This window comes from Strongylocentrotus purpuratus, unplaced genomic scaffold (genome assembly GCF_000002235.5).
Source record: "Strongylocentrotus purpuratus isolate Spur 01 unplaced genomic scaffold, Spur_5.0 spur5_scaffold_20, whole genome shotgun sequence".
Taxonomy (NCBI): Eukaryota; Metazoa; Echinodermata; class Echinoidea; order Camarodonta; family Strongylocentrotidae; genus Strongylocentrotus; species Strongylocentrotus purpuratus.
The window spans coordinates 11,973,504-12,117,682 of record NW_022145606.1 but is presented as its reverse complement, the minus strand read 5'-3'; the positions used below and the strand labels follow the sequence as shown (position 1 = coordinate 12,117,682).

Below are 144,179 nucleotides of genomic sequence, written 5' to 3'. Positions count from 1 at the left end.
CCCTATCCATCTTGCAATCCTCTGTCTAGTTGTTCCATCCTTAATTCTTATAATTTGATTTTACAACAGATCTAGATAGAAGTACTTGATAATTGCAAACACAACACACGTTTGAAATGAAAAATCACAGAAACAGTTTACAGTTTTGTTTTATTTTTATCTCATTTAATATTCTTTACTCATTGGTTTTTATTTATTTCTTTTCATTTATGCATCCATTTCATTCATGGCTCCTATACCTCCCTTGAGGATTCAGCTCCGGCAGAGAGAGATCAAGAGAGCAGGCAAAATGACCAGTCATCGAAACCTTCCTGGAAAACAAAGATCTTTCCAATCTAATCACTATTTTGAAGAAGATATAAAGTTGATCATTGATATCTATCAATATACCTCTTGTATGAATACTGTTTTTTAATTTACTGATCAAGGGATAAAATATATTTCAGATGACATTTGATGTAGTCTGTCATTTTTTCAATGAGTATAAGAGGATAGTTACTCTAATATCATACTGATGTTACTCGGACATGATGTCCGTGTAACATAGGTAACTGGAGGTGTTGAGGTGAATATAGACCATAAATCTTGCAGGTTTCCTTTCAATTGTGTTATCATCTCATTAAATATGTTTCATGCATCAATTAATTGGCACATTTCATGGAATGTAGCCAAGATTTTCTATGCAAGAGAAAAGATTACCCTTTAGAAAAAAACATGATCTGAAGATTGCTAGTTCCTCATTTGTTTCATGTTTATAAATTGATATAATGTTGCTGTGTTCAAGTTTTAAGTATTCTAAACTATTGCTCCCATCATCTAAATGTTTTCCACACACAAAAAAGTGGAGTACAGACTGTGACAAAGTTTCAGATCAGAAAATAAATGAGCAAGTAAAAAAAGATGTCCTTGTAACGTTGGTTTTTTGGTGTGTCTGTTTTTTCATTTTAAATGAAAGTGTGTGAAGGAATACACACAATTCCAGTGGAATCTATTGAAGAATGGGTGTTTGAAACAGGATATAGCAATAAACAAATTATTCAACAACTCTGAATTTTGAACCTTCATGTCACAATTTATGACCCAACCCGATGGAATGACCCATATCCAAAGTCTTCCTGTTTCCTGTGATCAGGCATTAGAATCTGTATGGGTCGATTAGGACAGGGCATGCAACGCTGAGATGATATCTCAAAGCCTTCAAGGCCACTGCTTCTCAAAACTTCTTACAATTATCTACATGTTATATAAGCATACAATTTGCTATAATAGTTTGCTGATTAAATAGTGCCATATTTCATTCCCTCTGGAGTGAACAGAACAGGTAATGCAATCCAAAAAATGCAGATAAAAGCTGTGAAAAGAGTTTAGTAGACATTGGGAACTCAAACCTCAAATCCAGGGCCCCGTTTCATAAAATCTTGTTATCGATAACAAATGCTAAATTTTCAAGACAAATTTGCTCTCAGCCAATCAGATGCCATGACTTCAGTAGCTTATAGCAGTTACCTAACTTGTTCTTGATAACAAGTTTTATGAGACAGGGCCCAGAGCCCCATCTTATCAACAGCTACGACTCATCCGGACTGAGCACAAACTTACAAACCCCAAACTCCTAATAGTACAACATTTTGAGTGATATCAAGAGTTGTGATCAATTTGAATCCATCTCAGGTCTTTACAAGACTGGGCCCAGATACACTTACCCCAAATTTTGAAATTTGGTTGGTTGGTTTGTTGGTTTCACCCGACTGATATGAGGGCATGTGTATGCCTGTAAGTAAGCAACGAGAGGACTGACAGCTTCAATTTCTTTCTGAGGGACTTAGTAATGAGGATTAATTAATGCTTTACCAAAGGGCACTACTCCATCGAATTGGTTGTGAACCCGGGACCTCCGGTTACGAGACCACTGCTCTACCACTGAGCCCTCACGCCTCATTCATTTGTACACAAGCCTAAGATGCAAACAGATCCCCAAGTTATCACCACAGACACAATGGTGGACAGATTTACCCCTCCTTTCACCGGTCACACCCCTTCTTTGACCATTGTCCAGTTCAGTGACCCCAGCAAACCCTTAGGTCATGATCAAGCTCACTCTCTATCTAGAATTAGGTCAAGAAGAGAGAGACGCTCTTCAAAGCAAACTTACAAGTAGACTTGAAATCTACTCTCTTGTAAAAAGAAGTTACGGCAAGTTATTAAACAATCACCAATGAAATCCATATATCTAAAACTGCAAGAAATCTTTGACAAAATAATACCCAAAACTATAGTTATGTGAGCATGTGTCTTATTATGGACACTGTACAAGCCCTTTTTTACTCACAATTTTTATTTGAGGGGGTGAGGTGAAAATGCTCACCATAATTTGTTTGCATCAAAAGCCTGGAAGACAGGCTGGCAACAAGTATTCTTGCTCCCAAATTGTACGACCCATCTGCATGTACACATCATTCACTGCGGCATCTTAATGTAAGTGTTAATTTGCATTTTGCAGATCTCGACTCAGGCTCACAACTCTTAAAAAAATTTAGATGATAATAATTACCCTTTACTGCTAGTAATTATCTCACATGATCTAAAAGTATAAAAAGCAAGCATTATACTATTACCCGCAATAAAAACTTTATGACTCGGATGAAGCGTTAGTATCACCTATTAAATTCTATCAAGGCACATTGAGATATGAAACTGAAAACCGATGTAGGTTTACTTTTTAATATAAATAATGGATAATGTATGCATAAAACTTCCTGTGCAACCATCAGAGCTCTGTGTTGGAAGATGCAGAATTGTGAGACTTATTTAAACTTACGTCAAAAAATATGGGCCATGTTATAATACCTCTTTAGATCTAAATGGAACTTTATTGAAACCTTTCATTCAATGAACCTTTGTCTACAAAATGTACAGACAGAGTATGGATTAAATGCTATTAATAATCATCTTTATAAATGACAAAACTAAGGTACCTGTACAATTACATGTACATGTTAGTGACTATTTGACTAACGATAAAAATGCAACCATAAAAAAGTTCCTATGCATATTCACTGTGCTCTGTGTTATAAAATGAAGGAATGTGAGACGTATTCACACTTACGTCAAAAAATAAAGGCCATATTTTACCACTTCAGATCTAAATGAAGCTTTATTGAAAGCTTTCATTCAATGAACCTTTGTCTACAAAATGTACAGAGTATGGATTGAATGCTAGTATTAATAATCATTTTTACTAGCCTAATCTTTACTAATTACAAAACTAAGGTACCTGCACAATTACACGTACATGTTAGTGACTACCGGTATTTGACTAACGATAAAAACTTGATGACTCCACCCTCAAAGAAATATCACCTATTTGATCCCCTTGATGAATGCCATTGTTCCCTAGCGGTGACCGATTGTCTACATCTATACCAAGCCGAAACTTGTGAACTTAACACAAGTTATTACTCTTGTCTTGATCATAAATTATCACCCCCACTGCATTACATGTATGTTCTGCATCTTGCTTTCTGCCATACTCGCCGCCGACGCGACGTCGCCCCAATATTCCCCTCTCCATCTTCCTCCGTTCTCTGTTCTCTCTCCCCAGCTTCGCTCCGAGAGGAATTGGCAATTTCGTCAAGAAAATGCTAATTACAGTACTCAGTAAACACTCTTGCTGTGCCTTCCCCGAGGCAGGAGCTCGTCTTAGGTATCACCAAGTCTCTCTCCACCAATATGACAGTTTCATATCTTCATATGAGAGATGTAGGATGCGTTCTGGTTGCATCGGTGAATAAACGTTTAGGAAACGGCTTCCGGTGTTTTGGCCAATCTTAAAACCAGTAAGTAGTAATCCTTTATAGTAGCCCTTCAAAGTGATCCTTTATTCATGTAGGGTCACTAGTGTGTTTTCTAATCTACAACACCACTGGGCCAAAATTACAGTGTTATATCTTTATAGGAGATGGGGAAAGTGTCCAGGATGCATTCTGTTGCATCGGTGAATAAACGTTGAACAAACATTCCGGTGTTTTTGGCCAGTCTTAAAACAAGTACATGTACATTAAGTAGTAATCCAAGGTCCTTTAGTCATGTAGGGTTACTAGGATGTGTTCTAATCTACAGCACTACTGGGTTTTTAAAAAAAAAACAATATGAGTTTTGTATCTTCATACAAGATGTGAAAAGTGCTCTAAATCCACCAGAATGCATTTTGTTGCATCTGTAAATGAACGTTTAGGAAACGGCTTCCGGTGTTTTGGCCAATCTTAAAACAATTTAAGAAGTTATCCAAAGTCCTTTAATCATGTAGGGTGTGTTCTAATCTACAGCAACAGTGGGTTAAAAAAAACTGTTAACAAAATGACAGTTTTGTATCTTCATGCATTCTGTTGCATCTGTGAATAACGTTTAGGAAACTGCTTCCGGTGTTTTGCCAATCTTAAAATCAGTAAGTAGTTATCCCGAGTCCTTTATTCGTGTAGGCTGTGTTCTTATCTGCAGCACCACTGATCGAAAAACATTGTCATTGAAAACGAGTCTTCACTGGAGATAAGGAAAGTGTATCTACAGTACAAGGGTGCGTACCGATACAACATTAAATAAGTTTAAGAAGATCCTTCAGGAGTTTGACAAAGGAAAAGTTATATTCTAATGGAGCAGGTTCACAAGCAGCAAGAGACTGATATTTAGAAACCTCTGGGAAAACTTCTAGACAATATATGACAATATTGCTCTTCATCTGTTAAGAAACATCTGGTGAATTGTCGTTTGGTCTACAACCAGTTCGTCTACTACCCAATTGGTCTATTCCCATATGGTCTACACCCAGTCTGGTCTACATGGTCTACTTTAATAATCATTTTGTTTCTTATCATTTGGTCCAATGACCATTTAGGCTAATAGCCATTTGGTCTAATTTCAATTTGGTCTAATATCCAATAGGTCTACTGATCATTTGGTTTAATTTCCAGTCGGTCTAATTCCCAGTATGCCAAATATCCATATGGTCTAATAATCATTTGAAATTATTGATAGTCTTTTTCAAATATTAAAACAAACTTTATTCTAATAAAATAAAATATTAAAAAAATAGCCTGAAATTGCTCAAGAAAAAGTATGCAGGAGTAGCGAGCAGTTTACCTATTTTATGGGAAAAACCAAAGAGCTCTCTCAAAAAATTTAAAACTTTGGTTAATACCGAAATACAAAATTCTGAGGAAATAATATTGCTTTTTATATCAACAAATCCAAAAAGAAGTTCCCTTGAACAAAAAAATTAACTTCTTACAGGGCTGAAGTAAGGCTACAGCTTTTGACGCAATAGGAGGGATTCTACTGAGACAGAGGAGCTGGGGAGGTATCATGTAACCTCATGAATATTCATTATTCAAATGAGTCGTCACCCACTCCAACCCCACAATCTCCATTACAGCTCTCGTGCCCAAACCGATCAGACGAACTTAGATGACGATTTCATCAGGAAACAAACACATTTTCATGTTGTTTCTTTCTTTGCTTTCTAACCGCCCAGAAAAACTTGGATGATTTCATCAAGAAACAAACACATTTTCATGTTGTTTCTTTCTTCAACTTACTAACTGCCGAGAAAAACTTACTTGACGATTTCATCGAGAAACAAACATATTTTCATGTTCTTTCTTTCTTTGCATACTAACCGCCCAGAAAAACGCATATGATTCCTTCGAGAAACAAACACATATTCATATTCTTTCTTTCTTTGCATACTAACCGCCCAGAAAAACGCATATGATTCCTCCGAGAAACAAACACATATTCATATTCTTTCTTTCTTTGCTTACTAACCGCCCAGAAAAATGCACATGATTCCTTCGAGAAACAAACACATTTTTATCTTCTCTCTTTCTCTATACAAAAGAAGAGGAAAACTCATATGCCCACAAGTCCATTTCTGCATTCCTACAGAAAAAATTGTTAATTTTCAGACTGATCGTGACAAAGGAAAGAATTTGTGTAGATGTGCCTGGCAAAATAAGCCATGGTCGTTTTCATAAACGCATTGTCTTCACTGTCTATCATATTTCATATTTTTCATATATGTTTTTGAGCCAGAAGAGAGAGAGAATTCCTACTCTTTTACACAGAGATAATGCTACATGTATGTGCAGTGACATAAAGCCTGAAAAATCTATTCATCCCTTACCTAATGAAACAGTTTGATGTTCTCTAATTTTCTGTTATCATTTGCCAATGATATTTGTATCTTCACCAGGCACTTGCCTCATTTATAAAACAAATATACATGTAGAAGTAAAAACACCTCTACTTTGTTGTTTTGTTCAGAAAACTATATTTTAAAAGTTGATTTTGTACCATACAATGTAATAACACATTCATTTAACTAATTCAAAAGAAACATGACTTGTCAAGAAATCTATTAAAGTTTAGTTGCCACTTGCCAGTGTAAGAAGGGAAACAACCAACTAAAATAAAACATCTTAACTGTTTTGTATTTCTCAGAAATCTGGAAAATGGCGGTGTTGGACCATGAGACGCCAACACACGAAGACTTCAAGTCGATAAGGAGAGACCAGTCGAGCATTGTCAATTTGCTTTGCACTTCACAGAGGTCGCTCGAGTTCAAGCGAACTGGTGCCTTTCTTTATCAAAGGTCGAGACAAAATATTTCTCCTCACGATTAGGTATTGTGGGCAAAAGAAGTTTCAAATTGGTCATCATCATTCGCAGATCCATGGGCCTACGAGTCTCTCTAGTACATGTACATATACAGTTAACACCTAAATTGTTCATACCCTTTGTAAATTTGATGTTTTTTTAATGTTTTTTTTTTCTTAACTCAAGAATGAAAGGTGGACTGGTTGAATTAGGGCATTGGTTGAATTAGGGCATTTGTTGATTACTTGTAGATGTAAGCTGTAATATGTCACATCCTCAAGAAACAAATAGTGACAAATCAACAAAGGCCCTAATTCAATCAGTCCTCCTTTCATTGTTTAGCTTCATATAAACAACAACAACAACAAATATCAAATTTACAAGGGGTATGAATTGAACATTTCATTTTTTAACTGTATGTCTAATAAAGACTTTTCATATTTGTTTTTGTGCTTCATATTTTATAAGGGTTACTGCCGTTCGACCCAAATAACAAGAACCTCTCGAGTCTAAAGTGGTTGACTATAGTTTCTAACCAACACAATAATAGTACAATAATAATGAAATCATGATAATAATGATAATAATAATCTGGATTTATATAGTGCGTAATACGGTATATTGTCTCTAAGCGCTTTACAAATATTATCAATAAAATTATTAGAAATGTATACATTTCAAGTGCATTGGCAACATCATAAAGAAGAACATGAAACAAAGTCAGAGGTTTTAAATCCCCCAACATCGACTCAAACTCTATGAATATAGCACACTACATTACGTCCTCTAACTAACGCAAATAAACATGACTGGGACCAAAGTTTAATTCTAATGTACAATGTACACACCAGAGAGCACCTTTATGTACACATCCTTTCAAGTGGTTTGGACAATGAAATCAAAGTACAAATGATTTCTATGTTATTTATAACTGATACAAAATTCCTTACTGCAACATGTATATAACCCCTTTCCATTTTTGTTAACTTTCCTTCCCCCCCCCCCATCTCTCTCTCTCTCACTTGCTTTCTTTTCATAAAGAATTATATGTGCATGTACATAAATTCATTGATTTCTTTATAGCAAGTAGCACCCAAAGATGTCCATTAACTTGCCCCCCCCCCCCCCATCTCTCTCTCTCTCTCTCTCTCTCTCTCTCTTTCACTTACTTTATTTCTTTTCATTGAGAATTCCACACATGCATTTATAAGCAATTAGTGCCCCCCCCCCCCCCCCCCCCCCCCCCCCCCCCCCCCCCCCCCCCCCGAAAAGTCAAGTTCAGATTCAATAGTGACCTTAATATGTATTACAAAGAAACATGGAACAAAATTGTTTATCCAGACATGAACTTAAAAACTTAAAACTGAACATTGGACCCAAATGTTACATTGGCTTACACAAACACAAACAAATCAAAAACTAAAGTAAATAACGGTACATAATAGCCGAAGAGATGGTCTTTGCACATAGTTTTGAATGTAGAACATGCAATTACATTGTAAATGTGCTGACGCTGCTCATGAAATAGTGTGTGTTACTGAATGTTCTTAATGTAACCAAATAATAAACCGGAAAAGAAATATTAATTGTAGAGAAGCCGACTTTTAGTTTCATGAAAGAATATTTCATATTATACTGATTGGCTTAATGATTGCTCTCTACTTCTTTTCTCTCTCACAGAAACTTCCACTTTTTCAAACTCCTTCACTTCTTCTCTTGCTCTTTATATTCCATTCCTCCTCCCCTCTCTTCCCAATTTTTTTCCTATCCTAATTTCCGCGGGAAAATACACAATCAAACAATAAACTCAACTGTTTTAACAACAAGGTAAACTGAGTAAGTGCTTCAAAATATCACAGAGTGTGTAAATAATTACAAAACTTTGTTGAAAATCAATACTTACTCTCATGATTACTATCCTATCCACATCGTTCCAATCAGAGAAAAGCATTATATAGTCCCACCATGTACCTTTTCGCGTTAGAGGCTTTGAAAGCGGAGAGAGACGTCAGGCCGTTCAAGCCTGCTCTAAACTGGGAAATGTCCGTGCATCATCATCGTGAGACCTGAAGAAGAAAAAAAAAGAATAAAAGAACAATAAGAAACAACGTTTACCAACATTTTTTCAAATTTATAGAAGTTTCTTTTGTGGGGGTCTATGGTTATTACATTAATCTGTTATTCATGAATAAACTACAAAACCTGGAATCCAGTCTGCATACATTAGATGTTGCTATGAAGGGAAAGGCTCAGACAAACTTTCAGGTTGTCAAGAATGATGAGTAATTAGAAACACTGGATTGTGTTTAATTGTGTGTAAATTGGGTTTCTACAGACGTGTATCCATCAGAAATTATTATCTAACGTTATTATCTAACACCGTTTTCCAACAGACGTAACTCAGATTCGAACTGAAGTCCACTTGAACCAGTTTGTAGGCGAAGACAGAGAGCTAACCCAGTGAACGTACCGTTAGACCAACTCACATCTTGATTAAAAAAAATATGGGATTAAGAACAACAGTAAAGAACATTTAAAGGGATCGTTAAACAATGTTAAATCTGAGATACACGGCCCTACGTGTTATCAGTGTCTGTGATATGGTGTAATATTGAAGCCCTAAAAAAATTGCGTTTCAAAATGATCAAGAAGTGCCTCAAAAAAGTAAAAATCTTTGAGTGACCGGTTTTACCATACTCGTTTTTCCCAATAGACTGTAGTGTTATGAAAACCGTCAGGTGAACGGTTTTCAAAATTTGTAATTCCAATCATAAATATCTTGATAATCAAACAGGCGATCGGCTTGTAAAATTCATGGGGTTCCTGACTGACCTAAAGGTTTATAATTATCATTGCATCATGAGCTAAATCCAGAATTTTGTTTCAGAATCTGAGACAAAGTTACCGGATCCCTTTAAAATAGTCATAAGTATACCATGAAATAGGCACAATAAGCACTACCGGTATGGACAATGGCTCATATCTACAGGTATAAATGTGACAAAGATAAAATGGTAGAAATGTGTAAATTAATTGATATAGAGTATCGAGTGACCAGCGCCATATTTTGATTGGATGTGATTGAGTGCTTATCAAAACATTTCATTCTTGTGTAAAAAAGGAAGTTGTGAGGAAGTATTAGTTGACCTCCCGAGGTCAAACGCTACATCTTCTCACATTCCTTGTTTGGTCATTTCCGCTAACCGCTAAGATTCAAGGTAAAATCACCGTCTATTTTAAAGAGAAATCTGGCTTACGAGAAATAACACTCAATTTTAATTTGTTTCTTATTTCCGCTATTAAACACTATAATTGGAGTTGTAATCGTTGTCCGCTTTAATGACACTGGATTAAAAACCAAATGGAATGAAGAACAAAAGTAAAGTAAATATTTATTGTCCATTTTAAAAAAGAAAATTGATTTTCAAAAAACAAATCATCTGTTGAGAGCCAGTTCTGGCTCTAAAATGTAGCCATAAACTCTCATTGGTTGTACGTTCCTTTCTCCTAACACAACAATTCAAGGTAAAATCAGCGTCCATTTTGAACAGAAATTGAGTGCTGAGATATGAAGATGCAAAATTTCATTTTATCTGCCTCTTTCCTCTCTCTCCCACCCCACCCCATTCATCCCCTTTCCTCTCTCTCTCTCTATCCCTCTCTCATTCCCTCTCTATTTGAAGAGATACATGTAACATAATTAAGCTGCATTCTCAATTTGAACTGTCTTTATTCAGTAAAACCAAGGATTAACTCCTTGGTCAAACGCATAGTCTTACCATCTTCTTACCCCCCCCCCTTTGAATCTCTCTCTCTCTCTCTCCCTCCCCCCCCCCCCCTCCCCTACACCTCCCTCACTTTCTCCCTCTCTCTCTCCCCTCAACCTTCCTCACTCCCTCTCCTTTTGTTCTCTGTTTCTATTTCTCTCTCTCACCATCTCAGCATCTTCTTGCATTACTCTCACGAATCTTCAGCCCACATTCTGCAACTTGCAAGACTCTCTCATATCCAGTTTTTTCCCTCATTTTTTCACCGTCACTCCGTGTCATATATTCACAAGCCCAAGGGGGGCTCACTGCTCATGAATTATTCATCAGGTGGCCAGGGGAATCAATCCCTTCCTCATGAATTATTCATGCCTGCCTGCATATTGGATAAGGTCAATCCAGCAAGGTGCACAGAGCGTAATACTTCATGAAGCCATGCCGAGAATTGATTTCTACATTTGCCAGCTCTCTCTCTCTCCCATAAAAAATAATCAAATTATAATAAAATATCATCTAAGCTCTTCAGCTACTATACACTGTATCAACACTGCGTAGATTCTGTGCTTTCAACAATTTGTGATATGATCAGGGGAAGTGCACATACCGGTACACAATATCTTTGTTAAATTCATTTCATTTCAGTTTTGCAATGATTTCTACATTTGCCAGCTCTCTCTCTCCTCTAAAAATTAAGAAAATTATAATAAAATATCATCATGCACAGTAAGCTCTTCTGCTATTATACACTGTATCAACACTGCATAGATTCTGCACTTTGAACAATATGCTCAGGAGAAGTGCACAACCATAATCTCTTTTGTTAAATTCATTCCATTTCAGTTTCGCAATGATTTCTACATTTGCCAGCTCTCTCTCCCTCATATAAAAATTAATAAAATCATAATAAAATATCATCATGTACAGTAAGCTCTTCAGCTATTGTACACTGTATCAGCACTGCTTAGATTCTGTGCTTTGAACAATTTGTGATCTGCCCAGGGCAAGTGCACAAACACAATATCTTTGTTAAATTCTTTATATTTCAGTTTTGTAATGAAAGGACTAAGAACTGTATTCATGGAATTTCTCGGCAATAAAAGTATCAATTATCTTGAACAAAGACATACCATAATATGCACTGTCAATAATGAATAGATAAAATATTTTAAAGTGTGTACAGAAGTACACTGGGGTCTATATGTATTTAAAGAATGCACTGGGTATTCGCGGTCTGATCATTCTTGTGAAGTTCTGCTATGCACACAGCAACTGTAATACAGGCTTTAGATAACATTGAATCACCATCTTCATCTCATCTTCATTCTCTCTCTCTCTCTGATACTTTAAATCTTATTATCTCTTTCTCTCTCTCTCTCTAATTTATATCTCCTGTCTATTTCATTGTTTATCTCTCTCTCTCTTTCCTTGTTTCATTATTTCTTGTCTCACAGTGCTCTCTCTCTCTCTCTCTCTCTCTCTCTCTCTCTCGTCTATTTGAATGTTTACTCTACCTCTCCCCCCCCCCTTCCTTCCCTCTCTCTCTCTCTCTCTCTCTCTCTTTCTCCCATTTCATTTTCACTTTCTCTTGTCTCACAATACTCTCTCTCTCTCTCTCTCTCTCTCTCTCTCTCTCTCTATCCTTTCTCTCTCTTCCATCCTTTGTCTCTCTCCTCCCGATTCTGTATCTCCCAAAGCTTCTCCATTTCACTCTCTCCCCATCCTCTCCCTCTCTATCTCTCTCTCCTCTAACCCCCGACCATCTCCATCTCCACTCCACCGCCATCTCGGCCCGTCTTCAACTCTCAGCTCCTAGGCCGGGAAAGATAGATATAACAGTATGTACACACTAATCGGGCATGCACCGCATACAAAATATGCGCGACTAGCTGCCTGCCTCACCATCACACATACACTCGGCTGTGACCGCGGGACACCGTGCAAGGCACCCACGGACTAATGCAGGCATCTGTATGGGAATGTGTTTAGGCTCACACGTGTGTGAGTGGAGAGGGGAGAGATTGAGAGGAAAAAATGAGGTGTGTTGATATGCCGTCGTCCTCGTCGTGAATAAGCAGGGAAGATGACAGTGACAGTTGAGGCTTCCCAAGCGATCGTTGGATGTGTGCGTTGATCAATGTTTGGGGGGGGGAGGGTTGGGAGAAAGAGAGGGAGATGGGGAGGGAGAGAGGAAGATTGATGTGGGGTTTTTGAGGGAGAGGAAGGAAGGAACGAAGAGAGCTTGTGGTTGATGTATTCCGTGTGTTGATCAATGTTTAGGGTCTTGAGAGAGAGAGAGGGGGAGAGGAAGATTGGTGGTTAATGTATTGTAAGAGTTTATTGATGTGAGGGGTTTTGAGAGTGAGAGGGAGAGGAAGAGAGGAAGGAAGAGTGGGAGGAAGGAAGGAAGGGTGCTTGTGGTTGAGGTATTGATCAATGTTAGGTTTTGGAGAGAGAGAGACAGAGAGAGACAGACACAGACACACAGACAAAGAGGGGGAGGAGGGAGGGAGGGAGATTGGTGGTTAATTAATGTAAGAATTTATCAATGTTTTGAGGAAGAGAAAGAGAGGAAGGGAGGGAGGAAGGAAGGAAGGAAGGAAGGGTGCTTGTGGTTGAGGTATTGTCTGTGATAATCAACGTTGGGTGTTTGAGAAAGAGAGAGAGAGGGAGAGAGAGATGAGCTATTGTACGCGTCTATCAATTAGTGCTGTAGTCAAACGTTTAACCGTCCGGTATCCGACCGCCCATGGCGGATTCCGTTTTCAATTGGACGGTTTCGTTTTCCCGATTTTTTTTTTTTTTTTTTTTAATTTTTTTTTTTTTTTAATTTTTTTTTTTTTTTTTTAATTTTTTTTAAAGTTTCGATTTATGCCCCTCCACCTGGCACTATGCCTGGCAATGTCTCCCAGCTCAGTAATCTGTGTGTTGACTCACCACTCCAAAACTAGAACAACACTCCAATTTGTCTGTCATCTTGGTTTGAAAGTAATCTTTGTAATAGATCTCATCATCTCAATATGTAGTTTATAATAATAATTCATCCAACTTTTACACAAGGTTTTGTCCTAGGTCCTCTACTGTTTTTAATTTACATTAATGATCTTACACATTCTTCTAAAAACAACATTGTTACTATTATTTGTGACAAGTTCACAAGCACAAATCGGCCCCTTTAAATGCACCTCGCAGTTAAATGAAAGTTGCCGACAGAGTCGGTAAAAAAAAAAAAAAAAAAAAAAAAAAAAAAAAAAAAAAAATTGTTTAACCGAAAACCGTCCGGTTTTGACTGGCGGTTAAACGGAATTGGAGATATCCGTGATGTTACAGCACTACTATCAATGTTGGGGTTAAGAGAGAGAGTCAGAGATTGGTGTTAGAGGTATTGGAGCAAGACAGGGACATTACTTGATTGATGAGATGATGGATAGGTTTGTGACGATGAGGGTGGTGGTGGTAGTCGTGGAGGTGACGGGATGAGGAGATGGAAGAGCAAGTGACAATTGTAGCATTGATGGTGGTGATGTTGGAAATTAATGTTAATGGCGATGGTTAAGAAGGAGAAGATGACAATGAGGATGAGGATGAGGATGAAGATGAGGATGAAGATGAGGATGATGATGATGATGGTGATAATGATGAGAATGGTGATGATGATGAGGATGAGGAGGAGGATGATGAGGATGATGATGAGGGTGATGATGATGATGATGATAAGGAGGGTGTTCATGAGGAGGAGGAGGAGGAGAAGGAGGAGGAGAAGGAGGAGGAGGAGGAGGAGGAGGAGGAGGAGGGTGATGATGAGGGTGAGGATGAGGATGAGGATGATAATGATTATGATTATGATTAGGATAATGTGGGTGACGATGATGATGATGATGATGTCAAAGATGATTTGGATAATAATTTCTAATGAATAAGGGGATGATAATGATGATTAGGGATGATAGTAATGGTGGTGGAGGAAATTACTGTGATAACTGCGATACAGACGAGGATGATCATGATCAAGATGACAATAATACATGTAATTGTGGTGGAGGGAATTGACAATATATGGCATATGTCAATAATGACGAGGAATATTGATGATTATGACGTTAAAGATGAGAGCTGGGGGTGGTGTCAGTGGTGGTAGTGGTGATGATGGTGGTGATGTGATGGTGGGGTTGATGATTATGGTGGTGGTGGTGGTGGTGATGGTAGTGGTGGTGGTGATGGTAGTGGTGGTGGTGATGGTAGTGGTGGTGGTGATGGTAGTGGTGATGGTGGTGGTGGTCAGATTGAGAGATGGTTGTGATGGTGGTGGTGTTAATGATAATGATGCTGGCGATGGTGGTGGTGATGGTGGTGGTGGTGATGTTGATGATAGTGGTGGTGGTAGGGATGGTGGTGTTGATGATTATGGTGATGGTGGTGGTGATGGTGGTGGTGATGGTGGTGGTCAGATTGAGAGATGATTATGATGGTGGTGGTGTTAATGATAATGATGCTAATGATGGTGGGGTTGATGAGAGTGGTGGTGGTGGTGGTGATCCTGATGATAGTGGTGGTGGTAGGGATGGAGGTGGTGGCGATGTGATGGTAGTTGTAATGGTATTGGTGGTATTGGTGGTATTGGTAATGAGAAGATGGTAAAGCTGTAGGTAAATACTGAATGGCAAGGACTTAACCTCCATGATCAACAACAAGGATAATGCCGCCACTTTAAAGCAAAAACACAAATGTCAACAGATACTTCCACTCCACACATCACAATTATACATCACAAAATAGCAACATGTGCAATTGTACATGTTAAGTACACATTTCGACATAGTGACTAAGTACTTCAAGCACTTTCTCTTAAGCACTTCCACTCAGATCTCCAAATTATCACTGCATTAATTACAACAGAACAGATCAATATTTGAACCGATGAGGCACTTATGTAGGTCATTTGACAGTGTTTGCCAAACCTTTTCAAAAGGAAGCAATTATCACATCATTTCGCTCTGTATGTTAGGGTTTCGGCGCCGAAATCCCATGTTTTGACAGCAAGCATTTACACTTGTTGGTAGTTTTGTGGTACATGTACCTGGTCACAAATGTACCAATCAATACCAAACTTTCTCTTCATTAAAACAGCTTTTGGGGGGCTGAAAAGAAGAAACTCTTGAGCATGGTACAGTTTCAATACCGAAATTCCTCTCTGAAACCCCTGTGACAGCAACTTGTGAGGCTACTTCCCCCCCCCCCCCCCCCCCCATGAATAATACACCACTACATACATAGCATGAACTAATCAAATTAGATTTTGATCAATACAGCCTTTAATGCTCCAAGCTTAGTAACTTGACCACTATATGCAGCTGAGTTGAATCTATTGATTGAATTTCATGCTTTGTTTAAGTGGAGTGGCTGCATTAGAAACGTGTTATCGAACGTGAAAGTGAACTTCAGAGAGGGGCAAATCAAACAAAAGTGAAAACATGCCCCATTCTCATTAAGGTCTCACTGAAAATTCAACCTTGACTGACAAAAAATCCATTCTTTACGTGTAGTTACTATGACGGAAAGCTACACATAATTCAGTTATATTCTCCTAAAAAGATATCTTTGCAAATGTAATTTTCACCTAAACCTAATCATCCAGAAAATAACCAAATGAAAATAGGCCTTTTTTCATAATGTAAATGTAACCAAATAAGTGCCTGGATAGGATACAAAATTACAAATTATTCCATTCAACTGTTACAAATAATTGTATTTCAATAGTCAGAATGCAAATTACATTACTTGCTGTTAGGAAGAGGCTGTATTAATCAATGTCCATCAAGTTCGCTTTAATATTTTAAGGAGGATATTTCAAAAGCAATATTTCTCCTATATGAACTTGGCAACACCATATCTATGCAATTTGAATTGTAACAGGTGAGTGAAATAATCCATATGAGGCGCTTCACAAAGACATCTGTATGTATGCATAAATTTGTTTACTTTAGGAAAATTGGCTGATTGGGTCTTGCATCTCTCTGTCCGGGCATTGATTAATAAGACCTCTTCTTTCCTCTCAGCTCTATCGTCCTTACAAAATTATCGCGAACTTCATCATCTTAACAAAATATTATCAAATGTCGAGTGGGGCGTTGTGCTTCCCTTTTCCCCCCATCTGCACGTGCATACACCTGTAGAACAAGTTACATATGATTCATTACTAATAACACATCCACAGTATATCTGGGCTCTACCATCAAAAAAATACCACAAAATTGATCATTCTCAATAATCGAGAAGAACTACCAAAAGCAAATCAGGCCTTGTGTCTGACTCCGTTTGCTTTCTGCATACTTGTAGAATGGCCATTGATTATGATTATTAAAGCCTCTTCTCTCCTCTTGGCTCTATTATCCTAAAAAATTGTCCCGAACTTATTTATCTGGAGAATATATACTAAATGTAAACTGGGCCCTGTGTCTCTGTTTGCTTCCAACATAGAACAGACATTGATTAATAATACCGCTTCTATCCTCTATCAAAACTCTATCATCCTATAAAATCTTCCTGAACTTATTTATCTTGAAAATATACCAAATATAAACTGAGCCCTGTCCCCATAAATATTCTCAAACTTCTTTATCTCAAGAATATATCAAATGTAAACTGGGCCCTGCATATCTCTTCACTTCCCAAATACTTGTAGAATGGACATTGATTAATCAGACCGCTTCTAAAAAATATTCCCAAACTTCTTTATCTCGAGAATATATCCCGTATAAACTGGGCCCTTGTGTCTCTCTATTCACTTCCCAAATACTTGTAGAACTGACATTGATTAATACTGCCTCCTCTATCAAAACTCTCTCATCCCTATAAAATCTTCCCAAACTTATTAATCTTGAGAATATATCCAATGTAAACTGGGTCCTATGTCTCTGTTTGTATCCAGAATAGAACAGACATTGATTTATCAAACCGCTTCTATCCTCCAAGCTCTATCATCAACGTCATCCCTAAGAAATCTTCTCAAACTTATTAATCCCGAGAATATAACCTCGGTGTGAACTGGGCCCTGCATCTCTGTTTGCATCCAGCATGGAACGGACATTGATTAATGATCCTCTCGGCGGCTCGCTCGGGCTAGAAAGACTGGCTGTGTGTGTGTGTGAGAGAGAGAGAGCTCCAGCTAGGTTCAAAGAGTCACAGCAGACTCGCAAGGAATTTAAACAATTTTGACTCAATTGTCACCGTGACTGCACGAGTATGCGATCGAAAGAGAGGGTCGGTAAAGAGAAAAGAGAAAGCATTTGTACAATTGTGTGCAGTAGTACATAAAAGCTTGTTCTCATTAAATATTACAAACGTTTTGACTACACTATAAATTTGACGCAACTTTGACTCAATTGTCACTGTGACTCCAGGAGTATGCGATCGAAAGAGAGGATTGGTAATAAAAGAGAAAAGACAAGGCATTTGTACAATATACATGTCAGAATAAATGGTGTGCAGTAAGTACATAATAGTGTGTTCTCAACTTCTCAACGAATATTAAACCAATGTTTTGACAACATAATCATGACACAACTTCCGACTCAATAGGCCATTTTTGTAAATGTACCGGTTCGGTAGTCAAATTTAATGCAAAATCTTTGTTACATGGAAGTGCCTCGTCAAAAAATGATTTCATTCACACGTTACAAATAATTGTGTTTCAATAATCAGAATGGAATACATTCTGTGTTGTTAGGTAGAACAAGCCATAATATTTGTTCTACCGAGCAACAAGTAACGTATGGAATTCGCATTTAGACTTTTAAAAATCAATTATTGGTAACAGGTGAATGAAAAAAATTGTAAGGTGGCAAGTAACAAAGACTTATGCATTAAATTTGATAACATTGTGAAAATGGTCTTTCGTCACTGTGAGTGCACCAGTAGTTCATGCATGCAGACTTAGGGCGCGTTCATGCTTGATTTTGACGGCTAGAATCAGGCATCTGTTACGCGTTTAGTTTAAAACACGATTGCGTTCATGCTCACTTTTGTAGAATCACCGAAAAACGGCGATCACGATCGCCGATCGTAAACTCACAAAAAGATGCGTTTACAATTTGTAAACGCGTTTAAATGGGGTCAACGCACTGACCTCTAGTGGGTCTACGTAGCATGCGCACACAGGTTTGCGAATACAGCTGAAGGCCACCCAAGTAGAATTGCCTGGAGAAGTGAGCATGAACAGTGCACCGTGGAACTGCGATTACGATGAGCGTTTACGATGAGCGTTACAAATCGCTCATTCTGCCTTCAAAATCAAGCATGAACGCGCCCTTAGAGAGAGGGGGTTAGTGTAGAAAAGAGAAGGCACTTGAAAATATTTAGGAAACTAAGATAGTGTGCAGTACGTACAAAAAAGTGTGTTCTCTTTGAATATTACCAATGTTTTCACAACGGTATAATCATGACACAACTTTGACTTAACTATCAGTGCGAGTGCAGGAGTATGTGGCAAAAAGACAGGGATTGAAACAAGAACTAATACATACATGAACAGACATTAGGTTGAGAGACGTACAGTTTGAGTGTTCAAATGTAGTGTGTGTTCTCAATGAACACATTAATCCAGGTTTCATGTCCTTAAAGTAAAGGGTTAGCATTGGGGTTGAAATAGGGTTGTACATGAAGGTAGGTCTAGTGTTAGATCTAGGGTTGAAGTTACAGGTTAAATAAGGTTAGTGTAAAATTGTCAAAAGCAGGGCGATCATTGCAGTAACAAGAGTCGTCAAATCTGTACACTTGTATCATCCACAATTTTGACACAAATGAGAAAATTCTAGTCACAAAAGGGTTAATTTAAACCGAAGCTAATTCTTAAATGTCAGCAAACAGCATAGAGACATTGCCCTGCACCTGATCTACGACCCTCGCTTGGTGAGAAGTTGGGTCTGAATCCCAGCGTTTCCCGCTTGAATTTCCTCCATCGAGTCATAGGCACACATGGGACCGTTCCTTCAACCTGATTTCCCCCCTTCATTTCACCGTAATGACCTTTACGCCCTACAGTCGCACTCGGCATACATTGAGGTCTATGGATCGGGGTGTTTGCCCGTAGAAGGGTGCAAGTCCATTTTGGGAACAAGGGGGAGATCTTAGTGATCGTCCACAGTACTTATCAACAGTTTTGTATTAAAAAAAGGGAAAGTGAGAGAAACAGATCAGTGAAAGCTTGGGAAATCACACTTGGCATACCGGTACATAGAGTTCTATGGATCTTAGTGTTCGTCCGCAGAAGGGCACAAGTCCATTCTGGAAGAAAATGTCCATTTACACTGTAGTGCTCGTCCACAGTATCAATAATTTCAGGTTTTTTGAAAGAATGTTAAAGTGAGAGAACAGATCAGTGAAAGCTTGGGAAATCGTACTTGGGACAGATTGAGTTCTATGGATCCTAGTGTTCGCCCGCAGAAGGGCGCCTGTCCATTCTGGGAGGAAATGTCCATTCAGTGCTCGTCCACAGTATTAACAATTTCGCTTTTTATTTTATTTTAATTTTATTAAAGAGAATGTAAAAGTGAGACAAAGAGATCAGTGGAAGCAAGGAAATCGCACTCTGCATACATTGAGTTCTAGGGATCGTGGTGCTTGCCTGCAGAAGGGCGCAAGTTCGTTCTGGGAGACAATGTAAATTCAGTGCTCGTCCACAGTATCAATGATTTCAGGTTTTTTGAAAGAATGTTAAAGTGAGAGAAACAGATCAGTGAAAGCTTGGGGAAACACACTCTGCATACACATCAAGTTCTATGGATCTTAGTGCTCGCCTGCAAGCTGCAGAAGGGCACAAGTCCGTTTTGGGAGACAATGTCCATTCAGTGCTCATCCACACTTCCACAGTGTCAATAATTTCGTTTTTTGGTAAAGAATGTAAAACTGTGAGAAACAGATCAGTGAAAGCTTGGGAAATCACACTCTGCATGAATTGAGGTATAGGAATCTTAGTGTTCGCCCGCAGAAGGGCGCAAGGCCATTAAGAATGAAAAGTGTCAACTCGTCGAACCTATTGCAGAGATAAAGGGAAAGTCTATCCCGGTAATATAATGCTATTAAAATCAACAAAACAATAAACAAACTCTGCTTTAGAATGGCGTAAAACAAATACAATCCTGAAAATCAAAATCAGTCTGGAAACTCAGTTTTTTGGGACAATTGACTTTACATACGACACAACCTAGCTCTGTCCATAATAGGCTGTATCGTACTGCTTACACATTGTAGTCTACATTGTAATTCAGTTTGGCTTGTAGGCTGATCGACTATGGAATAAAATCATTCATTTAACCTGAATTAACAAAGCATCCTCCCTCTAACTCCTCCTACCACCACTGTCCCTACACCGCCAATTGTTGTACTACCCAGAAACCATGAGTCAAGTTCCAGGTATCCCCTCACGACATCCTCCACATAGTTACATCAAGAAATCTGTGATTCATGTTTAACAGCACAATGCTTATGTACCGGTAAATGGTTTTGCTACCACATTTAATTTCGGAGTATAATGGCTGTGTCTATCCCTACGCATCACCTGACATGTAGTCTGCAAGCATAGAGTCTAATTTGACACTTTACCACAATTCCTAAAGCCTCGAGCAGAGCCTAGCTTTGTTAGTTTCTGGCTGTGTCTTGTCAGGAGCTGCTAAAGTACAATGGAGAGAGCCTGTTGTAGTCTTGTAGTGCAGTCTTGTAGTGCAGACACTGTTACACATGAAAACTGACAAGGGTGTATGCCTGCAAACTAATCCCATGTACTGTACAGTGAAGCCTGTCTATAAAGACCACACAGGGGAGACAAGAAAAGTGGTCTTTATAGGCAGGTGGTCTTTGTCTACAGGTTCCTGTAGTACATGCTTCAATGATAATCATTTTCATGGGAAACAAAAGATGTGGTCTTTGTAGACAGGTGGTCACTAAGGCAGGTTTGACTGTATTACCGGTAGTATTACATCATCATGTACATGTAATAATCTACTTTATAATACAATGAATCAATTCTTTGCACCAATAGTAATCCACTATCAGTAATCTGTAGTAATAGGGACTTTTAGATTTGCGTGGACTGATACGTGTGACGTCCATTCAAGGTAGTGCATTGAAAGGATGTCGATCGTAGCAATCCCCATTGTCTTCGTGCAAATCTAAAAGTCCCTATTATTAAGACAGTGCCCACTGCACTTATAAATGAATGATATTAGAAGCCCTGGTTCCAGTGTATTAAACGGTTTCTCAAAATACTTGGATGAGAGTGCAATGGGATGGATAAAATGACAAAGGACTGAGTGTGTGGGAGTGAGGACGTCTTTGACAGCGAGTGTGTGGGAGTGGGGACCTCTTTGACAAGCACAAAAGAATGTTAGATGGCAAAGGAAAAGCAAACAGATTACACACTTGTAAATTACAAAGCTTGTAGATTACAAAGCTTGTAAACCTACAAATATAAGAGAAGTTTGTGTACTTGCAGTGAAACTTTTATTTCAGGAGAAATCCCTGTGAATCGTTATCGCAAATTCCTAAGTTAGACTGTATGATACAATGTATGAACAAAATACTGCCTTGAAAATCACCAACACGGATACGTACACAAGGGACAATGGTTGCATGACGCATGCTAAAGCAACAATTGCTTGCTCCACAGTCTATTTTCTACACAAACCAAATTTCTAACTAACTTCAAGAGTTGACCAAAAGACGCAATGGCTCAGTGGTCTTGTAACCGCAAGGATCCTGGTTCAAAACCAAGTCAATGTCCTAATGCCCTTTAATAAGGCATAATCCTCATTACCATATCCTTCTGAGAGGAATTAAATCCTTCAGTATCCTGGTTGCTTACTTACGTGTACATGTATGAGCATAAAGTTGACGTTTAAAGGGGACGTCCATCCTGAAAATAACTTGTTTTGATATAAGGAGCAAATTGAGAAGAACATATCGGTAAAGGTTTGTGAAAAATCGGACAATAAATAAGAAAGTTATGCATTTGTTAGTAATTTCTTGTCCTAAAACTATCACTTAATTCTTTCTTTAATTTTTCTGCTTATTAAAACCAATTCAATATCAGGGTGGACTTCCCCTTGATCAAAAGCAGTCAGGTGAAAACAACCCTTCAAACACTATCCCTAACTGTTAGAGTAACATATAACCAAAGTACCACTCTCTTTAACCCTAACCCTACAGTTTTGACGAAATAAAACCTGCAGCCATTTGTCACTCCAGCAAATGCAAGGTCGCAAGGCCAATGTTCATGTTTTGCCCGACAGGTTGATATTAATTTAATAACGTAGTCAAGAAACACCAAATATTTCATTGAATGTCTCATTTGTTTTTATACTAATTACTCATCAATGACACATTGTTTTGTCCAAACCATGTTATCATAATTGTATTGGATTCTAGTCTACCGGCGTATATTGTTGAATACCACCTTTAAGCTGTGAAACACATGCATGCACTTCACCATTCTATATTTGCGTGCACTTCAGCAACAATTATTGATTAGAAAAAATTTGTCATAAATTTTTTGACAAAGGGCCTGAGGTGACCTAATTTTTGGTGTGTCGTGTACCAAGAAATACTACTCCACCACTCACTCACAAATTCATAATGACTCACTTGAGAAGACATACTGTACAGGTAGTCTTTCATCCGCAGACGTAATCAATCAATGTATTTCCATACCGGTTTATGAATAATGATAATCATAAATGGTCACACTGGTATACATGTAACGTACAATGCTTTGTTTCTATTAAAGTGCCTTACATTGTAAAATTGTCATTATGATTAACGTAGTCATTGGATTCATCTGCTAATCAGCTCTAATGATAGTGTACAAGCTCCACTCCCTGGGGAGTATTCCCCAAATAGGCTTACATCTGTATACAATATTAGCCCACACAGAGAAAAGAAAAGGAGATTTAAATCCGGTCATCTCACTTTTTACAACTGTTCACATGTGTTTTTTCAATTTTGTTATTGATTAACCCATCTCAATTTCATTGCCCTTCATTTCATCCAAAGATCAAGATCAAGAGCTGACAAAAGTGACAGCGAATTATAATGAATATCCTGCTTTTTAAATACCTTTTCTCAATAAAGTGCAAAAAAAAAACTAATACAGGTAATTGAAAAATTTTGTTCACACACTTATTCTGAATGTGAATTTAAAATTCATATCTAAAATCAAAAATTCCAATAACAGTTGCAACTATTGTAGATTTGTAAAGTATTCATTTGGGCTATAAAAGTCTAAGTATCATCATCAATCAATATCATTGTCATGCACGGGAATCAAAATCTGACAGACATTATAACAAACTCAATGAAACTGTCATCTTTCTTGTGTAGGGTGTCACAAATTTACATATCATTCTCAATAGGCTAATTTGTCATCAACCCCACGAGAGTTGAATGGGAAAATCAGTATCAAAGCAACCAGCATGGTACACCTCTTGTAATTTTTCATTTTTTCAAAATTATTTCTTGAAGTTCTTGTGAGATTGTAAGGGGCAGGGAATGATCATGTAATCATGAAGGATCTCCTCGACCATCGTAGGGTCTGAATATACAAGACTAGAGATGTTCTTAGCATGTCCTCTAAAGTGAGAATAAAACAAACATTAGCAATGCACACAATGTACCAGCAAGATGCACTCCAAATTAAGACTCACATACCAAGGCTATAGAGACATTGTGCACTTAAAAATGTGTGAGCAAGGTCACATGATTGAGTGATTGTAGTGCACTCATGTAATCGACACATTGTCTGTTACAGGTGTGGTTTCACATTCTCTAATGTAAATTACACCTGTACTATTTATTACACCTGTACTTCAATCAAATTCACCTGTTGATTGGTTGACGACCGATCTGATTTTACCTAAATGTACATGTATTACGATAATGATCAACTTGAAAGTCTTGCTAAAGTGGTCTACTGATATTAACATATATCAGTATGTACATGAACATTGCATGTAATTGACACATATGGTGTTACAGGTGTAGTTTTACATTCTTTGATGTAAATTACACCTGTACTTCAATGTATCAGATTCACCTGTTAATAGGTTGATGACAGTCCTGATTTGACCCAAATCATGTAAACGATAATGATAACTTGAAAGTCTTGCCAAAGTGGTCTACTGACATTAACATATCAATATGTACATTACAGGTGTATAATGTATGTACATTGTATATGTACATTGTACATGAACTAATAGACACATCGTCTGTTACAGGTGCAGTTTTACATTCGTTTAAGTAAATTACACCTGTACTTCATTGTATCAAATTTACCTATTAATTGGTGGAGGACTTTACTGATTTGACCAATAACGTAATGATAACTTGAAAGTTTTTCCAGACAGGTCAACTGACATTTACGTGTATGTATTTTGACATTTGTTAATAACATATTTGTACCTACATGTCACTATGAACATGACAGACAAAGAAAGCGGACAAAATATACAGTTCCTCAGGTAGACAAAGGAACATCCCTTCACTGCTATTATGTAAAAAGGTGAATATGCATGTGACACCTGTTCTACACATTTTTACATAATAGCAGTGAAGGGATGTTCCTTTGTCTACCTGAGGAACTGTATATTTTGTCCGCTTTCTTTGTCAGTCGTATTCATAGTGTGTACTTTGTATATTACTTATTATTATGTTGTAAAATGCAGAAATAAACTCAAACAAAGTTTTCAATTTTGAAATATACATTTGTAATCTCTGCATGTGTAGCACCAAAAATGCTTTTGTTCGTTCAAAATTCCTTGAATTTTCAAATATAATGTGATATATTTCATTGTGCATCCTGAAAAGTTTGCTTCTAACTCACAAATTTCAAGGTTCTCATCTTCTAATGGACAAAGGGAGCCTCTTTCTAGCAAGCAATATATTGGTACATGCAATGGACATGGGGCTTGCCACACCACAGGTATGTGCAAATATACCGATCACAATGACTGAAAACCACGGAGGAATGTTACTATGACGTCTTGTAGATTCCCGCTTCAGTTTAGGTGCAAAAGGACAATGGACTATAAAGTTAACATATTATATCTGATATTAAGACCTGGGGCCCGTCTTTAATAAAGAGTCGCAAAGGATCCACATCAATCGCAAGTCCTCCAATCAATCGCAAGTTTGCAGTCTCCTATCTCTCATGTACATGTACACACAATGTAGTTGCGATTAAAGTTATTATTTTTATGTACAGAAAAATATTAAATAAAAAATATCATGGTTCCCATCCTCATTTGTGAAAATTTGGGAAAAAAGAACAACTACGTAGAAATCTATTTTACTTTGCCTGCGTAGGACTACATTGTACGTCTACGACAGTCAAGGGTTCATGTACATTGTCAGTAGTACACTAACAAGACTCGGAACCGATTGCTTGTTAAATTCTTATCAATATACTACGATACCACTTAGCCAAATGTAGGTCATCTTGCTTGCGATACAAATTACGTTTTTATTACAAGCAATAGCGCTCACTTTCATTCTCGGGCTGTTAGTCAATGGTGGGAATATGCTAGCCACGTTCATATTTAAATTGAACGATACGTTTCATTACAAGGAACTGGGCGCACTAATTGATATCAAGAATTAGAGGTTTCTTGTGGCAAGAGCTGGGAATATGCCAAGTTCACACATGATTTGAGAGATACGTTTCATTACAAGGAATTGGGCTTACTAATGAATGTGAAGTTGTCCATAAATGTGTTCACATTTCCTTTCATGAGAACATTTCTATTTCTTTGGTCAGGGTTATGCTTCATTGTGGAGACATGACAGCCATGTTCACATGCCCATCATACAGTAGGTTTCATTACAAGACGACGACGTGTAAATGCATTCCTGCTTCTCAATGCAATGTTTCGCGGAAAAGTGTGGCAATTCTATTTTATCCTTTGTTCAATAAGTTTCTTATCACAGCAATGACAAAGTCTTATATTCTGAGGTTGAGACCTGAGTACAGAAACCTATTTTTATGCCAAATCTGTTTTGAGAATTGGTATTATTAATTGGAAATAATAAATTCTAATTTTAGGCTGCAATTGTTTTCACTAGAACTCTAAATTGCTTATCACACTTGTGTATTCTTTTGTTTTGATTCAGACATCCAAACAGACTGCAATACAAACATACATGTACAGTAAGGAGAAGATTACCCTGTGTAGTCAGACTGACAGAAAGAAAAGGACTAGAAAACAGACAGACAGACAGACAGACAGACATAAGGTACAGAAATACAGCACAAGAATGCAGACAGAAACTAAGAAAAGAAGAAGTACATACAACTGTATGTACACGTATGAAAGAGTTAGAATGACAGACAGACAGAAAGTAAATACAAAACGAAAGAGACAGACGTACAGACAAGTGAAACATAATGAACAAGAAATGGCTGAACAGCATGAGACTAGGGCATAAAAAGACAGACAGAGATGCACAAACACATACAGGACCTACAAAAAGAAAGGGCTCCTCGCTTTGTAACGTATCATTACAACACTTCAGTGAGCTATAAGCCTATAATTAGAGGCTTAAGTTGCAAAACATGCCAAAACATCAATGTAGAAATCATAAAGATAGACAGAGACAAAGTGAGACAGAAAACTATTACAAAATCGAAGGAAAGTAAAGACTCTCCTTTATTTTTGATTTGTTGTGTATCACTACCACTACAAAACAGAGGAGAGCTGCAAACAATCCAATCCTATACAGCAATCATACTTGCACTCCTCAACTGAGCAAATAACATGCAATCTTCCTGTCACCACATTGACCTCTCTGTGACCTTTGACATAAGGTGACACCCGAGGTCAGATAAAGTGGGTCAGTGCACCCTGTCTCTCTAGTAACCCCTGGTGGTAGGCCTGAGTCATTTCTGAGGGTATAGACTGGGGGATACAGTCACTGAAATGATTTGAAGAAGTGAAAATATGTGCTAGTTTCGCAAAGGGCAGGGATGCTGTTAAAATGCAAACATCTGAATCAGAATGTTGCTATACGGTGGAAACTTGTTATAAGTTTAAATCAAGGTCCTTGAGACCGAGGAAATTACCTAGTTACATCAGGAATCTTGTTGTATCACAGTTAAAAAGCGTGAGAATATAAAGAGCTGGGATCATCAAAATCACCTTGTTATAACAGATACACTGTAACTTGCATGTAGTAGTAGTAGTAGTGGTGGTTATTTTACCCGACTACTAAGAAAGAATAAATGCTTGTTAGTAAGCAACCAGAGGAGAGACAACTTAGGCTCTATTCCGAGGGACCTGGTAATGAGGAGTAATGCCTTATTACAGGGCACTAGCGCATGGACTCGGTTTCAAACCCGGGTTTGCCGGATCCCAAGACCACTGCTCTACCAACTGAGCTATCGCGCCTCATCATTATATCATAGCTCTTTCTATTTTAAATCGTACCTTCTCATCCGTGACTCCTTGTTATGAGATTGGCAGCCTAGAATATTTAAATCAAATCACGCCTCAAAACTCACTTATTTTCAGCAAATATGAAATTACTGACTTTATTGGAGGAGTCTACGCCTTTAAATGTTAAACAGATCTTAATTGCACCTACGGACGCTAATAGAAACTTGTATCGGGTCATATCCAAAGGTGGTCATTAAAAAACGTTGCTCAAAATTAATTATTGGAATCTGTTTAATAACATACTGTGAATCATAATAATCATCATCTTTGATAAGCCAGACTATTGTTTAAACTAAAAGGGCTTCATAGGACTCAGGCCTACAAGTATTTCAAGAACTGATAAATTCATGGGAGATGAACTGTAGAGAGGGGGCTGTTCATATCTATATTCTTTTTTTTTAAAACATTCTAAGTAAAGAAAAAAGTGAAAAAAGTGAGCAAAGGGAAAAGACCTGTGAGGAGAGGGGTTACAAATATAGGGTGAAGAAAAGGGATGAGGCTCTACCATAGAGTGAGAGACAGATAGACAAAGGTTTAAGAAAGAAGAACAGAAAGAAAGACAGTCCTGATTGAAGAGAAAAGGAGCGCATGGGGAAAGACATTGTCAGCATAACTTTACCATTAACTGGACATACACTGTAGCGCCTTTCAGACTGCACATAACTTTTTCAAAGAAACCAGCTTCAAGAAATGTTTAGTCCAAGAAAAGACTTTCTGTCAATCTGTGTTTCACATTTTTTACATAGAAATGCTTTTGTCAGAGGCGGGCTTTTTTTAAAGATTTCAACAAGCTACAACTTTTTTGGAGGCAATTTTAGCTCAGATTGTATCGCACATGGTGAGAGGGATATTCAATTAAAAAAGAAAAGGTTACTGGTGAAAATTGGACACATATACTTCAAGCGATTTAACTTTACAAGATTTTAATGTCCAGAGGTTTAATTTCATAATTAAAGTAAAGTTCAGAAAACAGGCTGTAAATGTAAAGTTAAAGCTTGAGGTGTTAAACATTGTGTTTTCAGGTACTTAAGACAGTTCAGACGCAGCAATGGTTCTTAAACTAGTTTTCCACACTGTATTAAGCAAGTAATCATTTGGTTAGCATGATAACTGTGATTAGCCGGTGGTCCTCACTTGAAGTTAAGGGCCATGAGGACTTAAGTTTGTGGATGAAAATAATAACTTGGCCAACTTGAAGTTACAAATACTGTTTGACTGGCTTGTAAAAGTAGCTGTAACTTAAAACTTCCAACACAAGTTGGTTCGGTCCTGTGTGAACACTTGGCCAGTGGGTCGTTGTTTAAAAATGTTGATGTTTTGCGAATAACTAAACAATCTGTTAGTATGAAGATGCCACGTAAACATAGCTAAAGTCAGTGTGGATACACCTACCGTCTACATACTACATACTGATCATTTCACAGGGAAACAGGTGACAATTTGACACACATACAGTACTTTGGAAGCGAAGTTCAGGAAATCTAACTTCACCAAGTTATAGCCTGGATACATCTTCACTGTACGCCCCACTACGCCGGTCCACATACTGATCATTTCAGAGGTTAACGGGTGAGCATTAGACAGCCATTCTTTGAATGATAATAATAATGGTAATCTGGATTAAGGCTGCGACGGGTAGTCAAATGCTTGAGTACCCGCACGGTTGACAACTTCTCGGGTACGATTTCTCGTACGCGAATATTCGGCCGCAAAAAAAAAACAAATTCCAGGCCCACTCTTACCCGTGCCAGGGAGAGCGGCGACCGCTTGCATGGTGCCGTCGGTAAAAATGTTTCCCAACTCAAGCACTGTCAAACTCACCTTTCAGAAACTGGGACCAAAGGTCCAGATTTCTGTTTGGACTTGGGAGGAAAATGGATTATTCTGCCATCTTTGGTTTTTAAAACAGCATTGTTTACTGTTATTATTCTTATTAAATCGGCGCCTTCAACTGCAACTCAAAGTAAAATTGCATGCGTTTTTGGCGAGAGACCTGGGAAACTGCCGAGTGGTATGGTAGTGGCAAAAAAATCAAAAAAATCAAAAAAATCAAAAAATCAAAAAATTCAAAAAAAATCAAAAAAATTCAAAAGAATTATAAAAAAACATGACGTCCGAATATTCGAGTAATCGCTTGTGAGCCTGGGAGTGTACTCGGGTACCTCATTACACTGTTGTGCACAGCCCTAATCTGGATATACATGTAGATAGCGCTTAACGCATAATACCGTCTCTAAGTGCTTTGCAGATATTATTATACCGGTCATCAGATTCATTTATGCGCAATGTGCACCATCTCCACTCCCTGGGGAGTATTCTTACTGTATGGTCACGGTGAGGGTATATGGCGATTACTAACACAACGGTTTTCGTCATCCTACCAGGTCCCCATTTTTCTCCTGGGTATTGAGTAGCAAATGTAGATTAATGCCTTGCCAAAGGGACATTGGTGCTGTATCGAGGATCAAACTTAAGACACTTGCATTCAAGTCAAGCGCTTAAACTACATGACTACAACAGCTCTCATGAAATAACTTTGCTTCATTTACATTGTGCAAATGTGCATACACCTACATCATGCGCATCCTGAAAAATTTTACCTGCGAACTTTAGGAGGTTCATGTACAGCTTTAAACTTTATGAGAATAAACTTCACAAGATTAAACTTCATGAAGTTCCGGTGCGGAAACGCATACTGTCGACATACTGATCATTTTTGAGAGAATCAGGTGAGAATTTGACACTCATACTTCAAGAAATTTAACTTCATGCAAATCAAACTTCACAAATTTACAGAACTTATTGTGGGAAGAATTTTATACATAAATACAAACTTGTATGGAATTGAGAGATTGCACTTTGACGAGTTGAAATTTATGAAAATAAACTTCGCGAGATTAAACTTCACGAGATTCAATTTCACAAAGTGCCAGTGTGGACATGTCTAACCGCCTACTGTCTTGCATACATGTACTAGTACTACATGTAGTGCATACCGATCATTGCTCAGGGAAACAGGTGAGAATTTGACACATTATTCACATGGATGAACATGGCCAGGAAGCATTTACAGTATTTCAAAGGTGCAACTACAGTATCCTCAGCCACAGAGTACTCTCACACACATGTACTGTACATACAGTAGATGTAACTGGGTGGGGGTGTTTCACAAAGATCCTAAGTTGAACTTATCTCTAAATTGGACTTAACAATTATGGAAAGCCGTTAGAATCTCTGAAAATATTATGCAAAACCTATTTTAGAAGGCATAAAATGTTGATTCAAATCATTCATATTTTCCATTATCAAGGAGATTTCATGTTCTTGATGTGGAAATTATAAATAATCTAAAATACTTGATTTTTCGCTTTTGATTATATTTTATTTCAAGGCTACAAATGGCTCTCCATAATTTTTAAGTCCAACTTAGAGGTAAGTTTGACTTAGGATCTTTGTGAAAGAAGGATCTATGTGAAACACCCCAGGTCAGGCCAGGTGTACTAATGTAAAGTATATACAGTGCATGTACTATTGCACATAAAAATGTAAACACGTGCCAAAATGTTGTCACGAAAATGCGTACAACCAAATTGTCGGGAATAGAGCACCCCCTGCCCCTGATAATGCTAGAAAAAATACATCTCTCCAATCTCTATTCCCCCTCTTTATAACTCTCTCTCTCTCTCTAGATCTCTCTCCTCTCTATCTAGCATGCTTTAACTCAAATTAATACATATCTACAAATACACTCTCTCCCTCAATTAAATCAATGAAACAAGCTGGCCAAGTGTGAAGAAACCCTAGCAGCGCTTTTAATCACACCGTGCGTCTTGCACGCACCCCGGCGCCGCGGCTACCACCCAAGCCTATAGATTGACGACACCTCATTAATTAATCATTCATCCCTTTCCTAATTATGTGCCAAAAGATGATGGAATTGCTATTCACCGCCATGTATAAATCTCATTGAATTATGCATGGGTGATGACAAAAACTAACGTTAGCTGGGCTAGGTTTTGAGACTTTTGTCATATTCTTGCAATTAACTTCAATAAATTAATAATAATAATACAATATTTATAAAACGCATAATAAACAAAAGTTTCTCTATGCATTGCAAAGAACTTCTATAAATCGCAATGTAAACACCCGACTATTAAAAGCACTTACAAATTTGGAATGATATTCTGTAAGATGGTACAACACAAAATAAGCTTGAGTTTTTACGTTGTGTTTATAATAATAATGATAAAAATGGATTCTTGTATAGCGCTCATATATCTGTAAGACTTGGCACTCCCGGCGCTCCGCAGTTATTACCCCGGCTTTTGCATGGCTGCTATTACGGTGCTCTAGCATTTCAAGGAATTAATTCCTTGAAGGTACCCATTTACATCACCTGGGTTGAGTGTGGCAAATGTAGATTAATGTCTTGCCAAAAAAGGACATTAGTGCCACAGCGGGACTCGAACCGTGAACATTGTGATTCACAGTCAGTCTGACGCAAGCTTACATGTGAGTGCATAGGGAAATTAAAAGTTATTTAATCTTTACCCGGAGTAAGTTTGGGGATATTATTATCCAGGAATCAGTTTGATAATCAGATATTGTGGCTTTCATTTGTCAAAAAAGACAAATTACTAAATAAAATTCAAACCCTTGTTTTGAAAAGATTAATAGAAGTTACTGGCTTGAAGGACAATTGAACCCGTATAATTAGTTGATTTGAGTGAACGCAGGGAAACCAGATAAATAGAATGGCGAAAGTTTGAAATAAATCGGACCAATGATGAGTAAGCCTGAATCATTACGGTTTTTGTGCTAAACGTTTAACCGTAAAAAGTATACGGGCGGTTTTGTTCAACCGTTTTAAAAAAAATGTATCTTTACATACATGTACATTCTCAAGCATTCGGTCATTTCGATGAAGACATATTGTTTTTAGATCTCCATACGGGAAGCCAAATCTTGCCGATTATTATTGTTTTAAGATATCCGAAGGGGCAACAAAGTCTTGCCGATAATTATTGTTTTTAGTTTAGATCTCCGTCGGGGCAACAAAGTCTTGCCAATAATTATTGTTTTTAGATCTCTGTCGGGGCAACAAAGTCTTGCCCATAATTATTGTTTTTAGATCTCTGTCGGGGCAACAAAGTCTTGCTGATAATTATTGTTTTTAGATCTCCGTAGGGCGAAAGCGGGCAGCCAAATCTTGCCGATAATTTTTGTTTTTAGATCTCCGTCGGGGCAGCAAAGTCTTGCCCATAATTATTGTTTTTAGATCAGCGTAGGGGCAACAAAGTCTTGCCGATAATTATTGTTTTTAGATCTCAGTCGGGGCAACAAAGTCTTGCCGATAATTATTGTTTTCAGATCTCCGTCGGGGCAACAAAGTCTTGCCGATAATTATTGTTTTTAGATCTCCGTAGGGGCAACAAAGTCTTGCCGATAATTATTGTTTTTAGATCTCCGTCGGGGCAACAAAGTCTTGCCGATAATTATTGTTTTAGATCTCCGTAGGGGCAACGAAGCCAATACGCTATCTTTTCCATATCCCCCCCCCAAAAAAAAAAAAAAAAAAAAAAAAAAAAATCTATAATACAACGTATGTATAGACAATATACTGACCCATTGCCCCTACTTTATTTATAACTGGATAAAATAACACCGGAACCTCAGGAAGGAAGGAAATGTTTCCAAAAGAGTGACACAAATAAAGGTGTACATGAGGATATGCACGCAGGTGATTTTCATTTTCCTCAAAATCAAAATTGAGCCTCACATTATGATAACACATAACGCTTCCTGCCCTGTACATGTACAGGGGGGTGTTTCACAAAGATCCTACGTTGAACTTATCTCTAAGTTGGACTTTACAATTATGGAAAGCCATTGGCATCTATAGATCTATGAAACTATTTTGTAAAAGTTATTTTAAAAGGCATAAAATGTTGATTCAAATCATTCATATTTTCTATTATCAAGGAAATTTCATGTTCTGGATGTGGAATGTATAAAAAGTCTAAAATACTTGAATTTTTGCTTTTGAATATGCTTTGTTTTAGGGAGCTGACTCTCCATAGTTTTTAAGTCCAACTTAGAGGCAAGTTCGAATTGGGATCTTTATGAAACACCCCCCATGTTGTATTTCCAGCTTTTTTCTTCTCCTTCTCCATTGCACTGGCTTCCTTTGAAACAACAAATAATATGTTAATTACTTGTGTTTGTCGACGAAATACTCAATAATCAAGCTCCACAATATTTAGATACCTGATTGAATTTATATACACATACAAGGGTATTAAGTCAGCCGGTGATCCTCTCCATCTCACATATTCAGTTACTCGCACATTAGCCGGTGATAGAACATTTACTGGATCTGCTTCAAATACTGGAATGATCTACCACGTAGAATTTAAAGGGAGCGGATCGCCAGTTTCCATGTGCAGAAGGCCATAATTCGCTGACACCAGACTTGGTGGATATACCATTAATGGGGGTACAAATTTGCACACAGCAAACCCATAGTCCAGTCAAGAATTACTCCCTAATCTCTCGGAGAGCTCGAGAGTCTTCGGGCAAATCAAAGCATTACATAAGGTCCAATGGTCATAAAACTCAAGGCTAACCCTGGTGATTGACAACACCTGTTATTGGGTAAACACCCGAACGGTGTCGAATTCCCCATGAGAGCCGACTACTCAGTGACTTTAATAGACATTACATGTACCTTCAGAAAGGCCTTGAAAACACACAATTTTTGTAGTTATAAGATTGTTTGTCTGATCACATGTATTTATGTAATTGTCATTTACTGTAAGCCCTTTGGGCCTTATGGGAAAAGCACGGCATATCAAAGTAGTAATAATTTTAATAATTTTATTAATTTACCAGCAATTTTCTTTGACCACAAAAACAGATATGTACATGTACACCTGTATATGTATAGAGAGAAGGCAAGAAAAAAAGAAAAAGTGAATTATTGTCCTTATTTCCAATTGAAAAACAATGTAAAGCTTGTATGAATAATTTGGTTATAACAATGTTTGTAACTGTAAATGTATTGATATTCAAGTCCATAGGGATTTGAACATGTAACAGTGCCAGGTCTGAATTTTTGAATACAGGTTTTAAAATTGGCAACAGGTCGAGTTATTCAATCTCAACTTAATGAAATTACTTATGAAATATAATCATAAAAGTTGTTTTATCAACAAGCTTCCGAATATGGTTCAGATTACAATAGAGTGCACACGTTACAGCCCTCAACCAACCCCTTAAACATACCTAACCATGAGGGAATTTGTTTTTTGCATACATCAGTTCATACTCGTTTCACATTTCAATTCTACACATTTTAATTTTACACATTTGAATTTTACTTTGTGGACCACCCTGCATCATGAGCCATTGTGGAGCTTGAAAGATGACATTCTACAAATACTGTAGTGAGTGAGATTTCAATGAAAAGTATGACAATACTCTGTAAGAGGGATGTACTCCAATGGAAGAAGAAGAATATTTGCCAATCTCGACCCAGGTGAAGTAACGGGTGAAAGTGTATAGACATTCCTTAAAATGTTGAGCACCTTAACATGGTAGCTTTGCTAAATTGGGTAACAACAAGATTGCAAGGCCCTCAGCAAGAACAGTGTTAATAATGATTAGGGAGACTGAACAATGCCTAGTTTTTACAAAAATATAATAATATACCACCCTTTTCTTTTTTATTGGTAGGATGAGGAAAATCACGGTAACCATTGGCAGTGCTGTGGCTTACTTTTAGAGCGTTCCTGCCTACAGCATAATGAGAGAGATAGTTGTGACAAGTACTCATGTACAGTACATGTGATCAAAGGTCAATGCACGGAGTGCCATAGATTGACCTTTGACCGCCTAGTTGCCTACATACATGTGTGTGTGCGCATGTCACAACTATCTCACTTAATGTGCTATGGCCATTCCATGATTGCATTAAAATGCCAGACAACAACAGATGTGCAAGCTGGTCGGTCCTCTTTTCTTTTCTAATCTTTCCTTAAGATGCAGCCATACGGATCATTGTGGCAGTAACTTCACAGAAGCAGAAGCTTAAAACATAGCATTAAATATCATAACTCATACTGTATCGACGTTGGGGTGCGGGCGCACGTGTGCGTGAAGTTAGAACGGTAATGATGATGATCATCATCATAATGTGAATTACTAACATGAATTTAATGAGGATCTGAGATTACAGTCGCTAATTTCAAACACATGCCTGCGCCCACACCCCACTGTCGGGACAGTATGCAATTGTATTGTGCAGCAGTTTGCAGTGAAACCTGTGAGAAATTGTACATTGTAATTTCTTCGTTCTTTGGAAATATGCCCAAAAAAAGATAAGTCAACACAAAAAAAGTATGAAAGATAACAACTTTTAAATCATGAACATTATTTGAACAATTGTTGAAGATTAAGTTGATTTTTGGAAAGTTGTAACTTATAGTTGGGTATCTCAACGCTAGCGTCGAGGCCTCACAGGTGAAAGTCTGGATACGATACTGAACTAGCGCCATTAGAATTAGGTACAAAAGAGGTACAGCAGTCTACGTATTTCAACAAACAAAATTCAACTATTCACCGTTTTAGAAAGCTAAACACTAGTATGAAATGTTATAAGACAAGCAAAAACACACACACACAATATATGCTCACATATGAAATATTGCACTAGGTCTATACATTACACTGTGTAAAAATCCCTTAGTCCCAGCTATGCCATTTTTTTCACATTGCAGAGAATGGAGCTCAGCAATTCAGTTGACAACTTGACACATTACAAATTTACCTTTAAATTTCCTCTTAGCTGTCAGGAGTATTCCAGTTTAGGATGCCTGTTATCCCTGCTATACATATATCCACTTAAATACCAGAGAAATCCAGTTAAAAACTCACAGGAATCTCATGTCGTGGAACAATAAAATCGAGATGAAAATCCGAATTTGAACAGTTTATCGTAACACAATCGCGAGTTCGCGTTACAGGCATCAGCTAGCGTACGCTGAACCGCACGGAGGGTTCGCTATGCAATAATCCCCTCACAATGCAGTTTATACACCGTGCTATATAGCTTATGCATAAACAAACTGCAGATCAATCCCCATACACAATTCAATCTTGAACTGGACTGACATGCCAATAAATCGGAGCCTGTAATTACCGTAAATAACACCGAATTCCAAGATACGAATACATGTGGCGAAATCATAGAATGAAAATTGAGTACGAACCTTGAGTTTTAAGCGTATACGTCCAAAAGGTGTCGAAATCACTGTTTGAAACTGACTTTACCGCTTGCAAAGGTGGGCGCCATTTTCCCCCTCTAGGTTTCAGCTTTGGAAGAATCCATCGGTAAAACAAATAGGGGTGACGCTATCCTCGACCTGGAGAGATTTAACGGATATTTGTTCGTTATCTCTACTCTCTACCTCAAAACAAACTGTATTAATGAATCTTCGTTAATGACACTCTTACTTAAATTCTAACTACTCCTTTGGAGTATGTCTAAATTGAGAAGGATTTATCACATAACATTGTCCCTGTCTTTGGCAGATAAGTGCGGATGACCCTTCGATTAGAATCGACGTTTCCTTTGCGAGGTCGATCCGGGGTCACGTGAAGCGAACCGTGCGATATGATTGGCCAATTAACTTAAAAGACCTAATTATCAATAGAGAATCTGGCGTAAGGCTTGCTAAACTTTACTCACCGATTCTAGTGAATGGCATTTCGACACTCTGCTTTCATTATCGTTTTCTTGCTTTATATCCATTCTATTCGGAAATCTCTCAAAAGAATGTTCTTACTAATTGTTTGTTTAGGGAGGCGGCGAGTCCTTTGCTTCTCTAACCATCTATGACTTCTGAAATAAAGGTTACGGCAAGTGGTTCTGGCTTCAATGGTTGAATGAAAAGGCTGTTTGATCATGAAGGCCGAATATTGGTTGATTTTTAACAGGTGCATCAAAAGTACATCAAATTCATGTTAGCCTCTACTTCTTGTCCTCTTTGGCTGTGTAAAAGAGACAATTGCCATTCACAAAAATCATTTACCGTCAACACAAAACAAACAAATCTACTAAACAGATAGCATTGAATTGTAGGCCTTACATGGAACTAGGCAATTTATTAAGATTTTGTGTCCATACTATATTCGCAAAAGACCGCAATGAGTAATATATTTAGCAGTAGGTGCATATTTAAACTTATCGGGCCTAACATCTTCCGTTCAATATGCACAAGACTGACTACGAGTTGTATTCAACCTCCTGCTTTGTGTTTCATCAACCCGTCCTCTCTCTTTTCCCTTCCTTCCTTCATTTCTCTATCTGTAGCTCATTCTTTCTTTCTTTCTCTCAATTCTTCCTTCCCTCTTTTCTATAAACTACCGCCCCCATTTTTACCTTCGACCCCCTTTTTCTCCTTTTCTGATATCTTCTGATGACATAAATTTAATCTTTAAATTGTTAAAGGGATCGTTTAACAATGTTGAATCTGAGATACACGGCCCTACGTGTTATCAGTGTCTGTGATATGGTGTAATATTGAAGCCCTGAAAAAATTGCGCTTCAAAATGATCAAGCAGTGCCTCAAAAAATCTTTGAGTGACCGGTTTTACCATACTCGTTTTCCCCAATAGACTGTAGTGTTATGAAAACCGTCAGGCAAACGGTTTTCAAAATTTGTAATTCCAATCATAAATATCTTGATAATCAGACAGGCGATCGGCTTGCAAAAGTCATGGGGTTCCTGACTGACCTAAAGGTTTATAATCATCATTGCATCATGAGCTAAATCCAGAATTTTGTTTCAAAATCTGAGACAAAGTTACCGGATCCCTTTAAGTGTAATATTCGGGGGTTATTAAGCGTAAATGTTTGTGATTGATCTACTTTCTTATTTTCATTTCGACATAAGGATTGATAATGGTTAGTTTTTTAGTTCCATATTTGTTTGTATGTATTCTGTATATTTAATGTTGTAAAATGCATATTTTCAGCCACTACCCTTGGGTTGCATGTTCAATGTTTCTATCATAACAAACCGATTCGTAAAACTATCAAAACAAAACAAAATTCTCTAGTTATTTGTAAACGATAGAAACGAAATGCATATTTATTTCAATTTTGAAAATGCAAAGTTATGATGAATATCGGTGAAGACGCTAAACCTTATTGATAAGGGTAAAATCATGTCCGTTTATGTTGTGTTTGAAGAAGAAAAAAACAAAGAAAAAACAAATGTATGTTTCAATCATTATTCATTATACAGATCAAGTGTGACCATGAAAATATTCACAAAAACTTGGAAGATTAAGTTTAACATGAAGAGCAAAGAAGGAAGATTTGATTCTTGTATAGCGCCCATGTGTGGCGTTCCACAAGAAAGATTGAAAAGTCAACATTTTAGTTTGTTTAGTAATTGTTTTCTCTTTTTTGTGTGGTTAAAGATTTGGGAACATTTTATGTTATCCCCTGGAAAAATGTCCCGTTTTATTTGTTTTACCCTCTGTTTATAGATTTTAAAAGAACATGAAATGCAGCAACGCAAAATGTTTTATGAATAAACTTACATATCGCATTCTAATTTATTATGATCTAAGTTGATGAGATTTGTTTTCATACCCGAAAGGGTGTAATAAATGAACAATGAAGACAGTGGTGTATTTGGGGAACATGTGCCATCCCAGTCGCCTGGGTATAGAATTTTGCATCCAAAAGGGAACATCAAAACCGTGATGGCCCAATTATCTATTTTTACATCACTTCCGAAATATAAGGCGTACTGAGATAAGTTTCTTTATGATGGGGGAGGGAACTTCACGCTTTGAATATAAACAAAATAGTATATATAATTCTGATTAACATATTCACTCATTGTTATTCTTTTTCATCCCGGTATATGAGATATCTTCAAGAAAATCGGACACATTTTTATTTAATTTATCACAAGTATCTTCTCTATAAACGTTTTTTTTTTTTAATATTTAAATTTGTCATACTTTCAAAGTACGTTTGTTTTTAATAGTATATCAATTCTTTACGTTGTGCGAAAGTGTCCGTTTTCATTTTCATCCGGTTTAATTGTCAGATGTTATTGTTATGGATTTTCTCCATTATGTTTATTTTCATAGTCAGGCCTATGAAAACAAAATTAACTAGTTCCTGGAAAATACTAAACGTCTTCTTTCTCGGAGGTAACCGCATTTTAAACAATTAAGCATATCGATACCAATCCATCTATACAAAATAAAGCAAAACCCCGCCGTCTACCCCTACCCCTTCCCTATATCCAACCAAAATGACTAAATCGTCCTGAGAAAGTCCTCTTGACAGCACCCATGGGCCTATTACAGCGGTATATATTGCACCATTAAGCAGTATCGTTAGCAATTTACAGGGGTGTTTTACAAGCCCCTGTCTCTAAAGTAAAAAAAAAGGATAGTAAAACAGACAAATGAACATAATAGAACCAAGCGTCTGGAGTCCCTACTGAAAAGTATCATCAAAAGCGAAAAGAGGGAATCTACATTGCTATCTCTTTTGTGTCTATTGTGTCTTGTATGGTGACTTGTTATACCGTCTTTGTGCAGACGACAAGGCTTATTGATTTTAAGCAGATTCTTTTGCGCGCCCCCATTGAGCGGGTGCAGTGAACGGGTGGCTTTGGGTACGAAAGAAACAATGTGGAGCTGGCGATATAAAATAACCAGTGGATAATGTTTCGATGGTGTTTATATCGAGATGAGGGGGTTTCTGATCTTACCTAGTGGGTTCGACACAGCGACACTTAATTTAGTTATTGTTCCAATACTCTGACCCTTACCAGCGACTGGCACACAGGACTTAATTTTGTCGATGTGCCTATCTATAAAATAAAAAAAAAACTTTCTTCTTACAAATTTGACACACTGTTTTGTATCCTTTATTAAGTCTACGTGCATATTTTAGAAGTTCGAAGGGGAGGGGCTGCTCATTGGCAACACATTGTATTATAATCATGTTGCGACAGCTTTTCTGGAACCTACACATGTATGAAAAATATGGAGTTGGGTGCCCCGCCCCCTAAGACGGACGCTCTTCCTTACATAGGATCTATGTCTTCGATGATGTTAGTATTATGTACTGCATTTATAAGTACTAGTACCGAAACTACTACTACTACTGCTGCTGCTGCTGTTACTACTACTACTTCTGCTGCTACTACTACCACCACCAAAACTTCTACCGGCCAAAACTTCTACCGGCTAAAACTTTTACTACTTCTACTACTACTACTACTACTACTACTACTACTACTACTACTACTACTACTACTTCTACTACTGCTACTACTACCACTACTGCTGCTGCTGCTACCACTACTACTACTACCACTATTACTTCTAACTACTACTTCTACAACCACTACTTCTATTAGATATACTACCACCAAAACTACTACTATATTAATAATAATAATAATAATATGATAAGAATTATAATTAGGATAATATGATAATAATAATGCCACTTCCTACGATGACGCTTAATGAGCAAGCCACTTCTCCTTTTTGGGTATATTTCAGAGTAAAATAAAACAGGGAGTTGGAATGGCTAAAATATTGCTATCTCTCAGCTGAAGATAACCGTTGAGGGCCTTTTCACTCCACCGAACTGATGGGGAAAAGAACTTCTTCATTTGCTTGGAGTAATGAACCTGGTTTGAGAACGCCCTCTCTTGACAATAACCATAAAGGAATTGTATTGCAAAAACTTGAAAACGTGAAGCTTGCAGGCGCGTACGCAGGATTTTTTCAAGGGGGGGGTTTTAACATTTATAAATCGGTCCGAAAATTTCGCAACGACTCAGCCAGCCGCTGAATAAGCGGGGGGGGGGGGGGGGGGGGGGGGGGGGGGGTAAGAGGACACATTTTTTTTTTTTTTTGGTCCCAAAAAAATCGCAACGACTCAGCCGACCGCTGAATAAGCGGGGGGGGGGGGGGGGGGGGGGGGGGGGGGGGGGGGGGTAAGAGGACACTTTTTTTTTTTTTTTTTGGTCTCGAAATTTGGAAATTTGACATTTTGCTCCGTTGGGGGGGGGGGTAAGGTCACCTTTTTTAGGTCGGCCATGGGAATAATTTTTTTTTTTTTTTTTTTTTTTTTAATAATTAAAAAAAAAAAAAAAAAAAAAAAAAAAAAAAATCCAAAAGGGGGGGGGGGGGGGGGGTTTTAGGTTTTTTTTAGGGGGGTTTACACACAAAAAATTTCCAAAGGGGGGGGTTTAACCCCCCAAACCCCCCCCCCCCCCCCCCCTGCGTACGCGCCTGGAAGCTTGTATGCGCTTCAACGCATTATTGTTTTGTGTAAAACTGCGACAGCCAAATTATACGTGATTCAAATATATTTTGATTAAACTTATATAAATATTCATATATCACCTTAAAATTAGGTTATTAGCATATTGTTATTTGTTTGAAGGGAAACGCTTTTTTAACACAACGGTGTGTAATCCGTCATTTCTTTTGTAAAATCAAATGAAAGAAAACTGAATTGATATCAAATTCAAATGGCACCGGGGAAAACATCTGTATACGGCTTATATTTAGGATATTTGTCTTTCTAAATTGCGTGTTTAAGGAAATATGATTTTAGTCATGAATATCAAGCAATACTCACATCCTCAAATCAAATAAAAACAGAAAATGTTTAAATGTTGTTGAGGATTACAAAATTGATAACAAGCCCCGACCCTTAAAAAAACTCGATTAAATCTTTATGAAATCGTTTTCTTTCTCTTCTCTTTTTAGAGTGGAGGGGGGGGGGGGGGTGAATTGTATTTTGTTTGTTTGCTCGTTTTAATTAAACTCTTGTTTACCAGCATGCCCCTAATCGAGGCGATAAAATGTTACCTTGAAAACGTTTGCTTCGCTCAATCGCATGATTTGATTGCGTAGAGGTTGTTTGTGTTTTATTTGATGTTGTTGATGTAAATTGTTGTTACTCTTGATTTTGTTTGTACTTCTTACACCTAATCTTCGAATGCATCAAAGCGTATTAAACGACACCATGTAAATAAGCCGAATTATATATAGTATTTTGTAATAAAAGAGGATAGCTTTAATCTTTTGTTATGCCTTCTCGATTCGTTTCTAGTTTAAACCTACTCGATGTGAGGTAAAATGCATTTGTAATGTTGTTTGTAACGGACTTCCTATTTTCTCACACTCGCTTGCTACGCTCGATCACTTATAATTATAACACTAAAATTTTCATTGATACACAACACTCATGTTCAGGAAAATGCATGGAAATCTATTCATTTTCATTGTTAGACAGCTTTTTTCACTTTTATCCCTGGTTCACCTCACTCCTAAGATTATGATTGAGAAAAAGATTGTCTACCCCCCCCCCCCCCGCTACTATTTGAAGTAAGCAAAAAATGAAGATTTGTTTTACTAACAGGCGCTAAGCCCATTTTTTCACACATGTGTGCCCCCCCCCCCCCCCACCCTCACCTCGCCGTGCTCCTCCGCGTGAGTCTTGGAAGGCCATAATGTCCCTGAAATATTTATTAAAGAATTAACTTTGGGTAATTAAAATGGCCCCACCCCAACCGCCACCGTCTTACACGCACACATACAACTGTCCAAGGCGTATGACGTCGTCAATATTCCTGAACTCATGTTGCCAAAGCATGGAGAGGGGGAACCCTTGACCTTTCTACATGTTTTCAGCAGCTGGTACACCAGTATCGCCAAATTACTGATTGTGACGTCATAAAGGCCGTATCTTAATTGTTGGATGGCGTCATAATAGGCATGAGAGCCAGGGTGCGCGTCGAGTAACGCGTCGAGTAATCGATCAAGCGCGTATTCAAAGCGGATTTCCGCTTTTTGTAAACAAAAGCGCAATGCATGGTGGGAAAATCTTAAATGCTTAATGACGTCACAATAGGCCTAAGCGATAGGTTGCGCGTATGAACCACTGATCTCTACGGAAATCAGTGGTATGAACGCGTCAAGTAGAAATTAGCGCGTATTCAAGCGCGCATTTCCGCTTTTTGTAAACAAAACCGCAATGCATGGTGGGAATATTACGTGGAAGGATCATGTTGCGATTGTTATGGGTAATTCCGATGGTTAGAGAATTAATTCATCCTGATTCGTACCTGCAAGCAGGGGCGGATCCAGCCGGCGGCAGAGGAGGGGGCCAAAGAGGGGGCCCAATTCGTGAGAACGTATTTAGCGGCGAAACAACAACAACCAGCCGGGGGGGGGGGGGGGTAGTGAGCCATAACTTTTTTTTTTTCTTACCCTCGAAAATTTGAAAAATCGTTCCCCCCCTTGAGCGCCAGAGTGGGCCCATTTCCAAAAAAATAACGTATTTTTACCTGTTTTTCCCCGGGGAGGGGGCCCGGGGCCCGGCGCCCTGGCTCCGCCACTGCCTGCAGGAGGAAGGGGGGATTAAACTATTATCATAATTCGTCATTATCTACTAATTATTTACTGAAATCAAAACTTGAAGTTGGATTTTAAATTAAAAATAAACATCTAAACAAATACAGTGTGAGTCCAAAAAAAGTTTACACCTAGAAAATTGCTTATTTAAAAAATCATCTATGAGCAGTAAATTATTATACATCTTATGAAAGAGTGTATTATCCCGAATCATTTAGTATCACTTTGTGTGGTTTGTGCTCACGCTTGGATGAACAGGAGGCATTGTTTGCGAGAGTGTAAAAATCGACTTGCGCCAAAATTGCTTATGTGAATTTTGAATAAAACGATTGGAATGTTGGTATTAATTCGGTCTAGGCAGATCCAAATAACATTCCTAACAAAATTAATCATGCCACACGTATCAAATATCGAATATTAAATATCAACGAACATTTGCGCGCGTGAGTGTGTGTGTGTGTGACTTTGCTTTTGCAAATCGCATATGCAATGCATTTCATTTGATACATTCAATTCATTTTCTCACTCCGCTAATCCCAACATAATACATTCTGTAGGCATAACTTTGGCGCAAGTCGGCTTTTGCACTCTCGCGAACAATGCCTCCTGTTTATCCAGACGTGAACACATACCACACAAAATTGATACCAAATGATTTGGGATAAAACACTCTTTCATAATATGTATAATAATTTATACTGTTCATAGATGGTTTTTTTTTTTTTTAATTAGCAATTTTCTAGGTGTAAACTTTATTTTGACTCACACGTTAGATAACAATGGTAGAAATAAAATACACAAAGTCAATGAAATTGTCAAGTCTGACACATAAATACATGAATAATAATGTGCTACAATCAAATAATATATATGGTGATATCGTGTTCTCTGCTGTGACGATCATGATATCCATTAGGAAAAATATAAACTGGTAAAAATCAAAAACCACTCAAGAAAGCAGAAATTCAGAAAACGCTTTTTCTTTGTATAAAATAAAATTGATAAATTAGATATAAACAAATACAAGTAAACTACATAAATATCAACACTACATAACTTTGAAAAAGGTCCTGTGATTGGCGTACGTTAGCTATTTTTGAAAGGAACTTTTTTGTTTTAGAGAATTATGTTGCATTCGAGAAAACGGGAAAGATGTCAATAGGAGAATTACAAAAAGGAGAAGAAAATGGAGAAAAGGAAAAAAGAAGAATGCGAATATGGTATTAAAAAGAGAAAGACGCGTTGGTATAAAAAAAAGCCCGGCATATAAGCCGTTTTAGAATTCTGGGTTTATAATTTTCCAATGTTTCACTCATCCATTTGCTAGTACATCATTATTATAATGGGCAAAAAGTGGGAGTCTTTTGCCTTTTCATCAAGTAGAACGTCTTTGCATCATACATATTTTGTTCTTTATAATTTAGTCGAGCATAGGATTTATGAAATATTGCCTGTAAACCTGTACGGACACACAACATCTGGGTGTAGGCCTATGTTTAGGTGTACATAGGGCTATCAAGCCGATTCGAGCGTACCTTTGACAACAAAATACTAAATTTGAAGACCTAGTATCAATTCAAGAAATGGACGCGGAAAACAAAACATTGCACTACCGTCTCTCTTTCATTGAGCCAAACTTTCTTTTTGTTCCATTATCCTTCAAAACCGCTACGATCTAGCGCCCACTATGGCCCATGCAATTCACAATTTTGTACGCGTTCTCCAACCCCGTTTTACCAAGACATGAATTTTCCGACGATCGCCATACCCGATTCTTGCCGATAATTTCCACTTTCTGGTGAGTTAATCTAAACGGCATTACCGGAGCATATTCTAGAAATTACACTCCTTTATTTGAATTCAAAATGTCTTGATAGTGTTGATGATTTTGAATGATTTATCTCGTTTTATGATCTTGAGACGTTGTCGAAGTTCCGCCTTGTATTCTCAGTGTACGGTTAACACGCATTGTTTTTACATAGGCCGTGTGTGGCAATTGTTCCCTTTGTGTGGGTGTAAATAGGAACTGCGATGCCTGGTAGTGGCATATTGAAAATACTCGTTGGTTTCTCGCGTGTGTTATTTGTGTGCAAGATACGGTGAAACTCGATCGCTCTGTTTATGAACCAGTTTCATCTTTTCTTGTGTTTTCGGAATTTAATTATTATGGCACTTGTGTATTTCCTCATGCAATCATCCAATGCAATGTTTTATTCCCCTCAGGCCCCAGACCAATTCAGTGGTTGATCCAGGGGGTTCTCTGAGTCTGACTGGTGGGGGAGCCGGGAGTGAGGGTGGGAGGGGGCTGTACATGTGTACAAAATCTGAGAAAATGTCAACACTTTTAGGTGTATTTCTACTAGATATAAAATTATCTGATAAGCAAAGAATAAAAATGTATAAATGTATTTTTTTAATGAATTATCTTCAAATGGCATTTTGGGGGTGATTGACTTTTTAATTAAAATACATCTGTGTGTGAGGGGCGATAAGGGGCACATTTCTTCTTTTGGTACTTCATATTTAGTGAAGGTATGCCAGATTAGGCTTTGCTGGTGGGAGGGCGGGGGGGGGGGGGGGGGGGGGGGGCTTGTGCCCCCTTTGATCTCCTCCCCATCTCGGGAATTATGGGCCCTGCATGAGTTTTAAGGATAATAAAAGTACCGGTATACTACATGAAACACTCCAAATTGTATTCATGCATCAATTATTGGCAAAATGAGTGTTTTGCTGCAAGAGTAACTGATAAAGTGTTCATTGTGATAGGGCTGGAGTTAAAGGGAAAGTTGAGTTCTGTTGCAGAGGGCGCTACACAAAATAATTTTTTGTGATATAATGAAAAACTGAGTGTCAAATATGAAAGAACATAATATTTAAATGACAAAATCATCTTTGTTTGATCAAAATCGGTTCCGAGACGGCTGAAATATCCATAAATATAACGATTTTGTACCACCACAAATATTAGATATTTTGAAAAAATTTGAAAAAAACCGTTGAAAAAACAAAATAACGGCCTTTACGTCGTATTTCAGCCAATACCGATGTTAGCTCTTTTGTTGGCATTTTCGTGTTGCTTATATTACGCACAACCAGCCAGACCATGTATTGTTATTTTTAATTTTAAAATTAATTAACGGTCACCGTTTTTTTTTTAAAGTGGAGCTGTATTGGTAGGATTGTATTGGCTAAATTCACACATTATGGAGTATAAAATTAACCGTTCATAGCAATTTTAGGTTCTAAAAGGGCACTAGAAATGTCATAGATAAGAATAAGAGCAATAACCATGCTCTTTGAAGGCATTTGCGGTCTGAAAACAGAACTTAACTATCCTTTTAACTTCTATTAAACTATTCCTACCCTATTTCCCACATAACATATAATCATTTATAACTGATTTTAAGGGCGTTGCATTGATTTGCATGGTGAAAATATCAAAATTTCAAAAAGGCCAAAATGTTGTCATAAATCATAATTGAAGACTTTACTAAATATATGTTGGTAAAATTATGGTCATTTTTCTTTTCTAATTTGAATTTTTGTAACTGGCAGTGTTTCATTCACCCCATTTGTTGTGTACAAATTGACGGATTAGAATTCCACTTGAAGATATAACCGCAGATTCTAAAACTTTGCACATACTTTCATAAACTCATCTTGCTGCTATATACAGATATATTTTGGGGGCTTTAAAGTTCTATGTCATTCTTGTTTGATCATTAATTATTTAAATAACAATTTCAGTATTATTTTATAAATCATGTATTGTAGCACATGGAAACAGATAATTGTAGGTCTAAGAGAGCGAGCAAAAGTGCCTCTTCACCTTCAAGGAAAAGTAAAATGCACTTATGATGATTAAACCTCAGATTGTTTATCATCATTTTACAGGGATATTTCTAGTTTAAAAGGAGAGTGTGGTGTCAGGCCACACTTGCTGAAAAGCTCAATCAAAATTCAACCAAAAGTTATAAGAGAAAATCCTCAGATTTCCAAATGTGGTTACAAACTTATAAACTGGTCATAAGATTTTCAAATACGATGTCAGATGAGCACAGATATTCAAGAATTTTTTTCCCGAAAGCAAAAATTAAATTCATAAATTTCATGCATATGTATATGAACAAGATAACGTCTTTGGACCTGTAACTGTTTCATTGCCCATAGATCTTCACCAGCATAGGGCAGACATGGAGGGCAACATGGACGTACTACCCTTCAGCCTGTCATGTGACCGCTGTGACTTCCGCACCAAGAGCATGTCTGCCATGAGAGACCATGCTCAGACGCACTCGGCTGAACACCAAGACCAGCATCCAATAGAAGAGATAGGTAAAAATATGTGTGTGTTCACCTGGCAAAAGTTAATGGGGTTAAACTGTAAGGGGGGTGAGATATGTTACGCCATGCTCAGATCTACCTGTCTGAACAACAAGAACAGCAACCAATAGAAGAGATAGGTAAATATTTGTGTGTGTTCAGTTGGTGAACGTTAATGGGTAAACCTGTTGGGGGAATGACATAGGAACAAACCATGCTCAGATCTGCCTGTCTGAATAACAAGAACAGCAACCAATAGAAGAGATAGCTATAGCTTTGTGTGTGTTCAGTTGGCAAAAGTTAATTGGGTTCATATATAGGCAGTTAAAGTGTTAACAGTAACCACCCTTCACAAATGAGAAACTTAACACAAAATCACCAATAGAATAGATACCGGTAGATAAAATCAGTAAAAAGTGTTCTGACAATGGAGTCAACATACTTTATTCCTTTTGAAGCTGTTTTGTTTTTCAAAATGAAAAATAATCTCTGTTCAATCCTCCTGTATTTTATGTGAAAGAGAAACCTTTGTTGTTTTTTAAACAATATTTCATACAAGAAATATCGTCAGCTGAATACATAGGAATCATAATTTCAGTAAAAAATATATTCCTATTTCTGTTCCTTTCTTTATGTAGGTATTAGCAACCATGCTCCAAGTGATGACCATGCCCTTCAAGCACTAGTTGACTCCGCCCTAAACGATGCCTCTCGACTCCTTCTCTCCTCACCCGACAACTCCAACCACCACCATCTTCAAGATCCCGGCACCACTTCAAACCAGAGCCCTGTAGAAGAGGTCGGAAGGACAGATGGTGATGGTCATCCCTCTGGAGTTGAACACCAGGACAGGAAAAAGGAGCGGATGGTGACGCCAAGGGCTAGTGCTTTGGCTGCTGAGGACCTCCTCGGGATATACGCTGCTGGAATTGACTTCAGTGTCGTCGGAGGAGGGGTCGTCCACGATGGTCAGTTTCGAGCTGGATGCGGTCAAGAAGTACAGACCATGATGTCCGCAGCGATAGCAGAAAGCGCAGATGGTGGCATCAGGAGTGGGATAGGCATTCCCAGTCATGATGAAGCTACCTCTAGGTCTCATCTGGGAGATGATGGCAGTGGAAGTATGAATAATGGTGGAGAAACTGAACCTTATTCTGTAGATTCTTCTGGTAACTCCAGGGGAGTAGGTCATGATAGTAACACGAGAGTTGATCCTAATCAAAGGAAAGAAAACAGTGAGATTAGTTGTGGCATTCATCCAATCACATCAGAACAAGCTAGGACAGATTCACCTCAATCTAGAAGTTCTGGAAGTGCAAGCTGTTCACAGAATTTGGGACGGACACAAATGTTGAGGGGTAAGAAAGCCACCAGACCAAGTTTTAAGTTTGTCATCCATCGTTCAGCGTTCAGTAAAACTCCCTCAGCAGATGACGAGACACCATCATCTTCATCAAAACATAGACCCTCTCACAGTCACAGTAAGGTTGTTGCTAGACAAGCCAAAGATCATAACTCCTCAGCATCTGACAATGCCTCGGCAACTATGGACAAGGGTAGCGGAGGAACAACAGCATCAAGAACTCGTGGACAGAGATCAAAGCCTGTGCTTGAGGATGGAGGAACCGCTGCTCGGGATGCAAGCTCTGGGAGGCGTAGAGGACGAAAGCCGGTCTGTCCGACGAAACTGATCGTAGAACAGGAGAGGACGCTCCCACCCTCTAAACGTCATGGACAAAAAGGTTTTAGACCCGGTGCGAGGCCTGGGAAGGGTGATGGGAAGAAGATGAGGTACAGATGCCCAGAGTGTCTCTTCTCATGTATGCTCAAGAAAGATTTGACAGCTCACACCAAACTGGCCCACACCAAGAGCGGGAGGAAGGATGCAAGGGTTGGGAAAGTGCACTTTGAAATTAACAAATCAAAAATCTCCCAGAGTAAACAGGGCTCCAAAAGAACTTCAAGAGGAAATGTTTTGGATTCCTGTGATACAGAACAAGAGGATAGCCAACACAAACCAAGGAAACTCTTGAAAAGAGTAAATGACAATAAGAAAAGTACTTCTAGATGTAATAAAAGACCCACCAGGGATAAAAAGCCTGCAGAGGATGAATCGGAAGAACTACAAGAAAATGATGATGAAGAGAATGTTGATGATGATTGGGAACCTGATGCAGGAGATGTGAGCTCTAGTGAAGGGGAAGTGATTGATAGCGGAAGGGAGGAGGATAGTGATGATGATGATGTGTGCAGTATCTGTCACAAGTTTACTGCAGACTGTCCCGCAGACATGGAGCGCCACCGAGCAGAGGAGCATAGGGATAGCTTGCAGAGCTCAAAGCAATTCCAATGTAACTATTGCAGCTACTCTTGCCAGGGTCGGAAGACTCTTGCCGCCCACATCCACGGCTTGCATGGTGACACGGTACAACTCCTCACACAGAAAGCCACAGAGCCCAAAGCCAAATCAGTGAAGAAGGAAGTTGACACCAGCCGTGTCTATCGCTGTAGCATCTGTAACTTCAGCTGCCATTCGAGCCATCTCCTGAACAGCCACATGAAGAGCACCCACCACTTTGAAAAGATGTCTGGTGAGTTCACCTGTGGCGTGTGTGGGAAGGTCGTCGTTGGACGCTACTCTCACTTCCGCCGCCACCTCCGATGCCATTCGGAGGAGCGTCCCTATAAGTGCGATCAGTGTCCTCTGGCCTTCCGCGACGCGAACAGCCTGAACTGCCACTTGCCCATCCACAAGGAAGACCGTGACTACCTCTGCGAAGACTGCGGTATGGCCTTCAAGCGTCCGATCAACTTGCGGATGCACCGCAAGGTCCACAGCGACAAGATGTTCCCCTGCGATGCCTGCGACTACAAGTGTCGCCGTCGCAACACTCTCCTGAACCACAAGAAGCGGAAGCACCTGAAGCAGAAGACTGTCCTCTGTCAGCACTGCGGCCATTGCTTCTTCTCCAAGACGGAGTGTAAGAACCATGTGATGAAGAAGCACACCCAGCGGCCGACTCCTTTCGCTTGTCCGATCTGTCCTGCAGTGTTCATGTTCCAGTACCGCTTCAAGGCACACTTGAAGACACACCCTGAGATCAAACCTTACAGGTGTCACGTCTGTGGCTTTGAGACCAGACTAAACACCTACCTCATGGATCATATGAGACAACATACAGGTAACACTAAAATGATGATTATACTAATTACAAATACATGTATAGGCATACAAGGTTGGAGCCTGGGGGTTGCAGCCCCTTAATGACTTTTAAAGTTACGATATTTAAACAATGAGGTGCCCAACTAACTTCATGTGTATAAATTGAGATGCTCGAATAAGCTCATGCTTAAAGGAGTGAGGTGCTCATTATGCTCATATTAAGGGAGCAAGGTGCCGGACTATATCATTTTTACATATTATCAAGACTACTTCGGTGACAAAATTTAAAAGAGTCAATAACAAACTGTTCTCTTTTTTTCTTTAATGGAAAGTTCATATTGAGGTATCAATTCAGGCAAAAATGTTCCAGTATAGAATATGATGTTAAACTTTCAAAACCCAATTGTAGTTTGCTCATCTTTACTCATGTATATATGTAGATAGGTCTGTGAGTAACATGCTAAATACCAAAAAGTTGATTCATATTATTATAGGCTGTAAGTTGATTACGACAATACTCTATAACAGGGATGTACTGCAATGGAGGAAGAAGAACAACAACAACAAACACTGAATGAAAAATTTCAATTCAACAATTTACGCTCTTGTGACTGTTTCTCTATGGTCAATTTTGGACTGACCAAGGTTTTTTCTTCTTCCCTGGATGACACACTTTACCGAACTTCAATCAAATCAAATCAAACCAAATAAACAAACAATATAAAAAAATTCATTGCCATTTTGCAATTATATACACGATCTTTTCCACTGACAGGAGAAAAACCAAAGAAATGCAATCTGTGCGACTATGAGACTTCCACCAACAGCAACCTCTACAAACATAGAAAGCGCCACCATGGTCCAGGCATCCCACGGCTCAGCTCCCGGACCCGCAGGCCCCGCCCAAACAGGGCCCAGAACAAGGCGGAGGAGAACCCCATGGGGATGAGCGACGAGCAGAAGCAGCGAGCGGAGAAGAGCGTGGTGGAGGACATCGTGAATGCAGTGGAGTTTGGCCAGATGGCATCCCAGGTGAACCTTGCAGCAGGGGGCCAGGCGGCAGCGGCCATGTTCAATATGGCAGCCATGTGCAGTACTCAAGAATTTAAGCAGGAGCAACTGATGCAAGGTGAATACTGTTCTTTGAGTTTTAAAGGTGTAGACCAGTTATGGTCATGCGATTGCATTGAGGAAGAAACGTTGTGGAATCGATCAGAAAAGGTTGATCATCTAGCATAGAAGTATTAGTGTGTACTGCAAGGTTCTGGAATCATCAAAATGATAAGAAATTTGGCCCAGTTTTCGTAAATTTACAAGCACTGTACACAGGAAGATGTATATGGGACTATGCGATATCTATCCAGGCCGGATGAATATGATAATATACCAAATATATCAATTAGTAGGCAGTTTCCCGGCAAAATTTGTATTACATATTAGTCGAAACATATTCTATCGCATGATTGGTAATAAGAACTTCCACTTCATTTTTTGAGAGGGGGGCATTTCCAAAAGTGGTTTTCACTTTAAGTTTATCATTACTGCAGCTGTTATGGTGTTATCCCTGGGATGTTTACTTATCAGCATGATCTGCATGTATTCTCAAATCAATAATAATTGTTTATTCAGGCCATCTGAATTCACTTTATGGACCATAATAGTTCAGATGTAGAGGTAATATTTTGATGAGTTTTGCAATATGCAGTAATTAGGCATCTTTTGGAATACAGAAAATCTGTGATACCATAGTTTGTGATTCTTTTTGAAAGCAGATCGTTGAACCTCCTCAGAGCATCCGTAAAACATGAACAATATATGTATATATATGAATGAAAGAAAGCCCTATTATCGACATACTAATCATCAGACCATAGAGATAGTGGACGGGCAGCATGTATTAAAACTTAATTAAATTCAGTTATTGCTTATTGTAACAATCGCCATTGGACCAGATGGGGGTCAGCTGTGTAAAGGGATCCAGTAACTTTGTCTCAGATTCTGAAACAAAGTCCTGGATTTAGCTCATGCTGCAATGATAATTATAAACCTTTAGGTCAGTAAGGAATCCCATGACTTTTACAAGCTGATCGCCTGTCTGATTATCAAGATATTTATGCTTGGAAATCAAAACCAAATTTGTGTTTTCGTAACGGTTTTTATAGCACTACAGTCTATTGGGGAAAATGAGTATGGTAAAACCAGTCACTTAAAAGATTTTTCATTTTTTGAGGCACTTCATGATCATTTTGAAGCGCAATTTTTTTGTAGGGCTTCAATATTACACCATATCACAGACACTGATAACACGTAGGACCATGCATCTCAGATTTAACATTGTTAAACGATGCCTTTAAGCATGCTTCTCTTTATTTCTCTTCTCAGTTCCTCCTTCTGATGTGCACCAAGGTCATCCAATCCTCCCCGAGGAGGTCAACATCATCAGCTCCGTCTCGGACACTGGCCACGATGCAGAACGCCTCTCCATTTCCATCCTCGATAAGACGACATCCTCCGTGGCAGCCATGATGGAAGCCCTGGCCGACGCCCGTAACATGCGCCCCCCTCAGGCCCACCAGCCCAACCACCAAGCCCTCATCTCGCACCCCAGCCCGTACTCCATCCACCTGGCCACGGCGCCCACGCCCCAACCAAGCACCCCTCCCACCACCAGCTCCGCCCCACTCTTCCAGCGATCCGTCGCAGCAATGGCAGCCAACATGACCATGCATTATGTGCATCCGAACATCGGTGCAATCGGGGGAGGGGGGAGTTACCACCACCTGTCCGCCTTGGCAGGGGAGGCGGCCAGTCGATCGCCCATTACGTCTCACGGTCAGCCGACGCCCCATAATGTCACCATCCCACCTCCTCTGATCGGTGTCGGGCAGGGTCAAGCCACGCCTCAACCCCTCACCCACTTCCCAAACATGATGCACTATTAAACTATTCCCTGCCGGAACTATGTGGCTCCCGTACTAAAGCATATGACTATGAGACAATGCGGTATTCCATGAGTTAAAGAACCTGATAATAACAAATCGGTTGCATAATTTACCCAGAGTAGCTTCATCAGTATTAACACATCATTGCTCTTTCTGAGGGTCTTGTAATTATTATTAAACCAACAATTGCTTGGTACCCATTCAATACACCAGGGCCCCATTTCACAAAACTTGTCATCAGTGACAAATGACAGTTTCTGTTATAAGCTACTGAAATCCTTGCCTCTGATTGGTTATCAGATTTGTCACTGATTTTTGTCATTTGTCATTGAAAAAAGGGTTTGTGAAACAGGTACCAGGGGCCCATAACACAGAGGTTAGCAATTGAGCATACAACTGATAGATTGATCATTTATTGTACATTGTTAATTGCAAAATAGCAAACTTTTTTCTTTTTCTTTTGATGGAAGAATTAATTTGATCAACAAAAAAAACTTGATTACCGGTACATCAAACAAATATGACATAGTGGTAAAAGCTAACATAGTTACACCTTGCAATAATTGTACATGCATCAATAACCAAGCAAAAAGGATTTTTATTTCAAATGCACCTCATTGTTCGGAGGAGAGCTTTGGAAGTCTTGAATAATGTTGCGTAAAAAAGGCAGTCCCAAAACAAGTGTGAAATACTTCCAATAGAGGATTAGAAAAATGTAAATGAATTATAATTAGCCAAGCCCATATTATTAGGAGATTTGTTGACCCCAAGTATTCAGTGACAAATTCTGAATTAAGAAGATAACAATATTTTCAATTGCTAACTTATGTTTGTGTTATGTGGCCCTGGATCGAGTAGGAGAAATGTTGGTAAATACCTTGCCTGAGGACCTAAGCACCAAGCAGCGATCGAACCCAGGACCTGCCACGTGAGAATAAAGACGCGATGGCTCAGTGGTAGAGCAGTGGTCTCCTAACCGGGAGGTCCATGGTTTGAAACCAAGTTGATGCACTAGTGCCCTTTGGTAAGGCATTAATCCTCATTGCAAAGTCCGTTAAATGGGACTTAAAAGTGTCGGTAAGCACCCTGGTTCCCTGGTTGCTTATGTAAAAGCATACACATGCTTTAGCAGCCAGCTAAAAGAAACAAGACCCTCTAGGGCCTCCACCGATATCCCCTCATAAGTAATGCCTTACTTTCTTGCCACAGTGATACCAAAGTATTCAATAATTTCACACAAGTATTCTATGTATTAAGGTGCTACTTTGATTAATGTTTAGGAGAGAAAGCAAACAGATTAAGTGGAGTCTTCATTCTCTGATTCTATTCTTTTGTTTTTTAATTGAATATATATAACACAAAGAAATATCTGCTAGCTAAAGGAAAAAAGAGAAGAAATCATGTGGTATGATTATCATTTTACTGCAAGGCATTCTCCTCTAAAGAACAAGTCTGTTCTCTTTATAGATGTTATATTTAAATAGATTTAGAAAAATATTCAAAGTTACAAATGTATACAAAATAAGAAATGCTTATGAATTCTTGCCAACTAAATGAATTTGTTTGGAGTCGTGTGTATGTGAAGAAAGAAAAAAAAGTTAAACTTGCTATAAAAAAAGCCTATCATTGTGTTACTACAGACCTAAAAAGGTGTAATGCCTAAAAGCTCTGTACGTATATGGTGCCTTTTTGCCTCAACCAGAACTGTTGAATTTGTAATCGACGTGCCAGAAATTTTCTATCTGACATCATAGAAATGTTGTTAGTTTTTATCATTGCAAGCAATGTTTATTTTTTACTTTTTATTTATTATATTTTGGTGAAATCTTTACCTTCCCCTAGTGTGCCATGGTTAGAAGATTTCTCCCTTGGAAGGGGAAATGGACTTTCAGTACTATTTAATAGGTGATTTCCTAATATATAGGAAGCAGGAACAAGTACTCAACATGCAATCTTAAAGAGAAGGTTAAGTTCTGAGAAGAGGTGAACAATAATTTGTGAGCGTTATCATTGTTATTATGCAAGTCTGGAAGAACATCAGATAACAAATGTTGCCTGAAAAGCATGGCTCTTCAAATGCCTTAATATTCTAAATATTTCATGTAACAGCATAAACATTGGGACAGACTTTTACGCCACATGTTCATGTAGTCCCATATACATTTTTCTGTGTACAGTGCTTGTAAGTAATTTTACCAAGACTGGGCCAAATTTGTTATCATTTTGATGATTCCAGAACCTTGCAGTACACACCAATACTGATATGCTAGATGATCAACCTTTCTGATTGATTCCTCACCGTTTCTTTCACAATGCAATCGCATGACCAGAACTCAACTTTATCTTTAAGCTAATTCCGTTTAAACATTTTTGCGATGATAAAACTCCAGAGTTGATTCTTGAAAGTGTTTCATCATTTTGTTATGTGCTCTGCAGGAGGGTGCTAAAACATAGCTGTCAGAGCCATGTATTAAATGGCAGTTACTGCTTTCTTACAGGCAGCCGGCTGTTTTGTTTTGTTTTGTATGAAAGGATGTAGAAATAATTTAGAGAAGTAATAACTGCAGTTACTTATTTTAGACCAGCACTTCTCAACCTCTTTTAACTCTAGGCCCACTTGGGTAATTATTTATTTAAAAAAAGAATCAATGTCCACTACGGCTGTTAGAAATGGTTTGAGGCCCACCTAACAAAAAATTGATTTGAAGAAAGAAAAAAAATATTACTTGATACAAGAACATAGAATGAATTGTGTGGAATAATATGTGTTGTGCCCCTCTGGGGGTGTTTCACAAATATCCTAAGTTGAACTTATCTCCAAGTTGGACTTAACAATTATGGAAAGCCATTGGCATCTATGAAAATATTTTGTAAAAGTTATTTGAAAAGGCATAAAATGTTGATTCAAATCATTAATATGTTCTATTACCAACAGGGATTTCATTTTCTTGATGTGGAATTCATAAAAAATCTTAAATACTTGAATTTTCGCTTTTGAATATATCTGAGTTAAAGGCTACAAATGGCTCTCCATAATATTTAAGTCCCACTTAAAGTTAAGTTTGACTTAGGATCTTTGTGAAACGCCCCCCTGGTCAGTTGTAATACTGCTATTACATACACCCAATTTGTAAAGACATATATCTTTGAGAAAACTTGAAACATGTAACATTATACAGCCGAGTTCCTGGTTGTGTCATGTATGATCAGACACAATTTGTTTACTTATAGTTATCTATTTTTAAAATATGTTATGGACAACCTTACGACCCACCAGGTCAACTTATGACCGAATAACTTGATCTTGCCATAATGTGTTCTTCTGTTTTTCATGATCTTCAAATATTTATTCTCTTTTTTACACATGGTCGCTAACAACATTTCAAAGTTGATATGGGTGTCGTTTTAAAATGATATATTTTCATTTCTGATTTTGCTGTTATTAATGCGGAATGAAGTCATGGACCTTGTTATCGATGATTTGAAGAAGAAATAGACGCATTTGAACAACAGCTATGACTCAGTTATGAATTTTTTATTTCTTTCTTTTATTCGTATTATTTCATTTCATTAAACAATACTGATGATGGTAACAGAAATAGGCATGTTGATGCTTGTGAAAAGTATGATATTAATGCTGATTGTGTGCAGATGGTTGATGATGATGAGGATGAAGAAGAAGAAGAAGAAGAAGAAGAAGAAGGAGGAGGAGGAGGAGGAGGAGGAGGAGGAGGAGGAGGATATGATGATGATTGTGATGAAGCTTGTTACGATACCTAAGGTGCATGATGACGATTGAGGGGACGCTCGTTAAGATGAGTAAGGTTCATCATGATGATGGCGATGAAAATGAAGAAGGAGAAAAAGAAGAAGTGGAAGAAGAAGGAAATAAAGAGTAGGAGGAGAAAAAGGTGGTGGTGCATGGACTGTGGTGCATGATAGAATCATGGTGAATATGATGTTGATGATTATGATCATGGTAATGATTGTGATCAAGAGTAGGATGATAATTATGATTATTATAATCCTATCACATTTTCTGACATGACGATGTTTTCTTCAGGAAAAAATATAAGTCCCCTTGTTTTCAATCACTACGAGTCCATAAAAAGTACACACTGCCCTCTACGATGCATGACTCCGAGATGGGCCATTTGATTCAGTTTGATACATCAACTCTGGCAAATTCTATAAGATCTGGGATTCGATCATTCTGTGGTATATCAAGAATTTTTTACAAAAAGGGGACAATGACTAATTTGTTCTTAAAGTGTTTGCCGAGGTAGGGTCTTTAGGGAGGCGGAGGTGGGGCCTTCACAGAAAAATACAAATGAGGAAGGGAAGGGAGGGAAGGGGAGAAAAAAAAACCCTCAGCATATTTTTCTTGCATGCTCGAAGGTTATTAGCATTACAATCGGTATAGAATAGAGGAGGTGGGAGGGGGTGGCTTTGCTAGCCGCCCTCAATTCCAAAACGAATACCAGACCCCTTGAACGGCGCCCTTCGGATACAAAGATCCGAGTGGTTTAGTCAGAACCTTTTGGAAAAGGGTCACAATTATTGTCAAATATCTTCAAAATCTACAATCAGTTATTGGGCCTTTGTAGGCTATTCAGGGGGAGCCGGAGGGACGAGTATGGGTGTTGCTAAAGCGGGATGTTGGGATGTTATATCTACTTATTCAAATTTCCGTCAGAAAAAAATGTTTGATAATGTCGGCAAATGTATAAGATTGATAATTTACTCTCCCTTTGAAATTTGTTCTTGTTGTTCATATTGCAATTTTTTTTAAATGTTGATATAAAGTTAAATCTTGTGTTAATTGAAAATTATTATGTTATACCAAGTCATATTTAATATTATTTTACTTAGTTAAAAAGGGATCTTATTAAATTTTTCACCACAAGTATCGTCATTTTCACTTTTGATTGACAATTGATTTTTTTCAGATTAGGAAGAGACCACTCAATATTTTCTAAAGGGGCGGAGGCATCCACTTAAAAATTAAGATTATTATTAAAAGATTAAATTCCCGTATGAGTTTCCCCACCTTAAACGGGGTCTATTCGCTATTCATAAGGACCGCTATTCATAAGGTCCGCTATTCATAAGGACCGTTATTCATAACGTGTAAATTCCCGTACTTCCTGGTCCGCTATTCATAATGGCAAAAGAGGGTCACTATTCATAAAGAAATAAGGTTCGTTAATCATAAGGACCGCTATTCATAACGTGAGATGAGGGTCACTATTCATAATTCATATTAAGGGTCATTAATCATAAGGACCGCTATTCATAATATGAAATCAGGGTCGCTATTCATAATACGAAATAAGGTTCATTACTTATAAGGGTCGCTATTCATAACACGCGAAGAGGGTCGCTATTCATAATACGAAATGAGGGTCGCTATTCATAATAGGAGAAGAGGGTCGCTATTCATAATAGGAGAAGAGGGTCGCTATTCATAATAGGAGAAGAGGGTCGCTATTCATAATAGGAAATGAGGGTCGCTATTCATAATAGGAGAAGAGGGTCGCTATTCATAATACGAAATGAGGTTCGCTATTCATAATAGGAGAAGAGGGTCGCTATTCATAATAGGAAATGAGGGTCGCTATTCATAATAGGAGAAGAGGGTCGCTATTCATAATATGAAATGAGGTTCGCTATTCATAATAGGAGAAGAGGGTCGCTATTCATAATAGGAGAAGAGGGTCGCTATTCATAATAGGAGAAGAGGGTCGCTATTCATAATAGGAAATGAGGGTCGCTATTCATAATAGGAGAAGAGGGTTGCTATTCATAATACGAAACGAGGTTCGCTATTTATAATAGGAGAAGAGGGTCGCTATTCATAATAGGAGAAGAGGGTCGCTATTCATGGAGAAGAGGGTCGCTATTCATAATAGAAGAAGAGGGTCGCTATTCATAATAGGAGTAGGGGGTCGCTATTCATAATAGGAGAAGAGGGTCGCTATTCATAAAAGGAGAAGAGGGTCGCTATTCATAATATGAAATGAGGGTCGCTATTCATAATAGGAGTAAGGGGTCGCTATTCATAAAAGGGGAAAAGGGTCGCTATTCATAATACGAAACGAGGGTCGCTATTCATAATAGAAGAAGAGGGTCGATATTCATAATACGAAATGAGGTTTGCTATTCATAATAGGAGTAGGGGTTGTTATTCATAATGCGACGAGAGGGTCGCTATTCATAATGCCGAAAAAGTCAAAATCACATAAGCAATAAACTAAATGTTAATAAGGAAGCGACATACTGGACACCCCATGGCTACAGCGTAGGCCGGGGGGGGTGGGGTAGGCCACATGGTCCCAAACATTTGAAGAAAATATTTATTGAAAACTCACATTTCTGAAGAAAGAAAGGCGTGCCTAAATAATGAACGTGTCCCATCATTCCGGTCACCAGCCCCCCCCCTCCAATTCGGCCCACCCTCCCGGCAGTATTCCCTTGGTACATGTACATATTAGCGACAATTCTCGTCCAAGTAGTTCATAGATGGCGTAGCCTGTGTGTGTTTAAGGGTGAGGGTGGTGGGGTTGTATCAGTGTTGCCTTCAAGGGGTTGATCTATCATGTATCTTATCCTCAGCAAAGAAAGAAAGCGACAGAGAGGGGGTTGTAGGGACTTAAGTTAAATACCATATTCAAGCTTTTCGTAAATATACAATGTCGCACGACATATTTTCCATATAAGTAAGGAAATTGGATACTCAGAATCAGATACGATTTTTTTTTTACCGTAAGACATTATGTAAACGGTTGCATCCCCTGTATTGTGTATTTTTAAAAAATAATTTACATTTTAGCTTTGATAATTAATGAAAGTTCAAAGCTTTCGCGCGTAATGGGTGGGGGAGGGGAGGGGGGGGGGGGACAGCAAGCTGCCCGAATATGAATTTTTGATATCTTTTCTCGTTTATCTTGGTGATAAATAACACTTTCACAAAAAACATATAATGCTCAAATTTTTGCTCGCTCGTTTCGCTCACAAGCAGAATTGTGAACTAGAAAATTACCTTTTCGGGCAAGAGGCTTTAGCCCCCCCCCCCCCCCCCCCCCCCGATGAAAATGTCAAAAAAATGTATATCTTAAAAACGGGGAATGTTGATATCGGACAAGAGACGTGAAGTGAGCTTGCACCCCTTTCCAAAATTGTTCCTGCTTCTAGGTACCCGTATCGTGCTTCTAATATGACCTTGTCAGTATTGGTATGTTGAGTTGAAAAAACGGTCTGCGCATTTTTCAAATTTCCGTCCCCCCCCCCCCCCCCAATTGGAAAATTCTGGATCCGCACCGGGGCGTACTGATGGGGGGGGGGGCTCGGGGGATCGGTAGATACTGGGCTTAGGTCCAATTGTCAGGTCCAATTCCGCTCAGTAATTTGTAGGTCCATAAGTCCTAATAAAAATTACTTTCTACAAAAACATTATTGTCGTATAAACAATTACTAGTTTCTTAAATAGCAAGCTAAAATGGATAATGGGCCTGCTTGGCGTACTTAATATTTCAGTGGCGTAGCCTGGATAAGATCAGTCGGGGGCAGGGTGGTGGGGCAAGATTTCCAACAAGGAGGAAAATTTACGATAGGATTACATGTGTGTTATGTTTTACTTTTTTTTCGTCACCACATGAGCGGGGGTTGGCTCTATATAATTATCAAAGATAACAGATAAAATATACATGTAGTTACTTTAAAAAGAGACAACTATTCAGGGCTATATATCGCCCCCCCTACAGGACCAGGAACGTAGCCGAGGAGGGGGGGGGGGGGTCGTATTATGAATAGCGAACCTCATTTCGTATCATGAATAGCGACCGTCTACTCCTATTATGAATAGCGACCCTCATTTCTTTTTTATGAATAGCGACCCTAATTTCGTGTTATGAATAGCGACCCTCATTTCGTATTATGAATAGCAACCCTCTACTCCTATTATGAATAGCGACCCTCATTTCTTATTATGAATAGCGACCCTCAGTTCGTATTATGAATAGCAACCCTCTACTCCTATTATGAATAGCGACCCTCATTTCTTATTATGAATAGCGACCCTCATTTCGTATTATGAATAGCAACCCTCATTTCATATTATGAATAGCGACCCTTATTTCTTATTATGAATAGCGACCCCCTACTCCTATTATGAATAGCGACCCTCTTCTCCTATTATGAATAGCGACCCCCTGCTCCTATTATGAATAGCGACCCTCTTCTCCTATTATGAATAGCGACCCCCTGCTCCTATTATGAATAGCGACCCTCATTTCGTATTATGAATAGCAACCTTCTACTCCTATTATGAATAGCGACCCTCTTCTTCTATTATGAATAGCGACCCTCTTCTCCTTTTATGAATAGCGACTCTCTTCTCCTATTATGAATAGCGACCCCCTGCTCTTATTATGAATAGCGACCCTCATTTCGTATTATGAATAGCGACCCTCATTTCGAATTATGAACAGCAACCTTCTACTCCTATTATGAATAGCGACCCTCTTCTTCTATTATGAATAGCGACCCTCTTCTCCTTTTATGAATAGCGACCCTCTTCTCCTATTATGAATAGCGACCCTCATTTCTTATTATGAATAGCGACCCTCTACTCCTATTATGAATAGCGACCCTCATTTCTTATTATGAATAGCGACCCTCTACTCCTATTATGAATAGCGACCCCTTCTTCTATTATGAACAGCGACCCCCTTCTTCTATTATTAATAGCGACCCTCTTCTCCTATTATGAATAGCGACCCTCATTTCTTATTATGAATAGCGACCCTCTACTCCTATTATGAATAGCGACCCTCTTTTTCTATTATGAATAGCGACCCTCTTCTTCTATTATGAATAGCCACCCTCTTCTCTTATTATGAATAGCGACCCTCTTCTCCTTTTATGAATAGCGACCCTCATTTTTTATTATGAATAATGACCCTTATGAATAATAACCCTTATGAATAACGACCCTCATTTTGCATTATGAATAGCGACCCTCATTTCGTATTATGAATAGCGACCCTCATTTCGTATTATGAATAGCGACCCTCTTTCTGTGTCATGAATACCGACCCTTTTGTAATATTATGAATAGGGACCCTTATGAATAACGACCCCGATTTCGTATTTTGAATAGCGACCCTCTTCTAATATTATGAATACCGACCCTCTTCTTTGATTATGAATAGCGGTCCTTATGAATAATGACCCTTATGAATAATGACCCTTTTTCTCCAATTATGAAAAGCGGACCTTATGAATAGCGGTCCTTATGAATAATGGACCTTGTGAATAGCGGACCTTATGAATAGCGGTCCTTATGAATAGCGACATTGACCCCCTTAAACATGTACCCCACTATAGTGCACGTTTTCCATGGACTAACGTGATCTTCAAATTGACTCCCCACCCTAAATTACGAAAGAGTGAATAGGAACACAAGGGTTAAATGATATGCAGATCCTATATATTTCCTCCTGGAAATATGATGAATAAAACATTGGGGGGGGGGGGAGTTTTATTTATTACTGAGGAAAAACGTTTATCCCTTTCAAAGAATTACATATAAAACATTACAAAGAATTCAGTATCTCGCCGTGAAAATTATCGCCTCACTACATTAACACTTCACTTTTCATTGAAAAATATTTGTGTTTGTATGCATCTTATTTAATGCACTTAAACATTTATAGTTATGTAAAATGAAAAAAAATTTGTTACTTTATGCATATGATTATGTTCTATTTTGAAAACGCAGAAAACGCAGAAAAAAAAAAACTAAAGACCAAAATTATTATATATTTTTTTCTTTGTTGGGGGAGGGGGGGGGGGGGGACTCCTTGAAGTTCGTTTTAAGATACAACGTTATACAACTTGTATGCCTGGCGTAAAAGCCGGACGCATCAAAAAGAGTACAAGCTTGCAACCGTAGCCCATGGGGGTAAAAAGTGACCAAAGTGATCAATTTCAGAACTGTGTCAAACATCTAATTTTCTTTCCATTTTTCGCATTCTTTCTATCAGGGGCGGATCCACGTAGCGATTTTTCCAGCCCGGCCCCCCCCCCAGCCCCCCAAAACGATAAAAATAGGATAATAACGTAAATTTAACCTTTTTTAAAACACAAAACAAAAGCGCCCCCCCCCCCCCAAAAAAAATAAATAAATAAAAAAAAAATAATAATAAAAAAATAAAAATAAATAAATAATAATAATTGACCGGCTGAGTCGGCGCTAAATTTTTCCTCCAAAACTCGATCAAAAAAGGGAAAGAAGAAAGGTGCTCCCCCCCCCCCGACTTATTCGCCTGCCGGCTGAGTCGACGCTAAATTTTGTATTAAGATTTGACTCCCCCCCCCCCCCTTGTCGCCGGCTGGATCCTCTGCAGGCGCGAATCCACGGGGGAGGGGGGCTGACGGGTCAACAACAGCAATTTTTTTTTTTTTAATTTTTTAAAATATTTTTTATTATTATTATTAAAAAAAAAAAAAAAAAATCTCACGAAGAAGGCCAAAAAAAAAAAAAAAAAAAGTGGTCTTACCCACCCCGTCCCCCCCCCCCCCCGCTTATTTACCGGCTGGCTGAGTCGGGGTAAAATGTTTCCTGAAAAATTGGACAAAAAAGAAAGTGCCTCCTTTATATTCTTTCTATCTTATATTGTTTTTAAGCATGTGAAAAAATGATTTGTCCCGATTTATGATACTTGAGGATGTGACATATTAACGCTGACATCTTAAAGTGTTCAGTAAAGGCCAGTCCATGTTTCATTCTCGAAATACAGACAAACCGAATCCCCCTTCCACAACATAAAAAATACAAGGGATATGAATAAATAAATTGTTAACTGCATGCAAATGAATGATTTTCAATTTCATTAAATATCTAAATTTCAAGTTTAGTTCAGATTATTGCGTCGTTACATTTTTAAATTGGTCTATCACCACTCCCCGGATACCTGAAATGAGATGAAAAAATTACAGTATAGAATTCAAATATGCGCTTAGCGGCGATACACAAATTATTTCAAGTAATTCAAGTTTTCATTAATAAATCTATTATTTCATTTCATTTCATTTCATCAAGTCGAGTGTTAGGTGGATATACTGTAATATTCTCTCTGTTCTCAATCTATTTAAAGTACGGTGAACAATTTCGAATAAAATTGTTTTTTGTTAATGTATCCTTTTTGAAATGTTTGGTAATAAATTGTTGCAAAACTACTATGAACGAAACATTGAATCTTTTCCACAACATCTATTTTGGTCATGCGCCCTCTGCATCAACCAATATTTAGTATCTAGACCCCGCCCACCTTCGGGACGGTGACGAATCAAAGATGCGAGAATTTCTTCGAAGCCCAACCCACTCAACCGTAAACCTGATGAATTATTCATGAGACAAGTTGCTCCATCTCGCTCTCGCGCCCGTGACGAAATCTCGCTGCATGGCGACTGAGCAAGCGGCCCGATCGCCTGGAAAAGTTCGTTGGTTACTCATACGCTTATGTACAGCATCCTATGTACCCCATACACTTGAGTAGTATCATCATGATATGTAGCCGGATTGAACGCACCGGCGGCTAACTCAAACTACCATTTCTGACAACATTTAAAGGAAATACCACATCTTCACACAGTTACACCTTGTGGATATTTTGCACATTGACTTCAAATCACGGACCTCCCAACTGGGCATTTGGAGATACATTTTCTCGCAGAAAAGGTGATTTGAACACCTTGTTTAATCGACGGGTGCTTTGAAGCGCCACTGAGGGGTTATCCACGCCAGCGCTGTTGGCGGGCTGGTAGTCAATATACCGCATCTTTACAACGTAGCTACCAGTAACTCGCGCAGACGACAGCAACATCGATATCGCGCTTGGTAGAATTTCTGAAAATTCACCTGTGAACAACTTGAAAGTGATTGCACGCATGACTTGGAGTTTTTATACCTGAGCACTTTGACCCTGGAGCTTCCATCACGCATCACTTTGCCGACTTTTGAGGAAAACTATGTCTCATCTTTCCAGGACTAAATTTTTCTGGCCAAGTCCGATGGCTTTGCCCAAGGCAAAATCAGGAATCATATTTTTTGTGAACGCTGTTCTTCTTCTGTGGAGCGTCACACTGGCGAAAACACTGCAGCCGATTGCTTGGGACAAAAACAACTCAAAGTAAGTCAAAATTCACTATTTATCACTCCTCACAACTTTCATTTGTTATACTTGTAAATATTGTCGTGTAAAATTGTACAATGATCATGAAACAAAGTTGTAGATTATTTTCTAGACGGTTTCCCCTGTTAGTTTTGATTTGTTGTAACACTATTAAACAGGTGTATTTTATATTATTCGCCGAATTCAGTAATTGCAGTTTCATTCACTTTTATTGCGTAACTGTAAAAGAGTTATCTCCAGCTGTCAAAAGTTGCAGAAGTAGAAATTGTAGTTTGACAATTTTCTGGGTCTATTTAAAACTTTCTATACATTATAGTTTTCTATTTTTAATGTGCTTAATGTACATGTTTGTTCTGTAATTATTTTGTATTAGAATATGATTAGGATTTATATTAGTTGTGATTTAGGCCAATATTATTTATAAAAAAGACGGCGGAAAAGTGATAATTGCATTGGATTATTAATTTTCCATCCGCATACCAACTAACTGACACAACTTATGAAACCATAAATGATGGCTTGTCTTCATTTTATAACTTTACGAAAGCCATACTTTTATACAACTTTACGACAATCGGAAATGCCAAATCTTTGTATTGCTTCCGAAAGCATTATCTTTTTACGACCACATGGCTCAGCTCAGCCGCGGATTTGTGATGTCAGGAGCCGACGATTTAGTGCCCAAGACCCCCATCTCTTTATGCTGTCGACAGCTCTATTACTCATTGAAATGCAAGAGTTTAGATCCCCCATTGTTATTCTAACTAATCTTCACTTACAATTCATGTATAGTCTGCCAAAGCCTCTTGAAAAAAGCCCCTATTATAGCGACTTATATGACGAGTTCATTACTGTTTTTTTACGGCTCGCAACGCACCATTTTGCAGTGGTCGAAACACGACACAGCTGCCTAGCCCACAAGCCGCTGAAATTGCCTGCGAGTTACTCGCATCGCTGACCCCGCCCGAACCCCGACGGCCCTAACCCGGCTAATGCGGTTCGATTTTTTTTGTTTCCTCACTCTCTTCGCACCTTCTCTCCGCTCTAAAACCAATTCCAAAGGCTGTTTTGTTCGATAAAAAAAGGCGATGGAAAAGGGTATTATAGAGCAGCTTCTGTTGGGAATGATACTATGCTAATAGGGCTTGGAAACAATGCGGATTGTTACGGTATTGGGCCAATAATGAAGGCCTTTCTAGGGGAGCTAGCTGTTCAGGGAGGCTGTTGTATTTCCCCAGAATTTAATGAGGTCCCGAGATAGTCGTGATAATCGGTCAAAACACAATCAGGCTTGTATTCTCTTTACCAGAAATTCTCTTTTAGAGGTTATTTTGGTTATCATGCTTTCAGATTACTGCAAAACATTTCTCAATGTACATTTTTTCTTCTTCCATGTTATTCTCACATCTCCCTGGTTTCAGACAGTTCAGGTTCTTAATCTTATTGTAAAAATAATGTTATAAAGTTTTCTTATTTTTTTGACTTTTATAATAATTAATGTTCCCATCTTTCACTTGTACAATGTTTTCAAGTGTTCAATTTTTCATAGTTTTTTACCCATTTATTAATAATGAATATGATGTGAAATATTTTTGTAATAAAATCAAAATGTACTATGCAGTTTTTGAAATTTTAGGCCTGTATATAAGTCCTAATACAAGTAGACCTACAATAATATTCACATTTTGTTCATATTTCCATCCTAATTCTGCAGACAAACTCAATACTTTTGTAGTATAGATGAATAATATTCTTGATAGATTCATTTTATTGAATGGAATGAGATGAAAAGCTGTGAATTTACTAAAAGAAAAGTGTTGATATCCTAAAGTTACATACTGTAATTATATTCACAATTTCATTTGGCAATACAAAAAAACAAACATTGCAGAACAATAAGTCTTTCCACGTCTAGACAAGAATCCTATTACATACACCTTTCCTACCGAGCCAGAATTTGTAAATCACCCCCAAAGCGTGATCCCGCATTATTCACTCAATTTCGTGGTTTTGCGTTTTGGAAAAGAATCACTGTTTTGATGGGTTGCATTATTGAGAGTCATTGGTCATGGAATTTGTTGATTTCTGACCTTGGTGACCTCACAATATGCATGGAAATGGCGTTGCCAATTTGAGAGGTTGGTGGTCCGTAGGCGCAATTTTTTTTTACACGCTAGCCTGGCCATTTCTATGAGAAACACCATGGAAACGACTAATATTAGTCTAGCAGCCTACATGCGAGGTGCATGATGATACACATGTACATCATGCATGACAATCATCAGATAAAGACATAGCTGGCCCTTGTAAATGAGACGACCACCGCAGCCATCGGGCGATGGAATTCAAAAACTTAATTTATTTTAATTTAATTTAGGAACTTTACATTAATCTTGATCTAAGGAGACACGAACGAACGAACGTTCAGCTAGAGAGCAACCAAGTTAAACTGCGGTAGTGCATGCCTACATGTAGGCTTTACCACCAGCGCACTTTTACGAGTATTACGGCGAAACTGGCCAGGCTAGCGTGTAAAAAAAATATTCGCGGTCCGTAGATGGTTTGAGAAATGGTTAATGTGTGATGGTTTTGATGGGAAGGGTGTTTATAAATACTTGTCAAAGGGGCATTAATTTTAATATTATGGATAGGCCCGCCAGCCAGTTTGATGTACACTGTACTTTGTAAATGTACTACCGGTATGCACAGCCAAGAACCGAGGAATAGAGAGAAGAGAGAGGAGAAAAGAGATGAGAAGAAAAAGAGAGAGAGAGAGAGAAGGGAGGGAGGGAGAGAAGAGAGAATCCACACTAAATATTTAAAAAAGAGGGAAGAGACAAAGAAAGATAGAATTGTAACAGATTATGAATCAGAAACAAAGAAGGAATGAGGGAAAATAAGAGAGAGAGAGAGAGAGAGAGAGAGAGAGAGAGAGAGAGAGTGAAAAAGAGACCGTGAGAGAAAATTATAGTAAAGTACAAACAAATAACTAAAAGTTAGGAGAATAAGATTACCTTGAACTAGAACTACCTGATTCTATCTGGAGCACGAAATCCTAGATTTCAATGTTATTTCCTGATGAAGTGTAATTGAATTTGAATCTGGAAATACTCGCTGTCGTTATGGTTATCTTATACAGGTGAAAATTGAGCCCCAATCAACAGCTCTATTCCCAAACTCAAGGTGAATTCAATTCAACCAGTAATTTGTAAACTATCCAAAGTGAAACTGCAGAGATTTTTTCATGAGGAGAAGGCATTCTCTCCAATTGAATTTATTGACATGAAAATACTCCTTGCCAATTGCCATGTCCAATGGACTAGAACCATTGAAATTACCTTACACACCACAAAATGTTATAGATGTCTGTAATTGTAAGTACATGTACATATACATGTGCTTACTTCAATTGTGATTGAAATCTAGTATTTTTAAACTACTTTGTGGTATTAGTCATAGAGTCAAACGGTTTAACAAATTATAATTTTTCTGTTATTGACGTGTGAATCAATCATTAAGATGTTGTACAGCATTTAAGTTGAATTTGAAAGTAGTCCCATTAGTTATGTACACCAGGAATAACATCTTCCCAATATTGTATTGCATATATAGACAAAATATTGTCGCTGTTTTCACGAAGTGACGGTAGTAAAAAAAAATTGCATTCACTTTGCATGACGATTTTCCTCACTACCGTCACTTCGTGAAAATAGGGATGAAATGATGTACTTGTGGTGGATTGAATAGAAAATGAAGAAAACAGAAGGAAGAGAAAATGTTCAAAAAAGGGATATATTGCACATAATTTCAGTGCATGTTTGCTATTTGCTAGCTTTGTATTTCTAAGACTCTTGTTATCGTTGTTGTGTGAATTTAATAAGTATTTTGAAGGACAGACTAATTACCTATTGATGTAGGCCTACTCCAGAGGGTACATGTAAGCTAAATTACAACGAAACTCTCTGCAGCAATAGGCAGTACAGGCTTTCATTTTAGTGTACAGAATTGCAGGTTAGGTACATCCAGTTCATGTATCAATAAGTTTTCCACAATAGTTGTTTCAAACTTTAATATAATTGCATTTTTATAAATTTGAATGCAATAATTGAAATAACTCAGAATTATATAAATTTTATTCCTCAAAATTGCTATTCTATTGCCATAAAAATGTTCCCCCTTTCTGTTTCTGATAAGATGTCTTTTCCAAACTTTTAATTTCAAGACAGTGCAGATTGTTTGATAGGTAAGCCTCTAACTAAGCCTATAGGTTTTAGGATTTCAATTTGAATTGTAAAATGTAAAATGAATGGTTTTCCCTGTTAACAATGAAAATATACAGTACACTAAATGCAGGAAACTTTTTTGTCAGATCTAGACTACAGTGTAGTTGTCCCACATGCACATAAGGCCCACATCCGTAGAAACCTGTATAGATTCCACCACAGTTTCCGCTAATGGGCCACCCGCCGGGCCAAGTTCAATGCAAGACAACGACAGGACCTAAACATAGTCTACCACCGGCTTGTCCTAGCGGTCGTTGGGTCTCCGCTTACGCAAAAAATCCCAGCGACGGCCGACGACACCGCGAACATTTGTCAAACAGATGTGGCATCAATGTAATCCTCTCTTTCTCGACTTTTGTCTTTAAAAAGTTGGGAAGAATTCGGGAGGCTGGGTTGGGAAGAAGATGTATGTTTGATAACGTGAGGAAAAACACATGTTTGTTATGGTGTGTGATATCAGTATCACCCAATGGGAGTATTGAGAAAGGCAGATTTTTCCCAGAGATATTACACAGTGTGAAGTACATGGGTAATCTGGTGTATTATGCCCAATTCCTGCCAAATTTGTCAGGAAAGTGACACTTATAAAAGGTGTATATTGATTTAAAGACATGATATGTTTGAAAATGTTCTAAACTATACAGCTTTGGGTTGTCCTATTTAAATGTCAATGTCCTATAATAATTGTAGTAGACACATAAAATGTGTTCAAAGGTATTATTTTACATTAAATGTTTTTCTGACTCTATGCAGAAAGACATGGATAACAATAATGCTGTGACATTGCACTTTAAATTATGAAAAGTCATGTGTGAAATTGATATTTTTAAAGGGCTGAAGGTTTTTAGAATATTATTCTTTCACTGTGTAGGTCTAGGCCTATATTGTTGTTGAATCCAATATTTTTTGCTTTAATTCAGCAGGTGATATATTGATAACAATCTCGGCATTTACATGAATACAACAACATGCATGTAAATATATAGCTAGCCAATTCCAATATGTTGACCTTATACATATATACATGCATAAATGTATATACCATACATGTAGGTTGAATTTAGGTTCTCATTGTTTGTGGCCGCATAAAACGTGTCGATTCTGTGCGTTTTCTCTTAGATTGATGAGGAGCTTGACACTGAAATTCACGCTAAACATAATACTCACGAAAGCTCAAGGTGATATCCACAATCATTTTGATGAATAGTTAACAGGGACAAAGGAAAGAAAATCATATAAAACTAGGTTAAGCAAGGTTAAAATGATAGAAAGAAGAAAGAGAGAGAGGGAGGGAGAGAGAGAGAGAGAGAGGGAGGGGGAGAGGGAGAGAAAGAGAGAGTGAGAGAGAGATGGATAAAGAGGGGGAGAGATAAAAGATTCAAAACAATCACTATCAATTGGATAGCGTGAAGTCCTCATTTTGTTAGCGATAGAATCATAGATTTCAAGATTATAAGAGTTTTTAATGAAGATTCCTTGATTTAGTGCTAAGCACATGCAATATTTTGTAATTTCATCCCATTCCCATCACAATAATATTAAATTTCTCCTACATGTAGGTTACAATTTTTTCAGTGGCAAGTAGATGAAGTCATACTTGAAAGTTTAGAGGTATATTATGATAATAATAATAATAATATTCTGCTTTTATATAGCGCTTAATACAAATGTCTCTAAGCACTTTACAGATATACTATTATGAACTCTCACCTAGATTGCATAGCAAACAAGCAAGTCTACCTATACAACTATAATTTACTAGGGGACTACACTACAGTATCTCATTTCAGCAGAAAGTCACATTCTTAGTACGATATCAAAGATTTTTTTAATGGCATTTCAACAAGATTTCTTGACATAGTCCAGACTCTACCAAATGGACGCATTGCGGCGCTCGGTCAGATATAAATCTCCCCTTATTATCACTTCACCTCCCCATTGGGTAAGTTTTGAGCGCTAGACAACAACATTCCAACGCTGAAGGTGCATTACCACTAGCCAGAGGTGAAAGCTCAACACTAACTTTAATGTAACTGGTCTAGATTGAATTCTTTATAGTCTGTATGCAACAATGAATGAGTCCTATGTTAAAACCTGTTCTTGGGCAAACCCCTCCCTGGTCAGATAAAAAAAAGAGAAACAAAAAAACGGAAACATATAAAAAAGCAGAAGTATGAAGTTGCGAACTGTCCAGATTGCAATACTGGTTGATTAATTACCTATATCATTGCAAATTTTTATTTTCATTTTTCTTTATGGATAACTGATTTTCTTATAACTGAAGATAGGAAATGATGACATGTTTGTTATTTCTTCTGTAAAAATTATGTTTCTATCTGTAATTTACTACGATACAGAAAATAACAAATCTGCATCCTCACCCGCAGTATATACAAAAACCTACTGTAATTGAAAACGTTGGCTCATGAAAACAGACCTTTCATGTCCCCGATAAAAGAAAATGACCAGAAGAGATAGCGGAGAGGCCAGGATGAGTAATTTCAAAGGCCTTGGATCGTGATGGAAAAAGCCCTGTAACACTGCGTCTAGGGAGTCACCTGTATTATATTGGCTTCTATGCATCTACAGTAGTAGGGCCATTCGCCTACATCAAATCCTGCAGTTTTCTAAAGGTTTTTTTATTGCTCGAGTTTCTGTTTGTTTACCTCTGAAATGGAAAGCTTTGTGTCAGACTTATGTCACAGAAGAAATGTAGAGTGGATTGCATGATTTACGAGTGAATGTATAACATGTTAAAGGTGATTCTTTGTGAAGATGCTCATTTGTTTGCGTTTAAAGCTTGACTGCATATACCGGTAGGACTATATACTGCTGATGTACTGTACACATGTACAGGTACAGTGCATGTGCACGTAGTAATATTGGGTTTTCATGATTTTGCCAATTTCATAATGGCATGTTGGGTTGTGGTTAGAAGCAGTTCTAGATGGTGGAGGTGCTAAGGGGGGGGGGGGGGGGGGCTTTCGGGACTTCAAGCCCTACACCCAATTTTTATTGATTAAAAATGAGTTTTAATGAGGCACATGAAGAAAATGAAGGCAAGAACCCATGAGCCCTCAAAAAGCCCATAACTTATACTTCTAGAACTAGGGACAGGAGGAGGTCCTATGTGTTATTCTTGTCCTCTTCCCTCTCTCCTTCTCTCTCCCTTCCTCCTCTCTCTCTCTCTCTCTCTCTCTCTCTCTTGCTATCAATTGGGAAAGGGGGGAGGGGGCATAAATTTCCCCCTTCACAGGGCCCCTCCGAGATCCACCCTCTGGATCTTCTCAATAAACACAGGAGCCAAGTTCAAGACAAATATTGTGCTTTGAAGTAAACATCGGTGAGTCTGGGATTGGGTAACAGAAGTAAATGGGTGGTGAAGATTTGTGGTAGCTCAGCGGTGGTTAGCCAAGATGGGCGAATAGTTGATTCATGGACTCTTGTAAGTCCACGGTTTGATTCAAAGATTAAGTCCAGTTCTGTTCATGAGATTTATTGTGTGTAAGCGTTCAGAAAAGGTTGATTTTGAAATTGAAATGGAAATGGTTATTTTATTAAAGAAAATTATGTGGAACTGAAAGCCAAGGGCTGAAATGCATGGAGTTTACAAAGTGAAATCACAAAAACAAATTATCTTACAAATGTCTATTGCATTCACGATAAGTCATTAAAAAGTAATACATGTACATGTACATGTATAAGCCAATAATAAAAATGTTTTAAAAGGGCTCGATACCCTGATTATTGATCTTTCTGAATGGGGGATTTCCCACAGCCCCATCTATTTTCCCTCTCTTCAATTTCAACGATGTAAATGTCTTTAAAAAGAGACATAATTTGATGTTCATCAGATAATTGTAAAGGTGTGATTGGGTACATGTTCATGTACTTCTTAAGTTCTTATAATAAATTATTATTGTAAAATTTAATTTAATTTTTTATTCATCTCACAACAAATGCAAATTGTAAATTAGGTTCTTTTATTCTGATCTGAATGCATTTTTTACAGATTCAATAATACTTGATGAAAAGGAAATCAAATTATTTTGTTCCCTAGTTTCTAGTGGAAAGTAGCTTTAAAGAAAATCTTAAGATTTGAACCAGAGGTGGTTTTCTTTGACTATTCCAGACAATTTTATAGCTCCATTTCAATGCCACTATACAGTAATAAAATCTAACCAGACCTACCGAGCTGCTAAAGTTTGATCTAAAGTTTGATCGTTTATTTTTCCAGCCACGCAGGCTTTTTGAATTTTTGATGCGGCAATTCCTCGGAAAATGATTAGGGAGGACCATTGGTCATGAATAAATAACTGACGTGAACTTGAAGCATGTGATCGATCAGTTCTGCAGTTCATGAACTTAAATGCCTCAACAGCTATTCATGTTTTTTTCGAAAGCTCCTTGGTACTTGTCAAGAATTGTCTGGGCTTATTGTACTTTTGCATTCAATACCCTTTATTATGAATGAAGGCTATGGTCATGTGTAGTGTCTGTTGAGAGCCAGAAGGGCATTAGATCTGTGTTAAAGGCCCACCGTACTACTTATAGCTACTTGCGCCCTCTACAGTATAATATAGCAAACAATACCTAATCGGTGCATGTTGGTCCCCCATGATCCTCTTTTTCTTATGTTAATTAAGAGCTGAGTTGATGAGATAGCCACCTGCCAGTGAGCACCCTGGGTGGTCTAATCCCTCCTGGCCAAACTAGTACAGACAGGCTTTAAATGAATGGCATTAAAGTCCTTCTGATCTGGAGCAGATGAAAGTGCAAGTTCAGATTGTCTGACTCTGTTTGGAGCCAGAAGGGCGTTATATCTCATATTCTTGAATACAGAGTTTTACACCTTCTGGCTCTGAATGGATAATATAGTGCTGTGAGATACATGGCTGCATGTGTGAAGGTCATGCTTTGTATGTGTGCTTTGCCTAAGGTTTACAGCAGCAAGCAATATAATATTTATACTGCCAATATACCTCCGATGAGATTTAAATTATACTGCATTTTGGTGAAAGACAGATGAATTATGCATCAATTTGAGTATGATACCAAGAGAAATATGTTACAGTCTGTAGATTATCATGGTTAATACCTCAGGTACTTGTCTTTTCTTAAATTGTGATATATTAATTTAAATGTTTAAATTGTGATATGTTAGCACTTACCAGGAAAGCCTATGCTATGCTCTACAGGCAAAGAGCTTAAAATGCCATTGTGCAAACCCTTTTGCAGCCCCATAATGTACTTGCACACGATACCTTAATAATGTCCATGATTTATTGGAGTAGGCCTTGTGGCATTGACATTTATATTCTCTCCAATCCTTCAAACGTCTAATGAGAATCACAATGAAAATGATAGGACCTTTCCATTAATATGAATATATTAAAGCCCGAAGTATTCTTGATTGCTCTCCCTTTTCCTGCTTCAGTATTACACTTGAATTACATGAATGTTTCATAATCATTACCTCTTTCTCACAATCCTTTTGGCGTAGCTACATGTATAGATTCTGTTATGTACCATAATAATCGTAATGGTTTTCATGTATTTCTCTGTTCAAGAGATAGATGTACAAATTCTGATTGAAAATATCGTATTCAATGATAAAATCATGAATCATGCATAATTTGAATACATTCTAACAAAAAAAATCCTGTTTCTCAATCACGACCCTTTCCCAGCCCCCTTATAATATACATGATTTCCCAATCATGGCCTGACTTATTAAAGCAGGCCCGCAGCAGACACGCATGTTGAAGCGACCATGCAGCTGCCTCGCTGAAATTGCATATTTCATAACTCTCTGCCCCTCAATTACAAACGAGACTTTGACGTTCCCCAGTCGAACCGAACGGCAATCAAGATCTCACACCTCCTCGGGATGGTGAGTTCAGCTTCAGGGAGGTAGGGCGGCCACGGCCACGTTGTTCGTGTCTGAGTGACATTCACATTAGCGTTTTTTTCTCTTTTTTTTCAATGTTCTGTAAATACATTCGTGTTGCAGTGACGTTCACATTAGCATTTTTATTTACTTTTTTTGTGCAATGTTCTGTAAATACATTTTGTTAAAATATAAAAAGTTTTTATGCTTAAAATATTTCAAATCTGCTTGCTTTTCATGTTTGTATCATTATGTTCTTGTGAAAGCATTTAATAATGTTTCGTCCACTTTCTTTAACCATAAAGAGAGTTTACAAAAGCATTCTAATGATATAAATAATATCAAAATAATACTGTATAATAAATACTGTACAAAAAAACAGCGGTGAGGATTTCTCTCATAGAACTTTTCAGTAGTTGTCAGTAATAAATTCTCATAAACAAGAGGCTCTTGGTTTGAAAACAAGTTGATGCGCTAGTGCACTTTATTTAGTAAGGTATTAATCCTCATTATTACCTAGTACCTCGGAGAGGACTTGAAGCTGCCAGTCCCCTGGTTGCTTACTCAAAATCATACACAAGCAATCTTAGCAGCCAGGTAAAACAAAACAAAACCAACAAACCATAAACTTAATCCATCTCATATCCTTGATAATGGTTATGAGTTGCATACTAGAAGCTTTGTCATTTGCGATGATCTTGCAGACAGTCACGATCAAATTATGATTAAGCAAAATCTGGCATTTTCTGGCTACGTTCTGATCGAGCAAAGCACGAAAGTGATGATTGATTAATTAAACAACACACTAACGTTCACCAACGCAAACTCTCTCAAATCACTCCCAAGTTGTCTAGGTGGGCGTGTGAACACATCCATTGTTTAACATACCAGTCCAATCCCACCCGTCACAACGTGCTTGATTAGCTGACGAAGCGGCTTTTAAAAATTGAATTAGATGCTAATATTGTATGATGGGGGAAGGGGGTTCTATACTCTCCCCAGCCAATCTGTCAAGTCCGCGATGTTGTTCCGAGGGCACGCACACGAAAGTTCTCGCGGCTCCAAATTGAGTGCCGAGACGGTGGATATCTTTAATTAATTCGGTAAAGATGATGAGAACGGCGGAAGTTGCCGAGGGCTGGTTGCGGAGGAGGTATAAAGGAGTGGGGAAATATCTTTACGAATATGGCTCCCAGCTATGTTTTTATGAGCAACAAAATGCAAGGAGAATATTTCTGTAATTTTGGAATAAAAGTACCGGCGTCCTTTGAGACATTTAATGAATAAGGTGAAACCTGCTTTAGCGGCCACCTGTATAGAAAGACCACCTGTCTATAATGACTGCATCTTATTGTCTCTCATGAGCAGAGTTTCCCACTGAAACCTGTATTAAAGGAACCTGTACATAAAGACCACCTACTCATAAAGACCACTTTTTGGGTCCCCCTGGAGCGGTCTCTTATAAACGGGTTTCACTGTATCCGTCTTCTTTCTCAATCCAGCTTTAGGGGCTTACACAACCTCTTTTTTATATATTTTTTCTATATGAAATTATTGCCTTATTGGTACATTGTAAAAATTCATATATATTTCATGCCAAATTATTTTCTATGAACATGTATTTTGTTGAAGAACAATTATATAAAAATCTAGCTACACAACCCAACCTGTATAACCAATCTTTGGGTTTTCCAATATTGCCTAATTAAGTCCTCTCTGTTTACTCAATTGCTCATATCGGCATACATTGAATGCAAAGTTAATTACGAGTATCATGTTATGATATTCCCATTCCAGAATCCAGACATAAATTGTATCTCGTCTGTTGAGAGCCAGAAGGGTGTTAGCTCTATTGAGTAGCGTACAAGTTAACACACTTCTCGCTCTAAGCAGATGTTAAACACATCACATTTTTATCACACCTTGGTCCTCTTCTGTAATTAACACAAAGGTATGCAAGTAATTGGATTTCTAACAGGTGAATTACGGGCATATCGTCATCATGATAATCCCATTTTGGGCATAGTTTATGCATGTTTTATATATTACTCCAGAGTATATTTGCTGGTTGTGTTATTAATGAGATAGAGGGTAATTAGATTTTGTACAGGTGTATCACATGCAGATCATAATCTCATTTCGTACATTGTTAGATGTATGTTACACTTACACCCTTTACCACCTGCATGTTGTGTAATTAATACCTTTGGATACCATGATAGTTATGAATATCATAATACCATCTCTGGAACAGTCTACCTCACCCTACAGGTGAATTACATGTACACTGTACATGAACATACCATCATTTCATTTCAGGCATATTTGGTGTAAGACTGTAAAAAATACACTATCTTAGACATACCTGTTGTGTTATTAACTCAGTTATGGAAGTGAAATTGCACTCCATATAATATATACAGGTGAAAATTACAATCCCATTTTGGGGGGCATGCATTAGGCTGGCAGTTGTAAATTACCTGACCAAACATACATGTACGTGTACGTGTACATTACTAGAATGTTGTGTAATTAACTTACATAGGAGGTAATTAGATTTCATACAGGTAGATTACATTGGTAATGTAATCTCCTTTCTAGCATACTTGATGTAAGTTAGGTACATTGCGTTTCTTTTGTAATGAACTACATACGTACATGTACATTGATATAATTGGATTTCGTACAGGTGAAACGCTCGTGACCTAGAATAGACTGAGGGGGACAAAATCAATCGCGACCTTGCCTTTTGTTGTCGAAGAAAAGTTTTGTTATGCGGCAACCTGTAGTATCTAGTGTATTGTGCATAAACTGTGTACATACAGTGTATTGTTCAGAGAGGGATTAAAAATAGGCTAGAATAGTAGTGGTGCGTCTGAGATGAAAAGGGGAAAGGGAGAAGGGTAAGGGATATGGGGTTAGGGAAAGAGAAGAGGGTTGATTATGTAATAGATGAATTGAAGTGGAACTGGCACATCTGGTAACCATGTGGAGTAATATAGAGACTGGAAAATGAATTGTGATTTATAATGAATGTAAGTGACAAAGTACATTGTAGGCTTGCACATGTAGACAGTGATGGGAGTCATGAAAGTTATGAGTGAAGTGAGAGAAAGAGAGGGAGGGAGAGATAGAAAGAGAGAGATGAAGAGAGAGAGCGATAGAGAAGAGTTCAAGAGAAGAGAAGAGAAGATCAAGATAGAGAGAAGTAGGAGAGTGAAATTAAGCCAGAAAAAGACAGAGACAAAGTGGTAGAGAAAGAGAGAGAAGGAAAGAGAATACGGAGCGAGAGATAGAAGAAAAGAAAAGAAAACTAAGTTGGGTCGTCTGAGAAAAAGAGAGGAAAATAACAATATATTCTTAAATAAAAATCTTATCTAGCAAATATAATTATAAAGAAGCAATGTGTATAGTGGGCAAACTAATAAACCATATTCAAACAGACGTGAAAATACAACCCCCACTTTTCTCCATCATGCACTCTGCCAAAATATGTTATTGAATAAACATTCCTCTCCTTCCCCAAAAATATTCAAATAAATCTCATGCCAGTCAGACGGCTGAGGATGGAAGAGATGAAAATAAACAGAGATAGTATCAGCAAATATGATAAGAGGGGTTCTACATGCATACATGAGTGTGTGCTTACATAGATGAGTCATGCCTTAAATACAGGCTTAGCTAGGCTCTGATATTAGTTCCAGGGAGCGCATCTATGTAGATTTAAAGAGAATGAAAGATGAGAAATAATTTCAGAGCTTTCTTAGGCTACAGTGCATTTATATGTTAGTTTGGAAGAAAAGCATACAATGTAGAAGAAAACTTGAAATGTCCTCTGAAAAGGAAATTCTTCTCTTTGCTCTCGTTTTTGAACTACCGATATATGTGATGAGAATTTAAGAAATGACTGAAAAGAAATGAAATGTAGATTTATCAATGGAACAGAATTTCAAATAAGAGTGCATTTCAATTGTCGTTATACTTTATATTTTATGATATACCGTTATTTCACAATGTGGATAAGTTGAAACTTGTGATCAAGGAAAATTTTGCTTTTATAAATGAAACAAGGAATAAACTGAATAGGGGGTCTTTTCATTTACTAGCTGTAAATAGCATTGATTGAGCAGCAATAATCCATCATGTTGGGGGTCTGAAAAGTGTCACAATTGACATCACAACAATAGTTATTTCACACCGAACCAAAAACTTTATTGATTTGATAAAAATATACATTCAGGCTTGTACCTCACTTACATTTTGAAATGAGAGTGGTGTTTATATATTTTAGCTTTCTAAAGTGATAAATGTTATGTCCTCATTCATTTGGATAAGTCCAGGGATTATTGAATTGTGTTACTTCTGTCCATTGAGCATCTTTAATTCTTAATCATTTTTTATAGTGCAGATACATTGCAGGATGTATTAATAATGATGAATAATGCTAATGCAACCTTAAAGGTAAAGACCAGTATTGGAAACGCCCCAATTTCAAAAAATGAAATGGAAGCTCCCATTACCAATCATGTGAAAGAATATGTTTTGACTAATACATGATGATGATAATAAAAAATTTGCTGGGAAACCGCCTACTAATTCATATATTTGGTAAATTTGTTTCTCTCATGGTCTGTGAGAGATATAGGGTAGTCCCATATACATCTTTCTGTGTATAGTGCTTGTAACTTTACGAAGAATGGGCCAAATTTCTTATCATTTTGATGATTCCAGAACCTTGCAGATGCTAGATGCTAGATGATCAACCTTTTCTGATCGATTCCACAACGTTTCTTTCACAATGCAATCGCATGACCATAACTGGTCTTTACCTTTAATATGTATGCATCCATATGAACATCTTCATCTACGTTTTCTCTTGTGCATTAGCCCATGTCCATCTCATCAGCATTCAACTTTATAAATATTTATCATGACCGACAATATGAAAGCAACTGTAGTATGCACTGGCGCTCCGATAGAAATATCTCTATCTGTTTTTTCATCATACATCGTCCAAGTTCATCACAAGTAGTCGGCTTAATACAATTTAAAATGATAAATAGTGTGAAAGTAACCATGACATGCACCCACATCAACGTCTTCATCTACGTTTTTCTCTGGTGTTAAGTAATCGGATTGAGCAGTTTATTTCATCCCGATGTGTATTTGTGGAATCTGTGCCGCCAAATATTGGGGTTTCCAGTTTCCTCTATTTAAAGACGGAGCAAGAGCTCCTAAGAACCTGTCCATGCTATTTGCCTTGCTACTCAGGCACTCAACATGCGAGATGCGTTCCCACTGGTTTCCAATGTCTCCCATTTTCAGTGTTTCATGTTGTGCGCAACCCCTTTCATCATTGACATTTGTACATTATGAAGTTAACTACTATTAATTGGAGCCTTGTGGATCCAACCAGATGTAATGTCAAAGTATAGACCTCAAGAACATGGCCGACAACCACATTTAGGAGTTGGGTATTACAGTTTTACAAAACTATAATCTGATGTCCTTCTTTCAATTCCCTCCAAAAAATACAGCATTTTCATGTTTCTACTACCATACCAAATAAAATAAAAATCTATTTTAGCAAGATAGCAACTAGATGACAGTTTTGTCATAAAAGTGCAATGGAAACATGCTTTATAGTGGGGAAAGCCTGATTGACCAAGAGTTTTATTTTCAAAGAGAAATTATTGTTTGGTTGTGGAACAGAAGTGGTTGAATTTAGAGAGGATTTGATTATTATGTTTCAGTTTTCTAGCGGCGAGACGATGAGATGTCTTCGAGATTTGTGGATTTTTTTTAGCGTGCCTACTTCAGAGTTTGTCTAATATGTGTCGGGACTTGAGCTGAGAAAGATGTAATTTTGGTTTTATATTATAAATTAAATGTAGAGAGAGAGAGAGATGGGTAGAGAGAGAGAGAGAGATAAGGGCTTGTGAGAGAAGTCCCTTTTGAGTTTAATTCAGAAGATAAAGAATTATAGGATGAAGCAGTATCATTATTTTTAAACCTGTAACTGCTATTAGTCCAGTCGATATGTTTATAAACCATTTTGAACGTCTGGCTTTGGGATTTTTGGATGATGATGATACTAATTTCAAAAGGACCTTTTGTACAAACAAAAAAATAACTGTAAAGAAGACTTTTACATACTACTAAAATGGCTAATACTGACTCATCTGTTGTCTTAAATTGATTGGATTTGTCTGCTTACATAATGACTACTACTATTAAATGTGCCATACATGTATTTGGTAATGCGGGGGCAGGGGAGGGGGGGGGGGGATTGTGCCCGACTATCCCCACGTTTTTAGTCTTTAGTCTTTAGTCAAACCCTTTTAGTCATATGGCTAGACAATAATTTACAAAGACTATAATAAGATGACTAACTCAAGTAGATTACATGTATTCTGTTTATTCTATGACCTACATGAACAAACACATGCATGTTGACATTTTAAATTAAGATTGAACAGATTGTGTAATGACAGTTTAATAAGGTGTTAGATCATGGACTTACTTGGTTAGATTATCTGATTGATGTAAGTCAATTTGTCTAGCTCTTTTGATTGATAAGGAAGGGAAGAAGGAAGGAAGTTTGAGAAGGGAGAGAAGAAAGATGTAGGCGTATTGAAGGAGATCATGGAGAAGAAGGAGAAATAGGAGAATTGGAAGAAGAGGGAAGATGAGGGGGTGAAGGATGATGAGAATGAAGGAGGGAGGGGGCAAGGAGAAGGAAGAGTAGCTGGTGGAAGAAGAAGGGAAATAGAAAAGAAGATTACTAAGAGAAGGTCAGGGGGAAATTAACACGTTTCAACAAAATGCCTGAGATCAAAAAGGGAAGGAAGAAATAGTCTTTATAACAAATCAGCAATGACGTTGGCTGAACACATTTTTGATAAAAGCCTCTCTATTCCAACAAGGTAGTTCAATAAATCACTGTTACAATTGACATGGTCTATTTCACAATACATGCGGTCAGAGACAGATTACAATACAGGAATGCTTGAATGGTATATATCACAAATAATAGAAAATAGATGGTAAACTTCATAAACAAAATACTTATTCTTAAGCTTGTTTACTGGATCTTGAATGCATTATAGATTCGTCAGCTCGCTGTGACAAATAACGTTATAGTCTGGTCGTTGAAAAGAAGGACAGCTCTTACACTAGCCACTTGTCGCCATTTCTGGCTGTACTCTTTTCTTCGGCTCGCCATCAAGTTCAAAACCTTTCTTTCTCTCTACCCAGCAAAATAATTGGCCCAGTTTCGCCATTGTTCCCGTCTCTCGAAAAAGGGCAGTTTATTCTACTTTCAGGCTATCCAATTCCATCAAAACGGACCAGGATTTAGGATGGGGACTCCTGAAAATAGGAGCCGGAGTGAGCTTGGTTGCAAGCGAGAGGATATTAAAAAGTTTTATTTTGAGCGAGAGTGGCTTTATTGACAAAAGGGGCTTGCAACTTTTTTATTTTTCTCTTTTTCCGCTTTACGAAACGGGTTTAGCAACTGGGTCAGGACCCCGATGGGAATTAAGAGTTTTGGCTTACACAGGGGTAACAATGGGACTAAGGAGGGGTGAATGTGCTACTGAAGGGGTGCAGACTCGCACCCCTTGGATGGTAGAGTGTGCCATGCACTCATGGCGGGGTGAACCGTTAACCATGTTGCTTTTTTGTAGCGGTAGAACCATCGCATGATGTACCTGTATGCAGAAACCTTGTGCAGATTGGGCGCAGTTAATCTTGTAATGAATAAAGTGGCCAATGAAATATTTAGGATAATCTGGAGTGAAAGAGGGAGAGAGAGAGCGAGAGAGAGAGAGAGGGAGAGAGAGAGAGAGAGAGAGAGAGAGAGAGAGAGAGAGAGAGAAAATGTGATTGATGTATCTTACTGCATCAATTTACACATTACTGAAATCTCCCCTATAAAGACTTTTAACACATTATCTTTTGCTAGCAAAAAGGATGTAAGTACTGTGATAAACTATATGAGTTAATGTCCTTCTGACTTTCACAATACAACATGTAGGCCCAACATTATGCGATGACTCATAATAAAGTGCATTGCTTCTATCATGAGATGTAAAGTGGTACAAGGCTGTTTCTTTGTAAATTGTATGCAGGTGTGCTATACTGTATTTGGCATATATGTGCTCTTTTGCTTCTGAACTCTATAGACAAATGTGTGTGTGTACAACCTGTCCAGAAAGGCCACCTGTCTGCAATGGCCGCTTTTCGGATCCATTCAGTCTTTATAGACAGGTATAGCTGCATGTATGCTATACATAGTACATACCATGCCCATAACATTTCGATCTCTGCCGTATACAAACTGAAGCACTTGTACTGTAGCTATGATATTTACAACAAGCCATCCTAGAAATGTAATTAACCACTCGTGTTAATTACCCCAGGGGGAAGCCAATGTAAATTACGAGATGGTATTTGAAGCAGTGATCCAGCTACTTCTACATGTCATTATGCACATCCAAGTCAACCACAAGTTATTAGTATAGCTTACCACTAATCCAAGTGGGAGAAAACCAGTCTTTTGTACCAAGCCATAACATTGACCATAATTTGAACTAGATAAATAGGTACAGGACTTTTAGAGGAGCTGGGCTAGTCCTTGGATCCCATTTTAATCCATTAATTCTACATTGATTGTATGACCACTCCAATTTTAACCTCCCCCTCTTGTAAACGCTTTCAGGTCTTTGTGGTGTTCAAATATAAGAACAACTGACCAAGCAAAGATCTGTACACAGCTAAGAAGGATTTCATTATTTACTCTTTAAGGACAATTCTCTATCTTTAATGCTTGGACTCCTTTTAAATACAGTTATACAATGTACCTGTATAAAGATACCATAGCATTATACAGTGCGTCCCAGAAAAAATGAAACCGAGAAGTATCAATGTTTTTTCATAACTTAATCACAACCATAATTAATGAATGATACATATTAGGAAAGCTTAGAGTCTCCTCTTTCAGTCGATGCTACTCATGTGATGCATATTTCACGCATGAGTGATTAAAAGCAATTTGAAGGAAGGAAACCAAAAAGAGGAGACTCTAAGCTTTCCAAATATGTATCATTCATTAATTATAGTTGTGATTAAGTTATGATAGAACATCGATACTTCTCGGTTTTGTTTTTTCTGGGACGCACTGTATTGTCTGGTGGGAAACAGAGGGGTGTTAAATTGTTTGCCTGTTGTATTTCATGCTCCTAATTGTTTTGGAACTTTATGTTTATTAATGAACTTGTTAGTTTGTTTTTGTAAATATAGAATCCCCTGGAAGGGAAATGATCATCAAAATTATAATTGCAATTACCTGAAAAAGCAGATGAACTAATTGATATCTAAATCTTTATAACATTTGATGATCTTCAATTCTTTATAAAATTTGATGATTTGCCTCTCTTTCTCTCCACCACTTTACTGAATACAGGCTATTACATAATAACAAACAACATATTAAAATTGTATAACTTATTGACTACAATTATGTCTATGTATAAAGGCAATGTAAATGCAGCCATATTGCTTGATGCAGAGGCAAGACATGTAAGGCGTATATGGATGGAGCTCTGTACACGACCCTAATATCATTTAGATGCTCGGTAAAACTCCACATCAGCCCTCCCTGCACATTTAGCAATCATTTGTCCCACAAATTACCCCCATTGGAAAGGCTCTTTCAGACTGGCCCACAAGTTTTCCTACAACCATAGCCACATCACGTGCAATCTACTCAGTGTAAACAGTGCAAACTTTCAATTGCATTTGTGTGTTGTGCTGTGAGTTTTAAAGAGGTTGTGCGCTATTAAGTGTTTTATGAGAGGCAACATATTATAATGGCAGTGAAAACTTGCCCCAAGATTTAATGCCTCTAGCTATGCGTTCATTGAGAAACTTTACAACTGCACTGTTTTGTACGTCTGCATGTTGTGCTGGCGGCAGCATGAACACAGCCTTAATTTCCAGCAAGTGTACATATAGGAGCTGACATTAGTTAGGTTCATATGAGAGTCCGTAAACTTTAAGTTTAGGTTGTGGTTTGAACTTTGAGCTTATCTTGTAGTTCACGGGCATTCAAGGAATACATTCCTACCAGTGCCTATTTAACACCTGGGTGCAGAGTGTAAAATGTAGATTAACGGCTTGCCACAGGACATCGTTGCCGAGGCAGGATTCTAACCCGTACCTTGTGGTCCACAGTCCGGAAAAATATCCACTAGACCACAACACCTCTACAACTATCTTGAAGGTTATGTTACATGTACCTTTTAGTTATAAACTTTGAATACAGTACACATTGTTTCAGTCAGTTAAAAACCTTTGTTGTTAGTGGATCATTGTTTAAAACTTTGAGTTTCTGCAAACTTCACGTTTAAAACTACGATCATCCAGTGTGAATATAGCCATAGAAATCCAATAACACATAACCTTCTTACGAAGGGGTAGAAAAATGTTTGCCTTTACCTCCTCTTTTTCCCAAGATTTAATTCATTTTGAAGTTCATGCCTGGAAGGCTCTTGGATTTGAATGGAGGGTTTATTTTGGATAAAAGTGTGAAAAATTTAGATGGAAGTGTAGTAATGTAATACAGGGTCTAGAGTGGAGGAGCATTGGTTAAGGAATTGTTGTGAGTAGTTCAATGGTGGAATTTGAGGGATGTAATTATGCTTGATTCATTCGACAAATTTGATTTGAATGACAGCTTTGAAATTGTGTGGAGTTACAAGAATTCTGAAATATTATTGCCGATATATTACAAGACAAGAATAGCATACTCTGTAGAACATGGAATTTCTTATTATTTTGAATATGAAGTGTGCTATTACTGGAAATTGTTATTTTTGCGAATGATTGGTACTTGCGAGAACATGCAGAAACATATTGCTTAGAAGTTTGAATATAAGTATGTACAGATATTGGCAGAAATTGGCAGAAAATAGCACTGGCAGAATTGGCAGAAATAGTCAGTTTTGGGATAGATTGATACAAAAGAAGGCAACATATTTTTCATAACATAGAATTAAGTTTCAGACTACTATTACACTTTTGATACATCCTAGGTTTACAGATTATAGACCCATACTATGTGCCAAATCAAGAAACGCACTTGGTACTTGCTAGAGCATATTATGAACTATCGACCCACATTTTGCAGAACTATAGACCCATAGTCCTATACTATCCAATCATACGTAGTCATATGCCAAGCACTAATGATCGTGGTCTGTGGATGTTTGTTTATAAAGATGTCTAGGGAGATGGAGAGGATAGGAGTAGGAGGAGAATCATTTTGATGAGCATTCCATGTTGAATGTATGTGCAGGGGATCAAGAGGGCATAGGGGAGGATTAAGATTTACTTGGAATAGGGGTAATGGGGGTGAAGGGGAGGACAGGAGATGGGGATCACAGGAAGCATAGGGGAGGATTAAGATTTAGTTGAAAGAGGGGTAAGGGGGTGCATGGGAGGGTCTGAGATGGGTGTTCCACGGAGCATAGGGGTGGATTAAGATTTAGTTGAAAGAGGGGTAATGGGGTGCAGAGGAGGGCAGGAGATGGGGATCACAGGAAGCATAGGGGAGGATTAAGATTTAGCTGGAAGAGGGGTAATGGGGGTGAAGGGGAGGACAGGAGATGGGTGTTCCACGGAGCATAGGGGAGGATTAAGATTAAAGGGATCGTTTAACAATGTTAAATCTGATATACACGGCCCTACGTGTTATCAGTGTCTGTGATATGGTGTAATATTGAAGCCCTAAAAAAATTGCGCTTCAAAATGATCAAGAAGTGCCTCAAAAAAGTAAAAATCATTGAGTGACTGGTTTTACCATACTCGTTTTCCCCAATAGACTGTAGTGTTATGAAAACCGTCAGGCGAACGGTTTTCAAAATTTATAATTCCAATCATAAATATCTTGATAATCAGACAGGCGATCGGCTTGTAAAAGTCATGGGGTTCCTGACTGACCTAAAGGTTTATAATTATCATTGCATCATGAGCTAAATCCAGAATTTTGTTTCAGAATCTGAGACAAAGTTACCGGATCCCTTTAAGTTGTGAGAGGGGTAATGGGGTGCAGGGGAGGGCAGGAGATGGGGATCACAGGGAGCATAGGGGGGGGATTAAGATTTAGTTGTAAGAGGGGTAATGGGGTGCAGAGGAGGGAAGAAGATGGGGATTCCAGGGAGCATAGGGGTGGATTAAGATTTAGTTGAAAGAGGGGTAATGGGGTGCAGGGGAGGGCAGGAGATGGGGATCACAGGGAGCATAGGGGTGGATTAAGATTTAGTTGAAAGAGGGGTAATGGGGTGCAGAGGAGGGCAGGAGATGGGGATCACAGGGAGCATAGGGGTGGATTAAGATTTAGTTGAAAGAGGGGTAATGGGGTGCAGAGGAGGGCAGGAGATGGGGATCACAGGGAGCATAGGGGTGGATTAAGATTTAGTTGAAAGAGGGGTAATGGGGTGCAGAGGAGGGCAGGAGATGGGGATCACAGTGAGCATAGGGGTGGATTAAGATTTAGTTGAAAGAGGGGTAAGGGGGTGCATGGGAGGGTCTGAGATGGGGATTCCAAGGAGCATAGGGGAAGATTAAGATTAAGTTGGGAGAGGGGTAATGGGGTGCAGGGGAGGGCAGGAGATGGGGATTCCAGGGAGCGTAGGGGTGGATTAAGATTTAGTTGGAAGAGGGGTAATGGGGGTGCATGGGAGGGTCTGAGATGGGGATTCCAGGGAGCGTAGGGGTGGATTAAGATTTAGTTGAAAGAGGGAGTAGTGATGGTGCTAGAGAAGGTGGAGATCAATTCGATGAGCATTCCATTCCAAATAAATGTGATGAGGTTCAAGAGAGCATTGGAAGGGTAGAGACTGATGTAGGAGAAAGGAGGAGAGAGGGGGGGGGGGTGTACATATGGTGTTAATCGGATTGTTCGGGGGAGGACAATAATCATTAGGGAAAGAGATGGATAGCTGTATGACAGGAGAATATGCCTCTGTCATCGTATAAAGGAAAATCAACATTCAGTGGCAATAAGTTGCAATGCAGGAAATGTTAGAAGACATTATAGTTAGCCTTCGAAGCAGACGCAGTATGCAAATAAACATTTTTTTCTTTTACTATATGGGCGATGAAAGGGTGTCATATATAGGAGATAATATTTACAAATCAAATCTTTCAGATATCACTTGTTTCAGGTTTTCTTCTTCTTGACATCAATGAAACATCTTCTCTTTATGCATTGAAAGATTTCCTTCTAACGATCTGAGTTTTTTTTTTTACACAAAGGGCAAAAAAAGAAGATCAATTTGTCTTCCTTCCTGTCTCCTGAGCGATAACAAGTCGGTAAAAATTGATGCACTTTCTTAGAATGTCAAGATCATGTAGATCTTTTATTTATTGTCACTCATTAGAGCCTGAGGCTGATGTTTAGGATGGCACTAAACCTCCGTTGGGCTTACATAATTAATGCTAATTTCTTGCAATTTTTTATTGAGGAGGAAAATACCGAGAAGACGCTTCGACGTCTAGCTCAGGCTGCATCACGATCGCTTGATTAAAAGTACCGCCATTGTTCATCTCGCTTAAAGGTGCGATTGCATCTTTATAGAGACTTTCTAATGTTATAGACAAAACATTGGAAATTTGAGCAGATCAAATCTAATCAATTTAAATAAATTGAGTGAAGTAGAACATCCACAATTTTGGATCATCATCAATATCTTGATAGAGTCTTCCATAAGTTTGTGCAAAAGTAAAAGTTTGTTTTTTAATTGAATAATCACAGTATTGTTGGGAATGTGATTCAATTACTTTATGGCGTGACACTTTCACTAATCTCATCCACTTGTGTAAATAAAAATTGTGAAAGTTTTGTTTTGTTTTATGGAAGGAAGTAGCAAGAATCTTCAAAGACCTTGAAAAAAAACATGACCAGGTACTACTTGAATGAAGGAGAACCTTCACAGCGAGGAAAATCATTTAATTGTCTCAACAAGTTTTGTGAAAATGTTATTTGGGCTCCCAACACTTGAGAGGGGCTTTAACACCGTGATGGTTCTGTGTGAACCTGGCTAATATGATGTCTTATTTTTATGCATCTGATGGAGGTTATGAAGTTCAGTGAAGTGTTTGAGTTTGAGTTGATTTTGAGTTTATTGAGCTGCGAAGGTATCGTGTGAACCTGGCTAATATGATGTCTTATTTTCATGTATCTGGTGGAGGTTATGAAGTTCAGTGAAGTGTTTATTAAGCTGTGAAGGTTTTGTGTGAACCTGGCTAATATGATGTCGTATTTTCATGTATCTGGTGGAGCTGAGGTTATGAAGTTCAGTGAAGTGTTTATTGAGCTATGAAGGTATCGTGTGAACATGGCCAATATGATGTCTTATTTTCATGTATCTGGTTGAGGTTATGAAGTTCAGTGAAGTGTTTATTGAGCTGTCTGGAAATAGAATAGGGTATGACGCAGAGATAGGTGATGAGTTTAACACGTTGAGAGTATGCGAGGAGCATAACACAGGAGGGCACTGAACGTTTGGTATAGGGAGGGAGAGGGAGAGATGGAGAGAAAGAGAGAGAGAGAGAGAGAGAGAGAGAGAGAGAGAGAGAAACAGAAAATGAGTACGAGATAAAGACAGAAAAATAGAGAAACAGAGACAGAGAGAGAGAGAGCGATGGAGAGAGAATGATGGATACGCATAGAGAAAGAGATGGAGAAAAGGAGAAAGCAGGAATAGAGAAACAGAAAGAATGACCGAAGGAGAAAGGGTGATAGGAATATTGTAGGAAAAAAAAGATTTCAATAACGAAGGGATATACCCCATTGAGAAAGACGATATACAATATTATACATGTAGTTGTGAGATAGAGAAAGAGGATGAGAGATAGAGAGAGAAAACAAATGTGAATACACCTATCTTGGGCCCTATTATATGTGTCAATCTGTCTGCGTCTTGACCTCGTTTGCATTTCCTCCCGCCTATCTTAAATACTTTTTCTTTACTCCAGAACCAGTACCTTCTTCCATCGTTTCACTCAATGATTGATCTACAGTATGAACACACCCATGCGTCCCCATTATATGTGTCCATCTGTCTACATCTTGAAACCATTTACACCTTATTGCCTGTCTTAAATACTTTTTCATTAATCCGGTACCTTCTTCCATCGTTTCACTCAGCGTATAATCTACAGTATGAACACACCTATCTATTACATTTGTCCATCTGTCTACATCTTGACACTGTTTACACCTTCTTATTGCCTATCTTTAGTACTTTTTATTTAATCCACTACCTGCTTCCATCGTTTCACTCAACGTATAATCTAAAATGTGAACAAGCCTATCTATTACATGTGTCCATCTGTCCGCGTCTTGACCCCGTTCACACCTTCAATCACCCGTCTTACTCCTCGTTTCCTGTATTTGATGTCATTACCATTAAAGCATCTCACTCAAGAGGCTATCTCGCAACTTTCCTCGCCGCCTCCGTTTATAGCGCTCTATTTCTTTTGACGATGTCGTTTGCGGTGGCCACGACTGGCTGGCTCACTTGTATATTGGCTCTGAATGTGTGTGTGTGTAAATGTCTCAATGTATAATGAAATTCATTTGCCAGAAGTTTTCTAGTGTAGTCAAGAATTCAATGTTTCTTCCACTCATGAAATAACGGAACAATCCAAATGATATAATGTATAAGGTCTACATGGAGAAGTCATGAATTTTAATATGTAAACTTATTATTCATATGCATCTTTATATTTCCTCACAAAGAAAGGGAAAAATGAAATGAAAGTTTATCAAAAATCAGATGAATTTAAGAGGTAATCTGTCCATGTTGACAGAATACCTAATTATGATAGTTTAATGAGTTTATGTGTGATGCATATGAAATCATTATAAAACTTGATTTGTACTAAACATTGTTTAACCGTCCGTAATGCTAACCTTTTATATTTTGTCTTCTTTTCTTTTCATGTGCTGTTCTTCCATTGGTTCATTTAATTAGGTAAGTGACTTTCAAAATTGATTTTATAGTATAAAATAGAAGAGAACTTGAGGGAAAGAGAACAAGAGATGTAAGTTAACAACCGCATTCTCATGTAGAGACAAAAGTGGTTCTAAAATATGGGATTAAAGAAAATGAAAGGCAAGCAAAAAAGAAAAGAAAAAGGAGTCTACGAAAGGACTATCACTCAATCTATCCATCTACCCCTCAATTTAGGGAGGAAAGATGCCGAATGCTACATGCCATCGTCATGACAACCCCTCCCATCTGTCTCTCTCTCCTCCCCAATAAGGGACTAGGTTAAGAGGTGTGCTGAGTGGCTTGCTATACTAAAACAAGAAACATACCCACACCGGCGATCATAAAACCAACTTTATAACACCAGACATGAAAGTGATAATGATAGCCTGGTAATATGCCAACGCTTATTGTCGTCGTTGGCGCACTTAACTTTCAAGAGCCTGCAAAATGTGGGGAGACGTGACAAGCCACAGAATTTTGCGGACGATGGCTCGTAAATTATTCCACCGATTAGGAGCTGTGACGCCACATAAATTGTATAAAATAAAATTGTTATCCCTGGATCAAGGGGCACAGAGTGGGCTTTAAACTGAGATAAAAATGTTTTTACACGATTGATGCTCTCAAATTAAGTTATCATTCACATAATTTGTGTTAACTTTCATAGATCAAAGGAATTGTTAAACACAATGATAATACAAATACAGTGAAAAGGATAAAACAACACATTTTCCATATGGTAATTTTAAGTTATCCATACATATCGTGGTTTCATATACTTTCATTGTTTGCATCAATTTTTTATCAGCCGACAAATTTGAAAATAGATCGATTGTAAATATGTGATATCATGTGTTGAAAGTCATAAGGCTATCAACACTAAATATTTATAATATAGTGCTGGTCATTTCCTCTATTGTATCCCAAGTTGTTGTTACAGTAGATTAATTTGAGATGCTCATATGTCCTTTACCGTACACTGTCATCCTGAAACCATACATAAGTCTATAAAAAAAGAAGAGAGATAAATAATCAGATTTCATTTATTTAGTAGAGAGAGAGAGAGAGAGACTTGGACATTTTGCAAGACATTATGATTGGGAGAAGCTTAAAGATATTGTCCCCCTTTTGTCCGGTGAGAGCAAGGAAGTCATTAACTGTGTGTTAAATGGTATGAGTTACAGCCCTTCTGCTTCTGAGGCTCTGAGTCGACGATTTGTTCGAACCGAAAGCCTGAAGGCATTTACCGCTTTGGCTGATGTCTTAGGTCATTGACTTCAACAATGAGGTGACTTTGAACGCTATCGAAACGAGACAAAAACAAAACCCAAACAAAAACATTCATGTCGATACTCGCCCCTCCTGACCGTGCCTCAGACACCGTCCCGTCTCCCCCCTTTGAGTCGATTTCCCACACTTCCATTCCCCCAGTGGCCCACCTGACACACCTTTCACCCCTCACCTTTTCTCCTTTACCCCTCACACAAAAGCCTGACTCTTTAATGTATCCCTTTTCCCTCCCCTTACCCCATTTCTTTACCCCTTCAACAAAGGTTTGGCTCCGTGTATCAGAATGTAACAGTCTGCTACTGTATGCAAACATGCTTTTATAATGGGGACCAAGTGGCAGGGCTATGCATAATTGATGACCCCTTCCCACTTCGAACTAAAGCCCCCCTCTCGGTCCTTTTGATACAGGGGTGAGAATGGGCCTCGGTCTTTGGTCCTAGTCTGTTATGTAGACCCCGTGGACCCTGGCTGGACTTGTATTTCGCTTGGACCAATGCATAGCAGCTCTTCTTATCAACATTTTTACCCAAACCAAGGCCCTGTTTCATTACACTTGTTATCAATGACAAGATATGATAAATGTTATGAGCTACTGAATATTAAACTGAAATCATTTTATTTGATTGGCTGAAAGCAGACTTGTCATACTGTGCTTATCCTAGAGCAAATTCCCATTCTTTTGAAAAGAAAACCCTACAAGAACATGAAATCAATTCTAGTAAAAATGCATTACAAGACTCTAAATTATTCAATATGGAAATTAGAATTGCCTACTTTTCAACCAAGATTTCAAATCATAAAACAAAACCCATTAACACATCCCTATCCCACCCTCCCCCCCCAAAAAAAAAACATTAAAAATAAACGATGGAGCTCCCAGATTCTATTGCAAAAAATAAGCAAGTCATTTGATTCCTCAGACAGACCATACACAACATTTCCCAACAAAGTTCGAAACAAAATCGGTATGAAACATTGTGCTAAGCATTGCTGAAATACGAGCATTTGGGATAATATTACAAGGGGTCTGTTTATCTTTTAAGACAAGACTAGTCCTAGACCATCTCCCTTTTCTCCTCCATGCAGAGTCCAGACAATATACTTGTCCTTCTTCCTTTTGTTCTTGGAGAGCGGTGGAGTTCTAAAGGGTGTTGATGCTTGTTTGGGGTCTACCAGTCTCCCTTATTTACATACTTAAGTGAAAGTTACATGCTCAGGAATGCCTGGGCTTTCGATCTCTTCCCGAGTTTTGTTTGTCTCGCTCGCGATCTGCTGGGGCTAAGCCAGCAAGTTTATGCCTGTACTTATGACCTGCGTTTGTTAAATTATTTTTTGTTTGCAAACAGTTCTGCCTCCGAAATCACCTGAATCCCAATTTAGTAACTTTTATGTCTATGAGTAAATGGATACATGTGTATCTAGGGAGAGATTCCAGATTCCGCATTGATATACCTGTACCAGGAATTGATCAGTTATTAGCAGTGGAAAACTTGTAAAGAGCATTAGAAGAAATCAAAATGTGTTACCTGATAATTTACCCTGATAGTTGCTATAAGAAGCATCCCTCATTAGGCTTCTGAGTACTATACTAAATTAAGACATATAATATGGATCAACTTTGCATGAAGGCTGAGAAAACCTGCTCTTCACCTCGCCCTTATATGAGATATTTTCTTGAGGTGTGTCAAAATAGAGTTATGCATTTTCAAAAGTTGGTTGGGGTAGGCAACTTCTTATTGGGGCAAAACTTTCCTTATTTACATACCTGTACTTCATTTCCCTCAAGTTGAGTGACATTTACAAGCCCAGCAAAGTTATTTTGAATTTCATGAAGATGAGACAGCGAGCATATTGCTACTGCTCCTGGCCAATTATCCATTTGTGTATAAATGATATACAGTTATACACTTATCATCTGTGGAGAGCCAGAAGGGCATTAACTCATAGCCTCTTTCTCTCCCTCCCCTTTCTTCTCTCTCTCTCTCTCTCTCTCTCACTCTCCAATTCTCTCATCTTTCATCTTTCTCTCTCTCTCTCTCTCACTCCAATTCTCTCATCTTTCATCTTTCTCTCTCTCTCTCTCTCTCTCTCTCTCTCTCTCTCTCTCTTTATTTCTCTCATCTTTCATCTTTCCCTCTTTCTCCCTCCACTCTCTCTCTCTCTCTGTAATTCTCTCATCTTTCATCTTTCCCTCTTTCTCCCTCCACTCTCTCTCTCTCTCTGTAATTCTCTCATCTTTCATCTTTCTCTCTCTCTCTATTTCTCTCATATTTCTCTCTCTCCCTCCCCTTTCGTCTTCTTCTCTCTCTCTCTCTCTTTATTTCTCTCATCTTTCATCTTTCCCTCTTTCTCCCTCCACTCTCTCTCTCTCTCTGTAATTCTCTCATCTTTCATCTTTCCCTCTTTCTCCCTCCACTCTCTCTCTCTCTCTCTCTGTAATTCTCTCATCTTTCATCTTTCCCTCTTTCTCCCTCCACTCTCTCTCTCTGTAATTCTCTCATCTTTCATCTTTCCCTCTTTCTCCCTCCACTCTCTCTCTCTCTCTGTAATTCTCTCATCTTTCATCTTTCCCTCTTTCTCCCTCCACTCTCTCTCTCTCTCTCTCTGTAATTCTCTCATCTTTCATCTTTCCCTCTTTCTCCCTCCACTCTCTCTCTCTCTCTCTCTCCACCTTCGCTCTCTCTCTCTCTCTCACTCTCACTCTCTCTCTCTCTCTCTCTCTCTCTCTCTCTTGCAACACCCTTCTGGCTACCACCAGACGATGTGCAGATTTTGAAGTGTGGAAGCGGAGTGCATTCTGAGTTTCATTCATAAATGTATGTCCTCGGGCCGAGGATGCAATCATCATAATAATGTCTACTTTAGAGCATGAGTCATCCGTAATTGACAGACACATGTATGTTCAGAGTTGGAAACATTGAAAGAACACCAACCAATATAGAGTGTCACTGTCACCTAGTTTTATAAAGTTATAAAGGGGAACCCTTTTTCTTCAAACCAAATGGGTAGTAGACGTATTGGAGATTAGACCAAGTGGAAGTTAGACCAAATGACTATTAGCCTAAATGGTCATTAGACTAAATGATAAGTAGGTGAAATGATTATTAGACCATGTGGGTAGTAAACGAACTGGGTGTAGACCAAATGGCAATAGACCATTATGAGCTCCGTCCCTCTCTCCTTTCAATTACCTTTCCTCCCATCACTTTGATTAAACATGTGTAAATTTGGGAGTATGATCGTTTGTGAGATGAACAGTTAGGGTCCTTGGGAGGTGATGATTTCTACTCCCGTATTCATGTGTTTAATCGGCCGTCATTTTAATTACCGAACCTTGTAACATTATCCGCCAGACCTTGTGCACCTCGACTGACATTGAGGACGAAAATTAATGTCTCCATTCTTTACCAAAGCCCCCGTGTGGCATTCCCATCATCCGGAATCAGTCTTCATCCCTCCAAAAATGCATCATCCATTCCCTGTCTGGCAGTATCTGTCTGTTGCTTCCTCTGCCCCCCTCTCCTGAGCCCCCACCCTTCTAGGATATCTTCATTTCCCCCCCCCCCCAACCCTGTTCCTCCCTCACTCGCAATTAAAAATCAATGTACATCTTCTTTAGCAGTCCTCACATGCTGTTTCCATCTCCTCGAATTACTCTTCTTTCTGCCTCCCCTCCTCTTCTCCTTTCATCCCCCTCTTATCCCCTCCCTCCCCACCCTCCCCCCTCCCCTCCTCCAACACCCCTTCCCAGTACACATTTATTTCTTGACCCTCCCGAACTTTTCCCAAAATCTCCACGTAAAATGAACCCCCCCCATTCCTTACCACCTCTCATGTGGTATCTCCATCCTGCGGAACAACCCCTCTCTAACCCCTCCCTAACCCGTCATCCATCCAACATCTCTCACCCCCTTCCTTCCCCTCCCCCTTCACCCAAGCCCTCCAATCCTTCTCCATGAGTCATACGTGCCAGGGAGAGCACGATAATTCACCGCCGGGCCTTCGCCATGAATATTGCAGTCAGAGGGCGACGTTGGACGGCCTGGAGGTTGTCCGCATCCCGTTGCCGCCGGCGATGGTGCAGCGGAGAGGGCAAGATGAGAAGCATAATTAATTTGATGCGGTGATGGTGGACGGAGCAGTAACCCAAGATTGGATTATGGCCGTGAAGATGATACAGTCGTCGGCATTGAATGTATCTCCGTATTATGATAGATGGTTCATACAGGCATTCTGGATCGAGGGGGGGGGGGGGAGAGGAGGGGGAGGGGGAGGGAGGGATAATAGAGGACTAGATTTGTTTTTGAGCTCTATTGCAGACAATTTTTTTGACTAAAGGTCTTTCTAGGTAGCACAAGTCAGAGATCTCCAATATTTTCTCATTCTCCAGCAAGTTTGGCAATAGAAAAGTTTTAATTCTTACTGATTTGATCAGCTATTTGATTGATTCATAATGATTGATTATAATGATTACATTTGAAGTGATTTAAAGTTGCTCAAAATATCAAACGCGAACCACTGTGCCCAAAATTTAGTCTGGGAGAACGGCAAGTCTGTGACTGCACTCGATGAATTTGAGGAAAGTAGATTTTGCTTTATGTAGGAAATACTGATGAGCAGGCTTAAATTTCTCAAATTCATTAAATATTATATGAATTAATGCCCTTCTGGCTCCAAACAGATGATATGCACATACCGGTACTTCATTTTTCATTTGTTCTCTTTCATGAAAAATGTATATGTCTGCATATAACTGGCTTGATATATTAGTTGGAGATAAGGTAATTATTATATTCGAGAGCAGATGTGGGATTCAGAATAATAACACTCTTATGTAAACTAAAAAAGAAGAGGAAAAACGTCCAGTTCCCCTTTTTAGACAAATTTGCAGTCTTTTTGATCATTCATAAATTAGTCATTGTTATAGACTTGTCACCTCTCTGTTTAGACAACCCCGATAATTTATTGGAAGAGCTCGCAATAATTTATGTATTCTTTGCCAATTTACTCCACGAATCCTAAATATTAGTCCAAGATCGGACGAAAAGATCTTCCTCGTTCTGTTTACATCTCCCCACAATCGCCCAACACCTTCAGATTTACGCCTCATATCAACCTCCGGGACAGTTCCCCAGGCTCCCCTAAATAAATACAAAGCCTTGACAAGTTAGTCAGGGATGAAAAAGAAATTAAAAAACGAGGAATGAATGAAGTTTTTCCGCCCTCTCCTTTTCACCGTCGTTGCCGTTCGTAAACGGCAAATGAGCATGATTGATGCGCGGCGGGGTCGGCCTGAGTAAATTTGCGCTCGTTGAGCGAGAAACCGGTACCGTAATTCTGTTTGTTCGCTATCGCCGGTTTATGTGCCGTGTACACAGCATGTGTATGGGGGTTCTGTTGACCCAGTGGAGTATATACAGGATGGGTGCTTCAGTGAGTTTGTAGCGACTCCGGCACTTCTTCTTATAATGTTTTTGTTGTTCGCTTCTAAAGAGAGGTGAATGATGAGACGTAGGGAGAGAGAGAGAGAGACATAGATAGAGATTGTGGGAGAGAGAGAGAAAGAAGGAAGAGAGATGGAGGGCGAGAGAGAGAGAGAGAGAGAGAGAGAGAGAGAGAGAGAGAACAAAATGAGAAGTGAAGACAGAAAAATGGAAGAAAAATATGAACAGTACAGGCGGATGTGAGGAAAAAGAGATGAAGAGAAAGAAGAAAAAGAGAAATTAATTGAGGAAGGGACATGAAGGCGTATCTATTTGAAAAGGTTGACAGAGAGAGAGAGAGAGAGAGAGACAATTTATGATTAAGAAAGAATAAATGAAACAAAACAACAACAGTACAGTCTGAGAGATGATGAAAATGTGTAGATAGAGAAAACGTTGATAAATGCTATAGAAAGATACAATAGAGAATACTACTCCCTCATAAACCATATAGTTTTCATCATCACATCATTATCATGATATTGACATCATCATTGTCATGGCAATATCTAAACCCCACATGCCACATTTGTTAATTTAATTCCTTTCCTAAGATTCTCCAGGGAACATATCATTCATGAAATGACCAACAATTGAGCTAGTCTTCCGGCACAGGCTTTTATATGACACTTTACAACAAGTCATAAAGCCTTGAGCAGAGCCTAGCACTAACGGTCTCTTGCTGTGTCCTGAGCAGCTAAAGCACAGAGCCTATGCAGTATGCTGTCATCGCAGTGCAGACATCGTTAAGCATAATAATTGACAAATGTTTGTGCCCTCAAACTACAATTGAGCTGCTCCTTTTTCTTAAAACAAGAAATACAATTACATTCCAATTCTCCCATTGTATGCAATCATTATCTCTATTTATACGGATGTTGTAAGCTGTAGAGTCATAAAAACAGTTGTTTTTCACCCAATTAGCTGCCGGTAATGAGGTAGTTACCAAGTGGATTGGAGATGTAATGATCGGTTTTTTTATGGGGCAGTTCAAGTGGTTTTGATGTGTAGCGATGGGATACTGTTTGGATGTAACGGTATTGTTTTGTTGCTTGTTTCTTGACTTTTGTACAGACTAATGACCCATTCATTCATAAATTCATTTAGACTTGCATTTGAAGTCATATATACATACACTCAAATGTGCATTCATTCCTTCATTAATAAATACTTACACATGCAATCATATATATTATATACATGCATTCAAATGTACATTCATTCATGTATTTATTCCTTCTTCATTCTTTCCTGCGTTCCCTACATCATTCATTTGTTCATTCATCTATCCATTCTTTAGAATAATCATCATTCAATACCGGTACGTTATCCTAAGAATGCATTCATCTTCAGCTTTGAATGCATTCTGTTCAATAACTGAATACATCACTGGTGTATCAATCATTGAATACCGGTACATTCATCATTGAATTCACACAATCGTTTAGCTAAATCTGAATGCAATTTGTTTAAATGATTATTCAAGTACATTTGTGCATTCATTTCTAAGTTATGCATATATCCATATTCTTTTTTAATGATAAACATCATAGTTCATCATAACCAGCCTCTTTTGGAAAAGAAATTATAATAATTCCTGTATTGCGATATACAACATCTACTGATCGATGGTCAGAATGACGTTAACTTTTCATCTCAGATTTAACCAACTTATGGCTCCCAACGGATGATATAAATATTAAATACATTCAAATAAGCAGCTCTCCCATCAGAAATCAAACTTTAATCCTCTCCCCTTCACCGGCGTCACCTTCCGATAAAACCTATTCTCCATGGAAAACGTCTTTCAATTTCATCATCTCCTCTCCGCCTCCTCCCCGTCTCCTCTTTGGTAATACAAATATTTGATGGCTGAATACGGATCTGTTTTGTCATACAAGAACCATCATTAGAGTTGGATTTTTATTCATCATATTTCTTGATTGACACTGTACATCAATAATGTCCAATTCTTCTTGACATTTGAATACTTTCAGAAAAATTGTTAACACTAACAGGTCTGTGGTAATACTGTTACAAATATTTGATGGCTAAAAACGGATCTGTTCTGTCGTACAAGAACCATCATTAGACTGAAATTTGTATTTATCATATCTCTTGATTGACACTGTACATCAATATTGTCTAATTTTTCTTGACATTTACATACTTTCAGAAAAATGTTAATTGGTTGAAACGGATGAGTTAGCACGGAGGAAAATATCTTATTTACATGTTTTGTCTTCAGCTTCGTGCCCAGAACCATACTTCCCTGCACTCTAAACAGCTTACAAAATACAACATAATACACAATGTGCCTTTGCAAGTATACTGGAAGTGGCATTCATTTGGAATCTCAAAATGCTTTTAAGGAGCATATATTTATTAATATGAACATGCACTTAGCTAGGTGAACAACTCGGCTCCAGAGAATATCCCACAATTCAATTACAAGTGCAGAACATGGGGAGGGGATGATTTAAATGGAGATATTGTCAGCTGAGAGACAGAAGCGCATTAGATCTGTGCAGAATTGTATGAGGTAGTGCCGTTCTGACTCTTGAGTGATGCATAGTGGACAAGCATTAGCCATCAAGAAGCCAACTCCCATTTGTGGTTGCGCGAGAAGGGCTCTTGATAATTGCTAGCCTGATGTCCAAGCACTGTGATAAGTTTGTCTTTGGGTTGAAATGGGTTCAACCAAGTCTGGAGTTGGTAGACTATCACATATCATTGTGCATCTCAGATAGGAATGCCAGTAGGATTAGTCTACACTTATGTTCACCAGACCCAGTTAAAGTTGAATACATTGATAAAAGGAAAATATAAATCTGCCTTGAAAGAGGCTAAATGTCCTTTACTGGAGCCTTGTAATATTGCCGTAAATATTCACAACTGAATGAAACACGTCTTAGAACTAAAACAACAACTAGCCTCTGACTATTTCACATAATAGAGGCATCGAGACATGCCTTTGATGATATTCAGGGCGCATCCTTGGGGGTCGAATATGACTAGAATTTTAAGAATAAGAGGACGATTGAATTTCAATAATTGAACGTCAATATTTATTTTCTGCAAATGAAGTGAAGGATATGTGTGGAATACTGATTCAGTTTCATTGAGAGATGTTCAATTGATGCTGCATGGACATAGAGGAGGATGGCTTTTTCAGACTGATTGTTTTTATTCTTATACAAATGAAAGAACAAAGAAGCAAGCAAACAAACAGACACCCCCCTCCCCCCCCCCCAAAAAAAAAATATTACATCTACTCAAGGCATTTTATTGACTTATATAATTCAAATATTCATTCTCAATTATTGAGATTATAGATGTTACATTACTTAACTTTTAAATTTAGCAGGAGAAATTCTTTGAAATTATTAGTCAATGCCAAACACAGCGAAAGACAGACATACTGACCGACCTCATAACAGACAACTTGCTTGCAATACCAGAGTACGTTGTTCACCATTTATTTTGTACTTTGGGGCAAGTACTACTGGTACGTCCTGGTTTAGATTCTGAATATCTGGATCAAATAAACAAGACAGTTTGAGAAAATAGCATGCTAGCTCACTCTCCCCGGAATAAGCTGTGGTTCGATTACTTCCATATTGCGATAGCGATGGTATGATAGGCAGCCAAAATTCTACCACAGCCGGAAAGTTCACTGACCTATTCGTACAGTGTAAATCCTAATAGTGTACCTGTGTACAAAAATGTAGATTTTGCTCAGGAGAGCCTTTTAAATTTATTCAAATTTCAACTGTAAAACAAGTAAAACCTTTCAAGATGTAAAAAAAAAAGAAATTGTCAGTTGCCTCCAATGAAGGCTTGTGTGTAAATGCACACGCAGAGATGCAATGCACAAACAAGTGTTACTCTCAATGAAAGTTCACTTAATCAAGCGGCGTGTAAAATCTCTATTGTGAATGGGGCTAAGAGAGAACGACAGTGCGCAGTCATGCACAAGCTGTGAAGGGATGTTGTGTTTTGTTTCGTCTGTGGTTTGGGGGAGAAACAGTGAAAATAATACCACATTTCTCTTATTTTGATACTTTCCCATTCTAAGATTCGGATCAAAATTCCAACCACATTTTTACCACATTCCAAATATAGCTTACCGTTCTTTCCCCTTTGTTATTGTTGCAATGTTATATGTATGTCGCAGTAATATAACGATTTGATATATTGATTAACGTTTCTTTTCTTTGTCCTTTCTCGCATATTCTTCTGCTGCTCGCCTCTCTTTCCTGCTTGGTGTTGTATAGGTAAGTGATATAGCATTATCGGTATTTGAAATATTATATAAGTATTGTGAAGAGAGAATTGATTATACTGTTGGCATAACGTAATAGTTTAGATATAGAGAGATTTCAAGAAAGGGAGTGGCATTGAAAAGAAAAGATAGAGATGAATAGATAGAAGGCAGGAGGGATATATGGAAATGAGAGAGTAACGGAGACAGGAAGGCACATGGTTGGAGACTGGAGAGGAAGAGGGAAATAGAGAGATGGAGAGGAGTGGAGAGGGAGAGAGGGGTAAGGAGGGAGAGGGGGATGGGAAGAAGGAAAGAAGAAAGAGAGAGAGAGAGAGAGAGAGAGATGGGAAATAGAGAGATACCAAGATGGATACATATAAATATGAGAGAGAGAGGGCGAGAGAAAAAGAGGGAGAAAAAGGGAGAGAGAGAGAGAGAGGGAGAGAAAGAGGGGGAGAGAGAGAGAGAGGGAGAGAGAGAAAGAGAGACAGGGAGAGGGAGAGAGATGGGGTGCATGGAGAGAGAGTTTGAGAATGAGATACAGAGATAGAAGAACGATTCGGAAGGAATCTGGAGACGGAACAAAAGAAAGTATACTCAAGACAGACAACATAATGCAAGCTCACACAATCCCTCCAGATTATAATGTTCCTGCATCATTCCATTCAAATGAATATCAGCGTCATCTTCTCATTATAAAGGACAATGTATATATCTGGTACGAGGTTAAAAGGGAGAATAGCTGTGAATAGATCAGATCAGTAAAACAGGACAAGATAAGCCGATATCCTCTAGATGAGAAGATGAGAAAGACAGCATGCTCTTCCTTCCTCCTGAGTTCTGCCCATCATTTAACCTTGAATTACAGAATGTAATTCATTCTATTGATACATACATCATATTTCTGTCTGGATGTTCATTTCATACATTGGATTTTGAGCTCACGTATTGCCAAGGACAGGATATGGTAGACTTTCATATCGTCCCTGTTTTCACGAAGTGACGGTAGTGAGGAAAATCGTCACGCAAAGTGAATGCAATTTTTTTTAATACCGTCACTTCGTGAGAACAGCGACGATATGAAGGAGTTATCACTGAGTTTTACTGTCTTCTAAGGCTTTGTTCTCTTGAAGGAAATATTATTTTTTTGTAAAATAGATCAGTCTAAAGATGATGGGAGCAAAATGATATGGGCAATAAATAGCTGTATTTAACACACAAGATGTATTCTTATAACCGAAGTCCTATTTCTATTTAAAAAAAAAAAATTTCTTTTCGTAAATAATGAAAATAAACAGCAATTATCCAGATGAGACATTAAACATTTTTCTTGAATCCTGCTGGGATATTTCTATTACATTATAATCCAATTTGCTTCATATTTATATATCAAAATGTTGGATAGAATTCTAAAAATGCATTTATGAAACTTATGTAGTGTAACATGATTTGTCTTCAGTGAAAAGAAGCATCACTGTAGTAAGTTTTAGCAAGGAGAGCTTGTTTCAAATCTTCTTGGTTTTTACCAAAGTTGTTAGAAGCGTTTGCCTGAGGGTTGTATCATAATATTACCCCTTCACTGTCAGACGTTTGGTTTTGTCTGGCTGAGCTGCGAGCGAGAGAGCGGGAGGGGGTAGCTCACTTCCAGGGCTGTAAATAACGTCATCACTTTTGATCACTGCAGATTGGACTTGAAATCAAAGGGGACATTGTATCTAAGTATGGGGGACTGTTAGGCAGCGATGATGGTATTAGCATGGGGGCATACCACGAATTGCAGTGAATGGGGATGTCTGTGTGCAAAACATACATGGATTTTGATGTATGGGACTGTAGCGAGTGCAGAAGGATACATGAGTTTGAATATGTGGGACTCGTGTGAGGGGATCATATTTGAATATGTGGGAATGAAAGGGAGTGACGATTGCAATAACAGGAGTGCATTTCATCTTGACCATGAATGCAGTGAGTTGATGTCTGTGTTAAGAATATACATGGATTGAGGTATCTGGGACTGTTGCAAGTGCAATAAGGAAAGATGAATTTGAATATATGGCACTGTTGAGCAATGATGATTGCAAAATCATGGGTCATGCCATCATATGTATCCTTGTGTGAGAGATAAAGAGACAGAAAGAGAGAGAGTGAGAGAGAGAGAGAGAGAGAGAGACAGAGAGAGACAGAGACAGAGAGAGAGAGAGAGAGAGAGAGAGAGAAAGAGAGAAAGGGGGTAGGGAGACAAATATGAATACAGACTTTCTTCAGTTTTTAGCTTCATCTTTGATGTGTCCCTTTAAACTTGTCCATGGTCAGTATCTCATGCTTATTATCCAAAAGGACAGTCAATACAGCTACCAAATAAAATAGAAGAATTCCAAGGAAAAGAAACAAAAACTTGGGAAGGAATGTGAAACGTAGATCTGGTATATTTCATGGAGCATGTAAGTACCATAAAGTGCCAACCAGAAGGGTTGTAAATGTCCAGTCTGATGCTAAAAGGTTAGTGCCTGTTTTGAGCCAGAAGGGCATTAACTCTTATTCTTTAATAGAGAGTTAATATCCTTCTGGCTGTCACCAAATGATCAGTATGTTTATGTGTTGAGTGACTATCCAGGTGTGCAAGAAAAAGTAATGATGTTTTGCTGTATTAAAATTGGGGGGGGGGGGGGATGAGATATTAGAAATAGAATCAAAGGTTTAGGGGTTAGAAGAAAGTTCAGATTTCTAGACATATGAAAAGATTAAGAAATGTTAGCGAGAGGATGAAGGCATACACAGATGCTGAAGGATAAAACAATATTAGGAAGAGAGAAAGAAAGAGGGAGGGAGGGACGGAGCAATCGAGGGAGAAAGAAAGACAGATAGATAGATAGAAAGAGTGAGAGCTAATTAGGATATAGTGTGGGTGCATATGGCATAGAGCATTTTGAAGAAAGGAAGGAGGAAGAGATATGTTACAATTACATTTTAAACTTTTGATTATATTAAGAATATCAACTAAAGTCAATTGATTTTTCATTTACATTTATTACTTGAGAATCGTTTTAGGTTTAAAGTCACTTCCTCCTTATGACAAATCTTTTGAGTTGTCAGCTGCTTGGCAGAGTTAACCTTGGATGATGTAACATTTTATCTTTACTACCATATTTTTTTGAACATTTATGATGGGATCATCTTCCAATTTCCAGTTAGACTAGCTGGAGAAGTTTTATGTACCTCATGTCGCTGTGAAAGGCTATAGGATTTAGTGTTTACTGAAGTAGGTTTGACTGGTCAAGGAGGGTTATTCATTAAAGGGAATTGTAGCACATGAATGAAATCTTCATGTAACACAAAAAACGGATTAGCTAAGATTGCATACATCATAAGATTTTGGAAATTATATCTTGATAATAAGGACAAATATGATCCAGTGTTCTCATTACAATGTACTATTAAAATGTACCAAGAGACAATGAGTGTACGCTCCTAACTGCTCCCTTCGTATTCCCTCTTCTCTTCATTTTTGGCCTTTTTCACCCCAATACTGGTCATTCATAATGTTTTGGTTTATTCCAGTCTCTAAGAAATATGAGACAGAGAGAGAGAGAGAGAGAGAGAGAAAGAGAGAGAGAGAGAGAGGGAGAAAGAGAGAGAGAGAGAGAGGGAGACAAAGATTGGAGATAATGAAAATATAAATTGTTCAATTGAGAAAATAATGGAAAAGATAATAGACAGATATAGTACTAACAATGAAAAAAGAATTATGTAGAATCCATCTGTTACTTTATAATAGTGCAGACGACCTACCTGAAATCATTTTTATTTTCAAAGCAATCCTAAACCTTCGTAAACCGTTTCATTGTCATCATTTAATTGGGTCATCAAAACATTTGGATTCCGTTTGACTTGTTGACGCTATATCTCTAGCATTCATTCACGAGCAGTCAACATTTTAATCGTTACTGGACAAAAGAGGCCAATTTGAATCTATGAAATGATTCCCTTCCATCGAATCATATCTATTCTTTTGTAGTGCGTCATTAAATTCCAACACAGAACACACATGTCTGTATTACCATTGCCTTCGCACACAGCTGCCCGGCTAAATGATGCACAATAAATCAAACAATTCAGGTCCAATAATAAATACCTCTACATAAAGAGAAAAAATATAACATAAATCCACGAAACCTTACAAACAAGTATTTACAATCGGGATATTTGTTCCATTATCGGCAAAAACCACGGGGGCGGCCCCATGCAGATTTTCTTTTTGTCCAACGAAGATGAATTTTACAAGTTCTTTTCGCGAAGAAATTCCAAGTGCGGTCATGCGACATCGCTGTTTAGCGTTTGTTTGCGTTTGACAGCTTGTATCTGGTGGATAATACCGGCCAAAAGTAAAAAGCTGGAATAAATCTTCAACCTTGATAAAAATTGAACAGCTTTAGAAAAAACATGATTGGATAAAAGTGAGATTTTTTCTGTGAAAATGCTATATTTGTACTGGTGTAATTGCAATTGGAACATCAAGTCTTTGTGTGTGTGGGAGTGCGTAATTGGTTGTCCTTGGTACTGGCTGGAATTATTGGTGTTATGTTGTAATAGATTTATGGATTCAGAAGTATATTGTCTACCGAGGGCCAAAAAAGGCCTTGTCACAACGCTCACACCCCTCTGAGCATTAGTAGATGAACCAATACTGAATATGTATACCAAAAAGTGTGAAATCTGCCATTTAACGACCACCTGCATAGAAAGACCACCTGTCTACAAAGACCACTTTTTGTGTGCCCTTTGAACATAACCTGTACATTAAGACCACTCGAATGTGAAGACCACTTTATTCTTTGTCTCCTTTTAGCGATCTTTCACTGCATGTACTACAGGAACCTGTACATAAAGACCACCTGACAATTAAGACAACTTGTAGGCCCTATCACTTTACACTAGGTTACGCCCTTCTGTTTCTCAACAGATGATATACCCAATGACCACACTGAAAAAGCCATCGTCAAAATAAACGAGACCTCGTTCACGTTTATTTCGGGTTGCGTCTTCGTCGTTGTCGCAAATGTCACTTTTGCCCTGCATGCTAATGTCCACACTGCGTGCTTGCTTGGTCGATTTGCAACGACGGAAGGATTTGGAGGCGGGTGTTTGGGGAGAATTTGAGCTGTGTAACGCTAGACGGGTATGCGTCGGCATGCTCTGCTTGGCTTTACAACATCCCAGGTCAAACTCAATCAGTCGGTCAATGTTGGGCATGGCTAATGTGATTGCCGATCTTGGAGTTTTTTATTTCTCCATTCATACGGTGAAACCTGCGTGTAAAGACCACACAAGGGAGACAAGAAAAGTTGTCTTTATGGCCAAGGGGTCTTTATGTACAGGTTCCTCTTGTACCACGATTTTGTCTGTGGGGTGCATAAAGGGCATGAGCTTGCATCATTTGAGACAGACAGATACATCACCCTAAATGTTTCCAAAAGTCTGCCCCATCTTCAAATGATAATGCCCTTGCTGCCCTCAGCAAGGGTAAAAAGGGGTTAACCCTGTTTTGAAAATGATACAAACTAATTCCCTTGTGTCTGGAGAATCTCTTGATGGAGACTTCAGAATCAATTAGGGTGATGTATGGTGAGCAGGGGCCCCTCTGCAACCATCAAACCCATCACTGGCACTCATTTGCATAAGCGTATCAATAACTGGCAGCGATCAAGGCAGTCAGGATGCATTTCTTTGCAAACCACGTTTCGTTTGGAGTGAGATGGGTTGGTTAGACGGTAGATTATTGTTATTGCGCTATAAAGATATCCAATATTATTGTTGTTGTTGTTGTTACTACTACTACTACTACTACTACTACTACTACTACTACTACCATAACTACTATGAAACTAATACTACTACTACTACTACTACTACTACTATAACTACTATGAAACTAATACTACTACTACTACTATTATTACTACTACTACGACTACGACTACGACTACGACTACTGCTACTACTACGACTACCACTGCTACTACTACGACTACTACTACAACTACTACTACTACTACTACTTCTACTTCCTCTACTACTACTACTACTACTACTACTTCTACTTCCTCTTCTACTACTACTACTACTACTACTACTATTATTTTTGTTGTTAGTATTTGTGAACATTGCATTGATCTGTTTCAATATTTTTAACTTAAGTTACTTTAAAACACATTAAATAAGGTGGGTATTTTGTGGGTAAAGAGATGAAAATGCTGGTACATGTGGGTAAATCAGAGATAGGTTCTGTAGAAACTGTCTAAATTTTTATTATTCAGAGCAGTTTCTCTTTTCCTCAAATATTCACAGTATTGAAAAGGTACACAACCTATCCTTGCCTATACTAGGTGTAGTAGATGATTTATATACCGACAGCCCTACAGCAAATGAAGTCACTTAGTAATTGATGTACAAACATTTTACAGAGGTCCAAATATCAATAGAACTTGGACAAGACATCTCCTAATCCTCTTACAAGTTATGATTAAATCCATCAAGCGCACAGATTTCTTGTTGAGATATGATTTAAGCGATTAAATGAGAACAAGTTTGGCACCAAGGTTATCAGATGACCTCGACGACCTTAGCTGAACAACAACAACAAAACAAGCTCAGTAGAAAAGGAAATAAGTCCATTCACATTGCAGAAAAACCAATTCGTTTTTTTTTTTTACACTACGGGAAAAACCCATATAATTGGGCAGAGTTTACCTTTTCTATTTTTTTTGGTCAGTTGTAACCGTGTTCTATTTGTTGCGGCTGTGCATGTGTGATAGCACAGAAGCGAGAAGTGGTCACATGATCTAAACCGGAAAGTACACCGGTGTTTCTTGCGAAGGCATTTAAACTGCAAAAACCAGTGAAATTTGGGGCAGCTTTAAAACAAAATAACACGCTCCAGAAGTATGTTGTTGTTGTGGGTTTTTTTTTTGGGGGGGGGGGGAGGGGGAGGGGAAGTGTTTTTTGTTGTGTTCATGGTTTGTTGTGTATTAACTTCAGACGAAACGTCGGAATGTTAAAAGAAACAACGGTTTTTGCTTTACAGTGTGAATGAAGCTATTGATTCACATCCACGGGAACATCATATTTTTGTGCTCCAATTCCTCACGGCGGATGTCCTTTCCACACGTCTATTATTTTGTCGAGATGAAAGGAAAAAATTTGTACGAAACAAGCAATATTGGGAGCATATTATAGGGGAATATCCTGGAAGAAAGGAATACTTGATTACATATCCAATACTACGGGCAAGATAGGTTTGTTGTCTAACCATCGAAGTACAATGTCTGATGTACGTGACGCTTGTAGATTTCAATTCGTGAATCATGACTTAACCCGAGGGCTATTTCTTGTCCTCTATTCATTCACCGCTGATCTCATTTCTCTCCTCCTCTTTCTCCTTTTCTCTTCATTATCCCCCTTTCTCTTCATTTTTTTGGCCGCTTTTGTCCAATTTTGGTCATTCATAACGCTTGGGTTCACCCCAACCTCGCCGAAAAAAATATGAGATGGTTTATTATTATGTGCGGAATCCCTTTGCATGTATATGGCTCTGTGCTTGGGATCGTTGTTGGGTTATTTATGGGGAGATAGATTGGAAAGCAGTACAGGGGCAATTGAGAGCGCTTGAACTGTCTTTTTTTTTCAATTTTAAAGGGAAGGCCATGCTCTCGGTTGTTTGGAAGCTTCGGTTGTCCTGGTTATTTGCAGTTTGATATTGAAGTGTACCCATTTTATTTGTACACTAGCAGATAATATTCTGGCAATGTCTTTTTGGCATTTTTAAAACTCTGCTTTACCATTTACCGGTGGGGTGCCTCAAGGCTCTGTACTGGGCCCATTATTGTTCATCATATTTATTAATGATATGCCTCATTCTTTTGAAAATAAATAATCTGTTAGAAAAATGTGATGTCTTTATCAAAAGGGATTATACATGACTGAATATACTCACTAAATTTTATTAAAATATGATACACATTGCAGCAGCAGCTGTTGTAGTGGTAGTAGTAGTAGTAGTAGTAGTAGTAGTAGTAATAAGAGTATTAGCATAGTAGTAGGATTCACCGATAGTATTTGAGAATATGTCTCTCTCTATCCATTGCCAATTTGAAGATATTCTATATTCATCCTTTTAAGTCATGAAGCCTGTCTATAATAAAAATCAATTCTCGCTTTTTTTCTTGACAGCACGGGAAGCATTATAGCAAAATATACAAGTGACAAATTCTTGTCTTTCTTGTATGAATTAATAAAAAAACTAACAATCAATATTCTTCCTAATATCCATTCCTTGCACAGACAGAAAATGTGGCTTCATAGCGTTAACACATTCACACCATCCACCATGAATAATGATCATGATTTCATTAATACACATACTTACACTTGAGAGCACTGTAGACAATGGTTGCTCTCAAAGTAATTCCAATATGCCGGAAGCTGGCCTATATCTCGACCCCAAATAAATGAATTATGAATGTTTTGTCCAATATCTGTCAAGACTCGTTCACATACGATACAAAAACCACATCAATTTTTCTTCTGATACTTTATATTTCTATATCTTAAAGCCCCTCTGTACTAGTTTGGCCGGGAGGAATTAGACCACCCAGTGTGGTCAATGACAGGTGGCTATCTCATCAACTCAGCTCTCAATTAACATAAGAAAAAGAGGATCATGGGGGATCAATGGGTACCGCTTAGGTATTGTTTCTATATAGAGGGAGCAAGTAGCTACAAGTAGTACAGTGGGGCTAGTATTAAAGTGAACAGGGATGTTATATCATAATGCTATGCAAGAGCAACACATTGTTGGTTGTGGTGATTTTTCTTGAAACATATGTGAACACCCTTTACTGTCACAGATAGAAGAACATAGCATAACATATTCTTATTATCTCCGTATCTCTGGCGGTCGTATATGACTCATCAGCAAGTTCAATATCCCGAGGTTTTGTTCGAACTAGATGACAAAAGTCGGCCGAACAATATAGATCCGTCTGCTATGATGCTCATCTCCACAAAAGGAGCATGCAGCATGGTTATCCCAACATGATCTTGGGTATGGATGAATGCCGTATGAGCATGGAGAAAAAGATTTTTATATTGTGTTTATTTTTTGTGGGGGGGGGGGGGGGAAGAGGGGAAGTGAAGATATTACATGTAAACCTAACAGACGAACGAACATGACAAAGATATGATTATCAGGACACGATCTTTGATATGACTGAATAGGTACACAACGTAAGCGAGGCATGAAAACAAATTTGAGATAGGGGATGAGGTACGTGGGGGGTTCGATAAGGGGGAGGGGGCTCTCCATGAATACACCAGACATCAGTCAGCTAGAAAGCTTTAAGAAAATGACATGGTTATGATTAGCGGTAGTAGTTATGATATGATCTTTCTTATCGCTGCATTGCGTATGAGCATGGAACGATTTTGTTTGATTTAGAAGGAGATCATATATTTTGTAACTCTATAGAGCCCAAAGTACATGTTGGAAAAGAGGAGCGAAACCATCAACCACTATGCATTGTGCAAAAGGTTTATTGAGGGCAAAAAGAAACAATGAAGGAAGACAGTGAAGCAAGGCATTATCTGGTTTGAGCAATGATGCAAGGGAGATGAAAGATGATCGAGATATGATTGTATTTTCATCTTTATTTTTTCTCCTCTCTTTCGGGTGGGAATTTGTTTGATGAGCTGTAATTCTGCTGAGTGAAGATATTGAATAATATTGCTTGGCTAGCTTGGAGATTGTTTGGGTTAAACAAAATTATGGTGCAAAAAACTTGAGTACAGGAGAGAAAGAAGATTAAATATAGAAAGAGCATGCACGGAAAAGGGGAAAGCAATATTAAGCAAAATAAAAAGATGGAATTAAAAAAGAAAAAGAAAAAAGGATAATGCATACATGGGAGAAAAGGGTAAAGATAGATTGTTTGAGCTTATTTAAGAAATCAAGTTCTCTTAAATGACATCTGTAGATATCCTGAAAAATGTAATGAAAATATACATTTTCACTTACTTCTCTTTAGATTTATTTATTTAGCAGCCATTTCAGGCAAGATACAGCGAGAAAACTTAGAAAAACACAGGATTTCATCCCCTGTTAAATAATCCTCCTACTCACTCTTGTGTGTATTAAAAGTATTATCACAACTTTATTCCTTTTGTACATATGTCATGTCAGATACCATAACGATATGTAGAAGTTTGCTCTTTCCCAGCAAATCTCTGCAAAATTTGAATGGTGACCAGAGAAAACTGCCATGAGCCCTCCATTTTTAATGCTTCTTTAAATGCTTCATGGTGAAGTTCGGAGCACAATGACCGCAAACAAGCTTGACCCCATTAGGTCACGGATTTGACCCGTGCGACCTCGGGGCAAAAAATAAGGGGGGAGAGTGTAGACAGCATGCTTGATGATATGGGTTATTGGAGGTGCAACTTTTTTCCTTTTTTTTTGAAGGGGGGGGGGGATTGAAATGAGATTTGAGGATTATTTTTTGCCACCTGCATGAAATTGAATTGTTGAGAGTGCGAACTGGGGTAATTGCACTTCTCTATTTGACATTTTGTTATGATTATGGTTTTAAGGCTAGACTCACGAGCCAGGAGTTTAGATGATCAATTCATACAAAGAGGTTTGCCTATGTAATAGTATTATTTTGAGGTATATATGTTCTCTGTGATGTTTTATGTATGATGCAATTGTTTTAGGATTTACATATCAGATTGCTGTATGACTTGAAATGATTTGGCATCAGGAATGAAATTATTTTTAATTTCTTCATTGCAAATTTGATAATATGTCAGATAGATTAAGAAAGGTTGGAATTGGAAGAGAGAAAGAGAGAGAGAGAGAGAGATGAACTGTTATTGGCTTTATGATTAGAAAACAAAAACAACAGTTTTTAGATCTATATGTACACTTGTAGACCCAGATAATCGGCAAAACCATCTTATATGACAGACTAGTTTTAGACACGCAGAACAAATACCGTACCTACAGTACATGCATTATTGATCCACAAGAGTCACTAGAACAAATAATAAATCTTATTCGCAAAGAAAATTGCGCAGAAAATATTGAATTTGTGGATCTATATCCAGCCTAGATATTGAAATCGGCAACCCTAATTGGGCCCTCGACCCTTGTCAGAAATTTCTTGTACTTTTGTGATTGCTTGTATATCGACTCTGTTTGGAGCCAGAAGGGCGTTAACCTGTAAATGTTAACACAGAGTTAATGCCTTTCTGGCTCTGAACAGACAGTATTAAATCATGAATATAATACTCTAGCCATGTCTTTTTAGAATTTCTTAACTCTGCATTACCATTGACCGGTGGGGTGCCTCAAGGCTCTCTACTGGGCCCATTATTGTTCATCATATTCATTAATGATATGCCTCATTCTTTTGAGAAAGGTAAGACACATCTATAGACTATGACACAGTGAACCTCAATGATTTTGTCTTGAGATAATTATATTTCCTGATGAGGTTTATAAGTAAATCAAATTTAAAGCAAACCTGAAAATGAAATTTCCTGAACCGTAAAACATTGGTTTCTGTAACTCAGGTACTTTCAGGGTTATAAATATCTCTCCACTTTAACGATATAAACCTAGAACTTCGCCCCCAAATGGCAAATGTCAAGACCATTTTCATCAGCTTCCCAAATGTTGTTTCTTCCTACAAGGTTCAGACTGGTACCCATTGACTCATAAATAACCTGTCTTAAGGGCCCTATGGATACCCCAAAGAAGTGATAAATGTCTGCTCTTACTGCCCTTTGAGACCATGACCATGGGATGGGTAGGAAAAAGTGTTTTATGAGACGAAAATATTTTTATGTGGTGATGGAGAGAGTTGGCTGGATACAATATCAGTAAAGTGAAGGTAAAGGACCACTGTGACAAAAATTGGAGCTCTAAACTTGTTGAAAATGACCATGTTAAAACTGAACTCTTCATGTTGGTCTTGAGGTCAGAGGTCAGACTTGTATAGGAAGTATAATTCTGGCTTCTAAACTTCATAGTGGCAAGTAGGAAAGTGGGCCTATGTTATTATTTCTCTTGTGCAATATCATTTAGATGCACCCTTTATTTGACTACTGAGCTAAATTTCATTCAATTTTGAAATCATCCTCTGTCTCTGCAAACTAATGGCTACAAATATGCCTTGTATCGATTGTCATATGCACCTTTTCTTTGACTCTCAAGCTAAATTTCTTTGAATTTTGAATTTCATTCAAAGTTCTGTCTCTGCAAAATCATAGGCTACATTGTCTTATGTTGCATATGAAATGATCTACATACATGTATAATAAAGACTTACTTATTATGTTAACTTATTACTATTAGAGGAACATTATTACCCAGCCAGCATTATAAGATTTACAAGCTTATCGATCTTGTCTGAGACTCTCTTGATTTTTAACTTTTAGTGAGAGCTGCAAATTGTAAACTCTTCTAGTACCGTCTGCAAGAATCTTCAAACCTTATGGAGGCAGATGTATATTAGGAAGACATAAATCTGCTAAAATTGCCCTTATGACAAATTATGGAAGAACCCAAAATGCTAGCAACAAGCGGGGAGATTGTGCTTATGAGGGATGCACTGTTTTCCCAAAGCTCCAAACAAAACTGTAATGGGTCTCTTGATTTATGATCGGACATGGAGGAGAAGCCTTTCCTTAACTGACGACCTTTCCAACCAACGATGAACATGACCTGGCTTTGGAGGTCAAAGGTCACTTACTGGAGAGGGATAGGGGTGCAAGGTTGAGGACGAACCTGTCAGGTTGGATAATGCGGGCTATCTCAAAATCAACGTTCTGCAGATAACGTTTATCATTTTCTCTCTTGTTCTCCTTTGTCTAGAGGTGTTTTTGGGGTGAAAAGTACGATTGTAACTCAAGATGAGATGGAAACGTTTCATTTACTTCTATCTGGAAATGTGTCCTGTCCAAGAATTCTTCAGCCTCACAATAATCTAAGGGGGACTTCACTCTTACTTGCACTTTTATTCTAAATTGCCCAGATTTATATTCATTGTCAGATAGAATTTTAACCTCTTCATGTAAACTACCCAATTTGTTTTATTGTGTTTCAGTATGCAGTAATAATAATGATGATAAAAATATGTAGGCCTACTGATATTCATATAATTTTGTGTAGATTAGTATGAAGATGAATAGAATTAGCAAACCATAGTTGATTATTATAATTAACAAAAAATTGTATGTTATAAGAATAATAATAATACAAATATTTCTGGTTTACCCAGGGTAGCAACAGCAATATTAACACTGTTCTCTCTGAGGGCCCTTCGATCATATTATTACCGCCTTCTTGTGTTTAATGAAGCACGCCATATGATATTACTGATCAAATATTATAATTAATTATGTTATTAGAATTTAGATGTTTGTACCTTATTGTGCACTTCATGCTTGAAAAAGTGAGGTCGATGTGAGCCGTATGCCCCTAAAACTGAGCAAAGTTTAACTGTGGTTAAGAGGGAAACTGGATTACAAGTGCATCATAGAGAATATAGTTAAAATAATGCTTTTGGCGATGCATTTCAAGATTATTAATTGCTGCATGGCAAAATAATCACATTAGGCTATTACCAGTTCCATGAACTTCTTTTTAATCCTGTTAAAATTCCTCAATATTTTACCCCGGCTGTTGGACTAACTTCTTTTCTTAATAAACCAACATTTAATTGAGTCATGCACTGCAAATCCTTGTAATACATCTCTATGACATGAAATGACCCGTTATTCCATGAAAAAAAGGTCATGAATTATCGTCGGGATTATAAGTGGATTAACGAAGGATCATCTAAATATTATTGGATGAGATTTACCAGGAGGGGAGGGGCAGTTTAATGAAAAGGAGATTAAAGCTTGCAATAGGATTGGCGTTGAGTTTGCAGATGGTGGAATTAATTAGCTTTAGTTCATATACCCTGGTAGCGTATTTCAACTTGGACTTGATTTATTCGGTTAAGTATAGCTTCAGGAAACATAATAGGTTAATAGGAATGTGTGGTGGCATGCATCATGCACTTTTAAGGTCGGTGCCTTAGTTGTTAGAATGACTTTCACCCCATTCTCAAAACATTGTTTAAAATGCTTCCAGTTATTGATGTTTTTTTGGTACAACCACCTATTTTATTGTCTCTTGAGTGCCAGGAGTAGGTATGAAAGACTAATGCAGACGATATTATTAAACTTTATTATAATTGTGTTGAGACATCTAGTGCAGGATACATTGATCCTGGCCCCTGTTTCATGAAACTTGCTACCAATGATAAGTGTCACATTTCTGTGACAGATTTGCTCTCAGCCAATCAGATGCCACACTTTCAGTAGCTTATAACAGTTATCGTAACTTGTTATCGATAACAAGTTTCGTGAAACAGGGCCCAGGTCGTTTCTAAATTTTATTCAGATGAGGGTATGCATTGTCTGTGGAGAGCCAGAAGGGCATTAACTCTGTGTTAAATAATATGAATTAGATATAACTTATAGGTAAAGACCAGTTATGGTCATGCGATTGCATTGTGAAAGAAACGTTGTGGAATCGATCAGAAAAGGTTGATCATCTAGCATCTAGCATCTGCAAGGTTCTGGAATCATCAAAATGATAAGAAATTTGGCCCATTCCTCGTAAAGTTACAAGCACTATACACAGAAAGATGTATATGGGACTACCTTGTATCTCTCACAGACCATGAGAGAAACAAATTAACCAAATATATGAATTAGTAGGCAGTTTCCCGGCAAATTTTTTATCATCATGTATTAGTCAAAACATATTCTTTCACATGATTGGTAATGAGAGCTTCCATTTCATTTTTTGAAATTGGGGCGTTTCCAAAACTGGTCTTTACCTTTAATGCCATTCTAGCACTGAACAGATAAATGCTTGGTCAAGTACTTTCTTCTTTTCCAGATCCAGGCTAAGAAATTGCCGTGTTTATTTATCCTACAGTTTTCTAGCGCAATTATTTTGACCGAATTGTACCAGAAAAAAAAAGGTTTCAATCTTGGCCTGAAGGGATGAAATACTGTATAAATACCCAATGAAAACATCAACACATATTAAGTGCTCAAATTTCTATCGCAACAAAAGAAATACACAGAGGGGACATATGCAATCCCTCCAAATTTGCCCCTTTTATGCTGAGGGAATAATGAAAAGGATTATTTTTTGTAGTGGATGAGTGGTTATTAAAAAAATGGGCGAAAAATCTAAAGAAAATATGAAAAAATTACTGAAAGGGCTCACACCTGGTTGGGCTTCATGAAAATGACCCCAGCTCAAAGCTTTTTTTTTTGGGGGGGGGGGGGGGGGGGAGTGGCTTATATACCAGTGGTCAATGAGTGGATGAATACTATAGAGTAGAAAGAACGATTTGCTGTATAGTAGATTTTCAAACAGTCATGGTTTTGTATGTAAGCACTGACCTGAAAATAACGATATCTAATACTTATTCCTGAAATAGGATCATTGTAATTTTGTTTGTGTAGTTAGTGTGTACAGAGAAAGAGAGAGGTGTAATGCAATATAGAGATCCTCTTATAGGAACTGACCTAAAAATTGCAAACTGATTGAAAACTAAGAAAAAAGTGGCAAATAGAGTTATATTTAGAAAGAGGATTAATTTGTTTATTGTTTGTGCAATTCATTATGTGAGAGACAGAGAGGTAGAGAGAGAGAGAGAGAGAGAGAGAGAGGGGGGGGGGGGTGTATTGTAATATGGATAGTTAATTGTTATTAGCGCCGACCTAGAGATGAAAGTGTGAATTGAAAAATAAGAAAAAAATTATCCAAATCCATAATTAGGATCATTGAATTTTGTATGTAATAGCTTATTTTGATTGTAGTCATTTTATGAGATTATTATTAGAAAGCACATGTTATTTTTAGTAAGTAGTAACATACTTAAGATATGCTGGAAAGGCTTCTAAGTATGATTCCTTGAATTAAGGCCTGTGGTTTACCAAATTACCTTGCAATTATAGCCATCTGTTAACAATACTTTCAATTGTATATTTTAAAACCGTTTATTGGTTTGTGATAGCAATAACCATGTAATTATCCTCATTTTATCATGAATTTGCAAACTGGAGACAAGGCTATGTGTTTACCGGTAAATGACTTTAATTGTCCCTTTTCTATAACCAGCCCCTCACTTAAACATCCTAATTTCCCCATTTCTGTAGCTATAGCACCACCTATGCATTTTGATGTTGGGCTTTGTTCCCAAACCCTAAGCTCTTTGTGTCGCCAAAGACTGTATAATTCCGGTATGCTTTTCACCAAACATGTTATTGCAGGGCGCGCTATTAAGCGCATTTACGCCCCCTTGTTCATCAGAGGTCGTGCATGTTTGGTCGTTTCATTTGGAAATTACGAGGAATTAACAATTTCTTTGCCCCCTCGGGCAACGGTAATTATTTGAAAAGAGAGGAAATAATATTTGCATTTTTGCCGTTCAATTGTTGGGGTAGATTTGGTGAGTAAACCTCTTACGAGCCAACCTCAAACACACATGGTTAACAGATGTATGAAAGAGAAGGAAAAGTAAAGAAAGAATCAAAGAACGGCAGGAAACGGGGAGAGAAAAATTGGTTTGAAAACGTGACCTTATCCCCATAAGGGAAGGAAAAATGAAAATTGGTCCAAGGTCAGATTTAATGAATGATAATTGTATGAAAAGTTGAGTGGTAATTCCTAATGTCCTGTACTCTGTGTATGTGCAATTCCTTCCTTTTGTGTGTCTGGTTTGGCATCAATAGTGGTCCATTTGTGTAATTTCTTATCTTGCATCATTCTTGTTACCGGTATTTGTAATTCTTGTGTTTCTTTTGGTCAAGATTTGATTGTGAAATGTAGGCCCTTATTAGATGGGGTCAGGGATTGTCGGCTAGTATTGCCCAATAGTATTTTAAGGAGGTATTTCTTTTGTTAAAAAAGATAGGGGGGGGGGCCAGGTGATGGTGGGATATGAGACTTTCTGAAATAGTGAGGTAAAAGGGATAGAGAATAAGCAAGAATGTTTTAGAAAGGTAGAGAGAAAAGATAGATAGATGGATAGAGAGAGGAAGAGAGAGATAGAAAGAAAGAGAGAAAGGGTGGGGGTGAAAGAGATAAAAGGGTACAGGTATGGGGAAGAGAACTATGATATCGCCTAATTCTGATCATTTTGATAAAGTATTGTTTTTTCCATGAATAATGTATTTTTGTTATAACCAAATGCATAGGCCTACTCATTATCATGTTGGTGTGAATCGTTGCCCACGGTTACCAACAGATTTACTAACAAACAAATACTCCCTTTTACAAACAAGTTCTAAAAGTTTATTGTGTACCCACAAAATGTACAGTTACATGTAGATATGTGTTCATGGGCTTAGAGTACTGACTACTGTGTGTATGCTTAGCATTGCTAAGTAGCTTATGCACTAAGTACGCACTTAACTCGCAAGAAAGCAATCACATCCTATCTCCTCCTCCTACTAAACAATCATTTCACACTTGCAAACATCTGCACATATAACGTTTTGAAGGACGTTTCAGGGCAACGTTACAGGGCACTGCAGAAGTTTGTCCTTTTTTGTCACCCTTCTGGACACTATAGCCCTAGGGTACAAGGTGTGTCATTCAAAAGGTGTTGTCTGTTCGGATGGCCCTTTTAAGTCTCTTTTCTTTTCCCTGGTGGGATCCAATAATGTAGACTAACATCCATTGGAAAAATGCCATGTGTTTGTTCTTTGTAGTTTTTCTTTTGGGACAAGTCGCTGAGTGACTCCAAGCTAAGTTTCTTATAGTTTGCAGAAGCAGAAAGTCCCCTGAACTTTACAGAGTGAAAGAAAAGTCGATTTTCGTGAAATATTTTATGGTAGTTAAAATAGATAAAGATTTTCATATTAAAAAAAATGTCATCATGCTCTTACTGTAATACATGTATCTTTTCTGATGTGATGTGCAGGATATTAGAGAAAGATTTCCTCAGAATGAAAGGGAAGTTGATGCAATATATTAGTGTGTGTTAATTAGAATATGTTATGTTTTAAAACCATCAGTGCTAATTTGTTTCTTCTTCTCTTTTTTTTCTTTCATGTTTGAACCACCCTGTTCCTCCATTGTCTTCTGCTACAATAGGTAAGTCAAATTTTCGACACTTTGCTGTTAAAACAAACCCAAAAGAGTTGTTAATGAAGATGAAAACCATATACACCTTTCATACCCCCCCCAAGTATGCATAATAGAGTGGTGAAGTGTGACGTCATCAAAAATCTATTTTTAGAATTTCTCAATTTTTTCTTCATATTCCGAAAGAAGACCAAAAATAATGTCCAAATGTGGAAAACCAATTGAATATGTTAAATATTGGCAGAGTTATGACCATCCGAATGAATATATGTCCTATGGGAACTCAGTGTTATATGCTCTGGCTCCTAACCATTAGGAGCCAGAGCATATAACACTGAGCTCCTATGGGGAGTATCTTTATTCAGATGGTCATATCTCAGCCAATATTTAACATATTCAATTGGTTTTTGACATTTGGACATTATTTTTGATGTTCTTTCGGAAAATGAAGAAAAAATTGAGAAATTCTAAAAATAGATTTTTATGACGTCACAGCTTCGGTACTCTATAGCAGCATATATAATAGGACCAATGGAGTTACTGAACAGAACAGGTAAAACATTGTGTGCAGTATCATTTTTTGATTCTCCGTCAAATAACCTACCGGTAATGCAGTCTCTATATAGTCGCTGCAATATTTGTATATGATTAATTTGCAATGATCATATATGAAGATTGATAGCTCCAAAGTTAGAACAGGAAGCAGAAATGGTGAATAAAATGAAGACAAAAGTACATGGTCACCCTTCAAGCTCCTCCAACGGCTCCCCAAACCCACCCTCCCTCCAATCTCTCCTTCCCACCCTTCAATCTCTCATTCTCACCCCAGTCCCGTCTGTCATCACCAGACTTACACCTCTCCGCAGTCCGCTCCGACCGCCGGCTTCTCTTCCCAGCATGCCCCATCACGTATCGCCGTGGCGACTGTCACCATGGGCTATTTTTACAGGGAGAGGTGGTGTCTCCGCCTTAACCTACAAATCCATGTTTAGGTTTTGTCTCAGCTTCCAGTGGCCTTTGTCCAGCACTTTCCTGAAACGCCCTTCTTGGAAAGTTTTAAAGGGATGGCAAACTTTTAAAGATTGTGTCTGAAAGCAAAGTAATTCTGGACAAGTCAAGGATTAATGAATAATACAGTCAAACCTGCTTTAGTGACCACCTGTATAGAAAGACCACCTGTCTACAAAGACCACTTTCTTGTTTCCCTTGAAAATGGTTTCTCATTTGAAACGTGTGCTAAAGAAGCCTGTACAGAAAAAAGACCACTTTTTTTCTCTCCCTTGGGTAATCTTTATAGACAGGTTTCACTATAATGTATTATTGAGTCGTGAACATATTGAAATGAAAATATATCAGTTCATTTGATGGTTTTAAAGGGATGGTATAATATTCCAGATGACTAATGATACATGCAGGCCTAAATGTAGACTTTAATATCTGGGGCATATAATATAAAATGCTAACCACATCACTGCTATAGTTACTTCATGTTTTACACACCACAAATGGAATGAAGTCAACTACAATTTCAGCTTACGTGGTTACCAATGACAATAGGTTTCAGGAAGAGAAAGTACTTGGACCCAATATGACAGCCATAAAAGCTATTTTGTGGCTCGGTACTATATCCACCGCATTCATAGCGCTTTGGTTAACACAACAAGTTCTACTTGTGTCTGTGAACCTGTCATCGTGAAGGCAAGTGAAGGCAAGAAACAGTATAGGTTTACACACAATGACCTCATTGGAGGGGGGTGTGAGGTTCATAGAGGGTGGCATGCAGGGGGTTAAGCCCTACTCCATCAGTCGCAAAATTTTCCTTCATTTGAAAAAGAGAAATTTGGAGGGTGGGGGAGCGGAACCCTTAGAGAAATCTAAGCTTATACATCAGCCTTATTACCTTATAACATGCTTATAACAATCTTACAGCAAGCTTGCACTTGCAGGACTTCTAAATGTACGCTTGCAAACTTCTGATGCACAAGTTCATGATACATACAAATGCTCTGGGGTTAATTTGTGTACACTGTTTTCTTACTTAACTTCCATATAATTCAACACAAGCTACAAGTTTAAAGTCGAAACTAATTTAAATTATAATGATCTTTGTTATCTTATTCTCAAGATTTCCTTAGATTTTTCATTATTTCTTGTCTTAACAAAATATCAAATAGTGATAAAAATAGGTTTGCATCAAAGAAAATGAGATACGGTTTGCATTTTTAAAACACTTGATACTCCATTAACTAGTAAGTAGGTGTTTAAGTTTGTTGGCTATTTGCTGTTAACAACTTTTGGTTGCTCGGGGTTAGGAGGGCAGAGGGGTTCAGTCATCTTAACAGTATTCAAATAATGGTGCCAAAGAATTTTGGTTGGCCACACAATTTGAAATTCATACTTCCTTTACCCCCTTACTCCTCCCACCACCACAAGTTTACATCAACAATGCCCACCCTTTGGTTCATGACAGACGAATAGCTGGAATTCTGTGTTCCCTAATTCACTATAGTTAATTACCAGTGGTGATAATTGATACCATGTAATCTACATCTTATGCCTGTGGTGAAGAGAAAGCAGTGGAACAAAGAAGTGGCATTAACACCCAGTCATTTAGACCACCAGCCAATGTTTTGTTTTGTAGGAGAGGGGAGGGATGGATTTCTTTCCATGAAGTCCCAAAAAGAGGGTACTTGATATTTGCTAAATCAAGCAAAAGGGGATTTTAGACTTGCATTCATGCACAAATCTGTGTCCCCTCTTTATTGTGGGGGTTATATTTGGGGGTGGTGTCTTCTGAGCAGTGTAAATCTTGCATAGATCTATTCATTTTATCCCAACATTACACTTTCTTGATATGACTGAAGTGATTTTAGAATGTATCTTCATTCCATGGTCACTTGAAGATATTTGTGTAATGTTTTATGTAGTGAATGGATAAAATATTCATCTTGTGTCCTGTGAATGACCCTGTGAACAAAAGATTAAGTATCAGAGATTTATTTATAATGCACCAAGGAGTTTATAACATATTCCTTCTTACTGGCTGCCTCTGAAATAGCCTACGTAATCAATAATAATTTGTTCTTGTAAAGCGCATAACACATTATGATATTAACCGTCCCTATGCGCTTCCAAATTCCAATACTTTGATAGTGAATTACATTTCCTTGGAGTAGAGAATTATTAAAAAAAAACACCTCCTTTGGTCTGATGGCCAGACTAGCTCATCAATTCCACTTGGATTGTGGGTAATTGGTATTTGCGAGACAGCGAGGTGTTGCGGACTAGGTGTGGGCTATCGTAATGAACGTCCGGGGAGAGTGCAAGGCGGCCAGGCTGCAAAAACTATGCGGTACGTTAAGGGATCACGCGCTGGTGCGTGTGGTTTGCCAATTTGAAGACTGACACCGATGCAAAATGATTGCGCCGCCATGCACAGGGTTCAGTTAATAGGTAATTGAATGTTAGGTTGATATTCTATTTCATAGGCATTGATATAACCCGCAGCAGTTGGTCAAGTTAGGAAATGGAGGGTTGCATGGGTGATGTTGTCCCTTTTTACTACATATGAAATTAAAAGCTTGTGCATTGGAATTTGGATGTTATTAAATTAAAAGGTTATCCCTTTGATAAAAAGAATTTTTATCACTAAAGAGTGGTTTTATCATGGTACAAACAAAATTCAGAAACAAAATAAAAAAATGAATAGGAATGTGATTATGAATTGAAATTGACATCTTCTAGTCTCTGAAATTGTATAGAGATTGAAATTTTCGAACACTTCAAATTAAAGAGGAACTCTAGACAGTGGACAACGTATAAAACATTTGAAATATGCCAGTGAGAATTGTTATTTCTACTTCTACAGCACTGATCATTAAAATGAATGATGGATCTTCTAAGCTCTTCCCCCATTAAGTCATTCAGTCTCAGCTCAACTCAGCTACCTTTCCCCACGAACTGAGACAAGGTACACCCGATAGTCTAGGGCTTAATCCGACGACAGAACCCCAAAACGGTGAACATTTTTCAATCTGCGCGGAGGTCTTTGGTATGTTTTCATTGCCGGTCGCCGTGATGCGGTGTGTCGCGATTGATAATCCCGTTCGCGACTGTCCTCGCCTCATCGGAACTGTCGAGGGAGCCGTTCGGTCGTGGCACAATCGACACCTGAACTGGGGCAAGCTGTTCTAAAGAGGTTGAAGGAGATGGATGAGAGGGGAAGGTGAGAGAGAGGTGGTGTGTGGAATACAGATGGATGTCTTGGTTTGGAATGGTGCAAGTGGATACTGATAGCTAGATGGAAATCATCATCTAGTTTGAAATAAACTTATTGAAATTTACTAGTTTGAAATTGACACAACTATTGAAATTGACATGATGGAACTCAACATCTAGATTGAAATAAACTTATTGAAATTTACTAGTTTGAAATTGACATGACCATTGAAATTAACATGATTGAAATCCACATCTATCATTATCATCTACATTCAAATTCAATTTCAAGTTGACTGGACTATTAAAATCACAAGTAAAATCCAAATGATCGTAAAAAAAAGCATCTAGTTTTAACTTGATAGGAATATTGAAATATACTTCAAGTTTGAACATGGCAATTTAATCAAGGTTTATTTCAACATCACTGACAATCACAGACTAAAATGTACATGTTTTTACAGCGCAAGTAAAACAACAAGGAAACAGAAAGGCATGGCAATGCATATATAGAGAAGCCAGGGAGTGATATATATCTTGTATTTTCAGCGGTATAGTTTACCTCATATTCACTGGAAGCACGCCTTGTGCTCGGTATTAATATGATCCAGGTTGTCTTCAGCGATCCCGTACCTGTCCTGATACTACCTAGGGACCAGCAGTGCAAAGAGAGACGGGGATCGACTTGATGCGAGCTGGGACTATCGGATGTAATGAACAGGACTTAAAGGGAGGGTTCATACATTCAATCCAGTTCGATTCAATTCAATTCATTTAATTCAATTTAATTCAGATTTATTTCAAATTCAAATGTATTAGTCCAAGTTAAATAAATGAAAATGTTACATGGAATTTTTTTACAAGCAATAAACATACATAGGCCTATATATACTTTTTTAAACCCAGTAATAATCAAAATATATACATATTAGTGATAAATATACATAGATGTTGACATCTTGGACATGGAAGTAAAAGTACCCATAGCATGAGCATTAAGAGAGAGTAAAAGGGAATAGAGGGTGATTGACAGAAGAAGGGCAGTAGATCGAGGCGGGAGAGAAGAGAATAAGTCAGAAGATGGTGAAGGATATAGAGAGAAAAGAAAAGAGAGCTGATGCAAAGTAAATAACGGAGGAGTGAAGTAGAAAAAATGATATTTCAAGCAATATAAATGCATGGTTATGTAGATTAAGAGAAATCTATAACAAACAAAAGAAAGAGAGAAATGTAAAGAAGAAATCGTTGCAAACCCACCTGTTTTGTTTGATTAACATGTTTCCTGCAAGGACATGAACTATACCTGTGCATAGTGTATTGCTGATGTCAAAAGTATTATGTAAAGACACAGCAAGGTATTAATGGGGAAGAGAAACAAACAAGACAGACTGAGAAAAAAAAAGGATGGATAATTTATGAAATGTTTACCTTGGAGCCTTTAAGACGGGCGAATAACCGATAGAATGCCGTGACCGATTTGTTACATCCCTTTCGATTTGTCGAAAATGTGCGAGGGGCTTTGGCCAAATCCCCAGCTAAGACGGAATTGGGGGATTAGGGCGTTTTGTGCTTTGAAATCAAAATGGATGGGTGGGATTAGGGTGAGCCGGAGAGATGACTTCAAATGAGGATGAGGTAGGTCGTCCACGGCAACTGGAGAGAGAAGGGGAGAGGGAGAGGAGGGGAGGGGAGAAGAAGAGAGGAGGTGGGATGGAGAGGAGGAGAGAGAAAGAGAGAGGAGGGGATGAGAGTGGAGAGGAGGGGAGAAGGAGGGTGGGAGGTAGGAAGGGAGGGGAAGAGAAGAGGAGAGGGGGGATGGAGGGGAGGAGGCGGGAAGGGAAAGGAAGAGAGAAGAGGGATGATGAGGGGAGAAGGAATGGAGAGGAGGAGAGAGGAGGGAAAAGAAAGGGAGATGGGAGCAAGGGATTTTGGGCATATGTCCGGCGATGTTGAGAAATTCTATCTGTTTTCACAATATGGATGACAACAGTGATTGTACAATCCTGTAATGATACAATTGCAAAGGATTTATGCTCCATCCTAAAAAATAGAGATATTATCTCGTGCACTGTTTGATTTCGTCATGACATCTGCCAAAGAGCAGAACTAATTAATTGGACATTAAACATTTATCTGAGCACCATATTACCTTGCTTCCTTCCATGATTAATTCACCCCACTTGAGCATGATACTAGAGGGCAAAATATCATTGCAAAGTGAGTAGATATTAGTAAATTCAAAGTCAACAGAGATTAAAGTTAGATATGTATTGGAGATTAACAAATTTTGAATTTGATATTGGGCAGTAGAGGATAAGATAGTAACCTCAATAATAAAACTTACCATAAAACTAAACCTAGTGGAAAAGTGAATATCATATTCATATTACTTAAAAGCACACATAACACTAAGCCTCAAGTGCATTTTGAACAAGCATATATTCCCTGATATACGGAGGTCAACGAAAGCTGGGAGAGCAAAAAACCACCACCACACGCTCTCTCGCGAGCAACCTCTCCGAGAACCAAGAAGCGCTTGCTCATGTAATGGAATGTGACTTAGCCTTGAGTAGATTTCTTCTCTCGTTAACGGCAACGACATCAGAAACCGAAGTGGGGTTTTTAGAGCAATTTATCCGCTCTTGCCCCGAGTCTACTTAGCACGGTGATCATTTCGTACGCAGCGCTGAAAGCAAATTTTCAAATTACGGCCGTGATTGGGAGATGGTCTTTCTCGTTGATGGATAAATGTCTTAAATCATCATGGTAAAGATGTTCATTTTCCTTAATGTGTTTTTATCAATTTGCGGTTTATACTTATTCTTATGTCTCTGTGTCGAAAGAAATATTGTACGATCAACAAATTACTGTTGAGAACCAGAGTCAACGTCCTCCTCTTTTTCCACAGTAAAAAAACAATCATTATTATGCACTTTCTACATGGCAAATTTTGTACCCTTTGCATATGTGAGGAAGTTCATTGGATAATATGCTACAATATCTTCTGAACTTGTAGTGGTCTTGTACATGGAGGAAGCATGTATAGGATACTGGGTTGCTATAGTAATGTGTGGATTGCATTGCTGTGAATTTTTATCTCTCTTGTGGTTATCCTGAAGCCAACTTGTGAAAAACACCCTGTTAAGACTTTATTTGCTAGTCCGATTAAAACAAAAAATGTGTTAAAATTTATTGCATATGGCGGTGTTTAAGATTGTCAAAATTGAGTTTGTGCCATTTTAATGATTTTCATACCTTTCCATTTAATTCTACTAGTCCCTCTTCTTTGTTTTTATGTAAGGTTTTATCACATACCCCAATGCTTATTGTAGCACACTCAGTGGAAGTTATTGAGAACACAAATGTATGATTTTTTTAAAATGCAATTGTCAACTCCAAACACAGGTAAAAACCAAGAAAAAAGGCTGTGGGATATAGTTGCTGTGTTCAGTTGCTAACTCAATTACGATGTATCAAAACGGCGAATGAAACAAGGTTTCAGGGTTAATTGCTAAGCCAAACTTGACTTTTTCTCAGCCAACGTCATCAGGGCCATACAGTTAGACGGTGAGAACGATGGTGTTTGCCTGAGAGTCGTGCGGAGAGGTCTTACCTGGCCTAGAAAGCTGTAGAAGATATTAGAGAAAGGGAACAAATATGTTTTTAAGTAGGTTAGCAGGTATTAAAAACAAACACCTTTATAATTGTTTGTGGTTTCTTAACAGTACAGGATATACAGTGGCTGGTGTTTCTGTGCCCCTTATTAACTTCAGTTCACAAATGAAAAAAGTGCCATCCCAGAAAATCTTCATCATGTTCTAGTGCCCCTCCTTCAATAATTTTTACTCCAAAGGCACCACACAATTGTTATTGCATGCTCTTCTTTTTTGTTATTTCTTCCCTCAGAAAACTTTTTAGCACTGTACCCCCTCTTTCAAAAGATCCTGGATATACCCCATTTTAGATTTATACATTAAAAGAACCCTCAAAATCTCAAACACCACTAACTGTCATTGTTTTCAAATAAGTTGCATTGGAAATTCAGAATGAAAAACATGTTGTGTCATTTGAGAAGTGTGATATATTCCACTACTGACAATATTTTTGTTCTATAGATGTGTTTTGATACAAGAAAGTGTCACTCATGTGACATGTATTGTTAGCTACAGTCAAAACGAAAGAAGATGGTTATAATTGGATTTTAATGCTTTTCATATGTTGCCAATTTGCTCATACAACTGTATGAAGTGATTGCACATGTACTGATTACTGTTCACTTCTAAACGTAAAAAACAATGATGGGATATCACATGATGACAGCCAGAATTCAATCGCACTTTGTGAAGTGTTTTTAATTGATTCATATCCTTGCTCTTCAGAAACAATATCTGCTATAATTGTGTCACATCAGAGATTTATACCTACCAAAGTTTTCTATTAGTTATTAATACTTCAGTGATAAATGAAGAGACACATTATGACAAAGGAAAAGGGAACATTATAAGAGAAGCCCAGGCCTTGACCAAATTAATGGTCCAAGCATGCAGGTAACGTAAAGAGATACAAATCATTAAAAATAGCTTCTAAAAATCAGCTACATAATGTGATAAACGATATGAAATGTACGGTAGTCAATGTTCTTCTAGCTTTCGGCAGATGTTACCTGCTAAGAATTGTTTGCATAAGTAGTTTCATATTTTACAAAATATTCCTGCATTTTGATCAGATTCTCTAATCACTAAAGATATGTATCTGACTGGTAATGTAACATTTTAGAAATGGATATTGTTTAAATCACTAATAAAATATGAAAAGTTACCTGTCTTGATAGGTTTTCACTTGCTGTTCTGCAGGCTTCTTCAAACTTGTGATAAGATACTATCAAGAATGCAACACATTTATTGATTTCTTTAGAAGATATGCAGCAGAATTGGGCCACATCTGGTGTGATCATTCTCAAAAGCATCTTGAGAGTGATATCAAATTCAACACCAAATCTGCAAAACAGTTCTCCCTAAATTAATCCCCAGTGCTGCAATTATTAGTCAAAAATAAGGCGATGAATCTGTCGTCACCAAGTTTTAGCGAGTCTGAACCTGGCGTGACTTTGACCGCTGAGGCGCTGACCAGACAAAAGTCCAGATTAAGAAATAAGTCTGATTATTTAGCAAGCGTCAGACCAATAGTCCAGTAATTAGTCCTTCGATGTGGAAATGCAATTATTGAACTGGGTTAAAAAACACTTTGAATCCATATTGTGACTTATAAAGAACCAATAACAGGACAATTAGTCTATTCGTCTGGCATTGTATTTATTGAATCAGAGAGTTCATATTTTGGCTAAAAAGGCCCAAATAGTCCAGTAAATCATCTATTTGTCTGGCATTGCAATTATCGAATTGAGGAATTGATACTTTGGGTTCATGAAGTGGGTTTTGAGGCCAAGACGTCGATCAAGACGAGCCTTAGGTATGAAGGATAAAAGTGTTCCGTCTGACAAACTTAATTTACCTCAAATTTGTTTACACCTGGGAGATGTTTAGCTATGATTTTTTAGAGAGGCAAAGTTTTGCCTTTTGATTTTTGAAGCTTATTAATGCATTTACCGCTAGGTTATAAGAGAATAAGAAAACTATAAGCAGTTACATAACTTCTATAATTTGTTTTGATCTTGTGTTTTAGTTTCTTTTCTACCAAAAAGGAAAAATTGAAAGAAATGTTGCAAATTTACTTTTTTTTCTCCAGTTTTGAAAGGTGAGCAGTATTTTTATAGAGTTCCAGATTGAAATATTTATAGAAATTCATGTATGATGTATGGAATTTCATAAGAATCAGTCATATTTGAGCCTTGCCCAAGGAATACCAGACATTGCACCAAGTTTTACACTTTCTTGTATCGATTCTAACAAGTTAAATACACATTTGGTTTTCATACACGAATGCTGTTAGCTTACAATGCAGATTGCGTAGAAAAGGTGGAAAATCCATTACACCACGCACTTCACTTCCAATAATGAATTGGAGAGTACAATCGTTTCCGTGGTCAAAGGTCGTGTCAGGACCTCATCAGAATGAGTCCTGTAGCATGTTCGGCTAATGTAGCATCCTTTTGAGTGTCGCCGGTCGCGCTACAGATTAGCGTCTTGGGGCACGGTCACTGTGGAATACTTGACACGCATGTTTGATGCATTTAACCGATGCGCCTTGTATGAAGTGTCCGCTTTGTCACGATTCGCTCATTATTGCGTGCAATCTGTGTAAATGTAAATCACTCTCATCCATATTTAGGGGAGGGGTGGGGGTGAAAAAAAAAGGGTTTTTATGCTTGCCCGACATGGCAGCAACTTTGTTAAATATAGGCATGTGATATACATTTATTGTCTTTTGAGTCTAATAGGCATGGATTTATGCAGTGTACGACATGTTGTACTTAAAACATATACATGAAGAGTCAACGCCCGCTTAAACATCTTGAGAAGTTGTCTTGTCTCATCAAAAAGAGTGGTATTCTAGGTTTCAAAATACAGTGTGAATTTTCAATCATATGAATATATGAATTACTTTTACTTCTGAAACTGTAGAGTATCGTAATCAAAGCAATATAGGCTTAAAAGGCCGTAAGTCCAGCACATTTTAACAGACACTTACGACTTTCTTATCCTCAAGGAACAATCATACTTTATGAATCCCACAACCGCAGATCTATGAAAGTTAATAATCAACTTTATTTCAATACTTTCATCAAATTAAAACTCCCATTAGTTCCCTACTTTCCTTTATTAAGAATTGTTCCCAGCTGCTCCGAGCATGTGTTCATACCGATGGGAAACAAATTTGTTCTTCGGGGCCGCTTAAACACATGGTCCTGCTCGTCAATTTGTATTTCAATTTCAGTCGTGTTAACTCTCCCGCTACCACAGATCTCAAATGCCATTGACTTTATACAGTGTGTGTCTGCCTGTGGTAGTGTCACTGTTAATGTGGACAGTTCAGTGATCCCTCAGCAGTACTTTCTACTGTGAACCAATAATAAAGCATTGGTATGCCTTTGTTAGTGTACATTTCATTGTGTACATTTCCTTAGTGGAAATCTACTTCATGTAAATATCAGAACAATTGAAAGATGATGAAATGAAGGAAAATGGAAAGAAATATTAGGTGTTTGACTATAAAGTCTTAAAGATAAAGATTAAATGTTTCTTCTATGCAAAAATCCTGACAAGTTATCTCCAAAATAGGTACAAGTTTGATTTAAATATATTCTGAATGCCTCATAATAAGTATTTACTTGTTTGTAAGTGCATAAAGTTGAGATTATATCACTCAAGAAAGGTGGATTAAGGAAAATGCAAAAACATTAGCTGTTTAACCATAACTAATTCAGCATATGGTGCAATTGTTTGCCTCTATGAAAGTCGCTTCTGTTTCTATGGCGATTGAAGCGTATTAATGACACTACCTCGCGGGTGTGAATCTCACCCTGCTTTGACAAGAAATCACATATGACACCTACCAGTCCCACGCCTAACATCTCACGTCGTGTTTTCACGTCTACCCTAAAAGTACATCGACTCGACACATGTCGCCTTTAATGTTTCCATGTCTTACTGAGATGTGAATATATTCTTCATGACAATGCTAATGACTGTAACAGCCCTCTTCGAAGACCCCAGCGCTTATCAATTATGGATCTTTTCTCGGGGGATAAAAACGGGAGGTGAAGACTCTTTTGATGAATGTAGCAGACTTTTGATTTCAGTGATTTTTTATTTATTCAAAAGCAAGTAACTGTTTTGTTGGTTGATAAAAAGAGACACAGGAAATTTATGATTGGCAGTGTCTACTAGAGTCATACTTCATCAAGAGTCATACTTCATCAAGTTGCTATTTCCATGTTTTTTACTTGGTATTAAATCTTTGTGTTTCTACATCTTATACAATCCTACTCCTTGAAAATCTTATGGGCTATCTTAATCTAACATATTGTGGTGGAAATTTAGTTTTAACTGTACACATACATATATATGTATGCATACTGTGATAAATAAGTTGGCCTATAGGCTATATGCATACATGTTACTTCCTTTTCCACTCTCATCCTGAAACATCTTGGACCTTCTTTGCTTAGACCAACAAATACCATCGACACCCACCCGACAAGTTAGTCCAGTCAATAGGTCCAGCTAGTCCTCTCAATGGACCCTTTTAGTCCTGAATAGACAGGGTCTGTTTGAAAACAAACTCTCTAATAGTCCAGGAACTATTTGAAGAGTGCCTGGACCTATTGTCCGAGACTTGCTACTTCTTAAGAACCCGTTTGCATAGCAGTTGTTTGGGTCCAGCTTTCTTTCTCTGACTCTAGACTGTTTCTAGTAATGTTTACTTAAAGGGCTTAAAAGAATCTCTTAAAATGGCTACCCAATTATATGCATACGTACTGCCTCGAAGCTTCATGTAACAAAGCTATATAATTCTGTAGGGTGGTCACTAATATATGCTTTTGCACAGAGTTGATTCCTTTCTGGCTCTCACCAGGTGATATACAGTTAACTACTAAATTATTTATACCCCTTGTAAATGTTATATTATTGTGTGTATCGTAACTCAAGAATGAAAGGTGGACTGGTTGAATTAGGGCTTTTGTTAAACATTTCTAGATGTAAGCTTTAAAGGTAATGACCAGTTATGGTCATGCGATTGCATTGTGAAAGAAACGTTGTGGAATCAATCAGAAAAGGTTGATCATCTAGCATCTAGCATCTGCAAGGTTCTGGAATCATTAAAATGATAAGAAATTTGGCCCTTTCTTTGTAAAGTTACAAGCACTATACACAGACAGATGTATATGGGACTACCCTATATCTCTCACAGACCATGAGAGAAACGAATTTACCAAATATATGAATTAGTAGGCAGTTTCCCGGCAAATTTTTTATCATCATGTATTAGTCAAAACATATTCTTTCACATGATTGGTAATGAGAGCTTCCATTTCATTTTTTGAAATTGGGGCATTTCCAATACTGGTCTTTACCTTTAATGTGTCACATTATCAAGAAACACAAATCAGGACGAATCCACTTTTCCCATACTTAAATGTATTGGTCAAGTGTGAATTTATACCAATTCGAAATGAAAATAGGAGTTAAGGCAAAAGTGCAAAAAGATAAGCATTGTGACCATAAGCATAAACACTGAAAATGAATATGAATTTGTACTGATAGAAATTAATATGTGACAAATTATAAAATTTGGGTATGGTATGCTTACAATTGTAGCAATAGGATTGGATCAAACCTTATAGTATAGAATAAGATGACCTATTTCTCAGAAATAATCCTCTTTCAAAAATTGAGAATGAAAATATATTAGAAACTATTTGATATGGGCTTACAGTAATCATTTTCAAGTTTCTAGTCTTAAATCGTATATGTCAATAATCGTAAACACATGTTCATTTCAATAAATTCCTTTGTATTAGCTAAACCAAATTGACACATTAGGTTACAATGCAGAAAATGAGTTATTTGATCTTGTTGAGTAGCAAATTAATACTTTTTTGAATTTCTTGGGAGGTTTACTAACAAACTCCCAAGAAAGGGGTTTAAAATTTTGGCCAGATAGAGAAAGAAATGATAAATGCTCTGTAGAGGCGTGGAGTGGCTTATAACAGCAATGGTTTTTGACGACCTGTCGCATTAAATTGTTGATAAAGACTTGGGAGTGATGACTGTAAATATGCGACTCAACCGAGGCCCAATTTGTCGGTTATTCGAACATGTTTTTGGGGCATACCTTGCCGCATTATCTTGGCGACAATACGATCGCTCGTTCACGCATTGTTCCCCTTTGTATCAACTCTAAACCCAGGCTCACATTCAACCTTTTCAAGATACAATCGAACGGAGCAGAAGTCGAGAGGCATTCTTTTTGGTCCGCCAGAGAGTCCCTTCGCCCCTGGGGCCCGTTTCACAAAACTTGTCATCGATGACAAATGCCAGTTTTTGTTATAAGCTACTGAAATCCTTGCTTCTGATTGGTTATCAGCAGATTTGTCACTGATTTTTTTCATTTGTCATTGAAAAAAGGCTTTGTGAAACGAGTCCCTGGTACCCAAGCAATACTCCAAAGATGATTAGGGACTTTTTTGATCCAAGACCTTCGCGCCTCTCTCTCTATTTTCTTTTCAGCTGAAAAGAGAAGAAAAAGAAATAAAAAAGACATTATTATTATTATTCGTCTCTCTGGCATGATAAAGCGTCTGAAATGTACCAATGCCATGTAGCCTGAAGTTAATGGGGCGTTGGACCCGAACAAGCTTTAACAAAAACTTGGTAACTCTTTGAAGGTTTTTGTACATCTCACGGATAGCTCGGCTGCCATGACCTGCTGTAAAAGTACAAGTCAACCTTGGGTCTGTGGGTCGGGGAAAATGCGTGGTTATATCGCGGAGACACGAAATGTATCGCTTATTGCCCTCAAGTACTATTTTAAAGCAGACATATCTCTGAATCGGTGCCACCTATCTAACTCAGGATTGTTCCACTTTTAAAATGAAAGAATGTTTTGAAATCCTTTTCATCAATCCGATTATGGTTTACCTTGTAAGAAAGACTAGTTGTTTTGACTTAGATCTCTTTTATAGTTCAAGGTAAAGTGAACAAATATGTTGGGTAATTCAAAATACATTGTGTAAACAACTATTCCAATTTGCCTTAGGATGTAGGCTTAGATTAAATTTTTTGCAAGTTTTTCTTCCATATTGTATAAATATCTCTTCATAACCGATATAAATATCTGCCAGTTTTTATTATGGAATGTTTCAAATTTCAAAACATAAACTACATTATCTTATGAAAGAAATTAATTATCCTTCAATAGCAAGGGGTGGATGAACTTTTAGAACGTTGAAAAAATGTTGCCCTCTTTGCACTTTTCATGGTTGATTTATGACATTGGTCTAGATTTGTAGTAGTCTCTTCTGAAAAAAAGACAAATTTTACCACAAACCATTTAAAAAGAAAACGGTTATAAAAAAGAAATCAATGCAGGGTTACATAGCCCCCAATCACTCATACTTGAAGCAAATGCAATCCCTATTAGAACATATGGCCCGCTTAAATATCAGAATTATCATTTTACATGGGGTCGTTGCACTTGAGCCCCTAAAATTTTTTTGGACCCTCAGTTTTAGTTATTTCTTTTTTTATTGATATGTCTTATTGAATAAACCATAATCGTATTATTCAAAAACAATTATAAAGACGATTAAAGCTTATCTGCCGTAGTTTACAGGAGGGATTAGACTGCCCTGCAAGGTCACTGGACATGTGGTTATCTCATCAACTCAGCTCTCAGTTAACATAAGAAAAAGAGGATCATGGGGGACCAATGGTCACCGATTAGGCATTGTTTGTTACATAGAGGGCGCAAGTAGCTACAAGTAGTGCAGTGGGCCTTTAAAGTAAAAGTAAAGAGTTACCGGTAACGCTGACTGCTGTGCTTGTAATTAAACTGGTATAAAACAGATTGAGGCTCAAAATAACGAGAAAACAATCCATCTGTTGGGATCCAGAAGGGCGTTAACTTGTTGGAAATGATGTGATTGAAGTGATGGGCTTTAAACAAATGAAAGAAGGGATAAGAAAAATAGAGAGCAAATTGCATTCAGTCATCCCACTCTTGTCTGTTCAATTAAATGATCCCCGAAGAGGAAGAAAATAATGAAGAAATGAAATGGAGATGAAGAAACAACCAATTTGCTCCTGACACCTTACTTGAATGCCAACTCAAATAACATTCGAGAAGTCAATTGTACATGTATTGATAATCAAACCATTGGGTCTCGTTTTCAAAACACCACTTGAAGAAAAAAAACGTTTGAAAAACGGAGAAGGAATTTTATCAAAAGAGGGGGGAAAATGGAACTAATTAACCAAGAGCTTGCACCTGGCAGGGGTGATATTCAGATGAATAAAACCACAATTGATTATCGCCGAGATGAGAGATGATTTTGTTTTGATAGAGCAACAAGTCGTAGGAGAGTGACAGGGAGGAAGAAAAGATGGAGTTCCGTCCTTTTGAAGATTGCTAAGGCTGAGTTGAATTGTTAGCCGGAACACCCACTGAGCTTTTGTTCGCTGCTTTCTTGTAGCGAGACTTTGATGTCGGTTTAGAAGATAAATGAGGTTGGTGTCAAGTTGTCTGATAATCCAAGTGAATTTTGAATATGAAATGGAGACGGACTGAAATGGTCACTGCTTTTACTACTAATATCATTGCTTTGTGCATCTCTCGCCAGTTGTAAAACCTTGATGGCTGAAATACTGAAATTTACATTTAGAGCTAAATATTTACGAAAGAGGTACATCTTCATTTCACCATTGCTTCAGAAATGTAATTCACATCACTTTCAATGATATTAACTTTCAAATATGCAATGGTATTAACTCACAAATATGATATGGTAGTTTCCACACAGGCATTTTACTGATGTGTGTATTACAGTAACATAAGTGTGGTAGATTCTCTTTGTGTAAAAGTCTGCTTTTTGAAATGCTATAGAAGCTATACTTTGTCTGTTGATAGCCAGAATGGCGATGAATCCTGTTTTCTTCTCATGTGTCGCGCCCTTTTTGCTCGTAACAGATAATACAATATAAGTCAAAGTCATTAACTTCTACAAAGCGATGGATTTGTGAATAAGTACCTTGGCTGCAGTGCCTCGTAATTATGTAGTAAAATTCAATTACCGGTATGTGCAAGGAGATGTATTTTTCATCCCTATTGTTCTGGGTAAATATTGATATCAGTGAAGTAGGATCTAATGAAAAACACAAGCAAGACATAATCAATATAATGTAGACATACTCATATAATGCAGATAATATTAATTCTGATATGTCGTTGACAGTGTTCTTATTAATGTCACATTTTCAGAAAAATTGTGAAGATATTATTTAGATTTTTTATTTTTTGAAATGATTGTGCATCATGATGATATTTAATTTTGTTGCTAAGAAAAAAGTATACAGACAGCTGCAGAGAAAGTACTGCATTAAGTCCTCTCCAAGGCCAAGGGACTTCGTAATGAGGATATGGCACAAGTGCATTTACTTGGTTTTGAACCCGGGACCTCCTAGCTACCAGTCCACTGCTCTACTGAGCCGTCATCTCTTTTGTTTATTGTTACACAATATGATGTCAATATCACAACTGCTGATAGTTGATTACGACTCCATCATCTACATGTATTTCAAGTTCATTTCAAGTTCGATATGCAATACATGTTACTGCCCATCAAAATAGGTACCATTTCAATAGATGATTGTAGGATTTTATCTGTTGTTTGTCCTGTGAAGTTTGATTTGGGAGATCACTGTTTTGGGGACCTCGAAACCCAAATTGGAATCGAAACGGGCCATTAATCTGTAACAAAGATAGGACAAGCAGTCTAGCCTGAAAATGGCCTTCTTTAGTTGGACCCAACCCAACGCGTTCATCTTTCATTTCACCAAAATGAAAAATCACAAATATAGTTGTGGTCTGTGACTCTGTGTAGTCAAACAATTTTTACAAATCATTGTCCTTTTGAACGATATCTGTGGTGATGATTTCTGTCTCGATGATTTAACGACAACACAAATCATTTGAATTTTATTCCTTTTGAGGAACTAACTACATTTTCATGCTAGCTCTATACAGACGTACAGAGATAGCGATGAGAGATAATTCCATCTTTATCGTTCATTTCCTTTCAAATTTGTGGCATAATTATCATCTATTCTTTGCTAATTTGCTGTGGTATCGCCGCACAAACACCTTTCAGAGTCTCTCAACTTCTCTCCCCCTTGAAAGACACAAAGGAAAGAAGTTTCTGCACTTTTTGAGGTTTTGAAGTTTAATGCACTTTTATCATGAAATGAAATTGTACTGTTGGATAGTTCGAAGTTTAAGATTATCCCTTTTTTGTTTTGTTGTATTTTAGGTGTGGCAAATTTGCAAGTTCATGCGCACTCTTTGTTTAAGCTCTTTTCTACAAATATTGAAGTTTTGGGATCATCTACCTCTTGCCAAATTCCTGCACTTACGGCTTTCTGGCGCTTCTCAAAATAAGCTAAGCTCGTCTGTCGCCAGTGAGGTGTTCACATGAAAAAAACATGGAATGGAGTGTTTTTTAAAACGTTTTTGGTTTTATGTTTTACTCTTCATCAGATATGCGAATTGGCTCCAAATTTCTTCTTTATACCTTTATCATGCTTTACTGCATTTTCTATTTTATGAAAATGATTTAAAATGTACTTTTATACAGAATAACAATAATGCAGAAAAGATGTTAGTCCGATTTTGAAATACTTTTTCACAGACACAGAAATGAGATGCCCTTTTTATTCCTATCGAGACAGTTTGAACGCTTTCCTTAAAAAGTCTTCTAATGTTCGTTTGTAATTCTAGAAGTGATGAACTCGTATGTCAGCGCCTGTAGTCCCACATATGGAAATGATAGCTGTCTCAAGGACCACTTAGAGACTTACGTAAATATTGGAAAAATGATCGCAAAATCCACCCCTGGTTATTTGAAAATGAGTATTCATCGGCACGTCTTTTGGCTTCCTTGCCGCTTCTTGGGTTCATGTTTGATTAGAAGAGATTGTTGAAAATATTTTATTACTAGTTATTAAAGCTGGGCGGCACCATGTTTTTTTGGTAATGGTAGGTTTTACGATGAAGTGCCCCCTCCCCCATTCGACAGGCTGTTTCGAAATTAATGTTTTTACATGTATGTAGCTTGCATGATTGAGAGGGGGGGGGGGGAGCTCAGTTTTTAATCGTTTTCCTATTACCCTGTCTTAATTCAGCCCAGCTGCCCCAAGTAATCACTTTCAACCAGGTATCAGTATACACTCGGGTGGAGAGTGGCAAATGTAGATGAATGGCCCTGCCAAATATTGAAAATCCCCCAGAAGCCAAAATCAAAATGAAAATATAAATTGAATCAAATATTGGTAGCAAAAATCCAGTAATCTTATAGTCATTATCTTCCTTTATTTTTAATTCTGTTATAGAATTAGGAGGGATGACTCTATATGGCTACCTGAGGATTCCTAAAATACTAATTTTTCCCTGACTCACTCTCAACACATGGCATTGTATCATTTTGAAATTTCATTACCAGCATATAAGTGCTTTTCATTTCATTCATCAAATACAGCTGTACTGAATAATAAATAAAGCTATAAGCATCTATATCTGCATTTAGTTATTGTATTTATCATGAGTATATCAGCATAGTAGTTTAATTACTATGAGTATAGCAGCATAGTAGTTACTTTGATGAGTATAAGATGCGTGCACCTCTATGACGTGAATGTACAGCGATCCCTAGCGCTGTATTCGTACGCCCGTATCCCTGTAATTAAAACGACATTGCATGATAATGACAATGAAATTAGTCGGTGTACCTCTCTGTTGAAACCAGTAGGCGGTCAACCTTTAGTGGCAGATTCACCCATTCACCTCCTCGCGCTCAAATAAGCGCTAAATTTGGTTTCCACGGTAACAGATGAGATATCATCTGTTTGGATGGGATTTGGTAAAGAGCAGAGAGGGTATTTGGATGAAAAGAGGAGCTTGTTCCGAGATGATATTTTGATCAGGTTTTATCAAAATTTAAGTGGATTATTGCTTTTTGAGTGATTGTTCATTTAACCTTGTTAAAAGCAAAAGAGAATATAGATTATTCAGAGCACAAGAGAATACTATTTTAGCATCACCTTGGGTTTTGGTGCTTGGAGAGAAAATACAGGTGCAATTTAATTAGATTACAAAGAAATGCACAAAAAGGAAAATGAAGGTACAATATAATCAAATTACAACACAGGTACAAAATAAAAGGAAATATATACTCAAAACAAACAGACGTTGATGGCATATGTGTTTACAAATGAAATAAACGACAATATTGCAATTTTGACACATTTATGTACCAGTACCTACATAATAGCTGCAAGTTATATTTCCAATACAACAAAAGATATATTATCAAATCTGTGAATCAAATGCATATCTTTTTTGATAACAATTCTGGCATTTACAGATTGAAAGGCACATGAATACTTACACTACAGTTTTGACATGTGACAACAAATTTGGGTAATATACATCACGCAATTTCATAGATAATGTATTGATAAGTAACAGTTTGGCAGGTCAGTTATGAATTGTAGCTTGAACGGTAAATTATTAATACCTTATTGCTTAGTTTGATGATGACATGACTTCTTTGATATCTACAGCATTAACCTAAATAATTATCAAGCAATTCTCACCAAAAATGACATTTCTCCATATGAAAACAAGTGGTATTGAAAACCAATATATTCAAGGGCCCACTCAACAAAACGATATTGCAAAACTAACATCATTAAACCCAGTATAGCACCACAATGTTTTCATTTCTCTTACCAATCAAAACATATCTAATTTATTCAACATCGACCCCAGTTCACCGCTAGCATGGTCGATCGCTATCACAAAAAAAAAAAAAAAAAAAAAAATGAGGCTGGAGTGAGTCGTCATAGACGTCAAGTGAACCTTAGTCCCTTTTCTCACTATACAAGGTTATGGCTACCGCTTTTCGCGAGCGTGCCTATGGTTCGCGGGTCGACCATGCGGAAGATTCGCCAATTCACTGATGGCCCTTCACGATCTCTCGAACTCCTATACATATCATCGCTCCCACGTTTATTATTTTTAATTCTCTACTTTCGCTGAGGATGAAATAACGCGATATCTTCCGCTCCCCTGCACGATCGTATTTGCACGATAACCCACACTGACATGCACACTTCACTACATGTTAGCGACACAGTAAAAGCTTGTTCAGACTATGGTTTATTCATACAAACTTGAAACGTATTTATAAGGATCGTCGTTTAGCAAAAGGGGCGTATAGCCCTAGATAACAACGTTGTAGAAAGAAATGTCAGATAAATAAACTATTTTTGATTAAGTCAATCATCAGTACCAGTATACGATGAGTCTAACCCTGGTATATGATTTGTGTACGATAAAACGTTCTTAGTAGAGCAGAACCCTTCATCAATTTATCGTTTGAAATGTTGCTCAAGCATGCGTTTTGCTATAGTTTCATGATATGACATGTCTATATACGTTCAGACAGAAAAAACAGTCATTCTTTATCATAAAGTTATACAATTTAATCGTTTGGACCATTGCTCAAACATGCATTCGCTCTACAACGTTTCTTTAAACAACATTCATACAAAGATAGATGTAAACAATAATTGTACACTTATACAATCAATTCTGGTAGTGTAAACGCAAGGTAACCCCTGCACGTATATCATATCATACAAGCATTTCAAACAGCAAAGCACTCCTATGGAGATACATCATATCTCACGCTGCTTTTAACAATACTCACCCCCAAAATCACACAAGATCCA

At 37.9% G+C, this 144,179-nt stretch overlaps 1 protein-coding gene and 1 long non-coding RNA gene across 2 annotated transcripts; both read left to right on the top strand.

Annotated features, from left to right (window-relative positions):
* Positions 1 to 46,088: 46,088 nt before the first annotated feature.
* On the top strand, positions 46,089 to 55,076 carry LOC100891025. Its single transcript, XM_030992759.1, has 5 exons — positions 46,089 to 46,172; positions 48,545 to 48,709; positions 49,336 to 51,879; positions 52,636 to 52,989; positions 54,243 to 55,076. Exons 2-5 carry the CDS (start codon positions 48,568 to 48,570, stop codon positions 54,800 to 54,802), a joined length of 3,600 nt encoding a protein of 1,199 aa, XP_030848619.1. The 5' UTR covers positions 46,089 to 46,172; positions 48,545 to 48,567; the 3' UTR covers positions 54,803 to 55,076.
* Positions 55,077 to 66,305: 11,229 nt separating this feature from the next.
* LOC115927223 lies at positions 66,306 to 93,379 on the top strand. Its single transcript, XR_004065509.1, has 2 exons — positions 66,306 to 66,996; positions 93,216 to 93,379. It is a non-coding gene; the product is annotated as an uncharacterized LOC115927223 (long non-coding RNA).
* The last annotated feature ends 50,800 nt before the right edge of the window (positions 93,380 to 144,179 follow it).

Bases quoted from the DNA above. Each gene is read 5' to 3' on its own strand.
- LOC100891025 (XM_030992759.1), top strand. From the start codon at position 48,568: ATGGAGGGCAACATGGACGTACTACCCTTCAGCCTGTCATGTGACCGC. The intron at 51,880-52,635 runs GTAACACTAAAA...TTCCACTGACAG, and splicing joins TCATATGAGACAACATACAG to GAGAAAAACCAAAGAAATGC. The intron at 52,990-54,242 runs GTGAATACTGTT...TTCTCTTCTCAG, and splicing joins GCAGGAGCAACTGATGCAAG to TTCCTCCTTCTGATGTGCAC.